The sequence below is a fragment of the Euleptes europaea genome, chromosome 5, assembly GCF_029931775.1.
Source record: "Euleptes europaea isolate rEulEur1 chromosome 5, rEulEur1.hap1, whole genome shotgun sequence".
NCBI classification, from domain to species: Eukaryota; Metazoa; Chordata; class Lepidosauria; order Squamata; family Sphaerodactylidae; genus Euleptes; species Euleptes europaea.
Window position 1 is genome coordinate 10,759,150 of NC_079316.1, and position 109,154 is coordinate 10,868,303.

Sequence of the window (109,154 nt, forward strand, 5' to 3'; positions counted from 1 at the left end):
TTTCCCAAACAGGTGGAGGAAGAAAACAGGGCAAATGTTGATGTGGGGGGCTGGAAGGAAGACATGATTGGGGGGTCTCAGAGGAGGAGAGGGGCCCACTGGATACTCTCTGCCCTTGCCCCCCCAAAAACCTAGAACTGGCCCTGGGTATGCACAACCCTGGAGCCATGCTGGAGACCAAGGAAGGGGAGGGGTGCGTGGCTGAAAGGCACCAACCAGATCTCAGGATCGAGACGGGGCCCTCTGTCCAAAAACCTGGAACCAGCCCTGGGTATATGCAGACCTGGAGCCATGCTGGAGACCAAGGAAGGGGAGGGTTGTGCAGCTGAGAGGCCCCAACCAGATCTCAAGATTGAGAGGGAAGTTCTGGTGGAACCCAGGGCTTGTGTTGTTCTGGGGAGCGGGGCAGAGAGGGTCAAGGTTCTCTCTCAGCCGTAATCAGGAGTCCTTTCACGTTATCCCATCCTCCAGAATCAGGCCAGGCTTCAGCAGCTGCACCGTAAGCCTTGGGGATTTCTAGGCAGAGAGCAATCCTCACACCAGGACTGTTGTGCCGCTACTCAGGCAGGCAGGCTGAGCAAAGCCCCGCCTCAAGGCTTTGGCTGGAAGGGAAGCCGCTACACCACAGCTGCTGTGTCAGGTCCGAGGGGGCAGTCTGTGGCGGTCCTTCTCCCGTCATTGGCATTTGTCGTCGCTTTCGGAAGGGCTGGACTCGCGGGGGATGGAGTGCCGGTGCCGTCGTTCCCACAGCTGGTGGATCTCTGTGGCCTCCGTCTCGCTGCTGCTGGTCGTGCTCTCCCGGAAGCTGGCCAGTGGGGGCCGGACCTTCACACCCTTGGCAGTGACTGAGCCTTCAATCGCTTTTCGCAACTGGAGGGAGAAAGGAAAAGGGATTGTGTGAATGGACCAGAGGCTAGATGGCTATCTGTCCGCAATGCTGATTCGGTGAACTTAGTCAGATCATGAGAAGTGTCAGGAGCACGCCATGAGGATGGTATGCGGTAGTGCGATTGAGCTGCCTCCAGGTGCTGTTGTGTTGTTCTGTCCAAGGCCAGTCTGTGCCCCGTGTTTAGTCTTCATAGATTCCCATAGTGTGGGAATCATCAAGTGCCCCTTCCTGCCAAGTGCTCCTTCCTGCCTCTGGGAGGGGGGTTGCCTAGGATACCAGTTATCTCCTTTTGCTTCTCCATATATGCTATGCCCCTTGCCTTTTGCCCCTTACTAGTGTTCTTTTGAATATGGCTTCTGAAACCTGTCGATGATAACCAATAAAACTGCTTTTGTGGATTTGCCGTCTGCTGGAATCTGTTTATGGTTGGCGGCAGGGCTAGAGCTCGCAAGAGGGTGGGCAGGAAGGGTTGCATCAGTGTTTGTCTCTCGTGGCCCTTTCTTACATGCCCAGGGTGATGCCGAGTGCCACTTTGGGGTCAGGAAACAATTTTCCTCCAGGTCAGATTGGCCAGGGATCCTGGAGTAGGATTTTTTTGGGAGGCCATCTTCTGGGCATGGAGTAGGGGTCACTGGGGGTATAGGTGGAGGTAGTTGCGAATTTCCTGCATTGTGCAGGGGGTTGGACTAGATGACCCTGGAGGTCCCAACTCTATGATTCAATCCCTCTCCTCTCTGACCAGTGCGTGTGCATGCTCGGATTGGGGGAGGAGCCCTCTCGAGGGTGGCAGCGTACTCACCTCCTTGAGAGACACCATGCCAATCAGGCGCCCAATGCTGGTGACGTAAGCGTGGTCCACCCCCAGGAGCGAGAAGATGGTGTGTGTCTAGGAAAGTTCGACAAAAGTCAGGATTGGCATCAAACCCCTGGCCTTTGCAAGAATGGAGGTTCCTCTCTGCCTTAGCAAGCAACACCATGTATCTTTTGGGTCAGTGGCAAAGATGCATCCCCCCCCAGCAAATTCACTACACCTGGCCCACCCTCCAAATAATATGGTCTTTTTAACATTGCATTGTTTCCACTGGTATTATATTCTGCCGTGGTTTTTTTTAATCTGCCCTCAGTGTAAATTATGGCTCAGTGGAAGAGAAGAAGAAGAGTTGGTTTTTATATGCTGACTTTCTCTACCACTTAAGGGAGACTCAAACCGGCTTACAATCGCCTTCCCTTCCCCTCCCCACAACAGACACCCTGGGAGGTAGGTGGGACTGAGAGAGCTCTAACAGAGCTGTAACTTGCGCAAGATCACCCAGCTGGCTTCGTGTGTAGGAGTGGGGAAACAAATCCAGTTCACCAGATTAGCCTCCGCTGCTCATGTGGAGGAGTGGGGAATCAAACTAGGTTCTCCAGGTTAGAGTCCACCACTCTTAACCACTACACAATGCTGGCCCTGATCTCACTAGGAAGAGCGTTCCACAGGCCAGGAACAAAGGTTGGGGCAGGGACACGAAAAGGTTGGTGACAACCGCGTCTAGCGCTTGTGGGGCACATACGGAGAACTGTGGGACACGCGCAGCCCTGCCTGCGCCCCACCCCCTCCTACCTTGTGCAAAGATGTGCGTTCCACCAGCTGGAAAGGGGCGGGGTCAATCTTGCTGTTGTTGAAGTTGACAAACTGATCGAGCTGTTGCTCCTCCCATTCCAGGATCTGAAAGCAGAGAAACACTCAGTTCATAGAATCATAGAGTTTGAAGGGATGACCAGGGTCATCTAGTCCAACCCCCTGCACAATGCAGGAAATTCACAACTACCTCTCCCCCCACACCCCCAGTGACTCCTACTCCATGCCCAGAAGATGGCCAAGATGCCCTCCCTCTCATGAACTGCCTAAGGTCATAGAATCAGCATTGCTGACAGATGGCCATCTAGCCTCTGCTTCAAAACCTCCAGGGAAGGAGCACTTACCACCTCCCAAGGAAGCCTGTTCCACTGAGGAACCGCTCTAACTGTTAGAAAATTCTTCCTAATGTCTAGACGGAAACTCTTTTGATTTAATTTCAACCCGTTGTTTGTGGCCCGACCTTCTGGGGCAACAGAAAACAACTCGGCACCCTCCTCCCTAGGACAGCCCTTCAAGGTTCGTAAGAAGTCCTGCTCCATATTGAATGCTAGGTTGGTCCTGGGAATATTAGCTTATATCCAGGATTTGATCCTGAACGAAAAGGTCAGCGGTCATCATGCCACTGGCTTTAAATGTTAGGTAATAGATATCTCAGTTATTTTCAAGTACACCAGCCAACGCTCTTCATATTCTCTGTGCCAATTTGATTATTTTGTTTGTTGTAAAAATCTGATCTAGCCCACTTGCCGTAAGATCTCCATGTGTTACTGTATTGTATTTCCTAAAACTTTATCATTGCTACTTTTAGAGTTGTATTATGTGTTTGTATTATTTAGATTTTTTTACAATTTTATCAATTTTAGTGTGATAATTTTAACCAGGGGTTGCTTTTATTGACCTTACACCTTTATATGTACGGGCAGTCCGCGATTCTGCCGTGCAAAACTATTGTGTCTGGAAATTTTGATGTGTTGGCACGTGATTGGTCAGTCGACCGTATTAATAAACTTGACTTGACTTGTTTGTATTATTTTAGATAATAATAATAATAAGTCCCGTTCCATCCTCCTTGAGGGTGAGGGCCAGACTGAAGGACAGGGAGGTCCCTGGTGGAATACAACAGGCTCCATCACCCCCTCCCCCCGCCCCCATGTATCTTCGGCAAAGGAAAGCATTTGTGCCGATCTTAGCGCAACAGTCAAAGATCTGTAACCCTTGCAACTGTTGGGCTGGAGTGCAAACCAAGCATGCACAACTGCTTAGCAGTTAACATGACACACTTCAAATGAGACCTGGGTCATTTATGCAGGGGCATTTAGCTCACAGTCCCTGCTGGACTGCTTCAAGGCTTCCTTTGCATTAATCACGATTTTACCAACTGTGTGACTTTGCTCCGGCCTTATTCTCCATGCATATCTCTTAACTTCGGGTTTCTCTCCCCACACCCATTTTGGCTTCTCCCTCCCACGTGTCTGTCCCTCCCATCCAGCCCCTTCCCTCAAAGCAAAGCACAAAAGAGGGAGTTAAACCTTCATGAAATGTGCAGGAAGATAGGCTGCAAAGGTTGGAAGGCAGCTCCCTGCCGGCAGGGAGCTGTTGAAGAAAGGTGAGGAGGAATACTCAGCAAAAGCACACGCAGCCCCTTTAAGAGCTGACCCGCCCCCTCCAAGTAAAGTGCAACAAGGCTGCGTTTTCAGGGGGAGCTCCGATTCACTGGGGATGACTAATTAATCACAAGGTACTCCTGGAATTGGGGAGGGGGAATCTTTCATGCATACGATGTTTGAGAATTCGGAGCAGAAAATTGTGCAGCAAACCAAACGCAAATTTCCCCTGCGTAAATTACCCTGGAGTCTGCAAAGTCACACGTTGAACATTTTCAGCAGTTGGCTTAAACCAGACCTAAGCAACCAGCTAATGTGGTGTAGTGGTTAAGGTGTCAGACTAGGGTCTGGGAAACCCAGCTTCGAATCCCCACTCGGCCATGGAAAATTCCTGGGTGACCACGGGCCAGTGGTCTCTCAGCCTCGACCATGGCAAGTTATTCGGACGGGAGACCTCCAAGGAATACCACAGTCGTGATGTGGAGGCAGGCGATGGCAAACCACCTCTGAACGCCTCTTGCCTTGAAAGCCCTACAGATTTTGGAAGCTAAGCAGGGTCGGCCCTGGTTAGTACTTGGATGGGAGACCACCGAGGAAGCCCAGGGTTGTGACACAGAGGCAGGCAATGGCAAACCCCCTCTGTAACGTCTCTAGCCTTTGCAAACCCTATGAGGGGTCGCTTGTCTTGACAGTATTCAGTTATTATTGCCCTGGCCTGATTGGTCTAGGACAGCCCAATCTCCTTATATTTTGGAAGTTAAGCCGGATCAGCCCTAGCTAGTACTCAGGTGAGAGAGACCCACCAAGGAGTAGGGTTGCCAACCTCTAGGTAATAGCTGGAGATCTCCTGCTATTACAACTGATCTCCAGCCAATAGAGATCAGTTTCTCTGAAGAAAATGACCGCTTTGTCCATTGGACTCTATGGCATTGAAGTCCCTCCCCTCCCCAAACCCCACCTTCCTCAGGCTCCACCCCAAAAACCTCCCACCGATGGCAAAGAGGGACCTGGCAACCCTACCAAGGAAGTCCAGGGTTGCTATGCAGAGGGAAGCAAAAGCAAACCACCTCTGAACATCTCTCCCCTTGAATCCTCCAGGGGTTGCCAGGGGTTGCCCCTTGGTAGCACCTGCCATCACCACCATGCAGCAGGACAGGCACCAACCCAGAATATTCTATGGGAATTATAGGGCCCCCTCCAATCTCGCTAGGTGCCTCTTCTGAAGAGACTTGGCCTCGTGGCCAGGCTGTGGTCAGATTCGGTTTTTCCACGTATCCGGTCAGCCATTGCAACTCCTGCTTTGCAAACGGGGGCTCTCAACGCCACTTCCCTGGTTAGGTTTTAAAACAAGGGTTGTCTTAGAACCATAGAATCATAGAGTTGGAAGGGGCCAAACAGGCCATCTAGTCCAACCCCCTGCTCAATGCAGGATCAGCCTAAAGTAGTGGTTCCCAAAGTGGGCAGTACCACCCCCTGGGGTGCGGTGGGATTACCTAGGGGGGAACTAAGAAGCAAGGGGGCAGCAGGGGGGCGCCATAGGGAGGCCCCTTCAACTGTGTTGCTGGATAGGGTAGAGGGCGCTGGGGTTAAGTTTGTGGAACCAAGGGGGCGGCGGCCCAAAATGTTTGGGAACCGCAAGCCTAAAGCATCCCTGACAATTGCTTGTCCAGCCTCTGCTTAAAGACTGCCAGTGAAGGGGTGCTCACCACCTCCCTGGGTAGCCGATTCCACTGTCGAACAACTGTTACTGTAAAAAATATTTTTTCCTAATATCCAGCCGATACCTTTTCTCCCGCCAACAGGAACAGCTCCCTGCCCTTCTCTACGTGACAGGCCTTCAAATACTTAAAGAGAGCAATCCTGTCCCCCCTCAACCTCCTCTTCCCCAGATAAACATTCCCAGCTTCCTCGGCCTTTCCTCGTAGGGCTCAGTCTCCTGCCCCCTGATCATCCTCGTTGCTCTCCTCTGCACCCGCTCAATTCTGTCCACATCCTTTTTGGAGTGAGGCCTCCAGAACTGCACACAATACTCCAGGCAGCCTGACCAATGCTGTGTACAGCGGAACTATATCTTGCGATTTGGATGTTATGCCTCTGTTGACGCACGCCCAATATCATCTTCACTAGCCAACTGGGGTCGCTATGCCATGCAGAGGCAGGCAACGGCAAACCACCTCTGCTCATCTCTTGCCTTGAACACCCCATGGCCAGGGCCGTCACGAATCGGTTGCGACTCGAGAGCGCATCTTCGTTCATCTCCTAGTTCCTCTATCTAACAGTGCACGGCAGAAGACGGACGCTGAAACGGGCATCCTGGAATCCTCGGAGGGGAGATGCTCTGGCTTTGGACTCCACGTCAAAAGAGAAGGCACTGACCTCTGCTTACCATGCCCCGCCACGTCCAAAATTGATTTTGTGATTCTTTCCCCTCCAGCAGGGTGATTCATTTATGATATCCCACTTCCCAGCCAAGATTGGTCCCAAAGCAAACCACAGGAATAAAAATCCAATATAAATGACGTGAAAATTCAATGGACATTTTCCGGGGGGCAGAGGGGTGGGGGAGAATTGCCACTAAGCAGATCTGGGCATGATCCTGCTTTCTCTCTGCTACTCTCACCGGTGGAGTTGGCAGGCAGAGGGTTTGGTTGGAACTGGACTCAGGCATGACAGAGGGGGCCCCCGTAGCTTCCCGCCCCCCCCCAACTGGTGCAAGGTCACCCAGCAAGTTTCGGCGGCAGAGTGGGGATTCGAACCAGGGTCTCCCAGATCCTAGCCCAACACTCTAACCACCACGCTACACTGGCTTATGTTAGTATCTGCAATGTGTCCCATCACCGCCAGATGACAATCCCTCTCCCCGGATTCTGTGCGAGATGGATGCTTACCTCTGCCGGCGTCATCTCGCTGATCACTTCGAATTCTTCCTGCGGGAGAAAAGAGACGGGATGTGATTTCCACGCCTGCAGCGGGAGCGTGAAGGAGGAGCTGAGCTGGGCAAAAGAGAAATCTGACGGATAGGGTGGTGGCCAAGCTGGGCAATAAAAGGCCGAGGTCTGAACTGCCTGTTTTGTAACTAAAGGGCAGAAAGCTGCGGGTCCCAAACAAGCAGGGGGAGAGAAACTAAAAGAGGGCTTGTGCGCTCCAGGTTTGAGGGCAACGGAAAAGGTCGATTGACGGCTCATGTGCACACTTCGGTTCTGTCCACAGGTAATTTTTACCTTGCCGAGGCAGTACGGTGAGCATATCTTGCCCAAATGTGCCCTCCTGTGGCAAAAGCCGGTATATACTCTGCTAGACCAAACTCCGGTCTCCAGCATCGCTTGGGAAGCAGGCGAGAAGCATCGTGGGCCGCATTCCCGCAATGGCGCATTTGGGAGTCCACTTCCCACAGCTGCTGTCAAAGAGGTGTGTTTCTGTCCAGGCCTCATAAGGGCCGTTTATTTATGGAGCTTGTCCGGAGGCACCTGGATCTCAAGCCCCGCGAGGCACTATGGGGAAGCAAGCTGTGGTTTGCCTATGGAATGAACACTCCCACTTGGAGCGCAGCCGATTCTGACTCTCTGAAGAGCGCATCTATTTGGTGTGTTGCTTCCACATGGCATGTGGAAGCCATTAAGGGCCATCACGCGAAGTGATGGTATCGCTTTTCTCTGCTCTGGTTAGACCTCATCTTAGTGTACTGTGTTCAGTTTTGGGCACCACAATTTATGAAGGAGGTAGACAAGCTGGAACGTGTCCAGAGGAGGACAACAAAGATGGTGAGGGGGTCTGGAGACCTAGTCCTATGAGGAAAGGTTGAAGGAGGTGGGAATGTCTAGCCTGAAGCTGAGAAGACTGAGAGAGGATATGATAACCATCTTCAAGTACTTGAAGGGCTGTCATAGAGAGGAGGGTGCCGAGTTGTTTTCTGTTGCCCCAGAACGTCGGACCAGAACCAACGGGTTGAAATTAAATCAGAAGAGTTTCTGTGGAGACATTAGGAAGAATTTTCTAACAGTCAGAGTGGTTCCTCGGTGGAAGAGGCTTCCTCGGGAGGTGGTGAGCTCTCCTTCCCTGGAGGTTTTTAAGCAGAGGCTAGGTGGCCATTTGTCAGCAATGCTGATTCTATGACCTTAGGCAGATGATGAGAGGGAGGGCATTTGGCCATCTTCTGGGCATGGAGTAGGGGTTACTGGGGTGTGTGTGTGGGAGGTAGTTGTGAATTTCCTGCATTGTGCAGGGGGTTAGACTAGATGACCCTGGTGGTCCCTTCCAACGCTATGATTCTATGATTCAATGTCATTTTACAGAAAAATCTGACCATTCAAAAATGCTGAGAGGGTCTGGGGTGTGTGCTGCCACTCAGCTAGCATTGCCAGGTCCCCCCCCCTTCAGCCACTTCTGCATTGTGCAGGGGGTTGGACTAGATGACCCTGGTGGTCCCTTCCAACTCTATAATTTTATGATTCTATAATTCTAAGGACCCTATGAATTAATGACCTCCAAAATGCCCTATCAACGGCCTTGCTTAGGGCTTACAAACTGAGGAAGGCGGCTGCCTTGATCAAGTCTGTCCATCTCCTGTCGGGTCTTCCTCTTTTCCTGCTGCCCTCAACTTTTCCTAGCATGACTGTCTTTTCTAGTGACTCTTGTCTTCTCATAATGCGACTGAAGTACAATAGCCTCAGTCTGGCCATTTTAACATTTGTCTCACGTCTGCTTAATGTTTGAATGGTGCACATTGAGAAAGTCATAGGGGCACACTGGAAATGGCATGAAGGGCATAAGGCCTTTCCAGAAATCAGGGAAGCCCACGTTTCTTTACTGCAGCTAAATGCTCAACAGTCATGTGCTCTCCGTGCTGCTGGGGCACGGAGTTCAGTATCAGTGCGAGGGTCCCGCACGAATCGCACCTCACGTCTGACTCCATGTTCCTGACAATCATTCGTGGGAGCGGTAACACGCCTCCACCGATTCAATTACAAAGCTGGGCATTGGCAACAGAGTCGCACTGTACTAAACACTTCACAAATTTACTTTGATAAATTATTAGGGGTTGTGGTCTGTGCTCCCACTGTGTAATTTTTGCATCATTTAACATGTCATGTTAATACTTATGCTTGGCTTCAGTTCTGTTTTTGGACTTTGGGTTGGTAGAATCATAGAATCATAGAGCTGGAAGGGACCACCAGGGTTGTCTAGTAGTCCAACCCCCTGCACAATGCAGAAAATTTAGAACTACCTCCCACGCACACCCCCTATTCCATTCCCAGAGGATGGCCAAGATGCCTTCCCTCTCATCATCTGCCTGTTATAGAATCAGCATTGCTGACAGATGGCCATCTAGCCTCTGCTTAAAAACCTCCAGGGAAGGAGAGCTCACCACCTCCCGAGGAAGCCTGTTCCACTGAGGAACCGCTCTGACTGTTAGAAAATTCTTCCTAATGTCTCCACGGAAACTCGTTTGATTTAATTTCAACCCATTGGTTCTGGTCCGACCTTCTGGGGCAGCAGAAAACAACTTGGCACCATCCTTTATATGACAGCCCTTCAAGATGGTTATCATATCACTACAACTTAATTCATACTGCATTGTTCATTGAATGTTCCATCCTACTGATTAAATTGACTCACTCTCTGAAATCCGCCTGGAGCCCAAGTGAGAAAGGCGGAATATAAATCAATAAATATGTTCATTGTCTCAGAAGCAAAACAGATTCCAGTACACCAATTCTGAGTGAAACACAGTCAACAGAGAGATTTCTCTCGAATCATTGGTTGAGGACAAAGGAGCATGAGAAACTGAACTAGGCTGATTCCACATGAAAGGTGTGTCCCCCCCCCCCGTGGTAGTCATGTTGCTACCATGACTGTTGCACAATCCGCACTCACAGCAGTGATTTCACACGGCACAAGGTAATCTTCTTTTTTTACTCTTCTTAGCTGCAATTTGTCTTTCACACCAGATGTGGATAGCATCTCTCCCCCCCTTGTCATGCCGCTGGCAAGATCCTCTGCCCACTTTTAAAAATAATTTTTGCTGCATAGGCTGCTTCAGAATAACATGGGGAAGGTCTATGGCTCAGTGGCAGAGCCTCTGCTTGGCATGCAGAAGGTCCCAGGTTCAATCCCTGGCATCTCCAGTTAAAGGGACTAGGTGATGTGGAAGACCTCTGACTGAGACCCTGGAAAGCCGCTGCCAGTCTGAGTAGACAATACTGTCTTTGATGGACCGAGGGTCTGATTCAGTAGGCAGCTTCATGTGTTCAACGCAATACTTTAATTGTTTGGTAAGGAAGATATCTGTGGTCATCTGCATCGAAAAGACTAATTGGCCCCCTGCTGCTTGGGGGAAAGGGAGAGAACACTTCAGGGACTTTTCAAATGCTAATCAAGAGAGCAGATAATATATTTTTTTATTATTTATTATGTACTTCATTTATATCTTGCCTTCCTCCCCCATGGGGTCCCAAAGCAGCGTACATCATTCTCCTCTATCAAAATATTTTTTTAAAACCCTCAGTTTCAATGGTGTCAGCAAGGACACCGAGTCAGTCCACTGTGAAAATGCAGAGGAAAAGGGCTTTCTTCCATTCAAACAGCGGACAGAACTGTGGCTCGGTGGAAGAGCCACTGCTTGGCATGTGGAAGGTCCCAGGTTCAATCCCAGGCATCTCCGGTTAAAGGGACTAGGCAAGTAGGTCCTCCGCCTGAGACCCTGGAGAGCCGCTGCCGGTCTGAATAGACAATACTGACTTTGATGGACCAAGAGTCTGATTCAGTATAAGGCAGCTTCATCATAATCTTTTTTCAGGCTTTAAAAAAAGGGGAGCTTTTAGCAACTCAAGTCACTGAAAACGGAGAGAAACCTCAGTGTGGAATCAGCCTAGGACGGAAAACCCACTGTAAATGGTGGGAAGAACCTGTTTCAACCCCAGCCAAATCCCCACCTTTCTTCATGCTGACAGAGAAACCAGGAAACCGATCCCCCGGTGCGGGTTTTCACTACAGGGCATGGGACGGGAGAAAAATTAGCTGGGGGAACAAGGGTGAGAGGCAGGGATGAAGGAGATGAAGATTTCTGATTGGCTGTTCCAAAAGAGATCACTTTATCATTGATTAGTTCAGCAAACGGGGAAAGAGTTTCCCCCCCCGGCTCCCACTAAAGAAAGATTAATCAAACACGAGGCTGGAGAGTGCTGAAGGGTTGGAGGGTGCCCCACCTTGGCACCTTAGGGGTGTATGCAGGAAGCCACTACGGCATCTGTTACAGTCTCCATCCACCATTACGAGGCAACCGGAGAACCTCAGCGTGCCCTTCCAGGCCAAAGCTGCCTCTCGTTTCCCCCCAAAAAGCTGGTCTGCTGGATCAGAACCACAGCGCCAGCCTTCCTTTGCCAGCAGTGACCAGGCAGTTATCTCTCTCCAGCCTTCCGATACTCCGAAATATGAATTTGTTTAATCCTTTGACATGCAATCCTTAAAACCTAACTTGTGTTTGCTACAGATTTATTTATGTTATTTGTGTGTGAGTGTGTGGGGGAAGTTAACTTCTTTAAGTTAGCAACTGTCACGCCATCTTGTGGTGGTGAATCCCACAAGTATATTATAGGCTGTGTGAAAGAAGCAGAAGAAGAGTTGGTTTTTATATGCCAACTTTGTCTACCACTTAAGAAAGAATCAAAACGGCTTACAATCACCTTCTCTTCCCCTCCCCACAACAGGCACCCTGTGAGGTAGGGCTGAGAGAGCTCGAAGAGAGCTGTGACTAGCTCAAGGTCACCCAGCAGGCTTCATGTGGAGGAGTGGGGAAACCAATCCAGTTCACCAGATTAGCCTCCGCCTCTCATGTGGAGGAGTGGGGAACCAAACCCGGTTCTCCAGATCAGAGTCCACCACTCCAAACCACCATTCTTAACCACTACACTACACTGGCTCTTTACCTCTTCTAAACCACTTCCCTTTGCCTCTTCAAAGCCACTGTCCAATTTCTAGTTTTGGGAGAGTCTGAAGACTCTTGTTTCAGGTGGGCTGGCTGTGTTGGTCTGCAGTAGAAGACCAAGATTTGAATCTAGCCACACCTGAGAGACCAACAAGATTTGGGAGGTATAAGCTTTTGAGAGTCAAAGTTCTCTTTCTCCGTATCTGACCAAGGGAGCTTTAACTCTCCAAAGATTATACCCTACAAATTTTGTTGGTCTTGAATGTGTCGGTGGGTGGTGGAAAGGGCTGCCGATGACTCATGGTGACTCAGTAGGGTGTTCAAGGCAAGAAATGTTCAGATGTGATTTGCCACTGCCTGCCTCTGTGTAACAACCTTGACCTTCCTTGGCAGTCTCTCATTCAAGTACTAACCGGTGCTGACCCTGCTTAGCTCCCGATATTTGACAAGATCAGGCTACTCTGGGCCATTCAGGTCAGAACCCAGTTTAATACATTACTGGATTAAGAACATAAGAAAGGCCATGCTGGATCAGACCAAGCCCATCAAGTCCAGCAGTCTGCTCACACAGTGGCCAACCAGGTGCCTCTAGAAGCAGCATGCTCCTCTGATCCTGGAGAGAATAGGAATGCATCATGACTAGTATCCATTTTTACTAATAGCCATGGATAGCCCTATCCTCTATGACAGGGGTGGGGAACCTTTTTCCTGCCAAGGGCCATTTGCACATTTATGACATCATTCAGGGGCCATACCAGGTGTAGATCTCCCAGTGGGGGGGGGAAGAGGCTAGGGTTGCCAGGTCTCCAGCCACCACCTGGAGGTTGGCAACCCCAGGGGAGGCCACACAGAGAAGGCCTGCAGGGTGCCCCCACTCCCCCTTCCCAGGCGGAAGGGCAGCGAGCAGTGGGCCCGAGCAAACGAGGTGCCAGGGGGGCGCAGCCCACAGTGGATCGGCAAGGGAGGAAGGAAAACAGAGAAAGAGGAAAAGGGAGGGAGGGAGAAAGGGAGAAAGAAATGGAGAGAAAGAAAGAAAAGGACGGAGGGAGACAAAGAAAAGGACGGAGGGAGACAAAGAAAAGGATGGAGGGAGACAAAGAAAGAGACAGAAAAAGAGGGAGAAAGAGAGGGAGAGAAAGGAGAAAGAGTGACAGAGGAAGAAAAGAGAGAAAAGCCTCCCCCTCCACACACACACACCCGCACATGCTGGCCCCGTGCGACTGGGCCCCAGTCTCTATGCCCTCTCCTCCCCAGAGTCCACAAAAGCCCCCCCCCCCCGAAGCCCGATCGGCTCCTATATGCATGCTCTGCTGCCGGGAGCCGCCAGCCTCTTTCCCCCTCCCTCTCGCTGCTCAACAGCCGACAGTCGGCGAGAGAAGGTCCAAAGGGCGCCGCAGCGCCGCTGTAAGCCAGGAACACCCTCTGGGAGGGCCGCCCTGCGCCCCACCTCTGCAGCAGGGCCCCGGAGCTCCGGAGGGCCACAAAAAATGTCCTCGGGGGTCGCATACGGCCCCCGGGCCTGAGGTTCCCCACCCCTGCTCTATGAACATGTCCACTCTTAAAGCCTTCCAAATTGGCAGCCATCACCACATCCTGGGGCAGGGAGTTCCACAATTTAACTATGCATTGTGTGAAGAAATGCTTCCATTCATCTGTTTGGAATCTCTGTTTGGAATCTTGTTCTTTTGAAGATTCTTGTGCAACTCCTGTTTTTGTCAACAAAAGAATGAGCAAAAGAACAGTTCCAATCTAATTTAATGTTGTGTGAGTGTGCACGGGAAAGCGTTCTCATTTGGACTTTCCATCTCAGGAACTAAAACATCCTGGGTTGGTTCAGGCACCGTAAAAACCTTCAGCACAGTCCAAGGCCTCATCAGACAGATTCGAGTTTCCTGCCCAGTGATTGTCCGGCAGGAATGGAGTGGACGTGGCGTGGCCTACACTTACCGCCACGGAAATGCGGACGCGCTTCGACTTCCGCTTTTCAGATTGGCCCGAATTCTCTTCCTTTTTTAAAAAACATAAGTTTTACCAGGAGGGAAAAAAACAATAAGGAAGAGAGAATTGTGGGAGATGTGCGCTCACCAAAACAGCGAGGAGTGAATGCAGCTCTCACTGAAGGGGCTTTCCCCAGGCAACATCCCCAACAGTGTGGGCTGGGGTGGGAGGAAAGAAGGGGAGGGCTCACCTCATTAGGCTCTGCCATTGTGGTGTTGCCACAGAAGAGACTCCTCAGGGCGATGCCAGGCGGGTCCACGGTGCCGGCTGCCCACCAAGAGAGAGACAAATAGAATTCAGACCTTGCAACAACGTGAGGTTTGTTTAAAAGGGTGCTTTGTGCGACAAGCCTTAGTTAGTCTTCTAGACTTAGGTAATAAATGCCAGTTTGTTCATAAGCCCCACTGGGTCTGCTTCTCATCCCCTCTCAGCAAGAGGAACAGTCATCCCCACCCTTCTGTCTCTGTGTCCAGAGAGCTGCGAGGGGTGGTGCTACTCAACAAACCGTGATTTGGGAATGCTGCAGTCCCAGCAAACTACAACTGGTACAAGCCGTGGGTACCAAACTGGGGAGAAATTGTGAAGTTTGGGGCCAACCGAGAAACCCTGGTTTGCTCTATGGACTGAGTTTGTGCATCGCGACCAACTGGGATTTGGTTAATCTGCTGCTTATCATGATGTCTCAACGCAGCCCCAATCGGGCCTAGTCTGAAGGACCCAGATGGGGAAAGGGGGTCTGCAGACTCACTTGCAGGGCTCTCGGATAAACTGCTGGAGGCTCGTTTCAGGGCTGGCTTGAGGGGTTTGCGGGCCTCGCTTCGTGGTGGGACGAATGAGGATTCGTCTGTGCTGATCTGGGTTGAAAGAAAGAGAAGAGGGAAGAGGCTACATACAGGAAAGGATGATCGAAACCCAATGACGGAAATCGAGCTTTTCCATGTATTAATTAGATGGTAGTGGTGGAAAGTGCTGTCCAGTCAAAGCCAACTCTTGGTGACCCCGTAGGTTTTTCAAAGCAAAAAACATTCAGAGGTGGTTTGCCATTGCCTTGACCCTTGACTTCCCAGGTGGTCTCCCATCCAAATATGAACCAGGGCCAACTCTGCTTAGCTTCTGAGATCCGACAAGATTGGGCTAGCCTGGGCTATCCAGGTTAGGGGATCAATTAGGTACCTCCTAAATAAAAGTGCATGTTAAATGGTTGTGATATCCACTATCCATTTCTGTAATATTTCCCTTCCTGTTTTAGAAAACGATATACAGACATACGGCTTATTTTCATGTATTGGCTAATACATTTTATCAGTGGTTGATGTTACACGCATCCGGAAATGCTGATAAATTTTATACCAGACGCTTGCGTGAACAAGTTTCCATGTTGCAAGGCAAGAAGAAGGAGAAGGAGAAGGAGGAGAAGATGAAAAGGAAGGAGAAGGAGAGTTGGTTTTTATATGCTGACTTTCTCTACCACTTAAGGGAGACTCAAACCGGCTCACTACCTCCCTAGGTAGTCAGTTCCACTGTCAAACAACTCTTACTGTAAAATATTTTTCCTAATATTTTTCCGCCCTCAATTTAAACCCATTATTGCGATTCCTCTCCTCTGCTGCCAACAGGAAGGGCTCCCTGCTCTCCTCTTGGCGTCTGGACAATGGCCATTCCAGGCCTCGCCCTCCTCACCTGGAAGCGCACTCCTGTGTCAGGCGGGGGCTGCCCTTCGTTTTCCGGGCTCTTCTCGGGCTCCTTGCGTTCCGCCTGGGCCTTTTGACGCATGTACTGCAGGCGGCGCGGGAAGCTCAGCTGCTCGCTCAGGAGGGCCACGATTTGGGCGCGTTCGATGGACCCCAGGAGGATCATGGATTCTGCGGAGACAGCGAGGGAGAGGAGTCGTTCTCGTTAGCGAGGTCGTGGCTCCGACGGGGCTGAAGTCGGGGACGTTTATACTGTGAGGTATAACTGTACTATGTTCAGTTCTGGTCACCACACCCCAAAAAAAGGGTACTGCAGAGCTTGAGAAGGTGCAGAAGAGAGCAACCAAAATGATCAGGGGACCAGAGCAACTGCCCTATGAGGAGCGGTTGAAACGCTTAGGGCTGTTGAGCTTGGAAAGAAGGCGGTTAAGGGGAGACATGATAGAGGCCTATAAAATTATGTATGGTGTGGAGAGAGTGGACAGGGAGAAGCTTTTCTCCCTCTCTCATAATACTAGAATGTGGGGTCATCTGCTGAAGCTGGAGGGCGAGAGATTCAAAACAGAGAAAAGGAAGTATTTCTTGAAGTATTTCTTCACACAACGCAGTTAAACTGTGGAACTCTCTGCCCCAGGATGTGGTGATGGCTGCCAACTTGGAAGGCTTTAAGAGAGAAGTGGACACATTCATGGAGGAGAGGGCTATCCATGGCTACTAGTAAAAATGGATAATAGTCATGATGCATACCTAATCTCTCCAGGATCAGAGGAGCAGGCCTATTATATTAGCTGTCGTGGTACACAGGCAGGACAATGCTGCTGCCGTTGTCTTGTTTGTGGGCTTCCTAGAGGCACCTGGTTGGCCACTGTGTGAACAGACTGCTGGACTTGATGGGCCTTGGTCTGACCCAGCATGGCCTTTCTTATGTTTGTATGTTCCTTTTGGTGCCTGACCAGGTGTCTGAAGGTAGCAGTGGGGGGCTGAGTTTGACCAACCAGGTTCAGATTTTTAAAAAGGAATGGACACAAGCCCAGGGTCGAGGCAACATAGGGGAAAGAGGAACCCAGCAATCCAGGCCAGAGAGTATCTAGCTTCTCCCGGCCAGTAAAAGCTTGTTTTGACCTTTGCAAATCGCTGTGACAATGTGTTATTGTCTGCTGCTGTCCCGGTCATAAAGGGTGGCTTCAGCCAGGGGAAGAGAGCCACGTCACAGCGGGAGAGCCATCCAGCAGAAAGGTGAGATGAGAAGCAAGCCAAGGGAAAGGGGGCAGGTCAATGATAGATTGCGATAAATCGTGATCTTGTGCATCATAAGTTAGACACACACACAAAGATTCAAGACACGTTGCTGTCCTTCACAAAACATAGAGGTTTACTAATCAAAATTAATAACTCATATCTACAGTTCGTGTCCTCAACTCTTGCCAGCACGTGGCTAACACAGTAAAGAATATAGTTAACATTATCTTCTCGAGGAAGAAGTGAAATGAAGTAAGTTTTTTCTTAACCAAAACGGCAGTTCAAGTGAAGCTTCTTAGGATCGCGCCAAGAACATCACATGACCAAAAACTCTTGATCTGACCAATCGACACTTGCCAAGTGGCCAGCACCATCCCTTGAGTCAATGTAAACAGAAACCCAAACATATAACCCTTTTTGTGATCCTGGAAGAGACAAAACACGTAGACTAATACCCAACAATGTCCCCCCCAGGCAATAAACACGACAACAGTCTGACCCATGGAGGAACAGGTAGTGTGGGGAAAAGGGTGGGGGGAGGAAAGCCTGTGGGGGTCAGGAGAGCAGAGCAAGGATGCTTCCGCTGGAGGGCCTTAGGAGTCAATCTGTAACAATGAAGAAAGCTGATAGGAAGAAAGTAGATTCCTTTGAAATGTGGTGTTGGAGGAGAGCGTTACGGATACCGTGGACTGCCAAAAAAAAACCCCAAATCAGTGGGTTCTAGATAATATCAAGCCGGAACTGACCCTAGAAGCTAACATGACTAAACTGAGGCTGTCATACTTTGGTCACATCATGAGAAGTCAAGAGTAACTGGAAAAGGCAATCCTGCTAGGAAAAGTTGAAGGCAGCAGGAAAAGAAGAAGACCCAATATGAGGTGGATGGACTCTATAAAGGAAGCCACAGCCCTCGATTTGCAAGACCTGAGCAAGGCGGTTAAGGATAGGACATTTTGGAGGACATTGATTCATAGGGTCGCCATGAGTCGGAAATGACTTGACAGCACTTAAAACACACATTGTACTTCGGTCAAATCATGAGATGGAAAAGACAATCATGCTAGGAAAAGTTGGAGGAAGGAGGAAAAGAGGAAGACCCAACAAGAGATGGATTGACTTGGTAAAGGAAGCCACGGCCTTCAGTTTGCAAGACCTGAGCAAGGCGGTTAAGGATAGGACATTTTGGAGGACACTGATTCACTGGGTCGCCATGAGTCAGAAGCAACTTGATGGCACTTAACACACACACAACTCAGGTACTGCTGAGCTAACTGGGATTCAACTGGGGATTCCTCCATTCATTGGTGACAACTACCCAGAGATATGACAGACGAAGATTCCCGAGATGGGCTGTCACGCTGGTTAAAAATCCCCGTGTGCTGCCCCTCTCACTTGGCAACCAGAGTTAGAAGGGCAGCCAGCATTTGGATGTCGCACTAAACCAGTTTCTAAACCGTGGCGGAACGTGGCCACGGACCTTGAGACACGGCAAAAACACTTCCCCTTCAGAAAGCGGAGTCACGGACAGTGGCATCTTGCAGATCTCTGCTAAAACTTCCTGACACTTGTGAACACTGTGAGTCAGCTCCAGTTAAAAGGATTCACACACACAAGGGGGGTGATTTTCACTGATTTTCGCTCTCCAATGGCAGCTCTCCAAATTCTCCTCTTGGGGGTGGAAAGTGCCGTCAAGTCACAGCTGACTTATGGTGACCCTGTAGGGTTTTCCAGGCAAGAGAAGTTGGGAGGTGGTTTGCCATTGCCTGCCTCTGCATAGCAAACCTGATATTCCTTGGTGGTCTCCCATCCAAGTACTAACCAGGACTGACCATGCTTAGCTTCTGAGATCTGATGAGATCAGGCTAGCCTGGGCTATCCAGGTCAGGGCATGTAATGCACTGTAGTAGTAGAAAGTGCTGTCAAGTCACAGCTGACTTATGGCGACCCCATAGAGTCCCCATAGGGTTTTCAAGGCAAGAGACATTCAGACTCCATAGGGTTTTTAAGGCAAGAGACGTTCAGAAGTGGAGTTCCTTGGAGGTCTCCCCTCCAAATAGTAACCAGGGCTGACGGTGCTTAGCTTCTGAGAACTGACAAGATCGGGCTATCCTGGCCTAAAGGTAAAGGCAGTCCCCTGTGTAAGCACTGGGTCATTACTGACCATGGGGTAATGTCACATCACAACATTTACTAGGCAGACTAGGGGTCCCTTTATTTCTTTAGCCCAAGGGAATTGGAAAATAGTTTAAAACATAGTAAAATTAGTCGCAAATAACTTATCTTATTCTACAAACTTTTTAAATAGATGGCTGCATTTTCTAGAATATGTGGAGAGGGGGGCATCAAGATGTAAACAGTGTCCACAAAACTATCGTATGATTTGGATTTATTAAGTTCTGCTGAGTGGTATTGTATTTGTTAAAAGCACTGATGTATAATGTTGGAACAAAGTATAACAATGGAACATATTTTGGAACCAAGTGTTGAAACATATCTTGACTGTACAATGGTGTTTAACGTATTGCAGTTGTATTTTTATTTTTGCTGTTGTTGTCATCATAAACTAAACTCAAAATAAAGAGTTAAAAAAACATAGTTAAATTGTGGAACTCCCTGCCCCAGGATGTGGTGATGGCTGCCACCTTGGAAGGCTTTAAGAGGGGAGTGGACATGTTCATGGAGGAGAGGGCTATCCATGGCTATTAGTTAAAATGGATACTGGTCATGATGCATATCTATTCTCTCCAGGATCAGAGGAGCATGCCTATTACATTAGGTGCTGTGGAACATAGGCAGGATAATGCTGCTGCAGTCGCCTTGTTTGTGGCTTCCTAGAGGCACCTGGTTGGCCACTGTGGGAACAGACTGCTGGACTTGATGGGCCTGGGTCTGATCCAGCATAGCTTTTCTTATGTTCTTATGTTCTAGGTTACAATCACTGATGAAAAAGTATGTCACTTAAACATAAGCCTATTAACAAAATCTAAAATTGTGGGAGTTAAATCCATACTAGAGGCATCGCTTACATTGAAATAAAAGCAGCATTTCGGAGAGCTCTATTTCCTTCAACACCTGGCTCGCATTTTCTTTGATGCAGTTGCAAATAATGCATCTTGATAAGGCCCACTTTAATCTTTATCAGACAACAGATAAGCAATGTTATCCTGCGGTTACCAGTTAATACATTAAGAAAGATGAAAAGGGAGCCGCTTATAGTCAATTACTCCAAAGTGGTCTTTGGAAAGAGATCTAAGAAATACAAATGAGAAAGAAATATAAATGAGGGCCAACACAGCGTTGCGGATACAGTGTTGGACTTGTTCAGTTTCCACAGGGCATGCAAGGCCGAATTGTTCAGGATGGCCTTTGGAGTATAATCCACATGTTTGGGTTGTTTTGTTAGTGGTACGGTGCTAGACACATATTTTAATAGTTTAACATTTTCATGTTGATATTTTATATTTCATAGAATCATAGAGTTGGAAGGGACCACCAGGGTCATCTAGTCCAACCTGCAGCACAATGCAGGAAATTCACAACTACCTCCCCCACATGCCCCTAGTGACCCCTACTTCATGCCCAGAAGATGGCCAAGATGCCCTCCGTCTCATCATCTGCCTAAGCTCATAGAATCAGCATTGCTGACAGATGGCCATCTAACCTTTTCTAACTTCTTTTTTGTTATCTGCTTTTATGTTGCTTAACTCATTGATACTGTCTCAATGTTGTCAGTTGCAAGGCCCTTTGGGTCCTCAATTGTAATTGCAAGGCCCTCAATGTTGCAAGGCCCTTTGGGTGAGTGGCGACTAAAAAAACCCTAATAAAAACAAACAAGCAAATAAATCTGGGAGGCCCCGCTCTACAGCCATAAAGAATCACAGTGGGTGGCGGTGTCTCTCTGGCTAACTCCACCAGACCTTGTGGAAATGAAGCAGATTTCACGAGAAACAATGAAAAGTTCAAAAGAAATGAAGACTTACAACAACAACAACAACAAGAATTGGTTTTTATATGCCGACTTTTCCTACCACTTAAGGAAGAATCAAACCGGCTTACAATCGCCTTCCCTTCCCCGCCCCACAACAGACACCCTGTGAGGTAGGTGGGGCTGAGAGAGCTGTGACTAGCCCAAGGTCACCCAGCTGGCTCCATGTGGAGGAGTGGGGAAACTAACCCGGTTCACCAGATTAGCCTCCGCCGCTCATGTGGAGGAGTGGGGAATCAAACCCGGTTCTCCAGATTGGAATCAACTGCTCCAAATATCCAGGGGGGATGTACAACTGAGGCTTGAGCACACCAAGGATTGTACTATCAAGCCCATGCAAGAGAATGCTGACAAATTCATATATGTGTAGTTTGTGACCCTGAGGACTAGAAACCTGATGAAAGAAAAGCTATGCTGAGGGCCCCAGGATTCAGCTGAAGCTGCTGATTAAACAGTTGCTGATTCTTATCTATTCTTCCTGGAGGATAGGTCTACCAGTGGATGCTATCCATGATGACTACAAGGAACCTCCACATCCAGGAGCAGTCAACCTCTAAGCACCAGTGCCAGGAGGCAACAACGGGGGAAGGCCTTGGCCTCTACGTCCCACTGTTGGCCTTCCAGAGGACCTGGTTGGCCGCTGTGTGAGTCGGGATGCTGGACTAGATGGATCCTCACTGGTCTGATCCAGCAGGGCTCTTCTGATGTTCTTAGGAAGGCCTCAGCCTCTATGCCCTATCTGTTGGCCCTCCAGAGGAACTGGTTGGCCACTGTGTGAGATGGGGGGGTGGACTAGATGGACCACCGGTCTGAACCAGCAGGGCTCTTTGTATATGCTTAATCCTGTATTTTATGCCCTGCGGCAATATGAAACGCCCAGCACTTTACCAGAATCCCTGCAGAGAGCTGGGTGTGCCAAGAGCACAGCAACTAAAAGGTTAACAGCCCCCCCCCCACATAACACACTCACAAGGCTGGTGTATGCTCAAGGTCTGGAACAGAGGAGGGGGCTGAGGGTGTAGAAGCCGCCGCCCCCCCCAGCTCTCCCCAGCTCAAGCTCTTGCCGCAATCTCGGATGCAAAAAACACATTGAATACCTGCGATCTCAGGAACTGAACGCAGATCGGCGTGTGTCTTGGGTTTGGCCCCACTGCAAATCCAGCTCTGATTGTTCGGCCTTTGCCGCATTTCGGGTCCAATTATATGGGCGGCCGTGCCTGCTGGTGACTCACCAAACTGATCAGCATCAGCAACAAGGCAATTATGTCGGCTCCGCTTTGCGAGCGGCATCGGGGCTGGAGGGTCTAAATTAGTCCCCGCGGCGCTTCCACAAAACAATCCATAAACTATGCTGTTGTAAACCCATCTAGCCCAGTCTTTGCCTGCACTATTTAAGGATTCCGGTAACAAAGAAAGCCAATCCACTGAATTCGCCTGCCGCACCTCGTCTTGGTGGAGGAGTTTGCAACTGATTCTCGGACAACTCCCCACTCCCGCAACGCATCATACCCCACCCGGGTTAGCAGAAATTTCCGTCCCATCTGGTGGCAGAATTTGCAAGTTCCAGATGTGTATATTTTGTGCAGAATTCAAGGTTTATTCACAGAGCTGCAAGCTACAACCAGGCTTCCAGGATCAGAGGAGAATGCCTGTTATATTAGGTGCTGTGAAACACAGGCAGGATGCTGCTGCAGGTGTCTTGTTTGTGGGCTTCCTAGAGGCACCTAGTTGGCCACTGTGTGAACAGACTGCTGGACTTGATGGGCCTTGTTCTGACCCAGCAGGGCTTTTCTTTTGTTCCATGTGGGGTCACACAAGACAACATTTCTGCACCTCAGGTCAGCCCTAAAAATGCACCCGAAGGACAAACCATCTTAGAATCATAGAGTTGGAAGGGACCACCAGGGTCATCTAGTCCAACCCACTGCATAATGCAGGAAATTCACAACTACCTCCCCCACATACCCCCAGTGAACCCTACTTCATGCCCAGAAGATGGCCAAGATGCCCTCCCTCTCATCATCTGCCTAAGGTCACAGAATCAGCACAGATGGCCATCTAGCCTCTGCTTAAAAACCTCCAGGGAAGGAGAGCTCACCACCTCCAGAGGAAGCCTGTTTCACTGAGGAACTGCTCTAACTGTTTGAAAGTTCTCTGTTGGTTCTGGTGGCCAACCAGGTGCCTCTAGGAAGCCCACAAACAAGACAACTGAAGCATCCTGCCTGTGTTCCACCAGCACCTAATATAATAGGCATGCTCCAGGCCCAACCTGGAGGTTGGCAGAGAATGCCTATGATTCCCGATGAGTCTAGCTTTCAATATCCAAGCTTTCAATGTGAGTAGGGAGGGGTACAGAAAAGAATCTGAAGTAGACTGGCTCAGACAGAGCTTTACTGCCCCAGAACTAACTTGGCCGTGGTCATAGTCAGGTACTTGGGGGGACCCCAATCTGCATTGTACAACTTTGAACATAAGAACATAAGAAAGGCCATGCTGGGATCAGACCAAGGTCCATCAAGTCCAGCAGTCTGCTCACACAGTGGCCAACCAGGTGCCTCTAGGAAGCCCACAAACAAGACGACTCCAGCAGCACCATCCTTCCTGTGTTCCAAAGCGCCTAATATAATAGGCATACTTTTCTGATGCTGGAGAGAACAGGTATGCATCATGAGTAGTACCCGTTTTTACTAATAGCCATGAATAGCCCTATTGTCCATGAACATGTCCACTCCCCTCTTCAAGCCTTAACATAAGAAACACAAGAAAGGCCCTGCTGGGTAAGACCAAGGCCCATCAAGTCCAGCAGTCTGTTCACCCAGTGGCCAACCAGGTGCCTCTAGGAAGCCAACAAACATTAACCTGCCTGTGTTCCACAGCACCTAATATGATAGGCATGCTCCTCTGATCCTGGAGAGAATAAGTATGCATCATGACTAGTAGCCATTTTGACTAGCCATTTTGACTAGTAGCCATGGATAGCCCACTCCTCCATGAACATGTAGCATGAACTTTGCAGGTGCACCATGCAATAAAAACAGCGACATCTAGGCAGGTTCAACCTCCTCCCTTCTTCCCCACAAGCCTGAGCCTGAGCGTTCTTGCCCAGCTTTCCTCTTACCAGCTGATTCCACCAGAGCCAGGCTCTTCATCTTGGTGCTGTGAAGCACGTCGTGAAGGTCTCGGTACCGGCAGTTGAGGGTTATGTAGCGCACCTCTCTCACCATGATGTCTTCCACGCGGACGTTGTACTTCCTGCGAGCATGACATACGTTCAGAGGTCCTTTCCCCGAGGCCACATATGCACAGCACATAATTAACAGGGCATCTGATGTCACCAGGAAATCCCAAAATTCTCTGGGCCGTTGCCAAATAGGGTTGCCAGTGAGGGCCCCCTCCCCCTGGCACCGTCTAGCTGGCCGGCAGGGGTCTTACCAGGCTAAAAACGAGGCCCCAGCGCCATGACGATGTCACTTCCGGAAGTGACGTCATCACGTCGGTGCCGTCGAGGGAGACACTCTAGTATTTAGGCAAAACTCTGTGATAAAAACAGCCTCTACCAGAGTTTTTGCCCAAATACCACAGCGCCTCCCTCAACGTCGCTGATGTGACGATACACGCAAGGGACGTCGTCATGCTGCTGGGGCCTCATTTTTAGACTAGAGTGTCTCCCTTGATGGCACCGATGTGATGACATCATTTTCGGAAATGACATTATCATGGTGCTGTCAAGGGAGACACGCTAGTATTTAGGCAACACTCAATGATAAAAACAGCCTCTACCATAGAGTTTTTGCCCAAATACCTGTGCGTCTCCCTCAACGTCGCCGACGTGATGATACACACAAACACACACACACAAGCCCACTTACTCCTGATGCCCCCAGCCCAGCTCGGGCAGGTAGGGCAGCTTCTTGATCCGGATGATGCTGTCGTACAGGGAGGGCTGCAAGCTCTGGGCCACGGCGTTGGCCAGGATCACCGCGATCATGACTGGCAGGATGTGCGAGATCTGGCCGGTCAGCTCGAAGACAATGACGGCTGTGGAGACCGTGTGGGTGACGGCGCCGGAGAGCGCTGCAGCACCTGGCGATAACGGTGGGGATGAGCTAGTTCAGAGTTATGCCCTACGGGGGTGCCTGTTCTTTGTTTGACCTGCACTATCCTGTGCAAAGGCAGGGAATCATAGAATCATAGAGTTGGAAGGGACCACAAGGGTCATCTAGCCCCTACACAATGCAGGACATTCACAACTACCTCCCCCCCACACACACCTAGTGACCCCTACTCCATGCCCAGAAGATGGCCAAGATGCCCTCCCTCTCATCATCTGCTTAAGGTCATAGAATCAGCATTGCTGACAGATGGCCATCTAGCCTCTTCTTAAAAGCCTCCAGGGAAGGAGAGCTCGCCACCTCCTGAGGAAGCCTGTTCCACTGAGGAACCGCTCTAACTGTTAGAAAATTCTTCCTAATGCCTAGATGGGAGGCCTCAGATCTCCTGGAAAAGAGGCCAGGGAACCCCTGTACAGTCACCAGCCTTCCTACAAATGATCAGGGGGCTAGGGCAACTGCCCTATGAAGAGCAGTTTAAACGCTTAGGGCTGTTTAGCTTGGAAAGAAGGCGGTTAAGGGGAGACATGATAGAGGTCTACAGAATTATGCATGGTATGGAGAGAGTGGACAGGGAGAAGCTTTTCTCACTCTCTCATAATACCAGGATGCGGGGGTCATATGCTGAAGCTGGAGGGTGAGAGGTTCAAAACAGATAAAAGGAAGCATTTTTTCACACACATAGTTAAATTGAGGAACTCCCTGCCCCAGGATGTGGTGATGGCCGCCCAACTGGAAGGCTTTAAGGGGGGAGTGGACATGTTCATGGAGGAGAGGGCTATTCATGGCTACTAGTCAAAATGGATACTAGTCATGATGCATACCTATTCTCTCTATTATCAGAGGAGCATGCCTATTATATTAGGTGCTGTGGGACACAGGCAGGTGAATGCTGCTGCAGTCGTCTCATTTGTGGGCTTCCTAGAGGCACCTGGTTGGCTACTGTGTGAACACACTGCTGGACTTGATGGGCCTTGGCCTGATCCTGCAGGACTTTTCCTATGTTCTTATGTACAGAGCAAGGACTATCCAAACAGAAGGGCCTATCTAATAAGTCAAACCCAGGCTAGACCTCGGGATAGCTCAAACCACGCAAGCTGAGGATGCATGGCAACACCGGCTCCTGCCCACCTCGCTCAGAGCCAGGGAGGCCCCCCAGGACCATTGGCCCACCGGGACTTCTCCCAGAGGCCTTAACGGACCATCCGCCCCCATGACAATCTGCTGCCAAATGGAGGGGTTGCCACAGAAGACAGTGCTGAGAAGGAAGGGCTGTAGCTCAGTGGTAGAGCATCTGCTTGGCATGCAGAAGGTCCTGGGTTCAATCCCCGGCATCTCCTGTTAAACTGACTAGGCGAGTAGGTGATGTGAATAGACCTCCGCCTGAGACCCTGGAGAGCCGCTGCCAGTCTGAGTAGACAATACTGACTTTGATGGACCAAAGGTCTGATTCAGCATAAGGCAGCTTCATGTATTCATGAGAAGGTTCTCTGCAGGTTGAAAGCTTGAAAACTTGGGCTCACAGCGGGTTGCAACTGCCCTGGTTTCTCCTCTCATCCCAGTGGCACTTGCATTATGTGGGTATTGAGCCATGATGTGGGTAGGGGGTGTCCTTAGAATGCTGTCCGGAGCCAGCCCCTCTGGCCCCACCACAGGGCCTCCGGCCCCCTCTGCCCGCCCCAGGGTTTGAAAAAGGTACGAGAAAGGCTGCGTCTTACCCACCACTGCGTAGCCCCCCGGCACAATGCGGTAGACGTTGCTGTCGGTGTGGATGCCGTCGGGGAACCAAGCTGCCATGCTCTCGCCCACCAGCCGCCCGAACGCTGCCCCTGTCCGGGGAGAAAGGGTCAGAAGCGCCAGAGCGGGCAAGTTAAGGCTTGCCAACCTCCAGGTACTAGCTGGCGATCTCCTGCTGTTACAACTGATCTCCAGCTGATAGAGATCAGTTTACCTGGAGGGAATGGCCGCTCCAGGTTGAAAACTGCCTGGAGATTTTGGGGACAGAGCCTGAGGAGGGTGGGGTTTGGGGAGGGGAGGGACTTCAATGCCATACAGTCAAATTGCCTGGAGGTTGGCAACCCTACTTGGGTTGCCAGACGTCTAGTTTCAGATGATGGGGACAACAGAGCGTCCGAGGATGACCGGAATGAGCAAGTAGGGTTGTATGGAAGAAGGTGGTCCTTAAGTAGGGCCACCAACCTCCAGGTGGTTAGGAAATTAGTGCAAGAATATGCTGAGATATCTGCAAAAACAGTTTGTATTGGAAAACCAAACAAACAATAACAGCAAAGTGCTATATACAGAAGTGACAAATCACATCAGTGAAGTGCTATGTACATAAATTGCCATAAGCATATACAGCAATCTAGGCATATATTTTTCGTATCCTAAATGCAGGTAGATGTTCAATGGATGTTCATATTACTGAAGAACAAGATGGAATGCTGGGATAGGATCGTTTCAGAGTCTTCTTCAGTCCCACATATTTCACCATTAGTGTATGTGTTCACTTCAATGAAGATTAATAAGTTCCTCATATGGATACATGGTCTTGCTATATTCAGTTTTCATAAAGACCTGTAGTACAGTAGTCTTAAGAATTTTAAAGCAGACCATAGAATCATAGAGTTGGAAGGGACCACCAGGGTCATCAAGTCCAACCCCCTGCACAATGCAGGAAATTCACAACTACCTCCCCCCTCCACAGCCCTAGAGACCAGAAGATGGCCAAGATGCCCTCCCTCTCATAATCTGCCTAAGGTCACAGAATCAGCATTGCTGACAGATGGCCATCTAACCTTAAAAACCTCCAGGGAAGGAGAGCTTACCACCTCCCAAGGAAGCTTGTTCCACTGAGGAACCGCTCTAAATGTTAGAAAATTCTTCCAAATGTCTAGATGGAAACTCTTTTGATTTAATTTCAACCCAACCAGGTGCACAGCTTCTTACAAAGACTGTAACAGGTTCCTCAAGGGATACATCTGTTACAGTCTTTGTAAGAAGCTGTGCACCTGGTCTGCTTTAAAATTCTTAAGACTGTACTACAGTACAGAGATGTTTGTTTTTGTTGATCCTCCTGGTGATGGCTGGAGATTTCCCATTATTATAACTGATCTCCAGGTGGTAGAAATCAGTCCCCCTGGAGAAAACGGCCGCTTTGGCCACTGACTCCATGGCATTGAAGCCCCTTCCCACTCCAAACCCTGCCCTCTTCAGCTTCCACCCCCCCCCCAAATCTCCAGGTATTTCCCCACCCGGAGCTGGCAGCCCTATCCTTAAGGTACCTTGGTCCCAGGCCATAGAGGGCTAACCTGTGGGGTAAGGCGATACCTGCTTGCCCGAGGAAGTAGCACTGCCCTGTTGCGGGGAGGATGCGGGCTCTTGCACCTCCAAAACAGGGAAAAGGAGCAGAGGGCTGCTACTCACCAATAACAAAGACAGGCATGAAGGCTCCGCAGGGCACGGGGATCGTGGTGGCCAGGGCTGACATCCAGAACTGGGGAAAGGGCACAGAGAGACCTTTGTGAGGAAGAGGCGGGGCTTGTGAGGCCACACCCTCAGGATCAAAAGGAACCTGCGGGACCAATTTCTGCTGCGGCATATTGGAGTCGGTGGGGGAGGCAGAGGAAGAGAAGGGAGCCAAGTAGGGTTGTCAGGTCCTCCCTGAACACCAGCAGGGGATGGGGTGGTGGTGGTTAGAGTTGCCAGATCCAGGTGGGGAACCTCCTGGAGATTTGGGGGTGGAGCCTGGGGAGGACAGGGACCTCAGTGGGGTACAATGCCATAGAGTCCACCCTCCAAAGCATCCATTTACTCCAGGAGAACTGATTTCTGCAGTCTGGAGATGAGCTGTATTTCCCAGGGGATCCCCGGGTCCCACCCGGAGGCTGGCAACCCTAGGTCCAAGTCCAAAGCCAGGATACAAAAAGGGCTGCATCAGAAAAGCGGGGGAGGGAAGGGTTGGCAGAAAAACCAGGTGACTTTGGGCGGCACTGCCAGATTTACAGAGGGCATGGGGCATCAACCAAAAGGGAGACTGCAGCCAAGAAATCAGAAGGAGGCTGAGACTGGGAAGGGCAGCCATGAAGGAGCAAGAAAAGATTCTGAAGTGTAAGGATGTGTCACTGGCAAGTTAATTCATACCATCGTGTTTCCTATTACTATGTATGGGCGTGAAAGCTGGGCATTGAAGAAAGCTGATAGGAAGAAAGGAGATTCCTTTGAAATGTGGTGTTGGAGGAGAGTGTTACGGATACCGAGGACTGACCCTAGAAACTAAAATGAAGCTATCATACTTTGGTCAAACTATGAGAAGACAAGAGTCACTGGAAAAGACAATCATGCTAGGAAAAGTTGAAGGCAGCAGGAAAAGAGGATGACCCAACAAGAGATGGATTGACTCAATAAAGGAAGCCACGGCCGTCAGTTTGCAAGATCTGGGCAAGGCTGTTAAAGAGAGGACATTTTGGAGGACGTTGATTCATAGGGTTGCCATGAGTTGGAAGCAACTTGACGGCACTTAACACACAACATACGTGGGGCAAGAGGAAAAAGGTGGCCTTAAAGGTGGAGCAGAAACAGCAGAGATCCCAAGGGCTCTCAAACTAGTTGGACAGCCTGGGTTGGGGCAGTGTCCACACCCACAGTCTTCTTATTGTGTGCATGTGTGTGAGAGAGATCTAGTTGCCTTTGAGGCAGTAGACCACTGCCTGGGCATTGCCAGTTGGCACAAATGGCTGAATGCTTCCAGACCAATTTTTTAAAAAAGAAATCCCAACAACCCTGCATCTAGAAACCTAGCATGTTAGGGCTAGATTTCTCCTCCCAGGCTAGAGACTTCTCTCTGATGTGTTAAAACGTCCAGGTGCAGGGAATGTTTTCAAACATGCAGTTCTCTCCAAATTGAAGTCTGCAACAGGACAGTCATGGCGAACTTCACGGCAGGTAATCGTAGTCAAGAAGAAGAAGAAGAAGAGATGGTTTTTATATGCCGACTTTCTCTACCACTTAAGGCAGAATCAAACCGGCTTACAATCGCCTTCCCTTCCCCTCCCCACAACAGACACCCTGTGAGGTGGGTATGTTTAGCCTGAAGAGGAGAAGACTGAGAGGGGACATGATAACCATCTTCAAGTACTCGAAGGGGTGTCATATAGAGGAGGGGGCCGAGTTGTTTTCTGTTGCCCCAGAAGGTCAGACCAGAAACAACCGGTTGAAATTAAATCAAAAGAGTTTCGTCAAGACATTAGGAAGAATTTTCTAACAGTTAAAGCAGTTCCTCAGTGGAACAGGCTTCCTCGGGAGGTGGTGAGCTCTCCGTCCCTGGAGGTTTTTAAGAAGAGATTAGATGGCCATCTGTCAGGGGGTTGGACTAGATGACCCTGGTGGTACCTTCCAACACTATGATTCTATGAGGTAGGTGAGGCTGAGAGAGCTCTAAGAGAACTGTGACTAGCCCAAGGTCACCCAGCTGGCTTCATGTGGAGAAGTGGGGAAGCCAACCTGGTTCACCAGATTAGCCTCCACCGCTCAAGTGGAGGAGTGGGGAATCAAACCTAGTTCTCCAGGTTAGAGTCCACCGCTCCAAACCACCGCTCTTAACCACTACACCACGCTGGCAAGGGCCCTCAATTATACCTGTCGGAGGCAAACTCATTTCTTGCCAAGGGCTCTCCTGGGGATTCTGCAGCCCTTTAAGTGGGAGGGCCAACCCAGCCCTCAGGCAAACTTGGGTGCCTGTCTGAATTCTCAGCTTCTTGCAGTAAAAAGTAGAGCTTACACTTTTGGAACAAATGAGTGCCTTGTAGGCCGGGTGATGTCCCCGCAGTCCAGGAGATGCTCTGGGAAGTCTCCAACTCTTCGTTGCGGCTTGGGGTGTGGATGTAAAGGGGATGATTTTTATATGCCAACTTTCTCTACCACTTAAAGGAGACTCAAACCGGCTTACAATCACCTTCCCTTCCCCTCCCCACAACAGACACCCTGTGAAGTGTCTAGCCCAAGTGTCTAGCCCAAGGTCACTCAGCTGGCTTCATGTGTAGGAGTGGGGAAACCAACCCAGTTATCCGGATCAGACTCTGCCACTCCAAACCACTGCTCTTAACCACTACACAACGCTGGCTCTGGGACCCTCAAGACTGCCAAATGGAGGCAGCCCCCCATTTCCTGGACAGCATTGGCACTGGGAGCCAAGAAGCATTCTGGGAGTCATCCCCCTCCCTCACCTTCATGACGATGAAGACGACCAGGGTGACAAAGACATTGGCGCGCGGGTGCTTCCAGGCCTCAGAGACGCCGCCGTATTCAAATTCCTCAGCCAGGCCCTGCTTGGCCCAGGTGCGGTTGTCAAACAAGGTCACCAGGGTCTCTTTCTGTGTGAGCTGGCAGGGAAAGAGAAGGGAATCAGAAGCGGCGGCACCTGTCCAAACTCTACCTCTGGGTGGGCTCGCGGCACACAAGGTAAGCCTCGCCGAGGCTGGGTTGGACCTAGATTCGTTCAAACCAGTGTTCTGCTTCCAACAGAGGTAGCTAGAGGTCTCCGGGAATTATACAAGCTGGCACTCAAAGCAACAGCCCTCCCCGGTTCTCTGTCCCTGCATCAGAGGTACACTGCCTCTGAACATGGAGGTTCCACTAGGCCATTTAGTAGTGGGAAGAAAGCACCGGGGCTGGTGCTGTCCAGAATTTCTTATGCATGAAGGGAACCTTTGATTGGGGGGTATGCTCAATGTCTAGCAGCAGAAACGAGCAATAGTGAGTTCAGCCAAGACGGAAAAGAAAATATTTCATCTCCATCTCGATCTTCCTCCATGTAATTCAGGCTGGTGTATATAGAATCCTAGAATCATAGAGTTGGAAGGGACCACCAGGGTCATCTAGTCCAACCCCGTGCACAATGCAGGAAATCCACAACTACTCTCCCCACACACTCCTAGTGACCCCTACTCCATGCCCAGAAGATGGGTTCAGATATAGTTCAATGTTATCTTCACAACAACCCTGTGAGGTACATTAAGGCTGAGGGCGAGCAACTGGCCCAAGCTCCCCCCCACCCAGTGAGCTTCACGGCCGAGTTAGTGTTTGCACCCTGATCCCTCCCTTTTATGATAGTCTGAGGCTCTAGCCGCTAGGCACTACTATTCAGAGAGGGGCGGGAACATCCCTGTGGTAGCCCCATCGGTGCTCCAGAATCCCTTGCGGTCGTGCTGGCGATGCTGGAGAGGACTTTCAATCCATACAGGGAGAGGAGCGTGTGAGAACAAAGACATAATTCCACTCCCGCCCATTACTTCCAGCACAGCAGGCACCTAGGGGTGCCAGGCCACAGCCTAGGGTTGCCAACCTCCAGGATGTAGCTGGAGATCACCTGCTATTACAACTGATCTCCAGCCTATACAGATCAGTTCCCCTGAAGAAAATGGCCGCTTTGGCAATTGGACTCTATGGCATTGAAGTCCCTCCCCAAACCCTGCTTTCCTCAGGCTCCACCCCAAAAACCTCCCGCCGGTGGTAAAGCGGGACCTGGCAATCCTACCACAACCTGCAACCTTTGGGAGAGTGAAAACCAGAAGTGACATCATGATGGGGAGGGAGTTCTGGGATTGGCCATAGGGTTTTTGTAAATCTTAGAACGCCCCCATGTCATGACATCACTTCCGACAGCAGCATGCCAGTGTGATGCCGGCATGTGCCCCCCCCATTTCTCCCCCATCTGAGTTTTAGGTGCCAGCGAGCAATCACTGGCAACCCTACGGGAACCTCTTGAACGGTGCCAGCCTTGGCATCTGCCAACTATGCCATGATGGTAGACCCAACTCTAAGGGGTTGACGATTGCTGGGCAATTTACCTGGCCAGCCATGAACTGCCCGAACCCAGGCGGGAAGGTCAGCGTCGCTATGAGGAGGGTGACGAGGGCGGGGAAGAGCAGGCGTCTGGAAAGGGCACAAACAAAGAGTCAGAGTCCATGCGCAGCCACCGCAGACAGCGCACTCTGCCACTCGCAGCCCGTCCTTTCATGCGCTCCTTACCATTTGCTTAGGGAAATGACTTAGAGAGCCAGCGTGGTGTAGTGGTTAAGAGTGGCGGGCTCTAATCTGGTGAACCGGGTTTGTTTCCCCACTCCTCCACACGAAGCCTGCTGGGTGACCTTGGGCCAGTCACATTTCTCTCCGAACTCTCTCAGCCCCACCTACCTCACGAGGTGTCTGTTGTGGGGAGGGGAAGGCGATTGTAAGCCAGTTTGAGACTCCTTAAGGCCAGTGGTTTGGACCGGTGGAATCTAATCTGGAGAACCAGGTTTGATTCTCCACTCTTCAACGGAGGAGGCTAGTCTGGTGAACTGGATTTCCCCCCCTCCATTCCTACACATGAAGCCAGCTGGGTAACCTTGGGCGAGTCACAGCTCTCTGAACTCTCTCAGCCCCACCTACCTCACAGGGTGTCTGTTGTGGGGAGGGGAAGGGAAAGTGATTGTAAGCTGGTTTGATTCTTCCTTAAGTGGTAGAGAAAGTCGGCATATAAAAACCAACTCTTCTTCTTCTAAAGGTAGAGAAAATCGGGATACAAAAAACACTTCTTCTTCTTCTACAGCCCGTTCCACAATAGATTAGTAGGCCTGGAAAAGTGCTGAGCTGGGGGGGTAGGTATTTTATTTATTTAGAAGAAGAGTTGGTTTTTATATGTCGACTTTCTTTAACACTTAAGGAAGAATCAAAGCGGATTACAATCACCTTCCCTTCCCCTCCCCACGACACCCTGTGAGGTAGGGGGGGTTGAGAGAGCTGTGACTCTTCCAAGGTCACCGAGCTGGCTTCATGTGGAGGAGTGGGGAATCAAACCTGGCTCTCCAGATTAGTGTCCATCACTCCAAACCACCGCTCTTAATTGCTACACCACGCTGGCTCTCACTGATGCCTTGCCCTGTAGGGCCCAAAGCGATTTACATTGTTCTCTTCTCCTCCCTCTTATACTCACAACCGCCCTGCAAGGTAGGTTAGGCTGAGAGTGTGCGTCTGGCCCAAAGTCACCCAGCAAGCTTCCATGGCAGAGTAGGGCATTTGAATCTGGGTCTCCCAGATCCCAGTGCAACACTCTAACCACTACAGCACATTGTCTACACCTTGCAACTGCACCTTGCAAACACAGTCATTCGAAGTTTGGAGGGTGTTTGTGCAGAGCTTAGCACCCTGAGAATGACATTTCCCCCCTTTTCTTTCAGGCTGAGACTCTTAAATGGATGGCAGAAGCTGAAATCTCAGAAGCCAGATGCGGCTGGGAAGAATTTCTTAGGATGCAATAAAGCGGGGCCTGGCAGGAATCATGAATATCTCTTTTCCTCTTCTGTGGACATGCAGAAGCAGAATAAATTAAATGCAGGTCCATCATTTATCAGGGACAAGCCTCCTTATGTCAAAAGGAGATAGGGATCCTTTTTCGATCTTAATGGTTTAGATAGAATTCAAAATTTCTGCTTTAACTGGCTCATCTGGTTTAATTATGTTCCAGAATATCATGAAAGGATACGGGCACCGGCCTTCCCCTTTTTGCTTGCAAAAGGATACTTATATCTGATGCTATATTTGGAAATCACTCATTTCACTGGGCACTGGATTGTGTTCTGTTATTTGTGGTCAGCTTATCTCACCGTTTATCTGAATATGTTATGTCAGTATTCATTACAAATGAAGAAGAGTTGGTTTTTTATATGCTGACTTTCTCTACCACTTAAGGAAGAATCAAACCGGCTTACGAACACCTTCCCTTCCCCTCTGCACAACTGACACCCTGTGAGGTAGGTGGGGCTGAGAGAGCTCTAAGAGAACTGTGACTAGCCCAAGGTCACTATTCATAGAAACTATTCATAGAATCATAGAGTTGGAAGGGGCCATGTAGGCCATCTGGTCCAACCCCCTGCTTAATGCAAGATCAGCCTAGAGCATCCCTGACAAGTGCTTGTCCAGCCTCTGCTTAAAGACTGCCACTGAGGGGGAGCTCAACACCTCCCTAGCTAGCTGATTCCATTGAAGGGGAACAGAGGGGTGATTTTTAAAATACACTGGGAGAGAGGAATGAGATAGAGAATAAAACCAGCACTGCCGTGGCAGCTGCCGCTGAAGCAATGCTATTTTAATGTGCTTGATGAGTTTCTGGGCGAATCGGATGAAATTAAATTGGAAAACTTATTGTCCAATAAAAAAATATCACTGGGCATCCAGACAAGCTGCTAGATTTTGTCTCAGGATATGTAAGACTCAGGGAACGATAGTCGGTGGCCTCTATGGACATTTCTATTGTGTTGTGTTATGTACCACAAATATGGAAAAGCCACTTCATTGTGAAAAAATTGTAAATTGTGATACTTGTTAACAATTGTACAGCGGCAAGGTGCTCCCCTGCTAGCTGGCTACGCACTGTATTTTACAAGTGTCAAGGACCTAGGTAAAGGTTGCACTATTCTGAAATAGGCTTAACAGCTTTTTTATGCCGTAAGTGCTCAATTTTTTGATTTCACAACCTCCAGGTGGTGGCTGGAGATCTCCTGGTATTACAACTGATCTCCAGGCGATAGAGACCAGTTCACCTGGAGAAAATGGCCGCTTTGGCAATTGGACTCTATGGCATTGGACTCTATGGCATTGAAGTCCCTCACCTCCCCAAACCCCGCCCTCCTCAGGCTCCGCCCCCAAAATCTCCAGGTATTTCCTAACCATGGAACTGGCAACCCTAAATTTAGAGCCCACTCTCTAAAAACGCTTGGCGGGCACCAGGCAAGGTATCGGTGGGCGCCATGTTGGGGACCCCGCCTTACTTTTTCATCAAGAAGCGGTTAATGGTCTTCTGCTTCCGCATGAACTGGACAATCTTGCGGTTGAAGAAGACAAAGAGCGCCCCGCCAAAGCCACTGGCGATCCTGAGTGTGGAGAAGAAGGCATCAGTCGGGGGAGAGATGTACAATTTCTAGAAATGCTGAAGCAATGAAAAAGAACATTTTCCGTCCCAGAAAAAAAAAAGATTTTTTGGGGGGGGGGGACACACATTGAAATGTATGCAATAGTTACTTTCCTACCAAACCTAATTTTGCTGATTGAACATAAAATGCATCATTTATAGTTAGCATATAAAATTGTACTAATTGGCATATGTATGGAACTGAGAACTATAAATATCTTCTTTTCCCATAAGAAGCAAAGGAAGCATGCCAAATACTTGAGAAAAAGTTGCAAACTGCTGTGCCCTCTGCTACCATTGCACATGTATCTTTAATTTTTGCCATCTGAGATGCAAGAAAAAATGACAGTTGAAGGTAGAAAACAAATTCTGTAGAAACTCAAAGAAAGTACAATATTTGGACAGACACTCTGATAGAGTTACAATACGTAGGACTGCCAGGATGTTTGGATATTTAGCTAATCTTTAGGACACTGAAACTACTCTTTAATAATGTATTATCATTAAGCACATAATAGCCTATTAATTGTTGCCAAAAGTATTTATAATTAAACAAAAACAAATCCTGAAAATATTGTATATATCTAAGAATTTTTTTCAGCGTTCCCCAAATATTCCACTTTTTCCACTGGGAAAACTGGGAAAGTCCTCACACTCTTTCATGCTGTACACTTGGAGTGTCCGAAATGCATTTTTACAACAAGGTTTTTCTCAGAAAGAGAAAACAGGAGGTGTTTTTGTTTTTCTGTTCTCTCCCACATTTTTCAATTTTTCCACTGGAAAAACTGGGGGGGGGGGAAATCCCCAGACTTCTTCAGACTATACATTGGGAGTGTGAAAAATATCACCTTAATTCATTCTAAAGAAGAAAATATTTCATAGGAGCTTTTTTTCCGGCGCTCCCCCCGAATTTTGGAAAAATTGGAGGGGAAATGTCTTTGTTCTGAATTTTGGCATTTCCCCCCTGGCCCATTCTCATCTCTAATCAGGGGGGAAAGGCTCTTGTGGGAAGATCTCCATATCCAGTGGTGAGAAAAGGTCCATGGAGACCCGAGACTCACCCAATAACCGCGAAGGCCGGCAGTTCCTGAAGATCGAAAGGGAAATCCAGTCGGAAGCGGGTTTTGAAAAGAGCCGTGATGGTCTCTGAAGTGGACATGGAGAGGGAATGAATGAATGAATGAATGAATGAATGAATGAATGAATGAATGAACGAACAAACAAACAAACAAACAAACAAACAAACAAACAAAAAAACGGCTTGGCAATCCTACACTTGGCTCACTGACCCAGCCCTGAGCAACCATGGTTAGAAGACAACCCTGGAGAACATGCTACTTTGTTGGATGGGCAGGGGGTAGAGTTGCCAGGTCCTTCTTCACCACCGGTGGGAGGTTTTGGGGGTGGAGGCTGAGGAGGACAGGGTTTGGGGAGGGGAGGGACTTCAGTGCCATCGAGTCCAATTGCCAAAGGGGTCATTTTCTCCAGGGGAACTGATTTATATCGGCTGGAGATCAGTTGTAACAGCAGGAGATCTCCAGCTAGTACCTGGAGGTTGGCAACCCTAGCAGGGGGGAAACGGGGGGTGGTACCTTCATCCTTGTTCCACACAGCAAGTACCCGGAAGATGAAAGCGCTGAAGGTCGCTGCGAAGAAGCCGCGCCAGTAGTTGCGGACGGCGAAGAAGGTTGAGGTGACTTCGATGCTGAAGAGGACGCCTGGAGGGGGGAGTGACAGAGAGGAGGGGAGGGTGTGGCAGCCACTGGAGGAGTTCTGGTCCCACTCTCTGCTGCCACGTGAATGCGCAAAGCTACTGAGTCAGAACCTCGGTCTATCAAGGGCAGCATGTAGACTCTGACTGGCTGTGGCTCTCTAGGGTCTCGGGTGAAGGCCTTTCACATTATCCATTCCTTACAAACGGAGATGCTGCGGCTGAATTGGGGACTTCCTTGGCAAAAAAAAAAAAACCCACATTGCCTAAATTAACACAGAAACATAGCACCAAAAACACTTTCACAAAGAGAGGACAAACATGGATCTAAAACCTCCACCTGGGATCTGCCACCCATCCAAGATAAAAGGATTTCTTCACACAATGCAGAGTTAAATTGTGGAACTTGCTGCCAACTTGGAGGGCTTTTAGAGGGGACTGGACATGTTCATGGAGGAGAAGGGTATTCATGGCTACTAGTCAAAATGAATACTAGTCTTGATGCATGCCTGTTCTCTCCAGGATCAGAGGAGCATGCCTGTTATATTAGGTGCTGTGGAACACAGACTGGATGCTGCTGCAGTTGTTTGGGGGCTTCCTAGAAGCACCTGGTTGGCCACTGTGTGAACACACTAATGGACTTGATGGTCCTTGGTCTGATCCAGCAGGGCTCTTCTTATGAGATCCCCAAATCAACACTCTCTATTTTATGGGGAAACCGTCTGCCAAGGTGTTCAGAAACACAAGAGTGGCTCTCAATAGTACTTTTTTTTAAGTACTGCATTTTAATTAATATTGTCTAATGTCTCGGTTTGATTCTTTTTGTTCTGAAGGCAGCCTCAGGCAGGTTCCTGAAGAGGCGGCATAAAATTTTTCTAAAGAAAGAAATAAAAACCGACGGCAAGGAAAAACCCTGCAGGTGGCTCCCTTCTGAAAGGCAAAAGAGAGAGTGCCTGAGGTGGGGGAATTATTTGCCTGCATGCCCCACAGATGCGATTTCAGGGAGGAAAAACCGTGCTGCGAGGAGGGCAGGATCCCTTTTCCTTCCTTTATCATGGTGGTCCCAACCAGAGTTGGGCCCTTGTGGTGAAGTACTTCCCTGCTGAGAACTCTCTTTTCAAAATGGTGGCACAACCCAGGGACGCCCGCCTAATCTAGACGGGTCCGGAGGCCATTATAATCCTTCATTGCCATGGTGGTTCAGTCCTCTTTCTGCCCGCCCATCAGCAGATGCCCAATTTTACATTTGCCTCATCTTGGTGTGAATTTACTGAATTGAGTGAGAAGCCATCTCTCTGCCTACCCACCCACCCGGCGTTTTCTTTGGGAAAGGGAGCAAGTCCTGGACCAGTTGGGGAAAAGTCACACGTCACGAGGGTGAGACGGAGGAGAGACAGAAGGAGACCCTGCTCAGCACCGAGGTCAACAAGCAAAGACAGTTAGACGGGTCACCAACCTAGGAGCGCGAGGTGGAGAAAGGGGCTGCGAAGAAGGCCTGCCTGGTCGGAGCATGTAGCAGGAGGGGAAGGAGATGACATTATGAAGAAGAAGTTGGGTTTTATACCCCAATTTTTCTCTACCATAAGGAGTCTCAAAGTGGCTTACAATCGCCTTCCCTTCCCCTCCCCACTGCAGACACCTTGTGAGGTAGGTGAGGCTGAAAGAGTTCGGAGAGAACTCTGACTGGCCCAAGGTCACCCAGCAGACTTCATGGTGAGTGGGGAATCGAACCCAGTTCTCCAGATTAGAGTCCGCCACTCTTAACCACTACACCACACAGGCACCATGGTGGCAAGTGAGACAGAAGGTCTGTCCCTTGCCCCAAATCCTATCCCCTGCCCCATGTAGCATTCAAAACCCACAATACTCTGCATGGCAAGAGACAGGTAACACAACATGGTGGTGGCTTACTACGGCCACCTCCCTCACCCCCGGAATGGGAGCAGGAGCTTTAAGGTAGATTTCAAGAGAGCATTTTGGCACAAGTAAATAGGACTGTACAGTTATGAAATGGTTCATAAAGTTGCATATGTAAAGGGACAGGGACGGTGGCATACACTACTGTATTGCAACATATCACTGTGAGTATGCTCCCGACTGGGTAGTTTCTACACCAATTAATGTGTCATGTTCAAAAGCGTAAGCTTTGTTTCACCTCTGCTTTTTAGATTTCTGTTTGTTTTCGGGGTTTCTCTAGTTCACACCCTATTGCACTGTTCACCGGAGGTCCCATCCTGTCAATTGTACTTATAATCCGCCTTGTACTTATAATCTGGCAAACCATAAATAACCTAATTCACTAATTGATAACATGTGATATTTGACTGCAGGATTTACAATCAAATACGGCAGGAATTTATACTACCCATTTTAGCTGGCCTTCCAACTAGTGAAAGATCCACCCAGCTAATGAAAACACTCTCGGATAGGAATAACGATATAACATATAAAGTCATCAGATATGCAAGGCTAGGTATTAAGCAAAGAAGTACTTGGTCTAACTCTGACAAGGGGAGTGGAATATATCACTGTATGGGTAATAGTAAGTAAATATCTAATTTTATTGTAAACATTTTATTCTAATTAGTGTTTGTTCCTAACCGAGATATTGCTATAGTTTTATCCTTTTAATCAATGTTAATCCTTTTGGATATTTTCCTTGCTGGTCAATGACCATAATAAATTGATTTGACTAATTGATTAATGTGACCTTTATGCTCAGCAGGAGCAAAAATGTTCTCGGAGAAGGATAAAAGTTTGCACCCAACTTGAGGAATACGGCCTCTCTGCCTCAGGGCAAGTTGAGAAATTTGGCTGTCCCCAACATACAGACGCCTCCAATAAGTACATACTAGGGGTGAGCGTTCAGCTAAAGCCAAACCAACCCACCCACCCCCACCCCGAAAATACCACTTTGGTATTTTTCAGGGGTTTTTCTTACCAGTAAAAAAATGGTGGCAATGAAAGGGAGCCGAAAAAGTGGATCCTGAATTATGCCATTTTTTTTTGCCATTTGGCATTTTCCGCCAAATGGCCGCGCCCCCATTTCCTCCCCTCCCCCCAATTTACCTTCTGGCTGAGTCCTCACCACCTGCTTCTTCCGAACTCCATGTGGACTTCAGAGACGGCAGGCGGGGGCAATCTGAACATCCCAGCTTTCAAATCGGCGCTGCCTTCCACTTCAGCTCTCCATCGCGTATTTTTCGGGCTTGGGTTTAATAAACCGGAAAATTTCAATTATCCGAAAAAGCCGAATCCCTTTTATTTGGATTTTTTGAAAAATTCTGGGTTTATTAAACCCAAACCCCCAAAAAATACCTGGAAAAAGGTGCACAGCCCTTGTCCCTACTATTTGCTCTCCTTGTATAATTGTAAATGGGGGGGAGGAAGGTTGGCAGATGTGTACCAGCCCTCCCCTCCATTGTCAGGAACATGCTCTAACAGGTTTGCTGCCTGTTTGGGAAGGTAACTGGCTACAGGAGGCAGGCAGGCAGGAAGGACATAACCTGTTGTTCAGCTCGCTCGGAGGCCAGCAGTGAAATCCCAAGCAGCAGATATCCATACTGCTCATGCCAGTTTTAAGGGCAAGTGTTCTCAATGTGGCTCATTTTGTAGAGCATCTGCTTGGCATGCAGAAGGTCCCAGGATCAATCCCAGGCATCTCCAGTTAAAGGGACTAGGCAAGGTGGTGATGTGAAAGACCTCCACCTGAGACCCTGGAGAGCCGCTGCCGGTCTGAGTAGACAAGACTGATCTTGGTGGACCAAGGGTCTGATTCAGTATAACGCAGCTTCATGTGTTCAATGCTTCTTCTTGGGGGCCATCCTAATTTTGTTGTAGACAGCAAAGTTACATGGCGGCATGCCAGAGGGCCTTTTAGCTTGGCTTGTTTGTAATGCAAGCTTGTCACGCCCTGCGGTGGACCGCAACACCCTGGAAAGAGTCCAGGGATTATAGCCAAGGTCAAGAAGAATCCATCTTTTGGCTGCTTCCTCTGGGGATTCCTCTTCCGGAGAAGCTTTGGACTTTATGGAGGCTGGGTCCATGGGCAAGTGGCCAGCTGGCATGGCGCCCCTGCCGTCCCATGGCTTCACACAGGAAGGAGGAAAGCTAGGACCGAGGGGAGCCTGGACTACAGCTTGGCCTCAGGAGCGGGGCGATGGATTTATACATAAGTCCATTGTGGAAGTTGGCCAGAGAGAAGAAGAAGAAATGGTCCAGGCAAGAAACTCAAAGCCAGGAATGGACAGGGAGGAGAAGACAAAGAAGATGATGAAGAAGAAAAGTTGGTTTTTATATGCTGACTTTCTCTACCACTTAAGGAAGGATTGAAGCGGCTTACAATCACCTTCCCCCAAAAAAACAGACACCCTGTTAGGTAGGTGGGGCTGAGAGGGTTCTAAGAGAGCTGTGACTAGCCCAAGGTCACCCAGCAGGCTTCATGTAGAGGAGTGGGGAAACCAACCCGGTTCACCAGATTAGCCTCTGCAACTCATGTGCAGGAGTGGGGACTCAAACTCGGTTCTCCCAGAATCCACCACTCCAAATCACCGCTCTTAACCACTACACCACGGTGGCTCCAAGCTCTCAAGCGTGGTGGGCTGAACATGCATTTTGTCTCACTGAAGCAACGGTAGAGCTCGCCGTCCCCTCAGCACTGCCTTACACTGATTAAGATCCTGAGCCATCTGTTCTAAATCTGGGTAACAAAAATGAGGGACCCGCATACTGGATGGGGGGATACACTTCTGGGTAGCAGTGTGGGTGAACAAGATCTTAGGGTACAGGTGGACCATAAGTTAAACATGAGCAGTCAGTGTGATGCAGTGACAAAAAAAGCAAATGCGATCTTGGGGTGTATCAACAGAGGCATAACATCCAAATCGCAAGATGTCACAGTCCTGTTGCACATGGCTTTGGTCAGGCTGCGCCTGGAGTATTGTGTGCAGTTCTGAAGGCCTCGCTTCAAAAAGGATGTGGACAGAATGGAGAGGGTGCAGAGGAGAGCAACGAGGATGATCAGGAGAACAAGCCCTATGAGGAAAGGCCAAGGGAGTTGGGAATGTTCAGTCTGGAGAAGAGAAGGGTGAGGGGGGACAGGATTGCTCTCTTTTAGTATTTGGAGGGCTGCCACTTAGAGGAGGGCAGGGAGCTGTTCCTGTCAGCAGCAGAGGAGAGGACTCACATTAATGGGTTTAAATTGTGGTCGGAAAGGCACCAGCTGGACATTCGGAAAAAGTTTTTTACTGTAAGAGTTGTTCGACAGTGGAATCAGCTGCCTAGGGAGGTGGTGAGCTCCCCCTCACTGGCAGTCTTTGGAGGCTGGACAAGCACTTGTCAGGGATGCTCTAGGCTGATCCTGCGTTGAGCAGGGGGTTGGACTAGATGGCCTGGATGGCCCCTTCCAACTCTTTGATTCTATGATTCTGTCTGGCAGTAGGCTTTCCCAAGTCTCAATGCTTTCCCAGCTCTGCTATCCAAAATTCCTTAAACCGGAGCTGCAGGATTGGACTGGAGAGACCTTCTGTAGGCAAATTGCTTCTTGCCCTGCCACTGATCCATAGCTTCTCCCCTGGAGCACTCCTATCGCTGGCCATGCACTGGAAGTTCAGGAAAGAGCAGGGGCCAGCAGGGATTGCTCTCTGCTGTTGGGAGGCGGGGGGTGCACCAGCCAGAGCAGGCTCCAGATGGGGCCTTACCTCCAATGGGGGCAGCGAAGCAACATCCGACTCCCACCGCGCATGCGGCAGCCAGCATCTCGGTGTTGCGGGATTCATTCTGCGAGGGAAATAATAATAAATATTGTGGTGTTTTTCAGAAGCACTGAAGGGGATCCTGTATATTATTGCTGCAACCCGTACAGCTGCTTACCTCGTAGATGCCGCCAAAAAGGGAAAGGAACTTGCTGAGGATAGCCGCGCACATGCTGGCTATGTGGACGAAGGGTCCCTGCAAGGGAAAAGGGGGGTGGAGTTAGCCAGATGGGGGATCCCACCCCCAACTCCCAGAATCCAGAGCAAACAGCTGGAAAGAGAACAGTGGGCAAGGAGGAGGAGGAGGAGGAGGAGAAGAAGAGGAGTTGGTTTTTAATATGCCGATTTTGTCTATCACTTAAGGAAGAATCAAACCAGCTTACAATTGCCTTCCCTTCCCCTGCCTACAACTGACACCCTGGGAGGGGCTGAGAGAGCTCTAAGAGAGCTGTGACTAGCCCAAGGTCACCCAGCTGGCTTCATGCGGAGGATGGGGAAACCAACCCAGTTCACCAGATTAGAGTCTGCAGCTCATGTGGAGGAGTGAGGAATCAAACCTGGTTCTAAATATTAGAGTCCACCGCTCCGAACTACCACTCCTAACCACTATACCACCTGTGGGGGGGTTAGCCAGATAGGAGACCCCACACCCCCAATTCCCAGAACCCAGTGCAAACAGCCAGGAAGACAGGGGAAATAGACACCCCACCTCAGCTCATCCCAGGGCCAGTTCCAGGTTTTCTGGGGCCCAGGGCAGGTAGTGCCCAGGGCCCCCATCTGCCCACTACTAGGGCCTCTTTCTTGTCCTCCTTTCCACCCCACACCTGAATGCCCTCACCTGCCTGTCCATCCTTCTCCAGGCTAATGCTGCTGCAGTCACCTTGTTTGTGGGCTTCCTAGAGGCTCCTGGTTGGCCACTGTGTGAACAGATTGCTGGACTTGATGGGCCTTCGTCTGATCCAGCATGGCCTTTCTTATGTTGTTATGAGGTGTCTGGGAGGAGGGCAGTAGGCCCCATGGGAATCCATAGGCCCCGGCAGCTGCTCCACCTCAGGGTATTCCAACACCGGTCCAAGCTCCTCCTTCCGGAGGCTCTCCAGCCCAGACGACTCATCCTTTGCCCAAAAGCAGGTACACATGAATCAGACCCCCTTGGTGCATCCAAGTCAGTACTGTCTACTCAGACTGGCAGCAGCTCTCCAGGGTTTCTGGCAGAGGTCTTTCACATCACCTACTTGCCCGGTCCTTTAACTGGAGATGCTGGGGATGGAACCTGGGACCTTCTGCATGCCAAGCAGATGCTCTACCACTGAGCCACGGCCCCTCCCCAAAGGCAAAGCCCTGCCCATCTGCAGGTTGGCCCCCCTCACCTCTTTGCCCAAAGGCATCCCGCTCCCCAGGGCACATGTCAGGCCGAGCACCTTGGCCACAAAGGTCTTGAGGGTCAGGTATTCCTTCAGCACGACGCCCCGCAGAATGGTCTTCATTTCGGGGATGCCAGAGCCTGGCAAGAGAGGAAGGGAGTGGTGAAGTGTGAAATGAGGCAAATGGGAGGGGGGAGAGGCTTGTCATGATAAATGCCATCCCCAGTCTCTCTCTCTCTGTCCATAGATACCAGCTTCAGAAGACCCCCATGCAGATTCAGAAGAGGGGGTAGAATTAGGGTTGCCAACCTCCAGGTAGTAGCTGGAGATCTCCTGCTGTTACAACTGATCTCCAGCCAATAGAGATCAGATCACCTGGAGAAAATGGCTGCTTTGGCCACTGGACTCTATGACCTCCCCTCCCCAAACCCCACCCTCCTCAGGCTCCGCCCCAAAACCCGCTGGTGGTGAAGAGGGACCTGGCAACCCTAGGTAGAATGCAAGAAAAGGCAGAAGCACCCCCTTTGCCAAAGACAGAGGACGCTCCATGCCAAACAAACAACGATAATGCAATAAAGTTTATCGTTGGCGGCCAAAGGGCGTTACAATCTGTCATGTAAAAACACAGTCATAAATAGTAACATTAAAACAGTGCAACCCAAAAGGGCTAGCCATTGAATGCATTAAATACCCCGATTAAATACAGCTTTAGCCTGAACTTTCTTGGCTGCTAAGGCAAAGAGTGACAATCTATGAGGAACAACTGGATCGGAGTCTGAGAGGAGCAACAGCAGCTTCTCTGAACCTGAAAATAGATTTAGGTCCTTTAGAAGTGCTGTAAGAAATTTAGTTCTGGGCTCTGTATAAAGAGGACAAAATAAAAATACAATGAACACATGAAGCTGCCATATACGGAACCCTTGATCCATCAAAGTCAGTACTGTCTTCCCTGACTGGCAGTGGCTCTCCAGGGTCTCAGGCAGAGGTCTTTCACGTCACCGACTTGCCTGGTCCTTTTAACTGGGGATGCCGGGGATTGAACCTGGGACCTTCTGCCTGCCAAGCAGAGGCTCTACCACTGAGCCACAGCCCCTCTCCATAGCTCTCCATTCACATCACCGACTTGCCTAGTCCCTTTAACTGGGGATGCCGGGGATTGAACCTGGGACCTTCTGCATGCCAAGCAGAGGCTCTACCACTGAGCCACGGCCCCTCTCCGTGCATTAGGTCCCCGGGAACTCCGGCTCCACAGATGCATAAACAAACAAATTCTGTTCACACAGTGGTCAACTGTCTGCCTCTATGAAAGCCACAAACAGGAAATGCCTGATCAAGGCCGGCTCCAGGGTTTGGAGGGCCCTGGGGAGACAGTCATAGAGTCATAGAGTTGGAAGGGACCACCAGGGTCATCTAGTCCAACCCCCTGCCCTGTTTCAACTGCCTCACAGGGCAGTTGCTCTACTCCCGATCATTTTGGTTTCTCTTCTCTGCACCTTCTCAAGCTCTGCAATATCCTTTTTTTAGGTGTGGGTGTGTAGCACACCTTCCCTCTGCATCTTCCAACGCACAACAACTCTCCAGGGCTTTGCTCAGGAAGGCTGGGAGGGAAGGGGCATGAATTCCTCCCACAGTGGACACCCCTTTCCCCAGGACTCACCAACAGCCTGTGGAGCCAAGATCTGTGTGAAGCCGGCAGAGAAAGTGATGAGCACCACTGGGTAAGTGACCCAGGCCATGTACTGCAAGAAGATGTTGGCGTCCAGCCCCCCGTACATCCACTTCTGGGCTGCACAGCGACAAAAACACACAAGCGGGTATGCACAACCTGCCAGATTTTTATTTTGACTTTAAGAACATAAGACAAGCCCTGCTGGATCAGACCCAGGCCCATCAAGTCCAGCAGTCTGTTCACACAGTGGCCAACCAGGTGACCCTAGGAAACCCACAAACAAGACGACTGCAGCAGCATTGTCCTGCCTGTGCTCCACAGCACCTAATATAATAGGCCTGCTCCTCTGATCCTGGAGAGAACAGGTATGCATCATGACTGGTATCCATTCTGACTAGTAGCCACGGATAGCCCTCTCCTCCATGAAAATGTCCACTTCCCACTTAAAGCCATCCAAGTTGGTAGCCATCACCACATCCTGGGGCAGGGAATTCCACAATTTAATTATGTGTTAACTATACCTCCCCTGCCCCCTCTCTGTACCCATGTGGTACCCATGCCCATAGTCATTGAGGAAGGGCATGTATAAACTAGTGTGGTGTAGTGGTGTAGTGGTTAAGAGCGGTGGACTCTAATCTGGAGAACCGGGTTGGTTTCCCCACTCCTTCACATGAGGCCAGCTGGGTGACCTTGGGCTAGTCACACTCTCTCAGCCCTACCTACCTCACAGGGTGTCTGTTGTCAGGAGGGGAAGGGAAGGAGATTGTAAGCTGGGTTGATTCTCCTTAAAAGGCAGAGAAAATCAGCACATAAAAACCATCTCTTCTTCTTCTCCTTCTTCTTTCAAGAGTCAAAGTCCCCATCCTCAATCTATAGCCCCTGTCCTGGATGGCCCAGGCTAGCCCGATCACGTCAGATCTCAGAAGCTAAGGATGGTCAGACCTGGTTAGTAAATGGATGGGAGACCACCAAGGAAGTCCAGGGTCGCTATGGAGAGGCAGGCAGTGGCAAAACACCTCGGAACGCCTCTTGCCTTGAAAGCCTCATGGGGGTTGGGGCCTGATGGCCCTTCCCACACATGTAGTCTCCAGTCTCAAACCATTAGCCTTCCACCCTCCTCACCTTGCAGGCAGGTTGCGATGGTGAAATCCATGACCCAGCTCACCAAGGCCATCAGCAAGCCCAAGAGAATGAGGAAGATCCAGTCTTCGCCCACCTTGGAGATGAGGAACTTCTGGCAACGCACGGTGCAGACTGCGGGAAGAAAGGGGACACATGAGGGATGGACATTGGGGACATGCACACAGGTGCCTGCACAGCAAGGTCGGGGTCGGGAGGTGCAGAGAACGAGGATGCCAACCATGCAGCGATGCTTCAGAAACAATTCCGCTTGAACACACAATACTAACCTTGATTGACCAATGGTATAATTCAGGATTGACCAATGGTATAATTCAGGATGGATCAGCCCAAAAGATGAGCTGCTGCCAGTCTGAACAGACAATACCAATCTTGACAGACTTGTAGTCAGGTTCAGTACAAGGCAGCTTCCTGTGTTCAAAGATGCATCTCTGTGCCAGGAAACCCGATCTGTGCAGCACACTTTGCATTCAAGACACACACAAAGGCCATTGCATAAGCATCCATCAATATGCGCCTCGGCACCCTCTCCCTTATGCAACCTTGACTGTCAGAGGAGACATAGTGCCTTATGCAGTGTAAATCAGATAGATCGCAAGCCCGATACCGTTTCTCAGGACAGCTCACAACCCCTCAAGGGTCAACAGTTTCCCCCCAGCAGAGATTTAACACCTTGCCCTGAACGCAGATGCAAACTACCAACTTACCTCTTTTGCTGTGCTAAGGATAACATGCCCTGACCTGGATAGCCCAGGCTAGACCGAACTCGTGGGAAGCTAAGCAGGGTCGGCCCTGGTCAGTATTTGGATGGGTGGCCACCAAGGAATACCAGGGTTGCAACACAGAGGCAGGCAATGGCAAACTACCCCCGAGGGTCTCTTGCCTTGAAAACCATACCAGGGGTCGCCATAAGTCAGATGTAACTTGATAGGAGGGGTGGGGGAATGATAACATCTTTAATAAGGAAGAGGAATTTAAAGTGGGACACAGAAGCAGGGGGAAATGTGGGGAGGAAATTGCATTGAGACCACACCAATAGCACTCACAAGATTCTCTGGTGTGCTGGGCTCCTTTTCTGTAAAGAATTAGTTACAAATGTCCCTTGCCTGATCTCGAGTCGCGGATGACTCGGACGCCCACATCGCCTTTTGTTAACCCACCCCGCATCAGTCTCTGCTTTCTGTCCCAAGTGGCAGGCGCCCCCCTGGCCATGGGTGTCTTCGAACCTGTGTGCACCCCCCAATGGGGGGGGGCGCTTCATCCCAAGCAGCCTTTTCCCATCTGGTCTTAACGTCACGGCAAGCTGTTACTACGGCCAAACTCCACAGCAAACATAGCCCTGCGGCAGGGCTTCTCCTCGGCACACCGCCCCCTTTCCCTGTCCTCCACCCCCCCCCCCACTAAAAACTTCTCCGACTGTTTACATCTCTCAGGACACGGCCATTTATGCTTGGTAATTAGCAGTGCGTTCCAGGCTGAGGTGTCCAGCATTTTTTAAAAAAAAGTTTTTCACGCTGAACCATTATTCAGGAAGTGACTGCGAAGCCAGCGCATACCTGCTTTGCATTTCTTTAACGCAACCATTTGTGTTTGTTCCACCCCCACACCGAAGAATTCCCTCAAGGAACCATGCAAAATCACAGCCGCACATTAGCTATGCAAACGATGACTGTTAATGGCTTTAGAAACGAAGGAGCAGGCAAGTGGGGTGGTGGTGGAATTTCTCCTTTGCATCAGGACCGTGAATAGGCATTTTAAAGGTCGCATTTAAAAAAAGGGCTTTGAGCAAGCATCAAAATCGACCCTGCATAAATGGCCATAGCGTTTTAAAACGTGATACTAACAAATTGGTGCAAGAACCAAAAAAAAAAAAAAAAAGGAATTTGTTACAAATGTGATCAATTGCTACTTTCTCTCTCCGCACTGCAGCGAGGGTAGTGAGAAAACTCAGTACCCATTATTTAACCGTTGCCTGAATTAATTTATTGGGGGAGGGGATTGATGGCCTGCCAACATGTCCCACGAAAAGAAGGCACCCATCATTGAGAAATGGTTGCATCACGAACAGGAAGAAGTTATCCCTGGTCGAGGGGTTCCGTGACACATGCCGGGTCTCCCGTCTGCCCACGAGGCTCTGAGAGGGCAGGAGCTTCCCAGGTCTGTTTCATTGGGGCAGAAACTACACACCACCAACAAGAAAACACACACAAAACATTCACTGATGTTGCGGAACTCCGGAGGTGTATCAGAGCTCTGAACCGGTGGCCTTATATCTATATTAAAATCATTAAAAGTCATATTAAAAGAAAGCACAGTGACCATGAGGAAAGGTTGAAGGAGCTGAGTATGTTTAGCCTGAACAGGAGAAGACTGAGAGGGGATATGATAACCATCTTAAAGGGCTTGAAGGGCTGCCATTTAGAGGATGGTGCTGAGTTCTTTTCTGTTGCTCCAGAAGGTCGGACCAGAACCAACGGGTTGAAATTAAATCAAAACAGTTTCCGTCTAGACATTAGGAAGAACTTCCTGACAGTTAGAGCGGTTCCTCAGGGGAACAGGCTTCCTTGGGAGGTGCTGAGCTCTCCTTCCCTGGAGGTTTTTAAGCAGAGGCTAGATGGCCATCTGTCAGCAATGCTGATTCTGTGACCGTAGGCAGATCATGCAAGGGAGGGCAGCTTGGCCATCTTCTGGGCCTGGAGTAGGCATCACTGGGGATGTGGGGGTTGGGGAGGTAGTTGTGAATTTCCTGCATTGTGCAGGGGGTTGGACTAGATGACCCTGGTAGTCCCTTCCAACTCCATGATTCTATGATTCTAACTAATACACGTTGATCAACTTAAACCACAAACCGACCGCATTTCGGGCCACTGGCCTTCATCAGTGGTATAATAAAATCCCTTGTAATGCACACTTACACATTATACAACATGTATAACAGTATTATGACAGAATTACAACCGTTGATACTAGTATGCACACTTTGTTTGGGAGGCTAACATAGCCCAGGTATGTAGATTATACACTTATACATAAAATATAAAAATTGTTTCATAAAGCATTTAGTATTAAAATTAGGCATGCCAGCTGTGTATTTGGCTTTGTTTTACAGAAAAGAACAACTAGTATGTATTCTACGTCAGTGGGCTCTTTAATTTGATCAAATATATTGGGCACAGAGTCAAATTGGAATGTACCGGTAAGTAATCCCAATACTCCTATAAAGAATTGCAATATTTGGTAAAGTCGACTTGAGATTAACTAGTTAATATTTCTTATTCTTTTCAGACAACCCCAACATACATACCTGGGCTGTTGTAATAGAAATATCAGCCCCTTAAAATAAACACATTTCTATATATTATTTACATGAACACACATGAACACATGAAGCTGCCTTACAATGAATCAGGCTCTTGGTCCATCAAAGTCAGTATTGTCTACTCAGACCGGCAGTGGCTCTCCAGGGTCTCAGGCAGAGGTCTTTCCCATCACCTATTTGCTTGGTTCCTTTAACAATATGCCAATAAAGGTCGATTGATTGATTGATTGATAGTCCCTTTAACTGGAGATGCCAGGATTGAACCTGGGACCTTCTGCAGGCCAAGCAGATGCTCTACCACTGGGCCATGGCCCCTCCCCAAACATGAAACTGCCTAATACTGAATCAGACCCTTGGTCCATTGTCTACTCAGACTGGAAGCGGCTCTCCAGGGTCTCAGGTGGAAGTCTTTCACATCACCTGCTTGCCTAGTCCCTTTAACTGGAGATGCCAGGGATTGAACCTGGGACCTTCTGCATGCCAAGCAGATGCTCTGCCACTGAGCCACGGCCCCTCCTGTGGCTTCTCCACCCAACCTTTGGGTGCCCAACTTTTGTTTTTAGGTTGGGTCTTTCTTTCCCCCTTTTTGTTTGGCGATGGGTGGCCTTATGCGCCATTATCTGTTGCAAACACACGCCACAGTCAAAACGGTCGCCTCCAGCTGGTTTCAGGAGAAGATTTTTTTTTCTCCACCCAAGATCCTAACCAAGAAATGCCAAGGACTGAATGTGCCCCCCTCTGGATGCCAGCCACGGGCTCTGCCCCCGAAGGAACGGCCTCTGCCCTAACGTAACAAGGCTGAGTGATAAAGCCGATTAAAATTCCAAGCCAAGGCAGCCCCAAACATTGTGCCAAGGCCAGCTGAATCAGGCAGCTGCAATAAATTATGCAAACGAATCCCATCTGCATACATTGTGTTATTTTGCATAATTTACTGGGCAACTATTATTTTTTTCTCGACTGTTGTGCATAATTTATTTTGCCTCTGCAGGGAGCGGGAAGGTGCTACAGCAAAGAGTAGGAGCCCTGCCCTCGACTTTGGGAACTCCGGTTCAGATACTTCCGTCTGGTTTCTGAAATTTTGTCCAGCGTCGCTCGCATCCCCCGCTCATGCGGAGGAGTGTGGGAAAGAAACCCGGTTCTCCAGATCAGACTCCAACCCCTGCAAGCCACCGCTCTTAACCACGACACCACGCTGGCTACGAACTACACAGCTACGAACGTCTGTGCAGCTGTGACATCCTCCATGGGGGGCCTTGAGGAAGCCCCGCGTGTGCACATACGCTCGCCTGCCGGTCTCCTGCCAAACCTACCCCGACAAGGTTGCGTGGAAGATAAGAAAGATAAGATGCCGCAGAGCATTCGGTGCCTTCAAGAGAAATTATTAAACCTGGTGATTTTTATGGCCGGGATCCTCCCCCCTTCCCCCTCCCTGCCTTATCGCCAGATAAAAAGGAGATGATTCCTCCTCAATCAATTGCCTGGATTTCAGATCACACTGTTCTCAAATCAAACAATTCAGACAGAAGAGGGCAATGGGTTCTTAGAAAGAGGGAAACCGGAGGCATATCTAGGCTGCTTGCGTCCATGTTCAACCTGTCCAGAAACCTTGATCTTCTTTGAAGGCCCCGCACCCCTTCCAAAGAGTCAGGGCCTTCTCTGCAGTGGCACCCGGAATGTGGAATGCCCTCCCTCCATCCAGGATGTAAGAACAGGGATATCCTAGTCGAATTCAGTGCCAACTTCACTGTAATGTATGTTGAGATACCAGTCGGTTCTCTGCAGGGTGAAAAGCGAAGGGTTCGTCAGCAGACTTGGTTGAGGAAATGGTTACGAACCGCGGTTCGTGAGCCGAATCCTGGTTTCCCAAAGTAACCACAGCTAAAACAAACCTTGGTTTCACGTTATACATGAAGAGACTCATTTGTTTTATAGGCGAAGCGGTGGTGTAGTGGGTGGTGTGTCGGATTCGGGTCCCGGGAGACCTGGGTTTGAATCCCCACTTCTACCGAGGAAGCTCTGTGGGTGACCGTAGGCCCATCGCAAACTCTCAGCCTGACCTACCTCACAGGATTGTAATTGTGAGAGAATGGAGGAGAGGAGAACGGTGTTCGAACCTGCTTTGACTCCCAACTAGGGAGAAAAGCAGGATATAAATTTTTAAAAGAAGAGTTGGTTTTTATATGCCGACTTTCTCTACCTTTTAAGGAGAATCAAACTGGCTTACAATCTCCTTCTCTTCCTCTCCGTACAACAGACACCTTGTGAGGTATTTGGGGCTGAGAGAGGTCAGAGAGAACTGTGACTAGCCCAAGGTCACCCAGCTGGCTTCATGCGGAGGAGTGGGGAAACCAACTCGGTTTGCCAGATTAGAATCCACCGCTCTTAACCACCCCACCACGCTGGCTCTCATAAATACGTAGCCACGGAGTTTTGAATCCCAGGATTATGTTAGGGAAGAAACAGAGAAACACAGACCTGGAAGGGACCACCAGGGTCATCTAGTCCAACCCCCTGCACAATGCAGGAAATTCACAACTACCTCTCCCCCCAAACACTCGGTGACCCCTGCTCTATGCCCAGAGGAAGGCAAAAAACCTCCAGGATCCCTGGACCAGTCTGGCCTGGAGGAAAATTCCTTCCTGACCCCAAAGTGGCAATGGGCATGTAAGAAGGGGCCACGAGAGGCAAGCACTGACTCATCCAGAGCCAGCGTGGTGTAGTGGTTTGGAGTGGTGGATTGGTGCGGTGGACTCTGATCTGGAGAACTGGGTTTGATTCCACCACTCCTCCACATGAGCAGCGGAGGCTAATTTGGTGAACCGGTTTGGTTTTCCCCACTCCTCCACACGAAGCCAGCTGGGTGACCTTGGGCTAGTCACACTCTCTCAGCCCCCCCTACCTCACAGGGTGTCTGTCGTGGGGAGGGGAAAGGGAGGGGATTGTAAGCCAGTTTGATTCTTCCTTAAGTGGTAGAGAAAGTCGGCATATAAAAACCAACTTCTTCTTCTTCGTCGCTTCCTGCCCTCCCTCTCACGATCCGCCTAAGCTCATAGAGCCTCTTTAGATTCGCTGCTGCAGAAGAAAGCAGGGAGGTCGGGGTCGGGGAGCTGTCCGCTTTGGTGCGGTGTGCGTTGTTTGGAAGAATGCGCTCCACAAAGGGAGGTCGGTGGGGAACATGAGCGCACCCTGGGGCAGGGAGGAGGTGCGAGGTACGCCCACAGAGAGCACACGCGAGTGGGGCCCGACAATATAAATAGCCGCCTCTTTGTTGCGTGGGACAGCGCCAGGAAGACAGAGGCCTTGTCAAGCTGGGTTCCTGGCACTCCGTCCCGGGCCCAGCGTGCCCCCCAAAGGAGGAGGTTTCTGCTGACCGGCCTGCTCCTTTGACATGCAAACAGCTGTCGGAACAAAGCAAAGGGCACCCTCCTTTGCGCCAGAGGGAGCGGCAGGGCCCACCCTACGCGCCGGCTTTGTGAGGCGGGCGCGCTGCCCGCCACCCCGCCGGCCCCCGTCGCTATCTCAGCTGCGGGGGGCGAACAGCTGGGCCCAGAGGGAAGCGGCCAGGGAATGGAGGCACGCCGGGATAGGCAAACATGTTGTCGCCTTAGAGCAACACTCTCCGCCGCCTCCGTCCACGCAGGGGCCGCGGCCCGGGGAGGCGGACGCCACGCCCGGGGCCACGCGGGGACAGCGGCGCTCTCGGCCTCTCTGGCTCGTAGGCTGGCCCCAGGGAGCTGGCGACATTTAGCGAGAGCATTTGCCTCGGGAACAATGCCGGCCGAGGCCTCCGCAGTTGCCAGGGGAACTATTTTAAGGCTTTGGGGACAGCCAGATCCCATGAACAATGGTGGGGGGGGGGATCTTTATTGTTACAGTCAAAGACCAGCATATATACAAATAACAATGGATATCAAAAGAGAACAACTGTGTCAAATAAAAAACTGAAAGCCCTGATTGAACAAATAAGCTAAGGATAACGATATAGCTGTCATAAGTGAATTATGTGAACCTCAGCTACAATATAAGTTAGTGCTGTGTATATAAGCCCATTAATCCACCTCCTTCTTAATGACTAAAAAGCCGAATTTTGTCATTGCATGTAGGGTTGCCAACCTCCAGGTGGTGTACTTGGAGCCAGTTTTTGATTACTCAACCTCCAGGTGGTGGCTGGAGATCTCCTGCCAATTCAGCTGATCTCCAGCTGATAGAGATCAGTTCCCCTGGAGAAAATGGCCGCTTTGGCCATTGGACTCTATGCCACTGAAGTACCTCCCCAAACCCCGCTCTCCTCAGGCCCCACCCCCAAAACCTCCAGGTATTTCCCAACCCGGAGCTGGCAACCTTAATTGCATGGGATACGGCAGCCTCCCTGTCTTCAAGCAATAGTCTGACCAGGGCTAACTCCGTCCACCCCAGAAAAAAGTTCAGATGCTTTAAACGAGAAAGCAGAGGGGAAGAAATGGTGTTTGTTCTGATTTCACCATAGAATTCACAGTGCAGCATAGAATCATAGAATCATAGAGTTGGAAGGGACCACCAGGGTCATCAAGTCCAACCCCCTGCACAATGCAGGAAATTCACAACTGCCTCCCCACCACATCTAGTGACCAGAAGATGGCCAAGATGCCCTCCCTCTCATCATCTGCCTAAGGTCACAGAATCAGCATTGCTGACAGATGGCCATCTAACCTCTTCTTAAAAACCTCCAGGGAAGGAGAGCACTATATGTGTGATTGATTCGACTGCATTGGCCGAACAGAAGGTCCTGGTGGAGAGAGATGCCGGCAGGAAAGCAGAGAGCAGCTTTTCCAGCTCTCCTTTGCGCACAGCTGAATCGACTGTGCAACAGCATTCCTGCATTGAGCAGGGGGTTGGACTAGATGGCCTTGATGGCCCCTGCCAACGGTATGATTGTATGATTCTGCAACACTACACTTTCATGCATTGCTTCTGAGTGCAGTGTGCGGACATCGCAAGTTGCAGTGTGAGGGTTGCTGGCTCCAGACTGGGAAATTCCTGGAGATTTGGGGATAGGGTCTAGGGCAGGTGAGAGTTGGGGTGGGGAAGAAGAAGAGTTGTTTTTTATATGTCGACTTTCTCTACCACTTAATGAAGAATCAAACCGGCTTACAATCACCTTCTCTTCCCCTCCGCACAACAGACACCCTGTGAGGTAGCTGGGGCTGAGAGAGCTCTAAGAGAGCTGTGACTAGCCCAAGGTCACCCAGCAGGCTTCATGCGTAGGAGTGGGGAAACAAATCCAGTTCACCAGATTAGCTTCTGCCGCTCATGTGGAGGAGTGGGGAGGGACTTCAATGCCATACAGTCTAATTGTCAAAGTGGCCATTTTCTCCAGGGGAACTGATCTCTATCAGAGGGAGATCCGTTGTAATAGCAGGAGATCTCCAGCTAGTACCTGGCGGTTGGCAACCCTAGCTTGGCCCCTTGCGCTCTCCCCGCCTAAGCTGACTCGCAAGGTTTTTGTGGGGCTGCAAAGGAGGAGGGATGCTGCAAAGGTGGGGATGCAAAGGAGGGCTGCAAAGGTGGGGATGCAAAGGAGGAGGGAGGCCAGCCTGGATTCCTGGGAGGACAGGATGGATAAAAACACCCTCAAATAAAGTACACTTTCCTAAAATTCTTGCGCAGATACAAAAAAGAGCACGCCCCTCTTCCCAAGGGCTTTTCTCGGGGAGCTTCAGCCCGGGAGAGACTGCGAAAAGCTCCCTGACCTTGCGCGCCGACTACCCGATACGGAGCGGCATGAAATGTTATCTCCAAAGCTTTTCCTCGCCCTGCGTCTGCCAAGGATGCAGCCAGAGGCCCTGATCTGGTCAGGCTGAGGTCACAAATACTCTGCCTATTGTTAGCGGCTGCTGGGAGCTCTCTGCCTCTGACTTTCTCTATCCAGAAGGCAGAGACAGTCAGCCAGAGACACAGATACGCTGAGGGAGACGGGAAGGAGAAAGGGAGAGAAAGGAGTGGCCGGGAAGGGTGGGAAGGGGTGGGGTGGACTTCCAAAATTGGGCAAGGAAAAATCCAAGTTTGCATGGGCAGCAAGAGCGGCAGCATCTGCAACCATGGTGGTGCCAGGACCGCTGCGCATAAAGCACCGCACATGCACCAGTCTGGGAAAAAGCAGGTCTGGTTCATGCAAAGCAGGAAGTGTTTCAAGAAGAAGAGTTGGGTTGGCTCAATAAAGGAAGCCACGGCCCTCAGTTTGCAAGACCTGAGCAAGGCTGTTAAGGAGAGGGCTTTTTGGAGGACTCTGATTCATAGGGTCGCCATGAGTCGGAAGCAGCTTGATGGCACTTAACACACACGCACAAGCATACACAGGCCGAAAGCGATCTGCACCGATCAGAAACTGAGCGTCACGCAGCCTTGCGTTTTCCACGCGAGCAAAGGCCAAACATGCATTTGCACAGACACTTGGACTGGGTGTGCTCAGCTGCACCAGACGGCTTCTCAACCCAAGGGGTGTGTCCCCCCCCTGAAACAAATGGCAAACCCCTTACTTCGGCACCGGGCACAGCGACTCTGGTCGTACTCCAGCAGTTCTGAGGGGCGGAGGTGCTCCTTCGGGGACCCTTTCCAGCGCTCCTGCTGCCGCCGGATGCGGGCCGCTTCGTCTTTGGCGAAGGCTCCCAGGTCCTGCGTATAGCGGCCATACATCTGACGGGGGAAGAGAAAGCAAAGGGTCAAGGGCCCGGCCGGGCAGATAAGGAGACTTGGCACCAAGGAGCAGCATCCGCTCCTTGAGATCCACGGGTCAGTTTCCCTCCGAGGGATGAGACCCTCTCCAAACATGACCATAGGATTAAGGTGGTCCAGCATTATTAGGGGAGCTTGGGTTGTCAGGTCCCCCCTGGCGGCTGGCAGGGGTTGGGGTGGTGGTAAGGTTGCCAGATCCAGATTGGGAAACTCCCGGAGATTTGGGGATGGAGCCTGGGGAGGACAGGGACCTCAGTGGGGTACGATGCCACAAGGTTCACCCTCCAAAGCATCCATTTTCTCCAGGGGAACTGATCTCTGTAGTCTGGAGATGATGAGAAGAAGAAGAAGAAGAAGAAAAAGAAGGAGGAGGAGGAGGAGGAGAAGAAGGAGGAGGAAGAGGAGAAGGAGAAGAAGGAGGAGGAGAAGAAGGAGAAGGAGGAGAAGGAGAAGAATTGGTTTTTATATGCCAACTTTCTCTACCACTTAAGGGAGAATCAAACCGGTTTACAGTCACCTTCCCTTCCCCCTCGCCACAACAGACACCCTGGCAGGTAGGTGAGGTGGAGAGAGCTGTGACTAGCCCAAGGTCACCCAGCTGGCTTCATGTGTAGGAGTGGGGAAACCAGCCTGGTTCACCAAATTAGCCTCCGCTGCTCATGTGGAGGAGTGGGGAATCAAACCCGATCCTCCAGATTAGAGTCCACCACTCCAAATCACCGCTCTTAACCACTACACCACGCTGCCTCCCATAATATGAGGTATAATTCCAGGGGATTTCCCGGGTCCCATCTGGAGGCTGGCAAACCTAGGGGGAACCCCTCAGTGTATGTGTGTGGGGGTTAAGATGGGAATGAGGAAACCAGTTATTGGAAGGCTTGCCCTAAACGTTTACCCCCTCTGAAATCCAAGATGACGGCCATAAGTGCAGGAAATGCACTCTGCATGTGCTCAATGGTACTCTCGTCTTTACCATTTATTTTAATGTTAATTAGCACCAAACACAGACTCCCAAGGTTAAGCCCCCCCAAAGTCCCAATGTCAGTGGCTAGATTTAAAAAGGAGCTGGGGGGGGAGGGTGGCCCTCAAGACTGCTTGCAAATTACTTTTTCTTGCCTGACAGCTCTTACCCTGCAGATTCAGAATGGCAAGGCAGATGCACTCTGCATGCGCTCAGAGCTTCACGTCTTTTGCATTTCACACATTCCCTGGCTGATCTGGCACTCCAAGGTTCGGGGGGCTGAGCCCCGGCCCAAATGGAGTCTGGCAGGACCCAAATTTGGCTGGCAGGGAGGTAAAAAAATCCCTGGTATGGGATTCTTTATGTGGAATGGTATAGCAGAGCCTGATCTCGTCAAATCTCGGAAGCTAAGCAGGGTCGGTACTTGGATGGGAGAGCACCCAGGAAGACTTTGCAGAGGAAGGCAATGGCCAGCCACCGCTGCTTCTCCCATGCCTTGAAACCCCCTTGCTGGGTCTCCATGGCCATTTATGCTTGGTAATTAGCAGCTTGTTCCAGGCTGACGTGCCCCGCATATTTTTTTTGTTTTCCCCACCGAGTGACTGACCTGCTTCGCATTTCTTAAGAGCCCCTTTAACGCGACCTTTTGTGTTTGCTCCGTCCCTGCCTTGAAGAATCCCTCCCTCAAGGAAGCATGCAGAATCACAGCTGTGGGTTAGCTGTGCAAACGGCGGTTGTTAATGGAAGGAATGAAGGAGATGGCGAGTGGGGAGGGGGGTTCGAATTTCTCCTTTTGCGTCGGGACTGTGAATAGGCATTTCAAAGGCCGCATTCAAAAAAAGAGCTTTGAGCGAACATCAAAATTGACCCTGCATATGGACTTTTTGCGTAATACGGAAAAGAATGAATTGATGGTTTGTGGGTTTGAAGAGTAGAAGAATAAGAATGTAGATATGATAGAAAAAAGTTGGATTCTTTAGTTGTAAGAATAATGTAAAAAATAATTTTGTATACGTAGCTAGAGAACAGGTTGTAATTTCTTAATTACATTTATATTTGATACAAATGAAAATGGAAGGATCTTTTTGTCTCTGAGTTTGTTTGTTTGTTTTCATTTTTCCCTTTCCCTTTATTTTGTTTATTGTAATTTTGTTCATGATAAATTTACTAAATTGATTTTTTTTAAATTGACCCTAAAAAAATTTTTTTTTTAATGACCCATAAGTCAGCTGTGACTTGACAGCACTTTAAACATGCACATGGGACTGGTGGAAAATTGGGCTCAGGTCTTCTCGCTCCATCCAAAACAACCGGGCCTCTCCCATCTGCAGCCCCGCCTTTCTCCCTGGGGATGGGCAGAGCCCCCCACCCCCCCATCCTTTCCTTAATCAATACTTTTAAGGCTGGTTCAAGGCGAAGGAAAGACCCAGAGCCAGAACGCAGAGGCCTCGCCCGTCAGAGATGTTCCAGCCCGAACAATGCCAGGCAGATAAGGAGGCTGGGATCAATACCCATTGTTCCCTCTCCGCTTTGCTTCTCCTGGCACGGGCGCCGGAAACGGGCCAGCGCTCCCAGCTGGGGCTGGCTGGCACCGGCGAGCGGCACCGCCCAGCCGGCCTGACGTCTCTGACGGACGTATGGCCCGGTGCGACGCAGCCGGGTCAGGCTGGGCCGGACTGAGAAATGGCGCAACGTAGCAGCAGAGGGTGTCAAAACCAGATGCCCCCAGTTCAAATCTCACCCATCACCAATCCATTAGGCTGATTACATTCGAGCCTTTGCGGACCCTTTGGCCACACAGCTGTGCTGACCGATCTCAGTTCAGTTCAGTTCTTTATTAGTAAAATGCATAAAATAGATTGCCAAAATCTTATTTTACTGAAAACTTAGGCATCAAGGCCTTCTTGCAGTCCTTCTGTTGCTCTGGTCCACCGAGGAGAGGAGAGGCATCTACGCCGGGACATGCACCTATTTATCCAGGGGCTCGAACTATTCGAAGCTGTCGCTCTTTAATTGTGTGGCCGAATCTTGGAACAACTTTGGGGACAGAGGATCCGTTCTCAGTCGGGGGCTGGACTGGATGGCCTCCAGATGTCCCTGCCCTCCCTTAGGACTCTCCGGCAGGAGCCTCCAAACAGGAAAGAAGCACTACAGGGTCAGCGGACGGGTTCATCCTGCCAAGGATTTAACTGCCTGGCCTCGGTCCCTTGAAGAATATCAAAGAGCCAGGAGAATTTAGCTGGGGAGTGGGGTGGGGGGAGAGAAGGAAGAAACAACAGGAGGCTGGACAGAGAGGAGGAGAGATGTCTCGTGTGAAAGGAAAGCTGAAAAGCCTGATGATTTGGGCTGAGGCAGGACCCCCTGCAACCTTAACATGGGAGAAGCAAGGAACATGGATAGGGTTGCCAGCTCGAGAGAGATGGGCACCTCACTTTCAGCAAAAGGGTTTTGGCACTTTTCAAACACCTGCAAACACCATTTGAATAGAGATGGCAAGAGAGTTCAAATATTAATGAAAAGAAAAAAGGTACCCCCCCCCAAAAAAAATGCTCCAGTGGCTGAGAGCAAGCGAAGCAAAGGTAAAAGGGGAAATGTTTGTGTGTGGGGGGGGTTAGCCTTCTCAAGTCCCTGAAAACCTATAGAAATCTGCACAGGAGAGATCTTGGTGTGTGTGTGTGGGGGGAAATCTCCAAATTATATACTCCATCTGCAATTCCCTCCAAGCCACCCCAGCTTGTATTAAAAAACTACTGCCAAACAGAACCTCCATTTCCAATGGTAGTCCACCCTTGAAAGCTAAACACCCGAGACAGGGGAAGAGCATCCCGTTGGCGCCTTGCTTGTCAGCTTCCTGGAAGTGTCTGGTTGGCTGCTGTGGGAAACAACACCCAAGGACTAGACTGATTTTCCTTCTTCGTCCATACCCCGCCTGACCCAAAACGGCGGACATCCCTTCTGGTCTCCTCCATTTTATCCACACAGCAGCCTTGCGAGGCGGGTTAGGCGGAGCGCGTGCGACTGGCCTGGCAGTCTTCCAAGGCAGAGCGGGGATTCGAACCTGGCTCTCCTCGATCCTAGTCCGACACTCGAACCGCAGCCTCTTTGGTTGAATGGCTTTGCTGAAATCCTTATCTCCCTTGCTCGCTTAGATGCTTCAAACCAATGATCTCGGCCGGCACAAAAATGTTTCCAACAGCCCTGCTCGCAACTTCCGATGTGTGGACACAACGTCCATGCTGCTTTGTGTGTGTGTGTGGGGTGGGGGGAGATTTCCTGCAAGAAATCACCGAAAAACCAACAGCAGCCCGTCTTGAACGTTTGGGGAGAAACCAGCTAAACAATCACAGTTAGGGGTCAGGCAAGCAAGATGTGGGGGGAGCGCGCGGCCCTCCTCTGCGGGGCCTTTCCGTTTAGCCTCAAAGCAGTGTGATTTCTGCACGCACTCAAATTCAAACCCGGAAAGGTGGGCTCCAGGATAAGGTTGCCACCCTCTAGGTGGCACCTGGAGATCACCTGCTATTACAGTCGGTCTCCAGATGACTGAGATCAGTTCTCCTGGAGAAAATCGCTGATTGGGAGGGTGGACTCTATGGCATTGTACCCTGCTGAGGTCCCTCCCGTCCCGAAGGAGGACATGGCAACCCTACCTGCTACCTGATCCTTTTAACTGGAGATGCCCGGGATTGAGCATGGGACCTTCTACATACAAAGCAGATGCTCTTCCACTAAGCCCAAACCCCCTCCTTACTGTTGGCACAGCCCGTTCTGTTCTTGCCCAGTGCCGGATTTACGTATAAGCTAAACAAGCTATAGCTTAGGGCCCCACTCTCTTGGGGCTCCCAAAAAAATTTAAAGGAAAAAAAAACTGGATGTACATTTCCAAAATATAAGATAAAAAACAAATAAAGTAAAACCTACATACAGCAAATGGCTTTAGATACCTATTAGGTCCATAAATTACCAATGTAGCAAATATTCAACACAAAAAACAATTTGTTGTTGACAAAGGACAGCTGGACATATAAAGGGCCCCATTACCTTCAATAGCTTGGGGCCTCATCAAACCTAAATCCGGCCCTGTTCTTGCCAGTGCTGTACGTGGGCCATGACAGATTCCCAAAGGAGGGAACACCGGCGCGCTCAGTCTGTGCATCAGCTCACAGAAGTTGGGGGGCAGGATTTCAGGGACATCACCGGTGCCCCCCAAATCAGTGGGTAAAAAGGGAGTGCAAGATGCAGGCAGCGTTAACCGCTCCTTCCCCGCCCCCCATGCAATCCAGATGTCTGCCCATTCTTCCGGGATCTCTTTTTGACAAGGGGAGAAAGCGCCCCGGATTACCCAGACACTGAAACTTTGGGAAATGCTGGATTCTACCCTCAAGCAGTTGCTGGAAGCACGCCGGTGACAGGCATCTGACCCTGTCCGGAGGAAAGGAATTCCAAAAACGTGGAACATATCTGAGAATGTCTCTCTTGCAACAGGAACGTGCGGGGATGCGTCAGTCGCAAGGCCCCCTTCTTTGGATGGCACTATTAATTGGCCTTCTGCGTTAAATTGGGTTGCGACACCCCAGTGCGATAAGGCGAGGCCTTGGGCGGATTCTCGCAGGGGTGGCGTGGCAAGAGAGCCACCCGTTTCTCAGGCCACGGCCTCCACCAATCCGTCTACCAAAGTGACAGCCGGGAAAGAGTTCCAGGCAGGGAGCCGGGTCAGGATGTGGCATCCCGGTTGAAGAGCAGTGCGCCGGCACCTTGGAGGCTTACAAACTTGATTCCGGCAGAAGGGTTGGTGAGCCATGGCTCGTTCGCGTCGGGCGAAGCGCGCTCTGACTCACGGCAGCTTCTGCTGCAATACATTTTTGTACGTTTTTCAGGACGCCCGGGGAGCTTCTGTTTAATTTAGTGGATCAGCGGCAGAGCATCTGCTTGGGGTGCAGAAGGTTCCCAGGTTCAATCCCCGGCATCTCCAGTTAAAAGGATCACGTCGGAGGTGACCTTCCCCGGAGAGCCTTTCTCACTGGGGCGGATTACTGGGGATTCTCACTGGGGCTCAAAAAGTGTGGGTAATATACTAATGGGAAAAATAATATCCATATAGATTTTAATTATTACTAGAGAATCTGTTGATTATATAAGTTGCTAGATACAGAAATGTATATATCCGGTTCCAATGGTAGTTGAAAAATATTTATTAGGCTCAGTAATGAGTATTAATGCTTGAAGTCAACATAATTTTAAATAAGATAAATATTCTAGAGTAAATGTAAGTAAGAGAATAAATGTTTATGTATTTGCTTTAACAGAATATAGTGTGTGTTCAGAGTAAAATAATAGAATTAATTGAACACATGAAGCTGCCTTCTACTGAATCAGATCCGTGGTCCAATAAAGTCAGTATTGTCTACTCAGACCGGCAGCAGCTCTCCAGGGTCTCAGGCGGAGGCCTTTCCCATCACCTCCTTGCCTAGTCCCTTTAACTGGAGATGCCGGGGATTGATCCGGGGACCTTCTGCATGCCAAGCAGATGCTCTACAAACTGACCCACAGCCTCTCCCCTCACAGTGTGAGTCGATACAAACAACAGGATGGGGCAGTCAAGAAACATTGAAATAGGATTTGGCTTGTAGGGCCAACAAAAAGTCTAAAAAACCAGAACTGAAGTAAAAAGCACAAGTGTTAACATGACACATTAAACAGATGCAAAAGCACACAGCAGGATGCAACTAGGGATGCCAACCTCCAGGGGGGACTTGGGGATCCCCCAGATTTACAGCTCATCTCCAGACTACAGAGAACAGTTCCCCTGGAGAAGTGACAAATTGGAAGGTTTTGACATGGTCATGTGTGTTTCATGTAAAGGTAAAGGTCCCCTGTGCAAGCACTGGGTCATTCCTGACCCATGGGGTGACGTCACATCCCGACATTTACTAGGCAGACTTTGTTTACGGGGTGGTTTGCCATCGCCTTCCCCAGTCATCTTCCCTTTACACCCAGCAAGCTGGGTCCTCATTTTACCGACCTCGGAAGGATGGGAGGCTGAGTCAACCTTGAGCCGGCTCCCTGAAACCGACTCCCATCAGGATCGAACTCAGGTCATGAGCAGAGCTTGGACTGCAGTACTGCAGCTTACCCCTCTGCGCCTCGGGGCTCACGTGTTTCATATAGTTGGGCCTATATAAGACAGCCATGCGTAAGACACCCCAGAATCTCTCAGATGTGGCTTGCATGAGACTACGTAATCTTTCTGAAACAGCTTTGGTGAGAAGAAGAGGAGGAGTTGGTTTTTATATGCCAACTTTCTCTACCACTTAAGGAAGAATCAAACCGGCTTACAATCACCTTCCCTTCCCCACAACAGACACCCTGTTAGGTAGGTGGGGCCGAGAGAGCTCTAAGAGAGCTGTGACTAGCCCAAGTCACCCAGCTGGCTTCATATGGAGGAGTGGGGAATCAAACCTGGTTCTCCAGGTTAGAATCCACCGCTCCAAGTCAGCACTCTTAACCACTACACCACACTGGCTCTCAGACCATAGGAAAAGCAATTTCAGGCTTGGGAGGGGGCGGAAAGCGTTCAGGTGTGTGCCTGAGGGTGAATTTGGAGCAAGCCTGAATTGCTGGCAAGGTAGACTCAGCACTGCTGGGGAACTGGGCTGCCCTCTTTCTAGGTTGCCGGATTCAGCCATTCACAGTTTACAGAACAGGGGGAGAAGAGGGGGAGAGAGAAATCCTTTCTTCTGCCTGGCACAGTTTCCCGGTCTGTCCCTGCCCCGGGTGCCAAGAGCATCGGATACAAAGGGAACTGCGGCAGAAAATCTGTGTCACGCTGAATTTATTCAACAAATCTCTCCCCAGCCGGCTCTAATCAGTCCCGATCGGCTGCGTGGGGGAACAACGGGAGCTTGTGAAGTTTAATCCCCAAGGACCGTCGGTCCTGGAACTTCACAGGCCTAGGAAGGGCCGCCGCGGGAGCAGTTCTGCTCAGGGGTGATTTTGCCGACCGGAGAGGTTGAGAAGGTGCAGAAAAGAGCAACCAAAATGATCAGGGGACTAGAGCAACTGCCCTATGAGGAGCGGTTAAGACGCTTAGGGCTGTTTCGCTTGGAAAGAAGGCGGTTGAGGGGAGGCACGATAGAGGTCTATCAAATTATGCATTGCATGGAGGAAGTGGACAGGGAGAAGCTTTTCTCCCTCTCTCATAATACTAGAAGGGGTGGGGGTCATCTGCTGAAGCTGGAGGGTGACAGATGCAAAACAGAGAAAAGGAAGTCTTTCTTCACACAAAGCAGAGTTAAATGGTGGAACTCCCTGCCCCAGGATGTGGCGATGGCTGCCAACTTGGAAGGCTTTAAGAGGGGAGTGGACATGTTCATGGAGGAAAGGGCTATCCATGGCTACTAGTCAAAATGGATACTAGTCATGATGCTTCCCTAGTCTCTCCAGGATCAGAGGAGCATGCCTATTATATTGAGTGTGGTGGAACACAGGCAGGATAATGCTTGTTTGTGGGCTTCCTAGAGTCACCTGGTTGGCCACTGTGGGAACAGACTGCTGGACTTGATGGACCCTGGTCTGATCCAGCATGGCCTTTCTTATGTTCTTAAAGTCAGCGCTACAGATCCCCTACATCATGTCACCCACCAAGGCTCCTGAGTCCTTCCTATGGAACCCCTGCACGTTGCAGAGGATTCTGGGAGCAGGTGAAAAGGGTGTGAACACTTAGCACATGCTCTGGACAGATCCATGGGGTCCTTTTGTTGCCTTGTGTTTGTTTTACGGTACTTTGTCAAGTTACGCAACACTCTTTTATGGCTTCCCCTTAGAAGACAGCATCGGTTGTGGGAAGAACGCTTATCTGTCATTACTGATGTTTCTATTGGGGAAGCCCTGATAAATCTCTGTGGCTGCCCTGAACACAGTCTGGAAACCAACTGGTATCTGATAAAGGGAGCTTTGACTCTTGAAAGCTTATGCCCTGGAAATCGTGTTGGTCTTTAAGAAGAGAAGAAGAAGAGTGGGTATTTATAGGCTGACTTCCTCTACCACTTAAGGAAGAATCAGACCGGCTTACAATCACCTTCACTTCCCCTCCCCACACCCTGTTGGCCACTGTGTGAACAGACTGCTGGACTTGATGGGCCTTGGTCTGATCCAGCAGGGCCTTTCTTATGTTCTTATGTTCCTGTGAGGCAGGTGGGGCTGAGAGAGCTCGAAGAGAGCTGTGACTAGTCCAGGGTCACCCAGTTGGCTTCATGTGTAGGAGTAGGGTAACCAACCCTGTTCTCTAGATTAGCCTCTGCCGCACATGTGGAGGAGTGGGGGAATCAAACCCGGTTCTCCAGATCAGAGTCCACTGCTCCAAACCACTGCTCTTAACCACTACACCATGCTGGCTTTCTCCAGTGTTACCAACTTGAATTTAGCTCTGGAAACCTACCGTGTCCCTGGTCTTGGCAGCCAGCTAAACTTTTCAGGAGAGTAAGCATTTCTCAGAGAGTCAAGGCTAAGGAAGGTATGGATGTCTACCATGGTGGAGTAGACCCCTTTCGTGAAGCTCTGACTCCTCACTCCACCCTGAGGGGTTGTAGGTGGGAACAGCTGCAGTGAGATGCGCTCGATAGCATCTCCGCTTGAACACATAAACACATGAAGCTGCCTCCTACTGAATCAGACCCTTGGTCCATCAAAGTCAGTGTTGTCTACTCAGACAGGCAGCAGCTCTCCAGGGTCTTTCTCATCACCTACTTGCCTAGTCCCTTTAACTGGAGATGCTGGGGATTGAACCTGGGACCTTCTGCATGCCAAGCTGATGCTCTACCACTGAGCCACGGCCCCTCCCCTATTCACTGAGCCACAGCTTGAATACGAAGGACAGATTTTTACTAAAACAAGAGTACGGACACCGCCAAGGTCACGCACTGTGACTTCCTTCCACACACACAAACACGGCTGTGAAGAATGTGCGAAATCAGCATTGGTGGTTTCCGTAGCTATCTCAGTGTAACTGGAGCTTAGCAGAGCCACTTAAAATCATGGGAAGAGGCCACGGCTCAGCAGCAGAGCATCCGCCTTGCATGCAGAAGGCCTCAGGTTCAATCCCCAGCACCTCCAGCTAAACGGAAGATTTGCCTCCCCAGGAAAAGGATGCAATCCCAGAGCGGAGGCTCATACAGAGAAATTTGGGGCAAACTCGGGAGAGCCGCCACAAATTAAATGTTAAGCTTTAAAGTCAGCAGAACTTTAAAGATGAACAAAATTTATTCCCATCTGAGCTTTTGTGAGTCAGAGATTACTTTCTCAGACACAGCAAGCATTTGTCCAAAGCCGTTAAATTAATACTTGAGAGTTCAAGGAACAGAACAAGGAAGAGCGAACAGGGGAAAGTTAACAAGGAGAAGCCAGTGAAAACAAAGAGCCCATCAAAGAATAATCGATCCATTCAGAGTACGTGAGTACCACTCCCACCTGTTGACAGATAGGCAGGGTAGGATTGACATAATACCTAACGATGGGCACATAGTGCGAGATACACCACGCAGATTCAATAAGGCAGTATATAGACCATACAATTGCACAGCTCAACACCAGCGCCAATTAATGCTGTTTAACCTCTTGACAAGTTCTAATTCAGCCCTTTCCTGGAGAATTCCACACTTTGGTGCTGGATGGGAATTATCTGCAAAAGCGCTGGATTCGGATTCACCAAGACGTTTCACACCACCACCCTCCAGGCTTGGACCCTGGGTTCCTCACTTGAGGTACATAAGAACATAAGAGAGGCCATGCTGGATCAGAGCAAGGCCCATCAAGTCCAGCAGTCTGTTCACATGGTGGCCAACCAGGTGCCTCTAGGAAGCTCACAAACAAGGCGAATGCAGCAGCATCCTGCCCGTGTTCCACAGCACCTAAGATAATAGGCATGCTCCTCTGATCCTGGAGAGAATAGGTATGCATTGTGACTAGTATTAAGAACATAAGAAAGGCCATGCTGGATCAGACCCAGGTCCATCAAGTCCAGCCAACCAGGTGCCTCTAGGAAGCCCACAAACAGGACGACCACAGCAGCATTATCCTGCCTGTGTTCCACAGCACCTAATAGAATAGGCATGCTCCTCTTATCCTGAATAGGTATACATCATGACTAGTGTCCATTTTTACTAGCAGCCATGAATAGCCCTCTCCTTCGTGAACATGTCCACTCCCCTCTTAAAGCCTTCCAAGTTGGAAGCCATCACCACATCCTGGGGCAGGGAGTTCCACAATTTAACTCTGCGTTGCGTGAAGAAATACTTCCTCTTATCAGTTTTGTATATGGCATTCATGGGGTGGGGGGAGAGTCCCAAAGTTGCTGCTCTGTGGAAAATATTGCCCAATCCTGGCAATCAGGCAGGCATATTGACTACGGAGAGCATAAAAACCCAGTTGTAAAAAGAGATTAGGTTGCAGATTGCTTGCCGGAGATAAGGTGGCCAGCTGGGAAAAGATCAAGGTTAGCAAGAGGCAAAACTGGACCTGTTAAGAAGAATCAGGCAGACTTGCATGAAGGGTGGGTGTCACAAAGGAGTGGGGGGAGGGAGAAAAAGGGAACACTCTTAACAGCAGGCTGAGTCTGAGAAGAAAAGGAAGCAGGTAGGCATCTGGTTGAGGTGTGCGAGAGAGAGAGAGAGAGAGAGAGAGAGAGAGAGAGAGAGAGAGAGAGAGAATTGGAGGGGGGGTTTCAGGAAAATGCGTGTTTTGACATAGTTAAGTTGTGGAACTCCCTGCCTCAGGATGATGGCTGCCAACTTGGAAGACTTGAAGAGGGGAGTGGACATGTTCATGGAAGAGAGGGCTATCCATGGCTACTAGTCAAAATGGATACTAGTTATAATGCAAAACTATTCTCCCCAGGATCAGAGGAGCAGGCCTGTTATATTAGGGGCTGTGGAACACGGGCAGGATGGTGCTGCTGCAGTCGTCTTGCTTGGGGGCTTCCTGGAGGCCCCTGGTTGGCCACTGTGTGAACAGACTGCTGGACTTGATGGGCCTGGGTCTGATCCAGCATGGCCTTTCTTATATTCTTTTTGACATCTTTGCCATGCTTACAAAGATGCTTTGGCTCGCCCCCTTGTTTCTTTGTGCTGTTTTCAGCAGATGAGGAGATAGAATTCCTATATTAAATGGGTGGCTCAGTCCATTCCAAAGGGCAAGTGATGATAGTTTAAAAATAAACTTACATGTAGTTGGGCACTTGGCCATCTAAATATGTTTACCTCGATTAATGTCTGGCTTGTATGAATGACTCAATTAAACACCAGTTATGTTTTACAGAAGTTTTCAAAGGCCCCGAAGGAAGACAACAACCATCTTTTACATGGGAAATAATAATTCACAATGTTCTACACTTTAGGCAGCAAATCAGCTGTGGATACAAATCACCAGGTGAAATATGAAAAGGTTACTTATTTTCCAACCCGTTTCGCTTGAGTCCGCACAATGGTGGAGCCGTCATGAACGTCAGGGGAATTAACAGGGAACGGTACGCTTGCGGGTTACATGTCCTGATTAATCAATAAAAAAACTGCAATGCCAATACAAAGAGATCAATTAAGAGCAGGAATATCCAGCGCTGATGATTGATCTTCTGGACCACAGCAGATGTACAGAGGCCCAGTTAAATACCTCAAAAGAAATGCCCCTTGGCCTAACTGGATATGGCATTGTGCCAGACTGACAGAATGGCATTGTGCCCGACTAGCACCCAGTTCAAATTCCCCAACAGAGCCACGAAGCAAACGGGCTGATCTTGGGCCGCCCACTCTCTCCCATCCTGAACTACTTCACAGGGTTGTTTGTGAGGACAAAATAGTTTCAAGTGCACTCCTAAGGAGAGTTACTCCAGTCTCAGCCCAACGGGCTGAGACTGGAGTAACTCCTTAGGAATGCACGGTTAGTGTGTGGAGTGGAACCATATAAGCAACCCTAAGCTCCTTTGAGGAAGGGCAGGATAAAACTGGATGGATGGATGGATGGACAAGCCAATTCCTCGCTTGAGAGCCAGTGAGGTGAAGTGGTTAGGAGCGGCAGAGTCTAATCAGGAGAACTGGGTTCGATTCCCTGCTCTTCTACATGCAGCCTGCCGGGTGACCTTGGGCCGGTCACAGATCTCCCCGGACTCTCTCAGCTCCTTGAAAGGTAGAGAAAAATCGGCATAGAAAAACCAACTCTTCTTCTTCTACCTCACAAGGTGTCTGTTGTGGGGAAGGGAAGGCGATTGTAAGCCACGTTGGGACTCCTTAAAGGTACATAAAAGTGGGGTGTAAAACCTAACTCTTCTTCTTTTCCCTGTTTATACTGAAGAGCTGAAGCAAGGGATACAGGAAGCTAACTTAGATCAGGTCCGATCATTGGTCCACCTTGGACTGTCTCCTCAAAACTGGTATGGACTCTCCTGGGTCTCACACTAGGGTAGCCAGGTCCCTCTCGCCACCGGGGGAAAGTTTTTGAGGTGGAGCCTGGGGAAGGCAGGCTTTGGGGACGGGAGGGACATCAATGCCATAGAGTCCAATTGCCAAAGCGGCCATTTTCTCCAGGTGAACGGATCTCTATTGGCTAGCGATCAGTTGTAATAGCAGGAGATCTCCAGCTAGTACCTGGAGGTTACAACCAAAAAAACCTCTAGCTACTATCTATACTAGTATGCAAATACGTAGCTATAATGGCCAAGATTATTTACTGGTAATAAATACAATTTACTCCATAATCTCCTTAAATTTTGCAAAGTGTATTCACATCATACAAGGTATCATTCCAACTTGGTCAATTTCACTATGTACTTGTTTGGTCCATAAATTGTAACCAAAAAAGTCTACTATGCACCAAGTGTCACAGGAGAAATTTCCCATGTAGCATACAGTTTACAATTACAAAATTATTCCAATAGGCAGGTATAGTTTCACCGGTTACTTGCGACACATGGTGCCTAGTGGACTTTTTGGTATATGGCGAAATTGACCAAGTTAGAATAATATGTTGTATGATGGGAATACACTTTGCAAAATTTAAGGAGATTATGGAGTAAATTGTATTTATTACCAGTAAATAATCTTAGCCATTATAGCTAAGTACCTGGACGTTGGCAACCCTATCTCACACAGAGGCACCCCCTAGCTCTTCTTCCAGAGGCCCGTGAATGGAAGGGACAAAACCCCAAACCTGCAGCCGGGAGACCATGCGCTCTGCTACTGATCTACAGGACACCAGGCATTAGCCAGCGGGCTATACATTCTTGCCCGTTCCCTGTGAAGAGCGGGATGTCAGAACAGAGACCGGTTCCCTGCTGAAAGCAGCCACATAGAGCTCCGTCGAGACCCTGTCTCTCCGCGAGGGGGGCCAGTGGAAATCGCTGCACGGCACGCAATGTCGGCGCACCCCACCCCGGCTCGGCTCCCACAAAAGCCTGCCTGTTGGGCCCTTTTGAAGTGGCTTGAGAAGACGGCCTTCGAGCTGGGACTGATAGGACAGAAAATGGAAAACCGAAGAGGCGGCGGGGAGAAGTTCTGGAAAGGGAGAAGTGTCTTTCAGGGCAGCCGGCAAAGCCGTAGCTGGAGGGAGCATGGAAACAGCTGCTCCGTTTCGCTGCGATTTAGTCCAGTGAGAAAGCACCGCAGGGTAGACAGGAAGCATGCCTGCCATTTAAGAAGGCTGTAGACAAGCTGGAACGTGGCCAGAGGACGGCAAAGAAGATGGTGAGGGGTCTGGAGACCAAGTCCTATGAGGAAAGGTTAAAGGAGCTGGGGATGTTCAGCCTGAAGAGGAGAAGACTGAGAGGTGATATGATAACCATCTTCAAGTACTTGAAGGGCTGTCATATAGAGGAGGGTGCCAAGTTGTCGGACCAGAACTAACGGGTTGAAATTAAATCAAAAGAGTTTCCATCGAGACATTAGGAAGAATTTTCTAACAGTCAGCATAGTTCCTCCGTGGAACAGGCTTCCTTGGGAGGGGGGGAGCTCCCCTTCCCTGGAGGTTTTTAAGCAGAGGCTAGATGGCCATCTGTCAGCAATGCTGATTCTATGACCGTAGGCAGATCATGAGAAGGAGGGCACCTTGTCCATCTTCTGGGCATGGAGTAGGGGTCACCGGGGGTGTGCGGGGGAGGTAGTTGTGAAATTCCTGCATTGGGCAGGGGGTTGGACTAGATGACCCTGGTGGTCCCTTCCAACTCTATGATTTCATGACACTATGATCAAGGTTATTTTCCCTGGATTAAGAAGATCTTGGAAGAGAGCAACAGCCATGATCAGGAAGAGAGGCGCTTTCTTCCTTAGGACAAAATAGATGGGTCTTTTGTATTCACAAGAACAAGGGTTTAGAAAAATCATGAATGCAGGGGGAGGGACAGAGAATTTACTATCCTCTCCAATGAGCCTTGTAGATAAATTAATAACCTTGGAAATGTCACTGTTCCCACCACTCCCCTTAGTGATTGGTTCCACTCTATGTTATTTATTTACTTCATTTATACCCTGCCTTTCTCCCCAATGGAGACAGAATGCAGTTCAGAGCATTGTCTTTCCCCCTCTTTCATCCTCCCAACAACCCTGTGAGGCAGGCTAGGCTGAGAGTCTGTGACTGGCCCAAGGTCACCTAGCAAGCTCCCGTGGCACGAGGGGGGATTCGAACCTGGGTTTCCCAGATCCTCGTCCAGCACTTTAACCACTACACCACACTGCCTGTCTACTCGGCAGGCCAACTTTAGAAAAGATTCTGAAGTGTAAGGATGTGTCACTGGCCTCCAAGATTAATTCATGCCATCATATTCCCTATTACGATGTATGGGTGTGAAAGCTGGGCATTAAAGAAAGCTGATAGGAAGAAAGTAGATTCCTTTGAAATGTGGTGTTGGAGGAGAGTGTTACAGATACCCTGGACCACCCAAAAAAAAAAAAAAAAACACCACCACCCAAATCAGTGGGTTCTAGATCAAATCAAGGCTGAACTGACCCTAGAAGCTCAAATGACTCAACTGAGGCTGTCACACTTTGGACACATTATGAGAAGACAAGAGTCACTGGAAAAGACAATCATGCTAGGAAAAGTTGAAGGCAGCAGGAAAAGAGGAAGACCCAACAAGAGATGGAATGACTCTATAAAGGAAGCCACAGCCCTCAATGTGCAAGATCTGAGCAAGGCTGTTTAGGACAGGACACTTTGGAGGACATTGATTCATAGGGTCACTATGAGTCGGAAGCGACTTGACGGCACAACACACACAAAGTCTAAATATAACACTCCCACAATTAACCAACTATGAAAGCCTTACAGCCAACCCAAGTCTAACCCTTAGGCTGGCAACCATTTCAAGGCAAGATAGCAGGAAAGGAAAGGTGCCAGGAGATGTGGAACCTCGGTGCTGGAAGGACAGACCGCAAAGCAAGATTAAAGGCGCGTCCATTTGCCCGAGGGGGGGTCTCAGGCCAAGGGCCACTGGGGGAAACCGCCAGGAAACATTTGAGGAAACTTAGTGTGAAAGCTGGACAATGAAGAAAGCTGAAAGGAAGAAAGGAGATTCCGTTGAAATGTGGTGTTGGAGGAGAGCTTTACGGATACCGCAGACCACCGAGAAGACCAATTCAGCCAGCGTGGTACAGTGGTTAAGAGTGGTGGCTTGGAGCGTTGGAGTCTGATCTGGAGAACCGGGTTTGATTCCCCACTCCTCCACATGAGCGGTGGAGGCTAATCTGGTGAACTGGATTTGTTTCCCCACTCCTCCACAGGAAGCCAGCTGGGGGACCTTGGGCTTCCTTTGCAGGGCTAGTCACAGTTCTCTCAGCCCCACCTACTTCACAGGGTGCCTGTTGTGGGGAGGGGAAAGTGACTGTAAACCGGTTTGATTCTCCCTTAAGTGGTAGAGAAAGTCGGCATATAAAAACCAACTCTTCTTCTTCTTCTTCCTCCTTCTTCTTCTCTAGATCAAATCAAACCTGAACTGTCTCTGGAAGCTAAAATGACTAAACTGAGGCTATCACACTGTGATGACATTACGAAAAGACAAGAGTCACCGGAAAAGACGAAGTTGCCAGGAAAAAATTGAAAGCAGCAGGAAAAGAGGAAGACCCAACACGAGATGGATTGACTCAATCAAGGAAGCCACGGCCTTCAGTTTGTATGACCTGAGCAAGGCTGTTAACAATAGAACATTTTGGAGGACATTGATTCATCGGGCAGCCGTGAGTCAGATGTGGCAAAAGAAACACCAACAGCCAGGAGGGATGGAAATGAGCCTAGCAATAGAAAATTTTTGTTTAGAGGTCACGAATGTAACATGCCGGTTTTAAGTGGGGCGGCGGGGGGAGCCAACTAGGGAACCCGCACCCAGGACCCGACACCTGTTCTATACATGGCATGAAATGTAGGAGACTCCTGAGATGTTTGTTCCACTTGAAGGAGAGTGTGTGTGGATGGGTGGGGTGGGGGGAGAAGGAATATTTTTGAGACTTCCCCGCTGTAAACGTAACTAGGGTTGCCAGCCTCCAGGTGTTGACTGGAGATCTCCTGGGATTACAATTGATCTCCAGGCGACAGAGGACAGTCCCCTTGGAGAAAACTGCAGCTTTGGAAGATGGATTCTATGTCACAGAAGGCCCCAAACCCCACCCCCCTCAGGCACCACCCCCAAAATCTCCAGGTATTTCCCCACTTAGAGCTGGCAACCCTAAACATAATCCCCCCCCCAATAGTAATCTAGTGCCTATAGGGAGAAAACTTTAAGGCGGTTCACTGCTCAATGAGCCAGCGTGGTGTAGTGGTTAAGAGCGGTGGTTTGGAGCGGTAGACTCTGATCTGGAGAACCGGGTTTGATTCCCCACTCCTCCACATGAGCGGGAGAGGCTAATCTGGCGAACTGGAATTGTTTCCCCACTCCTACACAGGAAGCCAGCTTGGTGACCTTGGTGATTGTGAGCCGGGCTAGTCACAGCTCTCTCAGCCCCACCTACCTCACAGGGTGTCTGTTGTGGGGAGGGGAAGGTGATTGTAAGCCGGTTTGATTCTTCCTTCAGTGGTAGAGAAAGTTGGCATATAAAAACCAACTCTTCTTCTTCTTCTTCTTCTTCTTCTTCTTCTTCTGGAATCATGGAAGGAAATCTAAGCATTGGGGAGCATTCCTAAATATGACTCCACCATGAAGCAATACAGTCGGCAGTTCTACCAGCTTATTTCACCACCTCGCACTACATAACACACAGATCCTCTCTTCTCTGGCAACCAGACCGACCCTGCAGATTTTAACCCACAGGAGTTAAAAAAAGGCGCCTCCTTTCCAAAGGGACAAAATGCTTGGGGAAGGGAAAAGATCAGAAGGGGAAAGGCCAGAGGGAAACAGTTAGATTTGACTCCGGTAGAACCTCGGAAACCAACAACAGTTTCCAGGTATAAGCTTTCGAGAGTCAAAGCTCCCTTCGGCAGACACAGTAGAGTAGAAATGTCGATCGGAGTCCTTTTATCCTAGTCCGAAGGTGGGAGGGATGTTGTAAAGAATGCTTGTAAAGGATGCAAAGGTGATGGTTAAGGTAAAGGAAACAGGTTAAGCATCCCTGGCCCTTCAACGGAGAAGAAGTTTACGGGGGGACATGATTGTTTTCTTCCTGTATTTGAAGGGCTGTCACTTAGAGGAAGGCAGGGAGCTGTTCTTGTCGGCAGCAGAGGAGAGGACACGCAATAATGGGTTTAAATTGCGGCAGAAAGGTACCAGCAGGATATTAGGAAAACATTTTTTACAGTAAGAGTCGTTCAGCGGAAGGATCGGCTGCCTGGGCAGGTGGTGAGCTCCCCCTCACTGGCAGCCTTCAAGCAGAGGCTGGACAAGCACTTGCCAGGGGGATGCTCTAGGCTGATCCTGCATTCAGCAGGGGGTTGGACAAGATGGCCTGTGTGGCCCCTTTCCAACTCTAAGATTCTATCTTCCAACCAAGATCACCGCCAGCCCTGCTGATTTTGATTTTCACATCAGACCCGGGGAGGGAAATATACACCGGGGGGGGGGGGGGGAAGTGCTGTCAAGTCGCAGCCGACCTATCGCTGCGATCTATAGGGTTTTCAAGGGAAGATAAGCCTAGAGGTGGTTTGCCATTGCCTGCCTCTGTGCATCGACCCTGGACTTCCTAGGCGGTCTCCCATCCAAGTACAGCCCAGGACCAACCCTGCTTAGCAGCCGAGACCTAATGAGATCGGGTAGCCTAGGCCATCCAGGTCAGGACGCAAATGCATGACCCTGTCCCTTCTATTTTGGGCCTCCAATCTCTCAGTACCCCATTGTGACCCAGGATCAGACCTATTCTCTCCTGGATCAGATGAGAACGCCTGTTATATTAGGTGCTGTGGAACACAGGCAGGATGGTGCTACTGTAGTTATCTTGTTTGTGGGCTTCCTGGAGGTACCTGGTTGGCCACTGTGTGAACAGACTGCTGGGCTTGATGGGCCTGGGTCTGATCCAGCAGGACCTTTCTTATGTTCTTATGACCCCATCTCTTGGTGATGACGGGCTTTTAGAGTGCGTGCACCTCGGGTGCGCAAAGGGTACTCTACCACAGTGGAAGCCCCACATGCCCAAGACACACAGGTTAATGAACGTACGGAGCTGTCTGATGCGGCTTCAGACCCAGAGCGGTTTCCTCCAATGGAGAGCGGCTTGCCAAGGTCTCACAGATGAGCACGCAGATGACTCTGCCTTAAACTGAATCAGGCCCTTGGTCCATCAAAGTCAGTATTGTCTACTCAGACCAGCAGCGGCTCTCCAGGGTCTCAGGCAGAGGCCTTTCCCATCACCTACTTGCCTAGTCTCTTTGTCTGGAGATGCCGGAGATTGAACCTGGGGCCTTCTGCATGCCAAGCAGAGGTTCTACTACTGAACCACGGCCCCTCTCCATGGCTCTCCAGGGTCTCGGGCAGAGGTTCTTTCACGTCACCTACTGCCAGAACCTTTAACTGGAGATGCCGGGGATTGAACCGGGGACCTTCCGCCTGCACCGCAGATGCTCTTCCACTGAGCCACAGCCTGCCTGCAGCAGAGGTTTCTCCCCAGCCGTCCTGCCCAAGTTCTTCCCCATCGGCAATGCCAGGGATTGAACAGGAAACCTCGTGCCTGCGAAGTGCATGACCTGCTGCGGAGCTATGGCCCCCTTCTGAGTTTTAGACAGAGAGTGACAATTGCAGCTATAAATGGTCACCGGCTACCAGTCCTTCCAGTAAAAGCTGCAGTAAAAAAAAATATTACCCTTTGGCAGTGCCTATCTTTGGTAGTCCTACCACCTGGTCATGCCCTGTTCAGAATATGCAGCCTTTGGGTGATGCCCACAGAAGTCTGCCCCTCAATCACAGAACCTTCCATTTGGGGCTCACTCCACAAGGTCCCTTTCCCCATCAGTACCCCCCTCGCATGATGCCTACCCTCCAACAAGCACGCTGGCCACATCTTTATTATTCATTTCATTTATAACCCCTTTTTCTCCCCAGTGGGACCCCAGGTGGCTTACGTCGTTCTCCTTTCCTTCATTTCGTCCTCACAACAACCCTGTGAGGTAGGTTAGGCTCGAGAGCATGTGACTGGCCCAAGGTCACCCAGAAAGCTTCCCTGGCAGAGCAAGGATTCAAACTTAGGTCTCCCAGATCCTAGTCTGACATTCTGACCAGTACAGCATGAACACGTGAAGATGCCTTATACTGAATCAGACCCTTGGTCCATCAGAGTCAGTATGGTCTACTCAGACTAGCAGCAGCTCTCCAGGGTCTCAGGCAGAGGTCTTTCACATCACCTCCTTGCCTGGTCCCCTTAACTGGAGATGCCGGGGATTGAACCTGGGACCTTCTGCATGCCAAGCAGAGGCTCTACCACTGAGCCACGGCCCCTCCCATGCTGTCCACCCGGGAGTCAGGTTTTTCCAGTGGTGTCTGTAACCCCGAAAAGCCCCCCACAGCCTGCCCATGACTACAGCCTCTTGGGGGAGTGCTTCATCGGAGTCCACAGAAACGGGATCTCTTGTCGATGAACGAACGGTTCCTAGCGCCCCTGTCCAGACGCAACCACAGGCCAAAGGCTGTGGATTGGGGAGAGAGAGAGACGCTTTCAGGAACAATCCAGGCGCCTCCCTTGAACGCTGAAGCTCTTTCCTCCTAATCCGTCTCACGTCGATTTAGTTATAGGAAGAAATGCAGGGGTGAGCCAATGTGGTGTAGTGGTTAAGAGCGGTGGACTGTTCTGGAGAACCGGGTTCGATTCCCTACCCCTCCACATGAGCGGCGAAGGCTAATCTGGTGAACTGGAATTGTTTTCCCTTTCCTACACATGAAGCCAGCTGGGTGACCCTGGGCTAGTCACAGCTCTCTCAGCCCCACCGACCTCACAAGGTGTCTGTTGTAGGGAGGGGAAGGGAAGGGGATTGTAAGCCGGTTTGATTCTCCCTTAAGTGGTAGAGAAAGCTGGCTTATAAAAACCAACTCCTCTTCTTCTCTCCGTGTCTCTGGAAGTCAACAGGCTTAGGAAAAATTCCCTTTAATGGCCTAGGCCTCTGCTTTCAAATCGAGAACTCCAAGGAGCGATGCGCTTCTCCCAGGAAAAATTTAACGTTTAATTTTGCAGCATGCAAAGCAATTAATCTTACACACGTGTGTGTGTAAAGTGCTGTCAAGTCGCAGCTGACTTAGGGCCACCCCTGACGGGGTTTTCAAGGCAAGAGACTAACAGAGGTGGTTTGCCACTGCCTTCCTCTGCATAGCTACCCTTGGTGGTCTCCCATCTAAATACTAACCAGGGCTGACCCTGCTTAGCTTCTGAGAACTGACGAGATCAGGCTATACCATGCTGCCTTCCCTCCCAACCTTACACTTACCAAACAACACACAGTTACATAAGAACATAAGAGAAGCCCCGCTGGATCAGATCCAGGCCCATCAAGTCCAGCAGTCTGTTCACACAGTGGCCAACCAGGGGCCTCTAGGAAGCCCACAAACAAGACGGCTGCAGCAGCACCATCCTGCCTGCGTTCCACAGCACCTAATATATTAGGCATGTTCCTCTGATCCTGGAGAGAATAGGTATGCATCACGACCAGTAGCTATTTTGACTAGAAGCCATAGATAGCCCTCTCCTCCACAAACATGTCCACTCCCCTCTTGAAGCCTTCCAAGTTGGCAGCCATCACCACATCCTGGGGCAGGGAGTCCCACAATTTAACTAGGTGTTGTGTGAAGGAATGCTTCCTTTTATCTGTTTTGAACCTCTCACCCTCCAGCTTCAGCAGATGACCCCGTGTTCTAGTATTATGAGAGAGGGAGGAAAGCTTCTCCCTGTCCACTCGCTCCACACCAGGCGTAATTTGATAGCCCTCTATCATGTCTCCCCTTAACCGCCGTCTTTCCAAGCTAAACAGCCCTGAGCGTTTTAACTGCTCCTGATAGGGCAGCCGCTCCAGTTCCCTGATCTAGTTCTCTTTCAAAAGTCCCACCACCACCCAAGTTCCCAGTCTGCAGATCCGTGCCAACTTCCAGAAGGTCTCTCGACTCAGTGTTCGCCTGCCGTGATACAGGACAGGGACTTCAAACTATTTGCCTACCCTCCCTAAGGACTGCATTCAAACCAGGCATTGACCCACAACAAGCGTGCCCCTGCATTCCCACATGGGGCAGGTGCCCTTTCCGGGGGGGGGGGTGCGCCTGCAGACACTGTATTTGTGGTGTTCACAGCAGCCCAACAGTGTCATTCCCCGCGGCGTCATTCTCTGCTGCGCTGTGAGATCCTCCCTTTTGCCTCTCTTAATCCATTTGGACGCTGTATTAATTCCAGCACATCTTTAACCAGCCCTGATCTGGTCAGCCCCGGCTTAGCTCGATCTCGACAGATCTCAGCAGCTAAGCAGGGTCGGCCTTGGTTAGTATTTGGATGGGAGACCACCAAGGAATACCAGGGTTGCTGTGCAGAGGAAGGCACTGGCAAACCACCTCTGTTAGTCTCTTGCCATGAAAACCCCCAAAAGGGGTCGCCATAAGTCGGCTGCGACTTGACGCCAAAAACAAACAAAAAAATGTCTTTTTTTCCCTCCAGGAGCGCAGGGTTCTCCCGACTCCATTTTATCCTCACCACCCTGCAAGGTAGCTTATTTGATAAGCTGGGCAGGTTCCCAGAGAGGTGGCCTAAAAAATGCCCTAAATAAAGAAATAGCTTAGGCTGAAAGAGTGTGCCTGACCGCAGGCCACCCAGCGTGCGGAGATTTGAACCCAGAGCATGGCTATCCTCAGGCCACCCAGTGTGTGGAAATTTGGACCCAGGTCTCCCAGAGTCTAGTCCAGCACTCTAACTGCCCTGGCTCTGTCAACGAACCCAAACCCTTTATTTGCATGTCTTCACTGTTCCAGAGAGTTGCCAACTCCAGGTTGGGAAATTCCTGGAGATTTGGGGGTAGAGGCTGGGGAGGGGAGGGATTTCAGCAGGTATAATACAGTCAAAGAACACCACCCCTCAAAGCAGCCATGTTCTCCAAGGGATCTGATCTGTGCCATCTGAAGATCAGTTGTAATTCCGAGAGACCTCCAGGCACCACCTGGACATTGGCAACCCCACCAGTACCACAACCTGGCTCTTAACCAGAGAACCCCAGGGGCTGTGCCATCCTTCCAGAAAGTGCCCACTGGGCACCAGCAATTGCTAGGTGCCCTTCTAGGGTGCTTCTATGCCCAGACATATTTCAAGACTGTCTCCTTAATTGTGGCCAAGCCCCAACCAGGAGGTCTCGGCTGGCAAACCCCTATATAACGCCAACAGAGCCCCCAAGCACGCTCCCTTCCATGCCCTCTTCAATCCAACACCTATGACGCCTCCCACCCCCCCCCCATCCCCACAAGCGTCCATTCCAGGGTGAGAGGCTTCCCTCCTTCTCCTAGGTGGTTAAAAAAGACGCTGCACATGCTCAGAGGCACTGTCGGGATTCTTGTCAAGAGCCAGCTGGGGATTCCCGGCTGCAGTGGAACGCCACCTCATTCCCGCAGATGCCTGCAGGGAATGTGGGGAAGGCCCTTTGCACATGAGCAGAGACACTGCCACATGCAGCCTGGGGAAGGCACTCTGCACATGAGCAGAGGCATTGTCTTAGGCAGCCTGGGGAAGGCCCGCAGCACATGAGCAGAGGCACTGTCGCAGGCAGCCCGGGGAAGGCAGGGAAGGGCAGTCTGCATATGAGCAGAGGTGCTGTCGCAGGCAGCCCACGGAAGGCAGTCTGCACATGAGCAGAGACACTGCCGCGTTCAGCCTGGGGGAGGCGGGGGAGGCACTCTGCACATGAGCAGAGGCACTACTGCGTTCAGCCTGGGGGAGGCGGGGGAGGCACTCTGCACATGAGCAGAGACACTGCCGCGTTCAGTCTGGGGGAGGCGGGGGAGGCACTCTGCACATGAGCAGAGGCACTGCCGCGTTCGGCCTGGGGGAGGCGGAGGAGGCACTCTGCACATGAGCAGAGACACTGCTGCGTTCGGCCTGGGGGAGGTGAGGGAGGCACTCTGCACATGAGCAGAGGCACTGCCGCATTCAGCCTGAGGGAGGCGGAGGAGGCACTCTGCACATGAGCAGAGGCACTGCCGCGTTCGGCCTGGGGGAGGCGGGGGAGGCACTCTGCACATGAGCAGAGACACTGCCGCGTTCGGCCTGGGGGAGGCGGGGGAGGCACTCTGCACATGAGCAGAGACACCGCCGCTTTCAGCCTGGGGGGGAGGCACTCTGCACACGAGCAGAGATACTGCCGCATTCAGCCGGGGGGGGGGGGAGGCACTCTGCACACGAGCAGAGGCGCTGTCGCAGGCAGCCTGGGAAAGGCGCTCTGCACATGAGCAGAGACACTGCCGCTTTGAGGCGGGGGAGGCACTCTGCACATGAGCAGAGATACTGCCGCATTCAGCCTGGGGGGGAAGCACTCTGCACACGAGCAGAGGCAGCCTGGGGAAGGCGCTCTGCACACGAGCAGAGACACTGCCGCATTCAGCCTGGGGGAAGGCAGGAAAGGCCCTCTGCGCGCGAGCAGAGGCGCCCTCTCCTGCCCGCAGCCCCGGCGTCCAGAACAGGTGCCGGAGCTCCGGCTCCGACGCAGCCCGCCCCGTCGCAGGGCAGCTGCAGAGGGAAGGAGGGAGGGAAGGAGGGAGCGCACGGAGGAAGGCAGCCCGGCAGCCCGGCAGCCAGCCCGGCCCGCCCCCCGCTCGCCCGGCCGCCCCCGCCCCGGCTCACCAGCGTCTGCTCGTACTGCAGCGCCCGCTGCTCCAGGCCGCCGTCCGCCGCCATCCCGGCCGGCCGGCAGTCCCCCCCGTCCGTCCGCCCGCCCGCCGGCGCCGCTCGTCTCCCCTCCGGCCTCTGCTCCCCTCGGCCGCTGCTCCCCACGCCTCCTGCACGGGGCGGGCCGCCACTGGACGGGGCCGGCCGGAGAGGAGGTCCCGGGACGGGCGCGCTCCGCCCGCGCGGGGGAAGGCGCTGCGGCGGCAGAGGCCGGGGGGGGGGGTGTGTGTGTGGAGAAGGCACCGGCCTGGGTGGGGGGAGTCGCTAAGGGCCGGGGGGTGCGCGTGGCCGGACCGCCCCCCCCCCTTCACCAGCGGATTGAACACGCTGCAAAAGTATTGGGGCGGCTGCTCTCGCCAACCGGCCGAGGGGGCGTCCGCTGCCCCTTGGAAGCGAGCCGCATCGTTTCAGCGGAGTTGACTGGGAGGGAGGGGTCAACGAGCAGCGAAATGCAGCCTTAGATGTGAGGGGGTGGGGGAAGAGGGACGAGTTTGTCCCCCTACCTCCCCCCCCCCAAAAAAAAAGTTTGCACGGGTGACCGATTGCAACGGTACTCAGGGGTTTCTTGAAGCCTCCCAGTCCTGGGGGTGGCCTACTAGACCCACCGGCAACTGCTCTCCAGGGTCTCAAGCAAGGGTCTTTCACATCACCTACCTGCCCAGTTTTTATCTGGAGATGCCCGGGCTTGAACTTGGGACCTACTGCGTGCCAAGCAGATGCTCTACCACTGAGCCACGGCCCCTCCCCAAACGTAACATCACATGAACGCATGAAGCTGCCTTATACTGAATCCGACCCTTGGTCCATCAAAGTATTGCCTACGCAGTAGTATTGTCTACTCAGACCGGCAGCGGTTCTCCGGGGTCTCAGGCAGAGGTCTATCCCATCACCTACTTGCCCAGTCCCTTTAACTAGAGATGCCAGGGATTGAACCTGGGACCTTCTGCGTGCCAAGCAGATGCTCTACCACTGAGCCACAGCTTTTCCCCATGGCTCTCCAAGGTCTCAGGCAGGGATCTTTCGCATCACCTCCTTGCCCAGTCCCTTCAACCGGCATCTCCAGTTAAAGGGACCAGGCAAGTAGGTGATGTGAAAGACCTCCGCTTGAGACCCTGGAAAGCCGCTGCCAGTCTGAGTAGACAATACTGACTTTGATGGACCAAGGGTCTGATTCAGTAGAAGGCAGCTTCATGTGTTCATGTTCATCAGGGGTGACCTGTGAGAGACCTCCAGTTTCCACGCCTTGGTGTCAGTTCTCTTGCAAGAGGGAGCCTGCTGGCTATTCCTTTTTTGTATTTTGATTTATTTTTTGGACTTCTATCCCACCTTCTATCCCAGCCAAAGCCGGGCTCAGAGTGTCTCACAACCATTAAAATGTCACAAAACGTAAGAACATAAGAAAGGCCCTGCTGGATCAGACCAAGGCCCATCAAGTCCAGCAGTCTATTCACACAGTGGCCAGCCAGGGGCCTCTAGGAAGCCCAAAAACAAGACGACTGCAGCAGCATCTATCCTGCCTGTCTTCCACACCACCTAATATAACAGGCATGCTCCTCTGATGCTGGAGAGAATAGGTATGCATCATGACTAGTCTCCATTTTGACTAGTAGCCATGGATAGCCCTCTCCTCCATGAACATGTCCACTCCCCTCTTCAAGCCTTCCCAGTTGGCAGCCATCACCACATCCTGGGGCAGGGAGTTCCACAATTTAACTATGCATTGTGTGAAGAGTGAAACATATACAGAAATACAATTCAATACTCTCTTTCCCAAGCACTTCCAGTGTCCCGGAACTACCTAAGAAAGAGGTGTCGGACTCAATTGTTATGAGGGCCGGATGTGACATAAAGGTCACTTGGTCGGGCCGTGCCGTGCCTCGCCAGCCCAGATCAAGAGTGGGGTAGGGTGGGTTGGAGAGGCTGCCTTGGCTGGCTCATGGGCTGGATAAGAGCTCACAAGGGGCTAGATCCGGCCCGTGGGCCTTACGTTTGACACCCTTGGCCTAAGACTTTGGACTTCCACTCTAGTTGACATAGATCGGGGAGTCCCCAACCTTTTGGGGGGCCTGTGGGCCCATTTTGGATTTCTGACACAGCGCAGTGGACGCAGCAACAACATGGCTGCCGCAGCTTAACTTCAGTCGCATGGTGCAGATCCTCCTGCTGGGGCGGCAGCTGCTGCCAAAGCAACATTGGAAAAATAAATCTGCAAAGTCAATCAAGCCTCCAATAGCCAATCAGAAGCCTTGCTGGTCAAAAGCCCTACCCGGCCCGCCCACTAACCTAAAAACAGTTGGCGGGCGCAAAAAAGATGTTGGAGGAGACCCACCAAGTTGGAGACCCCCTGACGTAGATGCTGATGGAGCGATGGATGGATTCAGCGCGAGGCAGCCTGACGCTCAAGGCCTCCAGTAACTGCAGCTTCTCGTTTTCGTTAGGATAGGGCCACGCAGGATGGCCATGCAAGTTGAGCAAAAGCGTCTCTTGAATTCGGATCCCTGGGCTATGACGCAGTTTCACAGAGACCTAAACAAGAACAGACGCTGTCTATATGGGGATGAGTTATAAGGATATTATTTTGGTAAGTTAAATTAGTTACATAGTTTTTACTAGCATAACACAATAGGTTTGGAGTAGATTTTTAAATATCACAATTATTCTTTTTGTAAGGAGAACTGGCAAAGCCTAGCTCACTTTGAGCAATGCGAAACGGCTCTTGAATGAGGCTGCCGGGCAATCCTCTCTTCTTTGAAGGCTCTCCTTCGGAAAGATATTGTCTTCTTTATAAGCGATCTGCAAAGATAAGGAAAGAAACACAAGGTTCAAGACATATGGTCAACTGTATTTCTACCCACCTTTTCCTGGGATGCGTTCGTTTCTCACATCTCCTGCAAGAGATAAAGAAAATACTATGTGTTAGTCTAAAGACTTCTAGGGAATATGTTGTAAGGTTGTTAATTATTCTGTTTATGTATGGTTGATCATTACTATATCTGAAAATGCATGTAATTGTAATATATTTTATGATTTAGGAACTACTAGATAGATAGATAGATAGATAGATAGATAGATAGATAGATAGATAGATAGATAGATAGATAGATAGATAGATAGATAGATAGATGGATGGATGGATGGATGGATGGATGGATGGATGGATGGATGGATGGATGGATGGATGGATGGATGGATGGATAGATGGATAGATGGATGGATAGATGGATGGATGGATGGATCAATGGCACCTTCTTGAAATAGATAGATAGATAGATTGCACCTTCTTGACTTATGCTGTCAATTCTTATTTAGGTTACATTATAGCATAACGGTATTCCAGTTTTGTACCACCACCGTTTCACGGAGGTCATGCTCCCAATAAAGACCCATCCTTCCTTGGGACAGATCTTTTTCTGGGAGACCCAGTGAACTAGGACAGAGCCTAGAGGTCTCTCGGCAGCCTTGAAGTAGGATGAATGCCTTCTGAAAAGGGCCGTATCGCCGGCGTTAACATGTAGCCACCTCTGAATACCACTTCAAGAAAATGCCCGGGGGCAGAGGGGCTTGTGAAGGCCCTCTTCCTCACGTGGTGGTGATGTGACGGAGCCTCTCATTTCTGGGAGAGCCGCCTTTCAGCCAAGCTGGGGAAATGATGGAACAAGACATTAGAGCCGTGACAGAACGCGACACGAGAGCCGATCTTAATCTGGCCTTGGCAAATCGTATCTTTTAATGCGGCTCAGAAGTAACTTGCCGAAGTGCCGGAAGTCTCCATTCCCCCTGTAGCGGCATCCTGTGATAATCTTTGGGTATGAGACCAGACATTCATGGAGAAGTGCATTTCCCGTTTCTTTTTCCGTGAGGCCTAGTTAATTCTAATACACTTTTTGGGGGGCTCAATGACATCTTTGTGTTGATTATATTGCAGAGGATTTGAAAGCCTTGGTTTGAGACAGTGTGGGGTAGTGGTTAAAGTGTCATACTAGGCTCTGGGGAACCCAGGTTCGAATCCCCACTCTGAAGAAGAAGAGTTGGTTTTTTATATGCCGACTTGCTCTACCACTTAAGGAAGAATCAAACCGGCTTACAGTCGCCTTCCCTTCCCCCTCCCCACAATAGACACCCTGTGAGGTAGGTGGGGCTGAGAGTGTGTGACTTTCCCAAGGACTAGCCCAAGAAGAAAAGGAGAAGAAAGAGGAGTTGGTTTTTATATGCCAACTTTCTTTACTACTTAAGGAAGAATCCAGCCGGCTTACAATCGCCTTCCCCTCCCCACAACAGACACCTTGTGAGGTAGGTGGGGCTGAGAGAGCTCTAAGAGAGCTGTGCCTAGCCCAAGGTCACCCAGCTGGCTTCATGTGGAAGAGTGGAGAATCAAACCCGGTTCTCTAGACCAGAGTCCACCGCTCCAAACTACTGCTCTTAACCACTACACCATGCTGGCTCTCTGCAATGGAAGCTTGCTGGGTGACCTTGGGCCAGCCTACCTCCCCAGGTTGTTGTGAGGATAAAATGGAGGAAAGGAGAATGATGTAAGCCGTTTGGGGTCCTTACTGGGGCGAAAGGTGGAATATAATAAATAAATGCTGCTTTTTATGCTCCTTTTGTCATTTGTATTTTTATACTGATTTGTATTCATATTCTAAGTGTGTAATGTACGTTGTCAGTGGAGTTTCCGCCCCTTTCCATTTCTGCTCTCGTCCTGTTGAGGCTTTTTTGATGCATCGCTTAGCTTTGATATGCCGGTGGGTTTCAATAAAAATGGATGTTTAAAAAAGAAAATCTGAAGGAGGCTGAGACTGGGAAGGGCAGCCATGAAGAAGCTAGAAAAGATTTTTAAGTGTAAGGATGTGTCGCTGGCCACCAAGACTAGATTAATTCATGCCATCGTGTTTCCTATTACTATGTATGGGTGTGAAAGCTGGACAGTGAAGAAAGCTGATAGGAAGAAAGTGGATTCCTTTGAAATGTGGTGTTGGAGGAGAGTGTTACGGATACCGTGGACTGCCCCCAAAAAACAAATCAGTGGGTTCTAGATCAAATCAAGCCTGAACTGACCCTAGAAGCTAAAATGACTAAACTGAGGCTATCGTATTTTGGTCACATTATGAGAAGACAAGAGTCACTGGAAAAGACAGTCATGCTAGGAAACGTTGAGGGCAGCAGGAAAAGAGGAAGACCCAGCCAGAGATGGACTGACTCAATAAAGGAAGCCACAGCCCTCAATTTGCAAGATCTGAGCAAGGCTGAAATTTTGGAGGACTTTCATTCGTAGGGTCGCCATGAGTCGGAAGCGACTTGACGGCACTTAACACACACACACACACACACAAAGGAAAAGACATTCAGGGCCCGACTATCAGTGACTCTCTCATACTGGTCCAGTTGTAGAAAAGAGCAAGAGACCAGTAGCACCTTAAAGAGTAACAGAATTTTTGGCAGGGTATGAGCTTTCTTGAGCTGGAGCTCACTTCTTCAGATACAGCTGGGATGTGAGTCCTTAAGTTTATGCATGGGTACTTTCACTCACGTTTGCCCCTGGTCTGTCTCAGTTGTTCCTCGGAGTTATGCATGAGTTTTCCTTCCATTGGAGATGACCTCGCTGCCAGCCCTTGCAATGCCCGGGTCTTCCCGTTCCTCTATTAACCCGATTCTTCCACCTCCCCTGAGCTCAGCCCGGGTGAAATCCCCATGCATAAAACAAAGCGCGGGACACCCAAGCTTGGTTTTTATCACAGAAAGCATAGAACAGATTACAAAGCAGCATGTAAAGAGGCGGGGATTCAAATGCTTCCTGGGAGCTCTTTCTGAGCAGAAGAAAGGCTTTTTAAAAACGAGGCTTGGATTTCTCCCCCCTTCCTTTCAGATTGCTCCGTTTTTTGGTTTTTTGTTCTTAAAAGGATTTTTTATTTGGCAATTGGGTTTTGGGGGAGGGATCTTCTCTCACAGTAAGCGCTACAAAGTAAACCAATTACAAAGCAGCATTTAAAGGGGCAGGGACTTGATTTGAGCTAGGAGACTGCTGGTGCAGAAATTCCCAACAGGAAGGTATGGGTCTAGCAAGCAATGAACCTCAGGTAAAACTTCCATGCATAAATGACCATGGACTCACATCTGCATCTGAAGAAGTGAGCTGCGTCTCACAAAAGCTCACACCCTGCCAGAAATTTTGTTAGTCTTTAAGGTGCAACTGGACTCGAGCTCTTTTCTAATGCTACAGACAGACTAACACGGCTACCCATCGTGGTCCAGCTGTATAAGTGACTCTTTAAAGAGGTCTTTCTGTGCTTTTCTTGACTGGGATGCAGCAGAAGGATCTTGCCACTAAATGTGGAGCGACTTGGGTAAAAGCAGAACATCAACAATGCCTCTCGTGTCCTGCAGATTTTGCGGGAGGCGTAATTCCTGGAAGTGGGCACAGCTGTTTGGCAGGAGGTGCACTCCAGAACAAGAAGCGGTGTGTCCTCTTCGTTCTCCGTCCTTCCTGGGTTACGGGCCGCAGTGGCAGAAGGAGGGAGCAGCGTGGGAGCTTTTGGCAGGGGGACAAGTGTTCCCCCCCCCCCCACTGGTGCTGGTGGGCAGAAGCAGGACAGGTCTGCAGTTTGTAGTTTTCTTAGAATGGAGACCAGGACATAAGAACATAAGAAAGGCCATGCAGGGTCAGACCAAGGCCCATCAGGTCCAGCAGTCTGTTCCCACAGTGGCCAACCAAGTGCTTCTAGGAAGCCCCCAAACAAGACGACTGCAGCAGCACCATCCTGCCTGTGTTCCACAGCACCTAATACAATAGGCCTGCTCCTCTGATCCTGGAGAGAATAGGTTTGCATCATGAATATCATAGTATCCATTTTGACTAGTAGCCATGGATAGCCCTCTCCTCCATGAACATGTCCACTCCCCTCTTCAAGCCTTCCAAGTTGGCAGCCATCACCACATCCTGGGGCAGGGAGTTCCACAATTTAACAATGTGTTGTGTGAAGGAATGCTTCCTTTTATCTGTTTTGAATCTCTCACCCTCCAGTTTCCGCAGATGACCCTGCATTCTGGTATTATGAGAGAGGGAGAAAAGCTTCTCCCTGTCCACTTTCTCCATGCCATGCATAATTTGATAGACCTCTATCATGTCTCACCTTAACCGCCTGCTTTCCAAGCTAAACTGCCCATAGCGTTTAAACTTCCTTTTATCTGTTTTGAATCTGGAGATGCCAGGGATTGAATCTGAGACCTTCTGCATGCCAAGCAGAGTCTCTTTGACCGAGTCGTATCTACTCAGGTTGGCAGCCGCTCTCTAGGGTCTCAGATCAAGATTTTCCATGGCACCCCTTTCCTGATTGTTTCAAGTGGAGATGCAAGAGATTGAACCTGGGACCTTTTGCATGCCAGACAGATGCTCTTCCACGGAGCCTCTCTCCATTGTACAACTGTATTGAGAACATGAGGTCCACGGCATGGCAGCTAAGCAAGCCGGTCTCTTGGGATCCGCTCCGGAAGTAGCAGCTCTGCCCCCTTCTGCAGACCTCATGGTGTGGAACTCAGTCTGGGGAGCTGGGAATTCTGCAACTGGGAAGTCAGCCTGGAGAAAACGGGAAGCGGTTTGCAGCGGAAATATCTTTCAAAAGAGCAATAGGCATGTTTAAGAGAAATCTCCAAAAGGAGGGAAATAACCGCAAATGGGAGCTTGGTGCCCCCTACTTAACTTATTTCTGGGACTTTTAATCTGCTTTTCTCCACACAATGAGGACTCAAACCAGCTTAGAAGGTTAAGGAATACAAACATTACATTACATAATTTTTAAAAACCGCATTACCCATCCCATAAACCCCATCGACAAATCTCCCTGCAATGAATAAAACTGATAATCCTACCCCAATGCAGCATCACAAAATCAACATTGTTTGGGCAAGTCTTCCTCAAGCAGAGAAGCCCCCTTGAAGAGTTTTGTTTATTTTTTTATTTATTGATGTCATTCATACCGTCTTTGTCCCCAATGGGGGCCCAAAGTGATGTGCAGCATTCTCTTCTTCACCCTTTTATCTTCACAACAACCCCGTGAGGTAGGATAAACTGAGGGTGCATGATTGACCCAAGGTCACCCAGCAAGTTTCCACGGCGGTGGATTTGAACACATGAAGCTGTCTTATACTGAATCAGACCCTTGGTCCATCAAAGTCAGTATTGTCCATTCAGACTGGCAGTGGCTCTCCAGGGTCTCAGGCAGAGGTCTTTCACATCACCTACTTGCCTAGTCCCTTTAACTGGAGATGCTGGAGATTGAACCTGGGGCCTTCTGCATGCCAAGCAGATGCTCTACCGCTGAGCCACGGCCCCTCCTCTGGGACTCACCTGGCACTCTAACCCCTAACTACACTGGATATCAATTCAGAAATCAGCTTTTGAAATCATTATCAGTGATTCCCCAGGGTAGGAGATATTACTGGAAAGGCCCGAGAATGGCCGGTAGCTGTCCAGATCTGTCCACGGAGGGGGGCGGTCAACAAACCTTGATTAGCTGTGCATAAAACCTGCACAAGAATATACCCGGAGAGGCGGTCCTGCAAAAATGTGATTCCCAGGCCATGAAGGGCTTTAAAGGTAAGTATCAGCACTTTGCATCCAGCACCTGGAAATACACACAGGCAGCCAACAGAGTGATCTTCAAACAGGTGAGACATGGCGAATACCAACGACTCACTTCCAACAGCCGGAGGGCTGCTCATTTTGTTCTTGCTGCAGTTTCTGAATTGTCTTCAAGGGCAGTTCCAACCAGAATGCATTACAGTAGTCTAGTCTCAAGGGTGCTATGTCATATATCAAAGAAGCTGGGCCAGCCAAGTCCAGGGGGGGGGGGCGCTTCTCACCATTGCATTCATCTGCTGTTCCAACAGGAGAATGGAGTCTGGTAGATACTTAAACTCTGTACTGAATCAGCTAAAGATAAGGTCACTCCATCAAGAGCAGGGAGCATCACACCCTCCAAAACCTTGATTTTATCGACCAGCAACATCTCCATCTTGTCTGGATTGAACTTCAGCTTACACAACTTGAACGTGGCTTCCAGGCGCTCGCCCACAACAGAGACGGCTGCATCTGGGGGCTTAGAGAATGAGATACGTAGCTGGGCGTCATCAACATATTGATGACCCCCTAACTCCAAAGCTACACAATCTGATTGAACAGCTTCACACGCAAACTGAAAAGCTCGGGAGATGACACAGATTCCCGTGAAATGCTGCAGGATTTATCCCAGTGGGAAGAGACAGAATCACCAATAGGGGTGACACCTCTGGAGTTTTTGAGGGTGGGGTTTGGGGTGGGGAGGAACCTCAACAGGGTACAATGCCATAGAGTCCATCCTCCAAAGCAGCCATTTTCTCCAGGGAAACTGATCATGGTTGTCTGGAGATAAATTGTAATATTTGTTTTATTTGAATGTTATTATATTTATACCCCACCCTCCCCTGGCAAGACAGGCTCAGGGAGGCTAACATCATGTGTGTGTGTGTGTGTGTGTGTGTGTGTGTGTGTGTGTGTGTGTGTGTGTGTTTGAAGTGCCGTCAAGTCGCTTCCGACTCATGGCGACCCTATGAATGAAAGTCCTCCAAAATGTCCTATCTTTGACAGCCTTGCTCAGGCCTTGCAAATTGAGGGCTGTGGCTTCCTTTATTGAGTCAATCCATCTCAGTCCATCTCTTCCTCTTTTCCTGCTGCCTGCAACTTTTCCTAGCATGTCTTTTCCAATGACTCTTGTCTTCTCATAATGTGACCAAAATACGATAGCCTCAGTTTAGTCATTTTAGCTTCTAGGGTCAGTTCAGGCTTGATTTGATCTATAATATACTGATTTGTTTTTTTGACCATCCAGGATATCCGTAACACTCTCCTCCAACATCACATTTCAAAGGAATCTACTTTCTTCCTATCAGCTTTCTTCATTGTCCAGCTTTTACACCCATACACAGTAATAGGGAATATGATGGCATGAGTTAACTTAATCTTGGTGGCCAGTGACACATCCTTGCACTTCAGAATCTTTTCTAGCTCCTTCACGGCTGCCCTTCCCAGTCTCAATCTCCTTCTGATTTCTTGGCTGCAGTCCCCCTTTTGGTTGATGATGGATTTTATATACTAAATTTTAAAACAGAATTAGGTTCATGGAAGAGCGGGAGATCTCCAGATGCCCCCTGGAAGTGGGCAACCCAATCTATGGAGGCTGCCCTGACCTATTCAGGGGAAGGTGAGTTAGCAAAGTGAGTGACAGCTAGAAACTGGACCGGGGAGGGGGGCTCGCCATTCTGAGCACAGCTCAGCAAGTGAGGAACAAATACATTTTAGCCTTGGTTTTCTAGTTCAAACTGATTCAGTATTTCCTAAGTGTTTCTTTCTTCAGACTCCCTTTGTCCTTCCCAGTTCCTGTTTTGTTTGTAGATTAGTTCAGCTGAATGGCGTGTTCTCAGGTGTCAACAGCCAGGGAATTCCGGTTCGGGTCACTCTAGTCATCTAGCATTCACGAAAAGCGTGAACAGGGCTCAGTCCTTGTGGGGGAGTGGAGAGGGAATGGGCCACTCAGAGAAGCCGAATCTGGGGATCTGGGAATTCTGCAACCAGACTGAAAAACCCACTTGCGTAATGCTGAATGATGCAAGCCGGCCATTTTGCAAAAACACTACATGGGGCTTCCCGTTTGTGAACTGAATAGGAAGTGCGGGGTGCAAACACGCTCTCTTTTGCAGGCTCATCGTGCGACACCTGATATGTGTCCTGCATAAGGTTGCCAGCCCGCAGACGGGACCTGGAGATCGCCTGGAATTACATCAGACCTCCAGGCTACATAGGGTTGCCAACCTCCAGGTACTAGCTGGAGATCTCCTGCTATTACAACTGATCTCCAGCCGATAGAGATCAGTTCCCCTGGAGAAAATGGCGCTTTGGCAATTGGACTCTTATGGCATTGAAGTAGAGCTGCCAGGTCCCTCTTCGCTACCGGCAGGTTTTTGGGGTGGAGCCTGAGGGCGGGGTCTGGGGAGGGGAGGGACTTCAATGCCATAGAGTCCAATTACCAAAGTGGCCATTTTCTCCAGGGGATCTGATCTCTATCGGCTGGAGATCAGTTGTAATAGCAGGAGATCTCCAGCTAGTACCTGGAGGTTGTTGGAAATCAAACAAAATCACTAGTGCCTTACAAGGAAGTTAAGCAAAGCAAGAGTAGGCACTTATGGCACAAAAAGCACTACAAAAGAATGCTGAACAACATGTTTGTAATGACAAATTAAACAGACAATGCAACCAAGAACAGAAGGAAATTCCTGTTACACATGTAGAAAAGTCACCACGTTCCTGCAGTGTAGACAGGTAAGCGACGTGACTAAATATCAAAGTCCTGGAATGCCATGAGTAGAGAGAAAATAGGCTTCCGGTAATGAGTCCTATTTCGCTGGTGCTTTGTCAATTCAGGCAATCCTGTGACGTTCCGTCAAGGTTCCACGGAACATATGTTCCGGACAAGAAGGCATATAGAAATAGGACTCATTACCGGAAGCCTATTTTCTCTCTACTCATGGCATTCCAGGACTTTGATATTTAGTCACTTCGCTTACCTGTCTACACTGCAGGAATGTGGTGACTTTTCTACACATGTAACAGGAATTTCCTTCTGTTCTTGGTTGTATTGTCTCTTTACTTTGTCATTACAAACATGTTGTTCAGCGTTCTTTTGTAGTGCTTTTTGTGCCTTAAGTGCCTACTCTTGCTTTGCTTAAGTACCTGGAGGTTGGTAACCCTACATTGAAGTCCCTACCCTCCCCAAACCCCCCGTTCTCAGGCTGTGCCCCCAAAACCTCTTGCCGGTCATGATGAGGGACCTGGTAGCCTGGAGATCTGCTGGAATTACAACAGAACTCCAGGCTATAGGGTTTTCAATACTAACATACGAAGGGACTCTATGGCATTGAAGTCCCTACCCCCAAAAAAACCCTCCCCTCCTCAGACTCTGCCCCCAAAACCTCCTGCCGGTGGCGAAGTGGAACCTGGCAACTCTATAGCCAACAAGTAATATTTAATGGGGGTGGGGGGAATCTATGTATGGAACTGAGCCAGAGATGCAATGTAAGCGCCATTGTGGAAGTGAACATTATGCATGGTGTGAAAATGCCAACCGGAGCATCGGGTCCATTGTCTTTCCCTGCACGCACACACCCATTTATTGTGGTCAGGTGGGTGGATCAGGAGGGACAGGCCGATTCTGGTGGTGGCACCTTAGTTTACAAAGCACCTTTCGTTTGTCTCCTCACCTGACTATTTCGTGTTTTTTTTCTATTTTCTGGCACAAGGCCAAAGCCTTGTATGTCCCTGGCATTTTAGTGGTGATTTTACACCCCCTTGACCTATATTCTGTCACGGCACGAATATCCTTCAGCGGTTTGCATTCATGCCAGGTTCTAAGCGGAGTGGCTCATTTCAGCCTCTCTTTTATGATATTTCCAGCAAAATCAGTTTCTATGATTTTCACTTGGATTGTCTCTGTGGTTGCTATTGTCCTGTTTGTTGGAGAGGTCGCCTTTCAGCAATTTTTCTCGGAGAGTGCGGCGCAGGGATCTTTCAAAGAGGTAAAAAATGAACAAATACATGAATACATGAACACCCGAGTCAATATTATTATTCATAATAAATACATTGGTTCCTTTTCTGTCCTGAATATAATATCAGTCAGTTTCACTGGGTAATCCCAAATTCTACTGCTGGTAGAGAGAAAGAGAGACAGACATCTCTCAGTCCACCTCCTGCAAACCACACAGAATTTTATAAATTTCTAGGATGTCCCCTGCTTTGGTTATCTTTTTCATAGGTTCATAGAGCTGGAAAGGACCTCAATGGTCATCTAGTCAACCCCCTGCACAACACAGGTAATTCACAACTCCCTCCCCTCCCCCACGCCCCCAGTGACCCCTACTCCATTCCCAGAAGATGGCAAAAAAAACCCCTCCAGGATCCCTCAACAATCTGACCTGGAGGAAAATTGCTTCCTGACCCCAAAGTGGTGATCTACACTTCCCTGGGCATGTAAGAGAAGGCCGTGAGAACCGAACAATGACACAATCCCTCCTGCCCTCCCGCTCATGATCTGCCTGAGTTCACAGAAGCAGCCTTGCTGTCAGATGGCCATCTGTGTGTGTAAAGCACCATCAAGTCACAGCTGACTTATGGCGACCCGGTAGGGTTTTCAAGACAAGAGACGAACAGAGGTGGTTTGCCATTGCCTGCCTCTGAGGAGCAACCCTGGACTTCCTCAGAGGTCTCCCATCCAAGTACTAGCCAGGACTGGCCCTGCTTAGCTTCTGGGATCTGACGAGACCAGGGTAGCCCGGACTATCCAGGTCAGGGCCAGATGGCCATCTAGATTCTGCTTCAAAACCTCCAAAGGAGAGCCCACCACCTCCTGAGGAAGCCTCCCCACTCTTTAGTCTTTTCTTTTAGGGAGAGTGTTCTAGACCCTTCATCTTTTTGGTTGCTCTCTTCTTATAGAATCATAGAATCATAGAGTTGGAAGGGACCACCAGGGCCATCAAGTCCAACCCCCTGCACCATGCAGGAAATTCACAACTACCTCCCCCCTCCACACCCCTAGTGACCAGAGGATGGCCAAGATGCCCTCCCTCTTATCATCTGCCTAAGGCCACAGAATCAGCATTGCTGACAGATGGCCATCTAACCTCTTCTTAAAAACCTCCAGGGAAGGAGAGCTTACCACCTCCCGAGGAAGCCTGTTCCACTGAGGAACCGCTCTAACTGTTAGAAAATTCTTCCTAACGTCTAGACGGAAACTCTTTTGATTTAATTTCAACCCATTGGTTCTGGTCCGATCTTCTTGAGCAACAGAAAACAACTCGGCACCCTCCTCTATATGACAGCCCTTCAAGTACTATATGACACCCCTTCAAGCTTGGGGTTGCCAACCTCCAGGTATAGCTGGAGATCTCCTGCTAGGGTTGCCTGGTCGCTCTTTGCTACCAGCGGGAGGTTATTGGGGGAGGAGCCTGAGGAAGGCAGGGTAGAGATCAGTTCCCCTGGAGACGATGGCCACTTTGGCAGTTGGACTCTATGGCATTGAAGTCCCTCCCCTCCCCAAGCCCTGCCCTCCTCAGGCTTCGCCCCAAAAACCTCCCGCCGGTGGAGGAGAGGGACCTGGCAACCCTATCTCTGCTGCAAGTTCCCCAGCTCTGGAAAGGCTTTTTGAGATCCAGTCACGGAATCACTCCACGCTGATCCAGTTCAGATCGCACCCTCCGGGAATGCATTCTGTCAAAAAGCAGAAGCCGAAGTTGACTTCACAGTCCCTTGGCGTTTCCTTCCTTTTCTGACCTTGGGTCAATTGCCTCAATTTTCTCAGCAATTGTACTAGATTGTTTGCTCTTTCCCCAAAAATAAATAAATGAACAACCCCCAAATAAACTCAATCCCGCAATTCTGGGTGGAGGAAAAGGTTGCTCGAAGTCAGTGCAGGGACCATGAAGGACAAAGGTGAACTGAACTGGCACGGGAGGAGGGAAAATAAAACCAAGGTCCGGCAGTACCTTGAAGACTAACACCATTTATTTCGATACAAGTTTAAGGTGAAACAGTGTAGTGGTTAGAGCATCAGGCCGCCAGTAGCGAAGAGGGACCTGGCATCCCTACTCAAAGGGTTGTCGTTGAGGATAAGATGGAAGAAGGGAGGACAGGGGTGTAAGCTGCTTTGGTTTCCTGTTGGGGAGAAAAGCTGGGGATAAATTTCGAAATGAATTGACGTCTCACGATATTCATGGGACTTGCTTCCAAAATGAATGTCAGACCGCAGAGACTTTTCCCAGATCTGCTGCCTGAGGGTTAGGGTTACCAATCCTGGGTTGGAAAATACCTGGAGATTTTGGGGGTGGAGCCTGGGGAAGGCAGGGTTTGGGAAGGGGAGAGACTTCAATGGGGTATAATGCCACAGAGTCCACCTTCCAAAGCATCCTTTTCTTCCAGGGGAACTGATCTCTGTTGCCTGGAGATCAGTTGTAATAGCAGATCTCCAGCTAGTATCTGGAGATTGACAACCCTAGTTTGGCTCCACCTCCTGTGACAGCCGTTTGGGGGGGGGTGCTCACCACACCATCTCAAAATCCCAAAGGTGCCCACAGGCTCAAAAAGGTTTGGGACCCTCCACTGTAGGGTTTTCAAGGCAAGAGACAGACAGAGGTGGCTTGCCATTGCCTGCCTCTGCATAGTGTATGGTTGCCAACTTCCAGGTAGTAGCTGGAGATCTCCTGCTATTACAACTGATCTCCAGCTGATAGAGATCAGATCACCTGGAGAAAAATGGCCGCTTTGGCCATTGGACTCTATGGAGTTGGAGTCCCTCCCCTCCCCAAACCCCGCCCTCCTCAGGCTCCTCCCCCAAAAACTTCCAGCCAGTGGCGAAGAGAGACCTGGCAACCCTAGCGTAGCGACACTGGACTTCCTCAGTGGTCTCCTATCCAAGTACTAACCAGGGCTGACCCTACTAAGCTTCTGAAATCTGACAAGATCAGTCTAGCCTGGCCCATCAAGGTGAGCTCAGTTTGGGAATGACTCTCTGAGAAAAAAAAAAGGACTTTATAATTCTAAGCTAGACTAACCGAGCGAAAACAAGCCAGCGTTTTGCAAGCAGATCAGAGTACGCCAACTTCCATAGTTTTATTCTGATCCCAGAAAGGGCAAGAGACTCGGTCACCGATTTAAGGATTTTTTAAAAACCAGCACAGCTTGGCATGATGCAGCGAGACAGTTCAGTGAACTTCAGCCCCTGGCCTTTCGACGGGGCATCGGCACACCTCCCTTTTCCCGCATTCCAACCACCTGGCATAAGTCACCTTTGTACACCTGTGGGTTTGTGTCCGCCTCCCAGCTGGCTGGAACCTGAAGTGTGTCCCTCTTGCCGCTCCAGGTGGACTTTACCTCTTTACGCTCCAGCATTGTAAACAGAATGGATTCAGGAGAGGAGAGCCGTGGTCTGCCCGAGTGGAACTTGCCAGAACCGGTCCTTCTCTCCCCCGACCACCTTCTGCGCAATCTCTTCCCATCCTAGAGTTGCCAACTTCCAGGTGGTGGCTGGAGATCTGGAATGACAACTGATCCCCAGGTTACAGAGATGAGTCCCCCTGGAGAAAATGGCTACATTGGAAGGAGGACTCTATGGCGTTACACCTAGGGCTGCCAACCTCAAGGTGGTGGCTGGAGATCTCCCGCTATTACAACTGATCTCCTGGCAATATAAATCAGCCCCCCTGGAGATCTCTTGCTATTACAACTGATCTCCAGCCAATAGAGATCAGTTCCCCTGGAGGAAATGGCTGCTTTGGCAATTGGACTCTATGGCATTGAAGTCCCTCCCCTCCCCAAACCCCGCCCTCCTCAGATCCCACCCCCAAAATCTCCAGGTATTTCCTAACCGGAGATACTCCAAGGAAAGCCCCACTGCATTTAATCCTACTGGCTTACTTTTGAGTAAGTGTGCGCAGCATCACAGCCAGGGCTTTTCCTCTATCGGGCATCCTTTGGGGGCAAAACAGAAGGGAGCAGTCTGGCTATTCATGGCTTACGATAAGACATATAGGCAGTGTGGTGTATAGGGTTGCCAGGTCCCTCTTCGCCACAGGCGGGAGGTTTTTGGGGCGGAGCCTGAAGAAAGTGGGGCTTGGGGAGGGGAGGGACTTCAATGCCATAGAGTCCAATTGCCAAAGCGGCCATTTTCTTCAGGGGAACTCATCTCTGTCGGCTGGAGATCAGTTGTAATAGCAGATCTTCTGCCACCACTGGGGAGGTTGACAACCCTAATTAGGGGTCTCTGGGAGTGTGGGGGAAGAGGCAGTTGTGAATTCCCTGCATTGTGCAGGGGGGTTGGACTAGATGACCCTTGAGGTCCCTTCCAACCTTATGATTCTATGATTCTACCACATAGGGTTGTTATGAGGGCAGGGCAGAGGTATGGAGGCCAACGTAAGCTCCTTGGAGGATGGAAGGGATCGAAATGGAATCGACAGAGAGGCCTGCGTGTACACAGGCACAAAGGTTTGTCTTCCCCTTCCTTGGCCTGCCGCCTCTGCAGGTCCCACACAGCGCCCACATTCCTCACTTTCAGCCATTGTTCCACCAGGCCAGACCTGCTCGGTTTTAATTTTTTCACATGCCCCAATGACCTTTATGGTATTGTTCCCTGCTTTCTCTCTATCCCCCACCGGTTTTATCAGCACCTCTTAGAAACCGCCGTGCCCAGAACTGACTGTTCCAGGGACCTTTCGATAATCGTGCGTAAAACTCCACATCCATCAGCACTGAATTGGTGCTTTTTGACAAACTCGCATTCCTGGCGCGCTTGTGGGTATGAGAAGAGAAGGCCCTCATCTTGCTGCTTTTTGGAATGTGCTGTGTTTAGGGCTGCCAACCTCCAGGGGGTGCAAAATGTGGTTATTCAACAGTAGGCAATCACTATGGCTATAGTTTCTTCAATTATACAAAATAAACCAATGATATCCAAATCAGTATAAATACAATTGTTGTATTAGTCTTTTGTTTCTTCACAAAGACATATAAACATAAAATAAAATTATTCCAGGACCGTTAAGACAGGCTTCCGGTAAATGTCCTGTTTCATACAACTTTCATCAGTTGATAAGTATCATAGTCCATCAGTAATAAGATCAGTCCCCTTGGAGATAGGGTTGCCAAGTGCCCGGTGGTAGTGGGCAAAATCCCGCCAATCCACCCCAGTGCCCGCCAACCAGCTGGGGGTCAGCAGGCAACGTGTGCACGCGCACCCACACACCGCGCCCACATCACTTCTGGGTTTACCCGGAAGCAACGCGGACACTCTAGCAACTTCCGCCGAAACTCTATGAAAACCATAGAGTTTTGGGGGAGACTGCTAGAACATCCGCGTCGCTTCCGGGTAAACCCAGAAGTGATGCAGGTGAGGCGTGCAGGGCATGCTCCTGCATCGCGCTGGGTGCACACATCATGCGCCCCTGCCACACCTCCGAAAAGCTCTCGTCGGTGGAGCTAAGGGACCTGGCAACCCTACCTGGAGAAAATGGCTGCTTTGGAGGGTGGACATTAGCATTATGACCCTGCTGAGGTCCCTTCCCAAATCCCGACCTCCTCAGGCTCCATCCTCCAAATCTCCAGGTATTTCCCAACCCAGAGCTGGCAACCCCACTGCATTCCCACCTGGCATAAACCAATGGAGAGCCATAGCTATCAGGGGGAGAAAAACACTCCTTCCAAAGTATTTTCTTTGGTAGACAGAATGAAGGACAGTGACTGAAGTTTACAACCAGTACTGCACCCAGGCCATAGAAGAAGAGTTGTTTTTTATACCCCTATTTTCTCTACCTTTAAGGAGTCTCAAACCAGTTTACAATCACCTTCTCCTCCTCTCCCTACAACAGATTGAATGGCCATAAGTCTAACATCAGAAACCACAACATTCAGAAACCAGTGTGTGTGTGTGTGTGGGGGGGGGGGGGACATTTTAACCTTCCAGGACATTCAGTCGCTGATTTAAGAGTAGCAGTTCTCCTACAAAGGGATTTCAAAGGGAGATTAGAAAGAGAGGCTGCTGAATTACAACTAATAATGAAGCTCAAGACTATGCATTCTCCTGGATTGAATAGAGACCTGGGATTCCCGTCTCATTACCAATGCTAATTTCGTCATGCCTACTACCCCTCGACATATCACACCTAATCCAATCACGCCTACTTGCTTTTGACATTTACATTGCCATTGTGTGTCTAAGTCACTGGTCTCTACTTAAGGATAGATGGAATCACATTCTAGCTGTATCTGAAGAAGTGAGCTGCAGCTCACGAAAGCTCAAACCCTGCCAGAAATTTTGTTGGTCTTTAAGGTGCTACTGGACTTTTGCTCTTTTCTGTTGCTAGTGACAGACTAACATGGCTACCCATTGTAACAGACACCTTGTGAGGTAGGTGGGGCTGAGAGAGTTTGGAGAGAACTGTGACTGGCCCAAGGTCACCCAGCGGGCTTCATGTGGAGGAGCAGGGAATCGAACCCGGTTCTCCAGATTAGAGTCCACCGCTCTTAACCACTACACCAAGCTGGTTTGGGACTGCTTGGGATGGCACAGTGCATACTGCTACTGCCCCTAAGTTTGCCAACACTGGATTGGGAAATTCCTGGAGATGTAGGGGTAGAACCTGGGGAGGGCAGGGATGCAGAGGGGAAGGATCTTAGTAGGGTATAATGCCATAGATTCCTCACTGAGCATGTTGCTGAGTTTCTTGCAATTGTTATAAAGATAAAGAGAGAGAGAATGGTGGTATAGGATAAGAACTGTGACTATAAATATGCACTAGTGTTGTCGAAGGCTTTCACGGTCAGAGTTCATTGTTTCTTGTAGGTTATCCGGGCTGTGTAACCGTGGTCTTGGTATTTTCTTTCAGGAAAGAAAATACCAAGACCACGGTTACACAGCCCGGATAACCTACAAGAACCAATGCACTAGTGTATTGATATTAAAGGGTCTGGATTGTATTATCTTCTGTGATGCGAGAAGGAGAGATTTAGCGATTTTATTTATGCACTGATTTTAGCAGTTGGATAGTTCATGAGAGAATATGATTTCCTTTATGGTGTTTGTATTAATGCATGCCATAATGCTGTTATTATGCCAATAAAGGTTTATGTATGTACGTATGCCATAGATTCCACCTTTCAAAGCAGCCATTTCCTCCTGGGGAACTGATCTCTGTAATCTGAAAATCAATTGTAGTTCCGGGAGATCTCCAGGTCCCACCTGGAGGTTGGCAACCCTAGCTGTCCCCACAATGCTCAGTTCCCCGGGCCCCCAGCATTGGGGGCCCCCTGCATTTAGCAGCTTGCCTGGACCCAGAAAATGTACAGGGAGATGCTTGCCCCCAGGCGGAGCGCACAGCCCATGGCTTGGGAGCCGGGCCCGTTTGGTGCGTAGGTGCTCGTAAAAGCCGCTCTACCTCCAGGGCACAAGAGCTGCTTGGGGTCTGCAAAGCCTCCAGCTGCGTCCCTCCCCCCCACGTGCCTGGTTGTTGACCGTTTCTCCGGGCATCATCCCGTTCCACCACCCCCTCGCAACCCTGGTCCGGAGAATGCAGATTCCATCCCACAGGAGTGTGGAATTTGTCTTGGCCTCTGCGGCCTGAATGGGCCCCGTTTCTGCCACCTCTGCCGCTTGCCCCGAGCACAAACGGGCTCTCTGTTCCGGCTTTTATCTCTGTGGGCATCTCTTCCTCGGTACCCAAGAGCAGCCCTCCTACAAGAGGAAGGTTTATGCTCTGGGTACGGCCTCAGGGGCAACAGACGCGCCCACTTCCTTCTTCATTTGCAAGGGCCCTGGCTGGCTTAAGGCACTCTGGCATACAATCCTGATCCTAGTAGAAAAGGGCAAGAGTCTAGTAGCACCTTAAAGACTAACAAAAATATTTTCTGGTAGGGTATGAGCTTTCGTGAGCCACCGCTCACTTCTTCAGATACTCACTTCACTGAAGAAGTGAGCTGTCGCTCACGAAAGCTCATACCCTGCCAGAAAATATTTTTGTTAGTCTTTAAGGTGCTACTGGACTCTTGCCCTTTTCTACCACTGCAGACAGACTAACACGGCTACCCACTGTGAATCCTGATCCTGTTGGTCAAGGAAGGGCTCAAAGAAGATTTGGTTTTTATACGCCAATTTTCTCTACCTTTTAAGAAGAATCAAACCAGTTTACCGTCTAGTGTTGCCAACCTCTAGGTACTTAGCAAACATAAGACAGCAACAACTGCAAACAACTACAAACAATGCTTATTTATGCTTCACAGAGCAAAGCAAGATACAAACAGTATCTAATACAGTTATGGACAATGTCCAAAAGTCAATACATGACCACAAGCGAAGACACTAAAATCCTAGGATAATAACTAGGAAGGTTTCCTTCTCTCCAAGAGGTAAGGTGATGAAACAATACAGAATTCCGGTTTTCTTTCTGTTTCGGCTTCAGATGACCGCCTTCCTCAGGGGCCAACGCACTGTTGGCATTGTTTGTAGTTCTTTCAGCACGCTAACTTCAGTTTACCAAACCTCCAGGTACTAGCTGGAGATCGCCTGCTATTACAACTAATCTCCAGCCAATAGAGATCAGTTCCCCTGGAGAAAATGGCCGCTTTGGCCATTGGACTCTATGGCATTGAAGACCCTCCCCTCCCCAAACCCCACCCTCCTCAGGCTCTGCCCCTAAACCTCCCGCCGGTGGCAAAGAAGGACCTGGCAACCCTATTACAGTCTCCTTCCCTTCCTCTCCCCACAACAGACACCTTGTGAGGTAGGTGGGGCTGAGAGAGTTCAGAGAGAACTGTGACTGCCCTAAGGTCACCCTGCTGGCTTAGGGTGGCCAACCTCCAGGTATTAGCTGGAAATCTCCTTTTATTACAACTGATCTCCAGCCGATATAAATCAGTTCACCTGGAGAAAATGGCCGCTTTGGCCACTGGACTCTATGTCATTGAAGTCCCTCCCCTCCCCACACCCCGCCCTTCTCAGGCCCCACCCCAAGGTGGCAAAGAGGGACCTGGCAACCCTGCTTGAAATTCTTTAGAAGGACTCCCAGATTAGGGAGGTGGGTTGGGGGAGAATGTGGACTAGGCCCAGGTGAGGGGCTGCGAAAGGCATGCTCCTTCTGTCACGCAAAGTGGATTGATGGCCCCATTTCTCTCTCCCAGGGGCCTGGCTGAGCTTCCCAAGCACTGGAGACTATCTGAGCTCAATCCTGCACAACCGGCTACCGCCTGATATTCACAATCGGCCTGAGCCGGGCCCCTGGAACGGCACCAGAACACGCCTGGCATTTCTCAGGGAAGTCACGCCCATCCCTGGGAGCGGAGAGAAAGGGGACAATCTTTGCTTTGCTAAGTGCAATAGAGGTGATCGTCCTGTGTTCGAAACTGGCTGGCGTTTCGGGTGGGGGAAGAGCCCAACCCATCAGGATGCTTGCTTCTGCTCCCCCCTGATATTTCCTCAGCGCAAACTGATTGGTATGAAGACAGCATCCAGCTCTGGCAGACTTGACACAGGGGGCTTTGACTCTCGAAAGCTCATGGCCTGAACATCTCATTGGTCTCTAAGGTGGTACTAGACTTGAATATTGCTCTTCTACTGCAGATCAACACGGATGCCCACCTGAAACTAGCACCCGCCACCCCTTCTATGGTTGTAGCCAGCGTGGTATAGTGGTTAAGAGCAGTGGTTTAGAGCGGAGGACTCTAACATGGAGAACCGGGTTTGATTCCCCACTCCTCCACATGAGTGGCAGATGCCTATTCTCTCCAGGTTCAGAGGAGTATGCCGAATATATTAAGTGCTGTGGAACACAGGCAGCATGGTGCTGCTGCAGTCATAGAATCATAGAGTTGGAAGGGACCACCAGGGTCATCTAGTCCAACCCCCTGCCCAATGCAGGAAATTAACAACTACCTCCCCCCCCCCACATCCCCAGTGACCCCAACCCTCCCCCCGCCATGCAGGATCCCACAATCAAAGCACTCCTGACAGATGGCCATCCAGCCTCTGCTTAAAGACCTCCAAAGACGGGGACTCCACCACCCTCCGAGGCAGTGCATTCCACCATCGAACAGCCCTCACCATCAGGAAGTTCTTCCTAATGTTTAGATGGAATCGCTTTTCTGTTAGTTTAAATCCATTACTCCGTGTCGTAGTCTCTGGGGCAACAGAGAACAAGCTAGTTCCCTCATCAACATGACATCCCTTCAGATATTTAAACACGGCTATCATGTCTCCCCTCAAACTTCTCTTCTCCAAACTAAACAAACTCAACTCCCTAAGTCTCTCCTCATAGGGCATGGATTCCAGACCTTTGACCATTCTGGTCACCCTCCTCTGGACACGATCCAACTTGTCAACTTCTTAAATTGTGGAGCCCAAAACTGGACACAGTATTCCAAGTGAGGTCTGACCAATGCAGAATACAGTGGTAGTATTACTTCCCTTGATCTAGACACAATACTCCTATTGATGCAGCCCAGAACTGCATTGTCCTTCTTAGCCGCCATATCACACTGTTGACTCTGGCTTGTGGGCTTCCTAGAGGCACCTGGTTGGCCACTGTGTGAACAGACTGCTGGACTTGATGGGCCTCGGTCTGATCCAGCAGGGCTTTTCTTATGTTCTCATGTTCTTAATGTGGTGAACCAGGCTGGTTTCCCCACTCCTCCGCATGAAGCCAACTGGGTGACCTTGGGCTAGACACAGCTCTCTTAGAGCTCTCTCGGCCCCACCTACCCCGGCACTTCCTCCCCACTGCCATAGTCTGGATCCGGACCAAGGAGACCCTGCTGTGCTGTGAGCCCTTCAAGGGCAACATCGTAGGGTTGCCAACCTCCAGGTGGGGCCTGGAGTTCTGCTGGAGTTACCATCTGATCTCGAGACTACAAAGATCAGTTCTCCTGGGGGAAATGGCAGGTCTGGAGGGGGTGCCTGTATGGCATCACACCCTGACTGAACTCCCTGCCCTCCCCAAGATACGCCTCCCAGCATGGTGTAGTGGTTAAGAGTGGTGGTTTGGAGCGGTGGAGTCTGATCTGGAGAACCAGGTTTGATTCCCCACTCCTCCACATGAGCGGCGGAGGCTAATCTGGGGAACTGGGCTGGTTTCCCCACTCCTACACGTGAAGCTAGCTGGGTGACCTTGGGCCAGGCACACTCTCTCAGCCCCACCTACCTCACAGGGTGTCTGTTGTGGGGAGGGGAAGGGAAGGTGATTGGAAGCCGGTTTGATTCTTCCTTAAGTGGTAGAGAAAGTTGGCACACAAAAACCAACTCCTCCTCCTCCTCTCGATCTTCAGCTGCAGAGAGTATCCCCAGCTGGAGTTGGCAACTCTCCCACACAGCCCTGCTTGCCCTGGACTGTTTAAAGGCCATGATCCACTCCCGCTACCTTCCTGTTCTCTCATCACAGACACCCTTCTGTTCCTAAAGCAAACACCGGTTTGGAAGCACGAATTAACAGAGATAACGTAGTTCCCTGTGTCTCCTGTAAGACCTGGTTTTTAAACATGTCCCACCGGCCTTGCCTTCAACTCCGCAGAGAACCAGAGGGGTTAGAAACTGAATAAGGAAGTAGGCGTCTAGAGGGGGGACCTGTTGTCTGCCGCAAACTATAGAATGTGTTTACGTAGATTCGAACAAGGGTGCGTTGGCCCTGGGCAAGCAGACAGCTGGGAACGCTGCTTCTAGTAGCGTGGAATTTGCATCCTAACAGCAGCAGTTCACTGTTCAAGTCCTTCTGCTGCAGTTTCCCTTGGGATGCTCGTCTGAGAACCGAGCGACTAGTCAGGGCAGAAACAGGGGGAAGGCAAAATCTTGTCCTTACTTAAGGATCCATTAGGGTTGCCAACCTCCAGGAACTAGCTGGAGATCTCCTGCTGTTACCACGGATCTCCAGCCCACTGATCTCCAGTGCTGTTACCACTGATCTCCCTTTGAGATGTGTGCTCAGATAGTAACATTACCCCAAAGGGCACCTCAATACCATTTTAAAATACCTTTTAAAAAATCCAGCTTCCAAACAAGAACAGCCTTTGAAAATAATCAGAAAAGGTCATTCTTCCTTCATGTGTTAATAGGGTTGCCAACCTCCAGGTGGTATCTAGAATAAAGCCAGCACGCAGCTCAATTATGCAAATTAACAACAAGATATATTCAATAAAGATGCAATTAGAAAAAACAACATGTAACAGTGGAAAAATAACTACTACAACTATAAACAAAAAGTGACAATATTTACAAGTGTACAACAATGACAATATACAGATCTTTGTACGAAGCTAATAGCGCAAATAGTCTTTACATGTGTCTCAACAGACTTTTCCATGTTTTAGCGTCCCATGTTTTAGCGTTTAGGTGGTGGCTGGAGATCTCCTGCTATTACCACTGATCTCCAGCGAATAGAGATCAGTTCACCTGGAGAAAATGACCGCTTTGGCCATTTTACTCTATGGCACTGAAGTCCCTCCCCTCCCCAAACCCTCCCCTCCTCAGGCTCTGCCCCAAAAACCTCCCACCGGTAGCGAAGAGGGACTTGGCAACCCTATGCATACCTATTCTCTCCAAGATCAGAGGAGCAGGCCTATTATATGAGGTGCTGTGGAACACAGGCAGGACAATACGGCTGCACTCGTCTTGTTTGGGGGCTTCCCAGAGGCACCTGGTTGGCCATTGTGAGAACAGACTGTTGGACTTGATGTACCTTGGTCTGATCCAGCAGGGCCTTTCTTAGGTTCTTATGGAGGATGGGGCTATCCATGGCTACTAGTCCAAATGGTTACTAGTCGTGATGCATCCCTATTCTCTCCAGGATCAGAGGAGCACGCCTATTCTATTAGGTGTCGTGGAACACAGGCAGGATGGTGCTGCTGCAGTCATCTTGCTTGTGGGCTTCCTAGAGACACCTGGTTGGCCACTGTGTGAACAGACTGCTGGACTTGATGGACTTGGGTCTTTCTTATGCTCTTTCTTATGTTCTTAATGTCTGTCTGTGCACCGAGCTGCTGGAAAAGGCCCAGAAACGAGGGCCCTTTAACAACTCGGCAACTCTAAATAACTGGGAGGGGTGGGGAGAAAAAGAGTGGGAAAAGAGCATGCCTTATCTTAGGCGCAAAATTGCGTCCGGGAAGCGTCTATTGCAGCGACCGCATCTCCGCCATCTGCGGGAGTTTGGCTCCCTCTTGTGGTGAAAAGGAAAACACGCGTCGACTCGGAAAAAGTGGGCGGGGGGAGCTTGCAGACCCGCCTCTGATCAGAGAGAAGCCAGAGTCTCTTGGCTGGGTTGCCAGCTCAGGGTCGGGGAATACATGGAGATTATGGGGGCGGAGCCTGGGGAGGGACTTCAATGCCATAGAGTCCAATTGCCAAAGTGGCCATTTTCTCCAGGTGAATTGATCTCTATCGGCTGGAGATCAGTTCATAGAATCATAGAGTCTGAAGGGACCACCAGGGCCATCAAGTCCAACCCCCTGCACAATGCAGGAAATTCACAACTACCTCCCTCCTCCACACCCCTAGTGACCAGAAGATGGCCAAGATGCCCTCCCTCTCATCATCTGCCTAAGGTCACAGAATCAGCATTGCTGACAGATGGCCATCTAACCTCTTCTTAAAAACCTCCAGGGAAGGAGAGCTTACCACCTCCCG

General features: G+C 50.0%; 1 protein-coding gene across 1 annotated transcript; it reads right to left on the reverse strand.

The window, feature by feature from the left end:
* Positions 1-641: 641 nt before the first annotated feature.
* CLCN2 (chloride voltage-gated channel 2) lies at positions 642-82,939 on the reverse strand. The gene is made up of 24 exons (XM_056849494.1): positions 82,882-82,939; positions 57,483-57,639; positions 47,628-47,759; positions 46,494-46,622; positions 44,843-44,976; positions 43,591-43,668; positions 43,419-43,497; positions 37,601-37,726; positions 37,070-37,154; positions 35,869-35,970; positions 32,908-32,992; positions 31,285-31,440; positions 28,487-28,556; positions 26,779-26,889; positions 24,821-25,034; positions 24,070-24,203; positions 15,717-15,898; positions 14,785-14,890; positions 14,227-14,303; positions 13,986-14,045; positions 7,003-7,041; positions 2,493-2,597; positions 1,689-1,775; positions 642-870 (listed from the first exon to the last, which is right to left on the reverse strand). Exons 1-24 carry the CDS (start codon positions 82,933-82,935, stop codon positions 676-678), a joined length of 2,697 nt encoding a protein of 898 aa, XP_056705472.1. The 5' UTR covers positions 82,936-82,939; the 3' UTR covers positions 642-675.
* Between the last annotated feature and the right edge of the window lie 26,215 nt (positions 82,940-109,154).

Coding starts and splice junctions, on each gene's coding strand:
- CLCN2 (XM_056849494.1), bottom strand. CDS start 82,935: ATGGCGGCGGACGGCGGCCTGGAGCAGCGGGCGCTGCAGTACGAGCAG. Junction 31,441..32,907: donor GGCAGTTCATGGCTGGCCAG/GTAAATTGCCCA, acceptor TTTCCCTGCCAG/CTCACACAGAAAGAGACCCT. Junction 14,046..14,226: donor CAATGGCAGAGCCTAATGAG/GTGAGCCCTCCC, acceptor TTTTTAAAAAAG/GAAGAGAATTCGGGCCAATC.